The sequence below is a fragment of the Lonchura striata genome, chromosome 18 (assembly GCF_046129695.1).
Source record: "Lonchura striata isolate bLonStr1 chromosome 18, bLonStr1.mat, whole genome shotgun sequence".
Classification (NCBI taxonomy): Eukaryota; Metazoa; Chordata; class Aves; order Passeriformes; family Estrildidae; genus Lonchura; species Lonchura striata.
Window position 1 is genome coordinate 7,577,819 of NC_134620.1, and position 142,250 is coordinate 7,720,068.

The following is a 142,250-nucleotide window of genomic DNA, read 5'->3' on the forward strand; positions in this document are numbered from 1 at the left end:
CACCTTCCTTCGCTACCTGTAACCCAGCAACAGAGTCCTACAAATCACTTAATCCAAGGCAATTATTTCTCTGGGGAAATACATGCTTAATAATCACAGGGCAACAGAACCTTTCTGCTTAGAGACATTTCCATTCCTGGTATTTCACTTTTGTCTGTTTCTTTTCATTACCCCAGATATTAGCTTTTATCCTGGTTACTGGCAACAACCTCCATTTTTAATTAATTTATTACTTGATCTTAAAAGTTTGTTGCACAGACTACCTCTAATGAGACCACTGGTGCAAGGTGCTCACAGGTTTGCTTACCTGACTTCCTGCTACCTTGACTGACACAGCTGCTGGGTGGCCTGAGGACACCATCAACTTCAGCATGTTGTGGTTTCTGATGGTGTTAATGTCAAACCACTGTAAATTAAACTCCCAGAAATGAAAAGGAAATACAAATCAGCATGATGTTTTATTTGGGGTGTTAAGTAAAGATAATCTCTCCTTGTAAGTTAAACCCTTGCTGGAAAAGTCTGGATTCCTTTAAACTGAAAGGCACAATGCTCTTACAGCAAAGTAGCTCTTTAACAAATGACCATTCCTGTCATTACATCTATTTCTGCTTCAGCTATGTATTAATTAAATTATTCTAAGGGGATACATAGGGGGGCTTTACAGCCTGTGAAAATGGGCGGAAGTGGTATTCAAGCTGAGAACAATTGCACAGGAGCCATACTATAGCAAGAGGGGCTCTGGGATTAGAGGTGATTGTGTTTTTGCTCCTTTCCTGATAATCAGGACAAACACCAGGCACAGAGTTACTGGGAGAGCTGCTAATGGGGGGTCCAGGCTCTCACCAGCATTGCTTGTCCTGCTGCATGAACCCTGCCCCATGGCACAGACCTGCTGTGCCCAGCCCTCCAGCCTTGCCAGGGCTTTGCTCGGCCCCAAGGCCTCCCACCAGCAATGTTTGGATAGATTTGCCTTTGGGGATCTGAAATGTATTGTGCAGAGCACACTTGGTTTACAATTTGTGGAGTGTCCCTTACCTAAATGCTTCTGCCCTTTCTAATCCCTAAAATATTAAGCATCTGGAAGACAGAGGGGAAAATTACATTTGGGATCAATCTTCTGCACAAACCTTGTATTGTTTGTGTTAATAAGATGGAGTATGAGTCAAAAGATTAATTAAAAGCTCAAAGATCTTGAGACAGCTTACCATAACTTTTGGATCAGACATAAGCAAAGGTGAAGAATTAGGAATCTTATTAGAGATAGATCTTGTGCCATATTTTGTATTTTAATTAGTGCTGAAATAAAGGCAGGGAGATTTACAAACACAGAGGGGTTAGGCAAAGGCTGTTCTTTATTTAGAAAGTCTGAGATTTCTCAGAGAAGATTATTTCTTTCTGAATTTTCCTTTAAAATGCAATTATTTTCCCAACCAGAAGATTCTATACTAGGATAGGGTTTCAGGAAGTTCTTGTGTGTCAGCAGTGCCAACGTGTCTTCAGTGTGGCACATCAGAAGACTGGCACATAGGAAATGAGTTCTTGTCAAATGAGCAGGTTATTACAAAATGAAAGTGCTCAATTTCACCATAGGATTTATTTCACAATCATTTATTTTGGAAACAAGCTGAAGTGGTTAACACAAAATTGTCTCTTCTTCTCTTAGATCATCTTTTGAGCAAAGACAAAACCAGACCAGAATTTTGGAAGGAGATGTAGTGTTCTCAGTGACTGGTGCTAATGATGTAGAATCATCAGCACTTGTACACTTTTTTTTTTGTGCAAGTGCTGCTGCTGCCCCTCAGGATTGAGAAATGTATTGATTCCCTGTTTCCTCTCAGTGATGACGTGACTAGACTCAGGTAAAAGAAAGGAAGGAAACGGATATATGTAGCTGGAAAAACACTGAAAGAAGTTATAAATGTGCTTCCAGGCTTCATAGATTTGCTGCTGCAGATCCCTCTTCAGACACAGTGGCCTTAGCCCTGTATCAGTCTCTACTCTTTACACACACACACTCTGCCTGGGTGCAGCCAGAACTACACAAGGTGGGAATACTGAGACAATGTTACAGGCCCTTTCCTCCCTGAATAAGAAGAACAAGAGAGGTAAACCATCATTAGAACTAAGTTCCACATCCTCCCTCTTGAATTTCTTTGCACACAAACTTCTGAAGCAGCACTTGAAACTTCCCAGGGTTGGAATTGATCTTCCTGTCTCTCTGTTAAAGCATGCCCTGCTGAGAACATTTCCAGTCACCACAGGCAGGACCAGCTGGGCTGCACTGGTGACCTGCTGTGCACCCAAACACTTCAGCACTTCATTTTCTGGATTCAGCTTTGCAGAGAACACTGTGCCATAGACAGCCATAAACCCGTGTTAATGGTGTTCCAGGGCAGTTAATATGGGCAATGAAGGCCCTTTCCCAAAGTTTAGAATGTCATGTAGATGAGTTTGATCATCCTACTTATTAGAAGATCACACTGAATATGTGCTTAGGCCATGCCACTTCAAATACTTCTCTTTAATGTTATGCAGATCTTGAGAACATAACATATTAAAGCTTGGATAGGCAGGATGGGGGGTGAAACTATAGGAAATACACATTGTTTCGTGCCTAATGGTCCATTCTACATCATATTTCCTTCAGGACAACTATAGTTTAATTTTGTCCTCTTCCAGAGTTAGCCTCCTTCCACAGATTGTGGTGTACCAGGATCCTGGTAGATCTCTTTCCCATGTAATTCTTGGGAAATCAAATGAGATGTCAGTATGTCAGTTTGTAAAGAGCAGCGTCAGCAAGGACAAATGCTAGTGTTTTAAATACACATTGCAGATGTTGAAAGTAATTAGTAAAGACATGACCATGAAGTTACTGAAAACTATTCAGGGTTAGTGGTGGGAAATATATTTATCTCATGTCTAAAGAAATGTGCATTGCTGAGAAGATGTGGGAGGTTTGGGACACCTCTTCTCGGCAGTGCAGCCCCTATACATCTCAGACAAGCTCTGCTTTTGGGAATAACACACATCTGTTTGGTCAATCCTGGCTTCCTTCTTAAAAGAGAACTTTGTTTCCAGTAAGAGGAAAGGATGACTCTTACTGGTGGAAAGATGCAAAATGTCTCTTATACTGGAGAACATTTGTAGGCTTTTCTTATTGCTTCTTCATTGTCATAAGTAGCATCTTGAAAAGGAGGGCTTGTATGTGCTTGTAAATGCAAAAGGAACAATTCTGTTTCTCTGAGACTACAATAAATCAAATATAATCTTCATTTCCTGTACTGTGTCACTGAAAATGAGACTTGGGCATTTTTTTGCAGCAAGGAAAAATACTTATCTGTTGCAGATTTTTTTGTAAAGCAGCTTGTATCTGTAAATCCTGGTGCATGCACAGATAGTGGCTTCCTGTTTGTACCCTGCCCAGGCTCCAGCTCTGAGCTGCAGGTCTCATCAGTGACACCAGCTTTAACTGCTCTGATATCTCTGATTCCTGATGCAGCATGTCTGCAAAAATGAGGAAATTTGAGAAGTTAGAATGGTTCTCCCTCTTCCTGATTCCATAGATAAAACCCTACTCAAATAGTATTTTGATCAAATCAGTGGGAACTTCACCCTTAAATTTCTTTGTTTCAGCACATCCAAATCCTAGAAATTAACCCAGGGAATATCTAAATTACTTCATCTGACATTTCCACTAGCTACATTCAAAGTATTTTTTTCTCTGGTAATCCTTTAAAAGAGCATGTCACCCACAGTGTGCAGCAGCTTTATTTCTAAAAGGTTTGGATCTGGAGCCACGTACTGTCACTTGGCAAAGCATACACAAATACTTTGAATCAAACACTGAAATCTTATGGAAATGAAAAGGATTTATGTATATGATTAAGTTGTTTAATCAGCCCTTGGGCAATTTTATCTCCAGAGAGATCTGGGAGTGATGATGCTCCCAAATGCTCAAGATGCTCAGTGCCTTACTAGTAGTGAGTCAATATCTCCATGAATTGCTTTCATAGTGCAGCCATTAATTACAGCAATCACACAGAATTTTAGGCTCAAACCTAATCCGTCTATGTGAGGAAAAAGACTGCACTGGAAGAAAATTGAGTTAAAAGGGATCTCACAACTGAAAAATAAAAACAGTTTTAACCAGCATATCTTAAGGAAAGTAATGCCAAGGAATGCAGTTGGTTTATCTATTAAAACTCAAATTAGGTTTCAGTTTATGGCTGTATTTATTTTATGATATCAGTATCATCATCTTCTCTGGAAGAGAACTGGAACAAAAGACACGTAATGTCTTTTGCTGAATGTATGAGTTATTTCTGACTTACTAAGATGTGACTACACAAAGTTAAGATTTGAATTCAAGGAAGCACTTTTGTGCTTTTGATAATGTAAACCCTGATGTGTCAGGAACTTTAAGAAAAGGCATCAGAACTTCCAAGGGAAAAATGAAACGAAATTATTGAAAAAATAATTATGCTGGGAATGAATGAGTCACAGTCAGACTGTTGTTCACAGCATGAGCATTTCTACACTATTTAACCAGTGTTCTTCAGTACAAGCACTTCTTCTGTTTGCACCTCTGCTAATATTGGTGTGAGAAATAAAAACCATGCAGCATGTGTTTGGGGGGGCTGCATTTGCTGTAGGTGTCTGCAGTGCAGCATTTCTCAGTCAAGCACCCCAATCAATTCCAGTTCTGTTGCCTGGCATTCCTGTGAACTGCAGTTTCATAATGAGTCTCATAACATGTTTCAAAGGTAACAAAAGTACATTTTCATCAAGTGAATAATGCACTGGAACACTCATTGTCACAGGACGCTCTTTAATAACAGAAGTTGGGATGAGTTCAAAAAGCAAGAAGAAAAATTCATGGAAGAGAGAACTATTAAGATAAAACTTCTGGCTCAGGAAGCTGCTGAGCTCCAGATTGCTGGGATCTGGGAGGATACACAGGCATGGTGCTACTTTTATCTTTTCCTAAGCATCTGCTCCTGGGCACTGCAGAGGCAGGGCTCTGGCTGGGACTGACCTCTGCTCTTACCCCGAGTGCCCTTCCTTACATCACTTTCTGGCCAGTGGGACTTCTTTGGAAGGGTTGTGGCTTCCCTGAACATTTTGTGTGGCAATTGGTCAGTGATCTGGTTCAGCCATGACTTGGGAAAATTATTGCATCAATAGGAAAGGATTTGAAATTTCTGGAGACTCTTTCACCCCTTGCACTAAGTCCTACCAAAGGAAAGGAGTGACAGTCATGGGAAAACACTAACTTCCACCCATCTCTGTGTTGATGTCTGTAGTTTGGCATTGTCTGTGCCAATTTCTTATAATTTCTTCAAATACTAAGCAGTTGCTTGTAGAGCAGTGCATGTGTGCAAAATCTTATGTCTATCACAGCGCTCTAATTGAGTGAAAGAAAAACTGCCACAGATGTTTCTCTGGTGATAGTACGAAACACCTATATGGAAATCCATGGAATAATTAAAAATAAAACCTTAATTTTGAAGGAAGACTGAAATGCCATCTTTTAACACCTCCAGGAAGGAAGTGTGAATCAGAACTTTAAGTTATAACATTACATTTTGTCCTAGGAAATGGAATTTTATTGCGCTTTCACTGGCTTTTATCCTGTTCGTACCCAGATCCCATCAATGCTCAGTTGATAATATGAGCACAATGTGAATTGCAAATAATGCCAGTCTGCCTTCAGCAACATTTGTTTCACTTCCACATTTTCCTGTTGTGAGCTGGAACCCTGTTCGCTTAATGGATGGGAATACAGACATAACAGAAATGTGTTTCTTGGTATTCAGGATATTTAGTCAAAGATTTGTTGCTAGGTCATACACACAACCTGCCCTCTCAAAATATGTGGATAGATGTCCAGGAGCTTTCCTGAAGACAGTTCTTGCAGCTGGAAGATTGGGAAAAGCTTTTCTGGTACTTCTGCTAATATGTGTTTTAGTTTTGACGGTGTTGAATTTAGAGTTTGGGCTATGTAACACGGTTTCCCCATGAGAAAGTGATCTGCAGTCTAACTGGGGTATCACTGACACTCCAGGTTTGCCTGCTGGAATCCCTGGCACCGCAGAGAACTCGCAGGAGAATCCCACTCGGCCCTTCAGCGGTGACAGAACCAGAGGGAAAGCCGTGACAGCAGAGAACAATGTGAGTAAAACAAGCACCGGGTTTTTTTTGTACAATGTTCGGGAGAGGAATTTGCTTCATGTGTGAACAAGCATCTGCAAACCAACCAGGCTGGTGCTACATACTCCATTACGGTCAAACAGCACCAAGTCCAAGCTGGATTCGCCCCCGGTTATCCTACCAACCACTGAGTAGTATCGCTAAACCCGCTGTACGTGGAGCAATCCCACAACCCGGCGATGTTCGGGTAGCAAACAGAAACCAAAGCATCCCGTGCGGACGCGGCACTCCGGAGCGCGGCCCGGCCCAGCGGCGCGGCGGGCGGGGCCGCCATGGCGGGCCGCGGGGTGGGCGGCGCGGCGCCGCGGCGGCCGCTGGGATGCGGGAGGGCTGTGGGGCGGAGCGGCGGATCGCGGCCTGGCGGCGGGAGCGGCCGCGGCCTCAGGTGAGCCAGGAGAAGGGACAGGACGGGACCGCGGCCCCGCGGCGCTGCAGGGGCTCCCCCGGGCACGCAGGGCCTCGGGCCTGCCTGCGCCGCCCGTTGCGCGGAGGGCTGTGCCGCCGCTGTGTGGGGACGGGAGGAGCGGCCCCGGGACGCCGCTGTGGGGCCGCTTCGTGCGCGCCTTGATTCCTTTTTAAAGCAAGGCGAGGATTAATCTGGGATGCGGACAAGGCCGCGGTGCTGGGATAGCCGGAGATGCGAGGAGAGGATGGAGCAGGAAGTGCTGTCCCCGCTGGGCATTCCTCGGATGCTTTTAAAATTGTAGCACCACCCTGGGACTGCGGCTGCTGGGGGATGCACGGAGCGACGGGAACCTGCTTTGGCAACAGGCCGAACTCGTGCTGCGCTTCTTTTTGTCTTTAATTACTGTTCACGTCTAAGTCAGAGACTTCGTGGTATCGTGAGACTTAAGCATGGCTTGGAAATGATTTAAATACAAACTTACCAGTTTGCTGTGAGTTGGCAGTATGTCCACAATTATACTTGAGCTCTGTGGGTGTGAGGCAGAGCTGCCTGTTTTCTGATGAGTGATCGTGGCTAATATGTTTGTCTTTTTAATTTTTAAAAGCCCCTGTTTTTTCACAACTATAGGTCCGTTTAACAGTGCTTTTTGACACAGTAACTCGGCAAAAATACTGTCTAACGCTGCTTGCACAGAAACATCATCCCTAAAACTGATCATTTACAAGAACGATGTCACTACTTCCTTTGTGCATTTCAAGTGGCTGTTTTCATTGATGAAACAGTACAAAAGGAAGTTGTTTAGAGTAATACGTTACTGTTGTAACTGAACTTTAAATAAAATATTTAGGATTAGAGCTTTAGGTTTGTGTGTTGTTTTTTCTTGACCTTGTAAGAATAGTGCTCATACAGGTGGTTGAACTCTTGCTTAATCCATGTTCCTTTTGCTGTGCATATGTGTGCTGTTGAGTCACAGGCATGTTCCAAATTCTGATGCATTCCCAGTAGTAATACCTGTACAATTTCCTTGGTTCAAATGCAATACCAGAAGGAAATCTGTAGAATTTCTGAGCTCTAAACGTCAGTTCCGAGCCAGAGCAGTGGCTCACACTTAGCATGGTCTGTGTGCAAAGGACACATTTGGGTTGTTGCATTTGCTGTAAATTTCATCTTTCGTGGAAGTGATACAGTCATTTTCCTGAATCGGAGTAAGGCAGAATTGTTAGTGTGTAAAAGAGCATTCCTTCAATTGATAATACCTATTTCTAATCAGGAAAATGAAACCATCTGGGATTGCTCATCTGGAGGGGGTTTCCCACAGTGGAGGTTAGGACATGCCAGGAACAAAGCATGGCACACAGAACAGGCTGTGCTGGATACATTTGTTAGGACTCAGTGATTCACAGAATCATGCAATTTTTTCTATTATTATTGATGTGACTCAGATTTGACATGTCTTCCTTGAATTTTGTAGTTCTTTTAGTGAGAAACCACAAATACTGCTGTTTTACTGCCATATCTTGGTGTTTCTGTCTGCTTTAAGTCTGAAAAGTGACTTCAGAATGCTGACATTGCTGAGACCATTTCCAGCACTGGGGAACCTGTGAAAGTCTTTACTCCTGCCAGTGGCTATTAAATACTGCCAAAAAAAGTATCTGAGTTATACAGCCTCTGATGGAAGGAAGAAGCCTCATTTGAGAAATCAGGAGGTCTGTTCTGCTTGTCGAGATGGTTGTAAGGTCACTCTGAAGTGCTTATTTGAAAATGTTGTTTGATATCCTTATATGGACACGCTCTTTGTACATGTTTGGTAGTGCTTTCTTTGTGCTGGTTCCTATTGAGAAGCTCCCAGTCTGCCTGTTCCTCACAGTTTACTTCTTGCATCCTGACAGGAACAAAGGAAATGACCCATTTTCCTTCCTCTGTCTTTCTCTCTCACTGGAATACTGCTCTTAGCAGAGGACAGTGGGATGGCACGTTCCAGCTGCAGCTGAACTCGGTGGCACTTTTCTCCTCTACATTGCCAACATCAAATTGTTCACGATAGGAATTTGTTGGAATCCAAAATGAAACTTTGTTGTGTTATCCACTGTTCAAAACCAGATTTGGACATTCTTATGCTGTAGCACAGTGCCCTAAGTAGGGCCCAGCATTATTTACAGATAAAGTTTCACTGCTTTTTGTAAGTTGTTGCAAATGTATCTTATCTATTCCTTTCTCCTTGAACTGTTTTGTATGTGCTGTTTTGCTTATCTCATACTGATTGAAAGAGTACTTTGAAAATCTAAAGCAAACAGAACAGATACAGTTCTTGCTCTGGTTTGCCTTAGTTGTGGGGTTTTTTTATACATTTTGTTCTGGACAATTGATAAGAAAGTAGATGTTAAAATTTCCAGGTGTGTGAACTACCCAGAGCATTGTCAAAGATTCAGCTTCATGTTGTTTTGATGTTTGAGTCAGCTGTGTGCAGACAGAGCTGTGGATTTCTGTGGTCAGTGATGCACAGCAAGGACTGGTCCAGCACCAAACTCTCACTAGTGAGCAGTGCTGGGAGTGCTGTGCTTGTTTGGTGCTATAAGAGGATTTAACATGTAGCATTTTGTTCATTCTGAGGTTTTGATTTTTGATGGTAGAGCATTGGGAAGGCAGCACATCCGGGAAGTTTGGTGGAATGATTTTCGAGGAAACCTCATGAGGGCAGTATAAGGAATTGCAAAATGTCAAGGCTGAGCAACTGAGCTCCCAAATGAGCCTCGGCACCTTAAGTGTTGTGGAACAGCAGGTGTTTCTGTGGGGTTTTTTGTTGTTGTTGAGCTAACACATTTCTATTCTAACAAAAGACATTGGGGAATTACTAACTGGAAGTACGAGCTGCAATCTGATGTCATCAGAGCAGCTGGGCTGCTTCTTTGGCTACAGCAACTTTTCAGTCAGAGTAAGACACAATGTGATGTGGTTTGCCTTGTAGGAAACAGGTTTTGTAAGCTGTACTTGTGGAACAGATGATTTTATGAAAAAAATGTTCTTTATACGATAACAGACTAACTTTGAAGCTGAATGTATCATAATCTGTTGACAGCAATTTTGACTCTTCTGCTTTTTAATCAAGTAACTTGAATAATGCTACAATGGTTGTGACTATACTGTCAGTTTAAAGTAGAAGTAGGGAATTTGCCATACATATTGAATCCCGAATCATTCTCCTGTCTCTATGGACAGTGAGCCTGGGTCAATTCTCCTCTGTCATTACTGTAAGAAATAGGTTAGTGTATCTACATTAGCACTCAGTAGCTATGAGTTTTCTAAACTCTTGAACAATGTTACTAATTTTATTGACAAGGTGACAACAGAGGTTTCCAAAGTTAGAAACAAGATGTCAACAGAGCAACGAGTTACTTCTGTCAGTTGGATTGTGTCTTTAAGGATCTGTGACAATGGCTGGCTGGAGGCCTCAATGAGCTTTTGCATACTGGTCAAAGGAAAAGAAACTCTGGTTTTCAAAACCATTCTTAAGGGATGCTTTCCAGAATGTTTTGAGGAGTACACAAGTAGGGGCTGGCAGATTATTAGAATGAGGACCTCCCTGTTTTCCAGGCAGTGGATGCATTGGGCTTTTATTAGTAAGCAAATGAGCTGGGTATGGGGAAAAGTAGTTGGAGGAGGAAAAAAACAACTGTCCTTGCTTGTAGGGTAGCTGGTACCTGCACAGCTGCCAGGATTTTAAATGCTTGCTGAAGGGCAAATGAAATACGATGGGAGCTGAAGATCTGTTTTCTTTAGAACTCCAAGCAGCAATTATCCTAACTTCGACTTTTCCTTTGGTCCAGAGCTTGGTCTCTGCCAGGATTTGACTGTCAAACTGCCAGTGCCAGAAACTGGACTGTATCCTGCTAAAATGACTCCTGCTACCCAACAGGAAGGTCTGAACACACAGGTGCCTGCATAGGTCACTTCCCTACTTTTCCAGGCCAAGAGCTGCATTGTCAACAAACCAAGCTGTGAAGTGCTCCTGCCTTCTGTGTTTCCTGTCTCTGCTCTGGGGCTGCTCTAAATGAAAGGGCTTTGCAATTGCCCTGATAACTAATCTATAGCACAGCTAACATCCTTGAGTAAAGAGATAAGGGCTTGCCAAAGTCCAGCTGTTCTGGGTGTCTGATACTAAAGAACAAATCTCTTTTGATAGTCCTTCACACTGGCATGAATTTTGCATCCAGCATGGGTTAGCCAAGTGTAGTGTCCTATTCAGCAATAGCACTTTGATGTCACTGAAAATAATGTTATGTTCTGACCCTTACCTGGGAATCATGTAGGTGTCCTGTTCTCATGAGAATTTTTGGATGTGGTAATAATTCTTGAATGTAATGTTTGGACAACATTTGCATTACATTTGCCTATCTGTGAACCATCCTTCTACAAAGACAGGATGGGTGAAAGTTTGTTATGATACTAAATTTTAATATTTTGCATTTTAAAGGAATTTTTCTGATTTGAAATTCTTAAGTATTTAAATTAAGTACTCCTGTGATTTATTTCAGAAGGAAGACATTTTGATTATGGCTTGTTTGTTCTGGTAATCCTTGAGTATGTAACATTTCATTCTACTAGAATAAAATGTGATTATTGCATGCAGTTGATCAGTTCAAAATTAAAAGTAATGTAATCTTCAAGTCACTAACATGCACTATGGCTTTTTTTTCTTCCAGTGACTGAAACTTGAAGTGAAGAAACATGTCTCAGTCTGGTGAAAAAGTAAAGGTAAAGAGATGGCTGCATAGCCAATGTTTTGTCTAGAGTCAGTTCAACTTCTGAAAACATTTGTAATTTTACTGAAGTGCTAAAATTGTGAATAAATTATACCTTGTTGCTTCAGATGTGTTTCTTAAAAGGAACTTCTTAGTAGAAACAGAGGTTGTATGTGATTCTAGTGATAGATTTTATGGTGTCCACCAGACATTCAGTCTCTGCTTACAAAGTTAAAATGGTACCTTCACCTAAGGAAATGTCATGTGACAAACCTTCATTCCTAATGGTTTTGCACACCTAGATGGGCTTTAAAAGGATTGTTAGCAAAAAAATAATTACCTTTTAAGTGATTTCCCTTGTATCCCCCCACACCACTGGAAGTGTATGGCATTGTAAAAAGCCTGTTCTCATCATAAACTCAAGTATAGAAAACATCTGGTTCCAGGTAGCCCACAGGTACCTAAATCAGATGGCTGCAGTTCTTATTTAGGCTCCTGTTAGGTTTTCAGTCAATGCGTAGCAGATGTTGGAGCAGACTGCCCTGTTTATAGTCCAAATCTCTTTGATAAGTTTTTCAGGCATGTTTCTTTTTCCTGCTTTTGTGTTAGAAGCTAAAGATTGTGAAGATAGGTGAGCAACTTAACCAGCAAAAGATACATCTCTATGTGGTTGTATCTCAGTAACCCCTCCATTAGTGTAATGTTCTTGTTTTTTACCTGTAAGCATATGCATTATTTTTGTAGAAGATAGTAGCAGCAGACACCAAATTTGAACAGAATTTTTTATTTTGAGCTGTATTTATTTCTTAAAATTAATAATAGTGTGTTCTTGCAAGCTTGCTGATTTTTATTTTTATTTTATCCAAGGGAAGAGTTTTATTTGTGTAGCTCAAGGTACTTATTTCTATTTATATCAGCCTGCTTGGTAGATGAGCCTTTTTAAGGTCTGCTTTACCATTGCAGCAAAAATGGTTTCATTCTCTATTCTTCCTTGTACTTTATATATCCCTTCACTTTATTGTGTAGAATCAAGTAAACTCTTTTTGAACTTTTTAAGGGGAAAGGGATCTCATTTACATTCAACCTTTGTTTTCTTGTCAGTTTTCCGACTCGGCAGGCTATGTGGGATTTGCTAATCTGCCCAACCAGGTTCACAGGAAATCTGTGAAGAAGGGCTTTGAATTCACACTCATGGTGGTTGGTGAGTTCTTTAAGTATTTTTGACTGTTATACAACATTTCTTTCACATAGATGTATACATCTTCCTACTTAGCAATTGACTGTTACACAGTAGAAAAATCTTTGAACCTCTATACACTTTCTAATTACATCTGTTACTATTTTGTCATGTTTAGTAGGAGGGAGTATTTATAGTGATTAAAGAGGAAGACTTGGAGCCAACAGGACATTTTGCCATTTCTGATTCATCGTCAGATGACAGGGGTAGTTGTTTAATCTTTCTCTCTTATTTCCCTACTGAAGGCATGAATGCACACAGTGAGTGTTTTGCTGTTGAAATGGTGATGCTGCTGTTGTGTTTTCTGCTGTTCTGTACTGACTCACTCTAGTGTCAGAGATAAACCTGTAATTTGCCTGTTCTGTCAATGAGCACCTCTGAGTCTCTTTGATGGAGAGTCCTTTAGGAACAAAGCTCTTCCTAGTGATGTTCAATTATGTTTACATTAAATCAGTTTAATGGTTTGCATGTGCAAAGGGAATCCACAGTACTGTTACCCTTTTGTAGCAGCTAGTGAAAAATGAAAATGTGCTCTGTAGTACCATTTGGGATTACTTGGTGACAATATTCAGCAGTGTTTGTGAGATAAACAGGTAATTTGTGATAATTGTAGAATTCTTCTGTTGTGTCATTTGTGATGAGAAATACAGATAATTTTTTCATCTCTAATTTCGTGTTAGTAGCATCTAAAATAATATGGCCACTTGGTCTAAATGCTGGCTCCTTTGATTCCTTGAATTAGGAAACAAGCGATTTTTTGAAACTCAGATTTAGTAGTTAAATTTGCATGTTTAACTTCATTACTTAGATATAGCACAACATTTGTATCATTTGAAGTTGCATAATGATGACATTTTTCAGGTGAATTTTGAACAATTTGCTGTATGATTTTCAATTTCATACAACCTATATGGGCTTAAGTGTAAGGGTGCAAAACTTGACTATTAGTTTGGGACTGCTTTACTCATTTGTCTTCCCCGCAGTGTTCCAAGTTTAATTTGTAGCTTAGGAAAACCTTCAAACTCTCAGAAATTTTCAGCAGGAGAGTTGAAGCTCCGCATTTTGTAAGTTTAAATGAAAATTTCTCTCAAGTAACTGAGCTATCTCTAAATCTATAGTCCAAGTGCTATATAACCTTTCAGCTTTTATTGTGACATCTGTTACAGTAAACTTACAATTTTCATGTAACATTTAGGAGAACACTGGAGGCTTGTTTTTCCGGTGTTTTCAAAGTGCTTAGCTGAACCTTTGATGTTTTTATATCAAAAGCTAGGGTGGATCCTGATGAACAAATTATTTTTCCTCCATAATGTGGGCTTGGAGAAAGACAAGGTACTTTAAAATTCTTGGAGTAAAAAGTGTATATGCTAAATAACCTGAATTATTTTGTTTTTAGGTGAGTCTGGCTTAGGAAAATCCACTTTAATTAACAGTCTGTTCCTGACTGATCTTTATCCAGAACGTTATATTCCTGGAGCTGCAGGTAAATGTGGTTTGCAGTTCCTCCAGCACACTCCATCCTATAAAATTTCACGTTCTTTCAGTTAATATTGCTTCATTCTTTACCCATTACACCACTTCATCATGCTGTATTTACATTTCCTAAATTATGTTTTGTAGCGCTGTCATTTTCTTATTTAGATTTCCTTTCAAACATGGCTTTTATTTCTTTATCAGTTGCTATTAAAAAAATAACCCTCACAAACATTTTAGGTATCAATATACCTAAATGTGGTTTTGCTCTAATCCCTATTTCTTCTTACTACTTTTTGTCTTTAGTGCATTAAATTCTGGTTAGAGGTGTAAATAACCTTTTGACAAATAATCTATTGAGTATTATTTTATTTTTGCATATTTTCATAAGTAAACCCATGTTTTAATTAATTGTTCCTTGTTTACTTAGAAAAACATGGTGTTTAATTCTGCTTACTGCTTTGTGTGTTTTGATAAAATATTTTATGTCATGTAGGTTACAACACACTTGAGCTTGTAGTTCCTCCTCTGTGTCTCTCTCCTGTGGAGGTCTCTGCAGGAATTGATAGGCAAATAACAATCCTAATGTTCCTTTATTTTAGAGAAAATAGAGAGGACAGTTCAAATCGAAGCTTCTACAGTAGAGATAGAGGAGCGAGGGGTGAAGCTGCGTTTAACTGTAGTTGACACACCAGGATATGGAGATGCCATTAACAGCCAGGACTGGTATGTGTGGAAATACTGCTTTGTTAATAAAGTGTGTGTCTTACACAAACACGATTCTAGTGTGTCTGGTAGTTTCTACAACTTCAGTTTCAATTTTCTAAACACTTTTGATGTTTTTAAAAGTTTTGTAGGGTGTGTCTGTGATTCTGCCTCAAAATTAACAGCCTCTTCTTCAAAAAATTTCTCTGAGCACTGCAGTCAGCTTTTTGTCTCTATGGCCATTCCAATAGAGCAAAATTCTGGTGGAGGGAAACTTTTTGTCTTTTACTTTCTGTGTCTCTGGCCCATCCAGTTTCCATGTTTGTAAAACAGTTCTTTTCATTCCCTGTCCTCTATATGCAGCATCTTGGGTACAGCTGGTGTTTTTTTATGATGAAGTTACCAATTGGCTCTCTCTTGCCCAAATATCACCAACAATCTAAAAAAGGATGAAATAATTGTCTGTAGATACACTGGAAAATAATTGCTTTAGCATAATGATTATGAAGAAAAAAATCTATATAAGTCTATGCAATTTGTAACAAAATAAGTTCATAAATGTAATTTCCAAATAATCACATTCAGACAATTCTCTTTAACTGTGGAAAGCTGATTAATTTTTTCAAATAAAGATGAGATTTCCTTACTGGGATGCTTCTAGTTTCAATGGATTAAAACTTTGAATTTTCACATGATTGTCTTCTAAGAAGTGCCAACAATATGTATTTTACTCAGTTGTTAATTTTGTTGACACTTTATTTGTGGTGGTGGTGGTAATGCCAAGACAAACAAGGATCACTGTGCAGAGAAATGGAACATAAATACATAATACAAAATGGAACATAATACAGGTTGATTTGAGTCCTTCACTGTAAGTTAAAGATCAGGAAATAGATAAATAGCAGATAAAAGAAACATATATAATGCTAATGGAATGTTTTGTAATCTTTCATTGACAGAATTATGTACCTGCAGTGTTCTTATTATCAGATGGTTTTTCTCTTCTTTCTATGGTGTAGATGTAGGAACACAGTAAAAGTCAAGGCAGTGAAGTTCTGTAAAACACTGTAAATGAAAGTCTGAAAGTGAAGCTCTAGTGAGATTTCTATTTTCTTTCCACTTTTCCTACTTTAGTAAGTTGAAAAAAAATTGAACTTTTGGAATAACACAAAGGCATCTTTCTGGGCTGCATCATGATCTTGCTTATTTTGTGCACTGTTGACTAGAGCTTCCTTCCGCTGGAGCCGAGAGCTCTGCAGCCTGTGCATTGTGTTACAGAGAGCTCTTCCTGTTGATTGTATTCTAATGCCCTTTGTTTATTCTGCTCAGATGTTTCTTAGAGACCTACGTGTTCAGATTTTCCCCTTTCTTTTTGGAGGCTTTCTGAATAGAATCATTGCATGGTGATTCAGAGCTGAGTAGAACAATTTATACGTAATTTTATGTGACAAATATGAAACATCAAATATACTACAGGAACAAATACTACTTACATCTTACAAAATAAAAAGATGTAGTTAATGGTATCTCTTTAGTCTACTTATGTCACATGAAAAGCCTTTCAGCCGTGGTAAGTGTCATTTTGACAAAGTGTCTTAATCTTTACAGGATGTCTCAGGGACTTGGATGAGCAGACTTTTTGTTTTGATCTGTGAAGACTAACCCAGTGCAACCACCTTCCTTCCTTGGTAGTTCAGAGGAAGGAGCAAGTTCATGTTCTTGAACTTATGTTTGTGTTCAAGCACATTTACTGCAGTTGTGGTTCACTGATAGTGCTGATCATGATCCAAGATTTATAAAGCCCTTTTTTTGGGAAGGCTGCAATTTGTACAGACTATTTGTTTTTTGAGGTGCCAAATTTTACTAAGGCTATTTTTAAGCACAGGTAAATCAAACTGGCATGGTGTCTCTAGGAGGTTGCAGTCACTGGCAGTGTTTCAAGTATCTTTCTTCTGAGTAGGTTCCCTAATGGCTTTTAGTCTTTTGGGCTTTTATGCGTTGATGAAAGGGCTAAATTTTAGAGTTTGACTTTCAGGGATGGGAGCTGAGGTAGATTTTTATGTATTTTATGTCAAAGAAAAAGTACTGATAAGGATTTTTTGCTAATAAGAGTATGTCCAGGAAGTCTACTGGATTGGAAAAACAGCAGTGTTGGATTAGGAAATGATTTGCTATAGATTTAGTACAACACATTTTCTGAAGTAATTTTTGTTTTCTGGATGCTACTGTACTTAAAACAATTTGAAAGGTAAGGTGGAGGTGAACCACAGTTTACGGTGGTGATTTTTTTTAAGATTCTATGTGAATCTTTTAAGATTCTGTGTGAAGCTGGCTGGAGTTCTGTATTCTAGAACCAGACCCACACCTAGGATTGCTCATGACATCAGTTTAGGGGTGTGTTTGGAGAAAAGCAAAATTCTTTGTGGTGGGAGGTTTGACGCATTCACCATCTTTCCCATGTATAAGTACATTGGGATCATGAGAGAAGCGTGTCCTTAAAATAACATTCTTCATGAGAAGAGAGGGGATCTAATCAGGGGAGGAAAAATTGCTTAATGCTTAGATTTGCTTTGATATCTGACCTCAAAAATGTGGTTGACAAAAACAGACTAGAGGTGAACTTGTTAGATATTGCTGATCACACTCTTTATTTCATCTTGCTTGCAGTGTCACAGGTCATTCTTTGATAGCTGCTCTCAGCTCTTTGGCTGTTGCTAATTTTTTTTTTTTTTTTTTTTTTTTTCCCTAAACTGACTTAGGTTACATTTTATGGGTTTTGGCAGCTTGATAATATTAATTTTGCCCCAGTGGGCTTAAATGCAGCGTTTGTGTTGTTTGCTGTTACAATACAGGATGTGCTATCTCCCAAGTTATGACAGCACTGTGGTGTAAGCCAGGTGTTTCCCGGAAGTCAGGAGGTACAGGACACTAACACCATATTTATAGGGAAAATTATAGCTGTTAGACCTAGAAAACTGCACGTAAACTAATTACATTACCAGAGAAATGTGTGATAGTTCTTTCCCATTGTTATTGTTTGGTTTCTGTCCTAGTATTTGCATGTCTTCAGTCTTGTTACCTTTTACCAGCTAAGAGAGGTATTGAAGATTAATAGGAACAAAAACCATATTGATGTGTTTCAGCACATTTAGGTATTAAGTTACTATTTCCTAATGAGTAGCATTAAGGTCAAAGCCAAATGAATTCCATTTTTTGCTTTGTTGTCTTCTGTAATATGACTTAGAATAGCCAAATCTTGCAACGATGTAAACTTGTGTGTATATATATTCTACCGTGGATTTATTCCTTCTCAATCCAAAAGCTTACTTAGCTTTGAAGAGTCAAATTCCCTCCAGGATCTTTTCCATCATTCTTGTTACTTTCTTTTATTATCTCCTTTGCAGCCTTGCAGCTCTGGGTCAAATGTTGCTGCCTATCACAGTGTTTGCCAGCATTCCATGTTCATTTTCCAAATTATTAATTTTCTTTTCTGTTATCTGCTCTGTTTCCTCCTTAAATGTATCTCATCAAGTTTGTGTTTTCTCAGCAACAGAAATATGGATGTTCCTATTTCTCAAGTTAAGCTTTCTGCTTAGTTTTTTCTCAAGTAGTTTAAGACACGATCATGATACACAGTTATCTGCCTAACCTTATTTACGTCAGCTGTTCACTTCCCTTCCCCTGCAGTACCTAATATAAAGTGTCCTTTTAAGTAAATGGTGTTTGCAGGTGTCTGCATACTCTGGAATAGCTTAAAATGATCTTCTTATGCATTATTTTCTATTCTCTCTCTAGTCACTGCTCTCTGTGTCTGCTTAATCTGTGATCAGATTTTGTGCTCATTTACTTCTTTGTAGGGAATATTTTAAATTGCCTTGAACTAAGTAGGAGGTTTTTTTTTTTCATTGCCATCAGAAAAGAATTCTGTAAGGTAACAAAAATAGCTTAATAAATCATGTGATGCTTGAGTGCATGACTTGCAAATGTATTTGTACTTAATTCAAGCAGAATATCAGAATTTTCATAGGTAACTATAGAAACCTGGCTCTAGGTTCAGGATTGTAAATCAAGAGGATATCCGGGATATATCATTCATCAACCAGTTTAAAAACAAATCCTCAGCCCCTACCACCAGAAAAAAGGCAGAAAAATCCTCAATCTTCTGTTCCTGTATTGTCTCAGCACCAAGTGCTTTTTTCTGAGCTTGCACTTGAACTTTTTATCCAGTGAACAGAGTAACACTTGAAATTGGCTCTAGGCATAAGTTGACACTTGGCGATTGTTGTGAAAACACCCTTTTGCATTATCAAAATATTTTTCCTCAGTACTGGATAAAATGCTAGGAAGTTGAATTTTCTGTAACAGTCATGTTTTTAATAAGAGTGTGTTTCTCCTTCTGTTCTTATCTTTTCATGATACTTTCCTTATTATTTAAAGCTGATGTAAGATGCCTCTCTTTTTCCCCCTTCCCATACCACAGCTTCAAAACAATTATTCACTACATTGACAACCAGTTTGAGCGATACCTACATGATGAGAGTGGTCTGAACAGGCGGCACATTATAGACAACAGAGTCCACTGCTGCTTCTACTTCATCTCTCCTTTTGGGCATGGGTAAGGAAAAGCTTGAGCTTTTGTACTTTAGGGTGTCGTACCTTCATAACAGTTCATAAGTCTGTTTGTTACTTGAACTGGTAACTCAGCAGTAATGTTGAGTTACCAAGCTGTCAAATAGCAGTGCAATTAAAACAGTCTATGGAGATTAGTGCTCTCTTTTACTTTATCCCCTTTTGCATTTAATACTGTTTCAAGACAGTCAGTACTGCATTGTTTGTAACTCAGAAACAAATGCTTTTAATATCCACTTCATTATATAGAGACAGTTTTAATTACAACTTAAACTTTGCACAACCAAGTTGATAAGCAAGGGCATTAGGCTTAATAGTTTATTATGAAAATAATATTATGTGGACACTTGAAATAAATAATTTGTAATACATTTGGTCTGTTATAAAACAAACAGCACAAGATTCCATGCCTATTTTAAATCTTTTTTTTTCCCTGCTTGTTGGCAGACTGAAGCCATTAGATGTAGAATTCATGAAGGCTCTTCATGGAAAGGTCAACATTGTCCCTGTGATTGCCAAGGCTGACACCCTGACGCTGAAGGAGAGAGAGAGGCTGAAGAGAAGAGTAGGTCTAACACTTGATCATGAGAACAGAGCAACCCATACAATATTAAGGCAAATATAAAGTAATTTCAAACTGAAGAGAGGTGAATGATATTGGCCAAGGACCTAATCTTGGGGAAGTGTGAGGTGGGAAATCTTCACTGAATTCTGATGTGCTTTGCCAGTTACACTTGCTAAGAATGTGGCTGTTCTTGGCTTCATGTATCTAAGCAAATGGGGCACCCAGTAGCAACTCGGTTTGTAACAAGGGTTCAGACAATCCTGAAAGAAGAAGTGGAGAGATGTCTGAGAGCAGTGGCCCAAGTGCCCCTTAGTGCTGGGAGTGCACTAGGTGTGTTTTGAGGGCATGTCTTCAGTTTCATCCAGAAGGTACTTGGGTTGTGCACTCTGCTGTGTGGTTTGTGGTAAAATGTGGTTGGAAACTCTTAAAGTAAGTGCACCCATGGTACAAACAAACTAAAACACTAATACAGAGACAGGACAGTTGGGTTAATATATGAGCAGGATGCTTTTGTGGCTCCATTGTTATAGGAAAATGCATGTTGTTGTGTGAACATGTGAACATTTTCCCTGCTGGGTTATGTGTTCATCTGAAACACCAGGACATACTCAGGGTTGTAGTGGAGACAGTGTAGTCTTTCCAGACAGTGGTACTAAAATCATTCTTTGCTTTGCAAGGTTTACTCAGCATCTTGAAATTTTATTTTTTGACAAAACTTCCAAGAGAGACCAGCTTTTGCCAGATATGACATTGTAGTGAATTAATTGGAATAATGTCAATATTTGTGGTTGTACAAGTCTTTAACCTTAAATCGAATTTCCATTTTATTGCATCATCTGAGCAGTGAATGTAAATATTTAATCTGCTCTGATTTATTCTCTTTCATTGAGAATGACTTTGTGCACCTTGTTAAAGTGTAGGTGGTGTGATTGTATTATGTATGCTTAGAGGTGGCCCAGTAAAATTTGTTGAGATCAGAAGCTTTGTCACATTCAATTGACTCAAAACCAGTACAGTAATTTATAAAGTTTAATGAGTTTGAACCCTGCAAAGCCTATGAATTTTTACAAATTTAAAGCTTTACTCTTTGAGTAGTGTAGGGATAATTAGTGCTTCTAAATTGCAGTCTGTATTTTACACCAGAGCAAACCATTTTATAAGGTATCTTTTATATTACATTTTCATGCGTGACATAGCAGTTTTGATTGTGAACCTGTGACTTCCTGTGGACCTTCAGAATGATTATTAGATCTTTATTCCAAGGGTGTTCGTGTTTGGAGTATTTTTCTATTTTCTTGAGGAAGGACTACAGTTTTATTTATTGAGAAAATAGTATAGACAAAATCATGCTGCAAAGCAACACATTGGCTGAACTCCACCTAAATTCAGAGGATTTATTTGGCACTTTTTTGAGTGAACCAGTGCCACAGTGGTAGGTGTGGCCATGGTTTGTGTGGGCAAATTAAAAGCTACATTTTGACAAGGTGAGGTACTGCTGGCATTGCTGCTGTATTCTATAAAGCTGAGTGATGTGAGAAAACTTGCCCAAGAGATGGAATGAATTCTTCATAGCTGGGAAAGTTAAAAGTGGGGACAGTGTGACTGTATAAAACTTGTCTGCAATGCAGGCAAACATCCACTGAAGAGAGGAGGAAATACTTGTACAGAAATGAGCAGCTTTATGGTGAATCAAGTGAAAGGAGGGAGGAAATGTTAAAAAGTTAATTCATTGATACCTTTGGATCTTGCTGGGAGAAATTCTGGCCAGGCTCTTGAACTTTAATTTTCTTCCTCCACAAATATTATAAGGTAACAACAGGTGCACTGTGTTCAAATTGAAGGAACTCGCAGGGAAATCATAGAGCAAAAATGTGGCTGATTGTGTAGGTTTTATTGCTTTTATTTTTCTGTTACTGTACTGACTTTGTGAAAGATCTTTATCTCGCATTATTTGTGGAACTGCTACTTTTTGTAAAATCCTTGTAATTCACCCTTTCAGCAGTGTGCTTCAGGCTCAGTGTCCGTAGTTGCTTACTTTTTGGTTCAGCATTTGGAAGCAGAACAATGTTGAAAGATTTGAAGGAGGCGTTTAAGTGGAACATTAATTATTTAAAAATAGAATTCACTGGGAATTTAACTTTTAACTAACTAATCTTTGAAACAGTCTGGACTTAGACATATGAACACCAAATTTATGCACTGGCAAAATACAACAAGATGAAGGGCATCTGTAGTCTAAGGGAGTGGTTAGGGAGCAGGTAAACAAGTTTTCCTTATTTTTATAGTGCTGGCAAAGGTCACTCTGCAAACTGAGTTTATATTAAGTCAAATGTATAATGTGCTTCCAAAGCTTTGAAAATCAAAGCTACTGTATATTGTTCTAACTCAAAGCATCTTGGCCAACAGAGTCTCTAATCAAGAATAGGAATCAAAGTCCTGCTTTGCTGACGCAGCTTGAAGTCTTACTTTTTTTAGATGTTTCTGCCATTTGGCCGTCAATCTGAAGTAAAATGTTTTTGTTTTACCGCTATGGACTAAGCAGCAAGATTAGCTCGTGGTGCTTGCAAAGGAAACCCAGCTTGGAGTAATTCCTGTTTGGGCTTTCTGGAATTCAAAGTTATTTTTTCAAACTCTTGAGTGGGAAGAAATGCACGACAGTTTCACAAGCTGTGCCATGCAAGGGTGCTAAGGAAACATGCTCAAAAGAATGACTTCATGAGAGGGGAATTAATATTTTGACTTTTTTTTTAATTTCCCATGGGAAGGCTAATCTGTAGGAACACAGAATCCTCTGAGGCCAATAAAATTCAGATTTGAAGAAGCAAAATGCTGTTTCATTGTTAGGAGCATAAAATACAGTTTGTTTTTATTGCAATTCTTTTTCCTTTCAGGAAAGCACTAGGTTTAACAGCTGTAATATATTATTCTAGCACCCCTTGCTGTTGGCTTTCCCGTTATTGTTCCACTTGCATTTTATCTGAAAGATCTCAGCCAGGTTAAATGTGCTTTCTTGTTTTATGCAACTACTTAAAGGCATGGAACTGCAGTGCTGCCCCACTCATCCCAGCTGTACATCTTTTATTGTAATTTGGTGACAATTCAGGTCTCTTTCATTTTGCAAAACACTAATATACATTGATTTAAATGTCATCATGTGAATGTCTTAATTGCTATTGGCAACATTTACTCCCAGATTTCTTTTCTCTCTATAAAATATTGCTCTCTGTGTAAGTGGGGTCTTGTGGTACTTTGCTCAGTGTGCATGCGTGTGTGAGTGAGGGGGATGTTTATATACTTGGCAGGAAAACAGTGTCAGGGAACAGCTGTGGCTCATACATGGTATTTCCTCTGCTAATGGTCTGGAGAATTGTTTTCTTTTAAACACCTGTTAAATAACTAAGTTCTGGTTGGACAATTTTAATTTATTCTGTAACTGTTGGTTGCCATCATGACAGAGGATGGATGAGCCCAACAATACTCAGAGAAGGCTCATTAAGATCTCCCTATTTGAAGTCTGCTTATTTTCATGCTACCAAGTTAATTTCCAGTTGTATACACAGTAATAGCATCCTAAGTCCTTACATAGGCTCCTCTGAATATTTTTACCATTACTTCAAAACTTTCCCTGAATTTGCCCAGACTTTGTCTGTGCTGAGAGTTCATTGAGCAGCATTGAGCAGGGCAGCTGCTTGGTTCAGGTGCTGTTGGTGGGGTTACAGTTGCTGCTATAGGAAGTTTGCACAGTTCTTCCCCTAGTCTGCTGAAACATCCAAGATCCCTTTGGAGAGAGTCATTGTAGAATCTCGGCATTCTTCCTGCTCTCCTTATAGCACCACACTTCCTTTACTGAAGGTAACTCTTGTCAGTGTGTTTGATGCAGTGACGAGCTGTTTTAAGTATATTAAGTAGTGTGGCAGCAGAAATATTCTCCTTGGTTTTGAAAAAGGAATTGACTTGTGCCACTTTTTGAAACTGCCAAAGGCCTAGATTTATGCTGCCTGCTCACCCCTGCAGGAAAAGAATGTGCCCAGAAATACAGATACTGTATTTTTAATGTTACCCTCAGACATTAATGACCAAGAAAACTTTTGAAGAACAGGGTCTTTTTCTTAGTAGATTTTTAATGACTTTCTCCAGTTTAAGTGGATAATAAGCTTTTATCTTTTTTGATTCAAGAGGCACTAGGCACTGTCTTCTACATTTTTGAACGTATCAAATGCGCAAAAATATACTTTGACATGGGGTGAGTGGTTTTGATTCTGTAACTAATGAATTCCTTCTTATTATTTCTACTCTTTTTTTCATATTAACCTCACTTGGCTTCTGCATTTGCCTTGTAAATCTTCTGGAATTTTAAAATTATTTACTTGCTATGTTTTCCAAAAATACTTTTTTTTTTTTGTGCCTTTTAAAAAATCTTCAAACCTGTGCTATTTTGCAGTTTGGACACTGAGTCAGGTGAATATTGGTGACTAGTTAAACAATTTCATATATTTTTAACTGAATACCTCTACAATTAATTAAGAGTATTATTCTTTCTCTTTTGCAAACTTTCAGGTTCTGGATGAGATTTCTGAGCATGGCATTAGGATTTATCAGCTCCCTGATGCAGATTCTGATGAAGATGAAGAGTTTAAAGAACAAACTAGAGTTTTAAAGGCAAGTTTCACTCCTAGTTTATAATTTTGCTGCTGTAGTTCTTCAATCTACAACATGCCTAAAGGTACTTTATTCTTTTTACAATGTGTCGAAAATTTCAGTTTCCTTTGTGTGTTGACTCTGAATTATAATCCCTTTTATTCCAGTCTCCGCTGCATCAGAATTCCAAGTGTAGTGTGTCTTGACTTTCTCTTCTTTCCTCTTTTTAAATGTAAACCGCTGTTCACCATGAACTATTATTTGCAGTCTGTTTTCTGACTCAAACGTTTTAACATGTGAGCAAGGAGTGAGATTGTGTGTGTTACAGTTGCTGTACTAATTAACAACTTGCCTCGTGTTAAAGCAGATAATCAAGCTTTTACTGAAGTAATTTCCTCTTTGTGCTTACAGAGGTGTTTGAAGAATGAGTCTGAAATTCTCTTTCTAGCTACTTCACTCTGCATCTGAAGTATGTTTCTGTTGGCTGTTCTCCATGTTATGTCAGATGACACATTATGCCCAAACTGTACTTTAACAACAGTCCAGTGTTCCTAAAGTGAAGTGTCATTTCCTTTTGGGCCTCTGTTAAAACAAGTTGATCATAACACAGCTACAGGTGCTCATAAGGAGAGGTTGCATTGCCTAGAATGCGATTCGTTGGTGCGAGAGGGTTTTAGTAGAGAGTGTTTGGCAACATTTATTTTCCCCCTGTCTTGCCTGTTACTTGAATTGTTGTGCTTTCTTTAAAAGAAAGACAAAGCAAAATACAAAAACTAACCAACCAAAAATCAAAACAGTAACTTGTTTTTTCTGTCTCAACTAGGCTAGCATTCCCTTCGCTGTTATTGGATCCAATCAACTTATTGAGGTGAAGGGGAAAAAAATCAGAGGCCGCCTGTATCCCTGGGGAGTTGTTGAAGTTGAAAATCCAGAGCACAATGATTTCCTCAAGCTGCGCACAATGCTGGTGTGAGTAATGGTAAAATGATCCCATCTCCTGTGGTGACGTAACTGCCACAGTGACTAAAAACCTATAGCAACCTTAATTCCTTAATTTAAAACTATCCCTGATGCCAGTGTAGAGTTAGATTTTAGTCCCCTGCAGCTTGTTTTCCTGCTGTACCCTCTGATCTCTCAATTCAGGAAATATTTTCTGTATTTTATGTTGTCAGATATATGTGATGGTTTTATGCCTTATGTGAACTGATCTGATGGCTGTACATACCAACTGAAGTTTTGTTATTGTGCAGTTGGTGGGGCAGAGAGGCTTTTAAAATACTCTTCAAAGTGAAGAATATTCTAAAAGCAAAGTGCAATTTTCTTGGCAGCATGGGAAATCCTTTGTTAAATATGATACCCCACCCCATTATGATTTTAGCTGATACGGATATTCTGCCTGCGTAAATGGTTTTAAGTGATTTTTTTTTTTCAAGACGATGTTTGGCTATTGTTGGAAATTAATTCCGTTGTGTCATTCCAGATTCCTTCAGCATTGGGCAGGGATTGCCCTCTGCTGGGCACTGGGAGCAAGTGGGTTTTCCTTTTTTTTCTTGGCAATTGGAAATTGTTGAGCAATGTCAGCTGTTGTGTGAGCCAAGCAGCTCCACCTAGTTCCCAGTAACAAATTATATTTGACAGGACTTAAAAGTAATAAAATACTTTTGGAATTAAAATATCTTTCTGAATTACTGTTCTTAACACTGCAAACTGGTATAAACAACTCATCTGAAATAGTTAATGACCAAGAGGAGGACAGCATATTTTGGGTCTTTGAATAATATTGGTGGGGTACTTAGGAATGAATTAAAGATCAATGAACTTAATAGCAGAGTTCTGGCTGGCTTGGTCTGTAACGATTTACTTTTCTGGTAAATACATCCATTAGATTAAACAGAAACAAAAGATAAAAGGGTGTTTTTCTTTGCTTTGCTGAGTGTTCAGTAGCCCTTTGCCTGTTCTAGGACACACATGCAGGACCTGCAGGAGGTGACCCAAGACTTGCACTATGAGAACTTCCGTTCCGAGAGGCTAAAACGCACTGGCAAGTAAGTGTGTGCTGCCCCTGGGCTCTGCTGCTCCTCATTGCCCACTGACAGGGGACTTGCTCTTCCTCCTAACTAATCCCACCTCTAAACTATTACTTCTGATGAGATTTCAATCTGTGGAATTCAGAAATTTGTATGAAATGCTCTTCTTGAAGAGGAATGATATATAGTGAAGTACTGTGCTTATAAACAGCTTAAATCCCCTTTTCTCTATGATTTTAATTGGAATGTGCAGGAAGAAAAGGTGCCTGCAAGCAGGATAGGTTTTATGTAATGATGTCTGCTTGAAGAGAATGAATTCTAGTGGGCAAATATAAATAGGCCCCAGTTTATCTGCTTAGGGAGGAATTGCTTTTCTTGCTCCTTCATATGTAACTAAAGAGAAGTTTAGACCAAACAATCTTTTCTGATTATTTGTGTGTTTTATGGAGTTCATGATATCTTTTTAAATTCTTGGCAAGGTTGTGCTTGGCAACTTAATGCAAAAAACCCACAACAGCCTTTGTTGCATCATTTTGGATAGTAACTTACTCTTTTCTACATTCCACTTGTTCTTCAAGTATTCAGCAAAGCATTTTGATGCTAAAGAAGAAATTAAATAGCTTACACAGCTTTTTAATGGTTGATTTTTGTACCATGCATAGATAGTGAAGGAAATATCTTCATTAAAGTAAATTTAAAACAAAAAAAAATATCCATATAGCAGGAAAGAAATCAGATTTTAAGGAATAGAGAGTCTGTGGGGTAAAGATGGCCTTTTGCAAAAGGGCAGCATGATTTTTCAAATGTCCTAATTTGCCCTTTATGGAAGAATGTAGACTTTGATGATGTTATCTTAATTGAAATATAAGTCTTGAATCTGTTCTTGGAGATTTTTACTTCTGTATTTTATGCTGTCAATGCATTCTTTTCTTCAATAGGCCTGTTGAAGAGGAAGTGGTAGACAAGGATAGAATCCTCCAGCAGAAAGAGGCTGAGGTAAGAGGAACTTTCTAGAACTTGTTATTTAATATAACATGCTAGGTTGCAATTTCAGTTTTCTGTATTATCTACTGCCTGTGGCAGGTAGGATTGGAGTTGTGCAAAATGACAGGCATAACCTGACCATACAAGTGGCCCTTACAGTGTTTTGTTTATAGTCGCTTGCATTGTGGATGGGAGGCAGTGTGTGCACTATTGGTTGTAGGCAGAATGTTTATCATTTTTGTTTGGGTGCTAATTTTCCATAAGGATATTTGCTATTTTAAGTATTAAAATCAATTTATTTTTGTCAGCTACACATGCTGCCTGCTTTGGTGGGATAGACTGACAATCTTATGTCATTTCAGATGTGCCGGTGCTTGCTGCAAGCACATTACCAGTAAATTTATTCTTATGTCTTGTGGCTATGGAGTAGAAATAGGCTCTTGAGTCTTAAAAAACCCATAATTAATACATGTGTTTTTCATCTTAACCTTGACTTACATCATAGTATTTTTGTTGTGTCTGTCAGTTTATGAAATTGTTGTTTTCAAGCCCTGATTTCTCACTCTGTTTCCAAGTTATTGCTAGGCCTTTTAACTTAGTATTTTTATGTTGAAGTTGTAGAGACTCAGAAAAATTTAGCCTGGTATTTAAATTCTAGCAGTATGCTGCAAGTGCTTATGCTACTTTCAGTGTGAAAACTGAAGACTCGCTGCCAATTGTAAGGTAGTGGGTTTTTTCTCTTTACTCTTCTTTTATCCAATTCAGCCTGGATCCACATTCATAACTGCAGGAAAGATCATTGCACATGTGCAATGATTTGTAATTTAAAAAAAAAACAAACTACAAATAGTTTTGTGTGTTTCTGAGGTGGAAAATTGACTCCCATACATGGAAATTTTTGAAATTTACTTTGGTCTGTACATTTCCTTTTCTCCTTATAGCATCCATATTTAAAAATAGTTGACCCTGGTTAGCTATTGGCTAACCCTGCAAGTTGATATAAATAGGAAAAAATTTTCCTATAAGGAAATACAGAAGCAGCTGATTATCACCATAATTAGTAGTTAATAATATGAATTACTGGAAATTGAGTGAGCTGCATATTTATCACTATATAACTGCATTTTGGCAGCATGAGCGCACTTGATGACTGTGCAAATACAAGAGTGGAACTTCTGCAAGTGCTCTCTACACAAATTAACTGCCTCCCATTTACTGGGGCATGTGCAAAGCAACAGGAGCACATCAGCTGATAGCCAGCAATACTGAATGCCTCAAAAAAGTCAAGAGCATTTTTTGAAAATATTGTTTGTTTTTCTATTTTTTTCTTAATGATTCCAAGCAGAAAAGTAAATTTAAACAATTTGAGTCATAGCTGTTTCTCCTGTTATTTGAACTATGTAAATTCATACCTAGTAGTTAAGTAGAATCTTGTGTATTCTTGTAGAACTATTTGTTTTAAGACCTGTGTCTGAAAAAAGTCTCTTATAAATAAATATTTTCTCTGGAAAGTGTTCGTATGACAGGCACTATATATATATGTGTGTATATATATTAAAAATATTTATGCATTGACACAGAGTGGTCAAAATAGACCAATATATAAATATGTAATGTGTCTTTTATATAATATGGCTTAAAGGGATGAAATTTTGAATTTCTCAGGGGACAGACTTTGAAAGTTTCCTCTGGGGCTAATCATCTCTGAATAATTGCTGCTGAAGTTGCGGGGGATTAGGTTAGAACTTGAAAAAACAAATACATTTTTAACTTCTGCATTCTATTGTTCCAAAGAGATCAAGAGGCTTTGCTGAATCTTCTGTAGATAAGCTGGTATGAAGTCCCTTCATCTCCAGATCATTCCTAAGGTTCAGACTGGGAAAAATCTGTGGAGGAAAGAGGCACAGAGGAAATGGGCTTGCATTCCATGGCCTTCACAGAGAAAATAAATATCCATTTCCCCTCCTGTTCTGCATTCCCATCAGTAACGGTGCTTGATGTTCTATTTACAGTTTTGTGAGGTTTATATAACCTTGGAAGGAATGAATGCTTGAACTAGTGCCAGGATCATCTTTATCAAGGCATCACTTTGGCTAAATGGTCTTTTATTATGCCAAAGGATGTGGTCCCCAGCTCAGCCAATTTGTGATTGCTAATCTGTCATTTTGGATTTATTGCTTAGTCTCATTGTGCTTTTGCTCATTTGCAAGTGATAACGTGTTTTTTTAGAGCTGGAAAATGAAAATAGGCATAAAGATGTTCTTGCTCCTTACTGTAAATATGATGCAGAACAGATTATTTTGATGTTGTAGTGTAATGGGCACAAACTTAAAGTTTATAGTTTTGTGCCATATTTTTCCTACTCTGAAGATGTCTTGTCAATAAAAACCTTTGAAGGTTATGACAGGTAGTACTTCCATGAAAATTGTTAGTGCTGTGATTACATGAAAACAGCAAGGAATAAACTCCTCTGGGTTTCTCTAGTGAGCTACCCTGAGACTTTGGGCAAATCTTTCCACACTTCTGTTTCCAGTGGAGTTGGTCAGCAGTGTGCTGTATGTAGCAGAATGAACACAATGTTGACCTTGTTTTCTCTCTGTCCTTCCACTTTCTGAATGTGTGTAACCCTTGGTAGATGAAATAAAGAGCCCTGGGTTAGTGTGGGAGTCAGGAGGAGGAGCAGCAGTGGGGCTGCCAGGCTGGGGGCCAGCAGTGGCCCTGTGGGGAGTGAGGATGGGACCAATGTGTGCAGGTAACTGCCTGCTGCTGCTGGGGTTTGGGAAAGCATTGTCTTGAGAGGAAGGGGCAGCCTTCCATGGGAAGAGACAGCATGACTGCTGATGAAGACCTGCAGATCTGATGGAAATAAAAACAGCTCTAAAGTTTAATTTTTTATGGGATGTTACTGCCCAGTGCAGGGGCAGAATGCTTCAGCCTTGCCTTGTGAAGTGTGCAGTCTTAGTCCTGGAGAACTTCCTAAGAAGAAAACCCCAGTTAGCAATGGGAATCTCTGAGGAATTACAATGCAAAAGTTTGGTGCCTTTTTTTTTTTTTTCTTTGAACAATTGCTTTTTTCTTGTTTTTAGCTGTTTTTTGAAGGAACAGTTCCTTCACTGTTCTGAAGGAACAGTGCATGCACAGCTCAATGACTGTGGCCTGAGTTACTTCTGCTCTTTGTGAATGTGTCCTATGGAAGATATTTATCTTAATGGTAGCCCCATTTTTAAATTATCAGGAATATTTTTCCTGTTTTCAGTTAGCAAAATTACTTGTGTTCTTTGGTATTGGAAGTATTTTTAATCAAAAGAATTCTTGTGGGAACATTTGCTAGAAAATCCTTTGTCTGCAGTTTTCCATCTTCCCTCTTCTTGCAGCATCTTCACTTATGCCTTTCTTATGTAAAAGCATGGGCAGGAATAATCAGACTTGCTAGAGGGGAAACGTATCAGTGGGAAGTAAATACTGTTAATTTATTAATATTTCTCCTCCTGTGATACCTGCATATTGGTCACTGAGAAGCTGTTCATGTTGTTTAAACAGGAATAGTGTCTGTTGGTATTATATGAAATTCTGTAGGTACCCCAGAGCTGTGTGTCTGTGGTTTCTGTTAAGGGTGTGGAGACTACTGACCACATGTATGGTTCACTTTTAAGTCTATAACCTTAGCTCTCATTTTAAATGTTTGTTTCCTTTCTGATTTGCTGCAGTAGTTACATGATCGTTTGAACTAAATTGTAAATCTGACATAAGTAAACTAAGGGGCATTTATACCAAGGTTTTGTTTATTCTTTTGCCTTTTGTTATCTGAGAATTCACAGGAATTATTTGTTGTAACAGATTTCCAAACATTGTTTCCTAGTTTCCTTCCACTCATGATATGCATTGGCCCTATGCTGTCATGTTGTAGCATCCGTTCTTTAGGGGCTGAACACAAATGTATCAATGCTGCTCTTGCAAGTGAGAGGACTCTGCTGAGCAAGATCAAAGTCACTCTCTGCCCTTGTTGCTTGCAGTCCCCAACAGCAAAGGGAATGTAGATGTTGATATGAGATCAATTTAAGTCTTTTGTGTGATTCTTTTACAGTCTTCTTTATTAAGAGCAGAGGGGTTTTTTTGTCTATTCAGTAGGTCCAGTAAGGGGACCATGAGCTGGTTTTTTTTTGTAGTGCAATGTGGAGGAACAGCTCTTATATCCTGTTCTTTACTCAGAGATGAATTTTTGAAGAGACTGGTGTGGTTACAACTTGAGCATAATAGAGCTTGATTCCCTTTTTTTAATTTTCAAACAATATGCCTCATTTTTTTTACAGACCTTGTGCCTGAAAGGTTTTCTACTGAATTATTCTAAACTAGCTTCAGAAATTTGCCATTCCTTGCCTAATGGAAAAGACTGAGACTTCACCAGTAGGTCTCAAAAACACCACATGAGGATGGAAAAGGAAAATCTTTTACACTCTTAACACTAGAGCAGAGTAGGTTTCCTTGGGCTTTTGTGTTACCTTATCTTTGTGTCATATGCAGCATCTGATTTATTTTGTGCTATGGACATATTTTTATCAGTTAAAGTTAAGGAAATTCAATTCTCAATTCTGTATTTAAGTCTTAAAATATAATGTTGGCTATTAGCAAAAATCTGCATTTGAACAATCACCATAATATGTGTGCAGCAGTATCTCCCCCTGTGATTACTGAATGGTTTCTATTTTGGGAATGTTTCATGGCTCAGCTTGGAGTGCTCTTGGGAAAGCTCAAGTAGGAGAGCTTACAAAAAGCTAGTTTTATTCTGATGGTAGATCTGCAGTGAGAAAGTTCAAAAGACCAGGTGTCTTACATATTTACAAGTTGATCTTTGAAGCTTTTCTTTTTTCTTGTATCATGAAATCAATGCAGCACACATTTGGGGAACTTTCTTCTTCTTTTTCCTCCTTCCTGCAACATTATGCCATCTTTTTGATCAGAAGCTTTTTGTTTTAAGTACTGAGCAGAAAGATGCAGATGGGTTTATAATAATCCTCACAGACTTAACTGTATTTTATGCTGTTTTTCATGCTGTTCCTGTGCAAATTTCCTTTTGTCAGAGGGCATCTCTGCAGCAGTCACAGGAACCTGAATTAGCCTCCCCTGAACCCTGTGCTGCAGCAGCAAGAGGATAAGTACATAAGCCAGCGAGTTTTTAAAAAGCTCTGGTACTGCTGGCTGTGCTGCAATCTTTTTTACTCTTTAGTTAATCTTCCTAAATCTGTACCTAAGTGCAGGCAAGAAAAAGTGATATAGGCACCTGCAGTTAGTTTTTCTTGTTCTGTGATGTTTCTTTCCATTTGTCGGATTATTTTAAACAAAACAGAACAACAGCTCAACACCACATGCATATATTCTAGCATTTGTCTCAGGTTCTTTTGTATTGAACCTGGTGGAGTAACAAGAATCACAATAGTTAATGTGGTTTACTGGATGAAAATAGAGTATAATTGTTTAAACAGAGTGCTTTATCAGTTTCCCCCTTGAAAATAAACAAAAGCACTTCTCTACATAAATAAAAAAGGAGAAATTGCTATACAATCCTCAGATTTCTACATGATCTCTGGTTTGAGGTGTACTCATAGGTTATATAGCGTGCATGGAAATAGCAGCCCATTTCCTTCCCACTTTGTAAAATGGGGCTCTTGTTGTTCTGTATGTGGAGCTTCCCCACCTGCATTTGGAAGGAAGTACCCAGTCATTTGTGAAGCAAATTAGAGGTATTTGCATATATACTTTGAAAATCCATATTAGTGTTCTTTCTTCTGTCTTAGGAACATTTGTTCTGATTAATTTTTTTTTTTTTTTAGGAAAAACAACTAGCAACAAAGCATTATGTATAAGTGGCCTTTTATTAAATGGAAACCAACTTTTAAGTGTTACAAGAAAATGCCTTAAGAAAACAGTTTTTTCCAGGAAAAGTAATTGTTTAGATGAAAAAAATATTAGTGCTTAATATGTTTAGTCTGGCATTCCAAATTTTATAAACATCTTTTTATTTCTCTTTTGAAATAGCTTTTTAAGTCTTGTTTTCATGTTTTGCTGTTACTACTGCTAAAAATTTCCAGAGTTCTCTGATAGTCACAGGATGAATGTTCCTACATGATCTTATGCTTTGAGCACCTGTATCAGAACAAAGCTGCTACACTCAGATGTAGCTCTGTGCTCACCTAAAGGACATGCTTTCCTTATTATGAGTTAAATGTTGATTCATAGGTCTGCAAGCATAGCTGGCTTCAAAAGATTTGGATTCTGTTGCTTAATTTGCCTTATAAGTATTACAAATCTTTCATGAAAGTTAGATGTACTGAACTGAAGGATATGAGATGGAGAAAACCAAAGTATTCAGTTATGTGAATTTCTGTGAAGAGGAAAATAGGATCTGTATTCTGCATGGGAAAAAAAAAAAGTTTTAAGGTTCCTGGATTTTTGGGCTTCTCGTGAAATTGCTGTGACCACTGGGGTGTCTTTCTCTTCCAGCTGCGCCGCATGCAGGAGATGATTGCCCAGATGCAAGCCCAGATGAGGATGAAGCCTGGTGATGACTAAGGTGTTTAGCATCTGGATGCATCAGGTATTGCTTTTCTGACTTGTTTTCACCTCTTACAGAAGATTTTGGCAATGATTATTGTTAATTTTGCACTTTGGTCGTGCATTTACTGTATGTAATAGGAAAAAGTGATGTCATGATTAGACTAGAAAAGATATATTCCAGTGTTATCTTCCAGCTGTTTTTAAGACCTGTAAATCCTTCTCTTCAGTGCCTTACTTTTGGATCATCAGGCTTTGCTTCTGTTAGCACAAGCTGGTCAGAAAATTAATTTGATACGTAAACAGAAGATAGAGTGTTTTGAGGTATGTAGGTTGCTGAGATTTTAACAGTTTTCTCAAAGAGCCAGACAGAATTTTGTTCAGTTGTATTGAATACATACTCCCTTTATATGTATGATGTATTAGGGGAGATCAGAGTGAGTGAAGAAAAAAATTCCTGTAGCACATATTCTTTCTTCTGGTAGAATTTTTCTTTTAAATGCAAGAACAAAAAATGGAAGGATATGAGAAGTCTTATTGCTTAATACTTCAGTTTAATACTCTAGTTGTGATTGCTGGTCTTGTGGAATGTAAAGCTTGAATAAAATGGATTATATTATCCCTTATGACCTTGTGTCAGCTGCCAACATTCCAAGCCTAAAATAAGGAGATTTTTTGTTGCCTTTATTTGAACCTTTAGTCTTCCTGTTTACATAAAAAGAAGAAAAAAATAAAGAAATAAACTTCTTCACTGGATTCTCGCTTAAGCAGAAGTTGATGGTTTTACTGGTATGGGCACTGTTATCTTTGAGTGAAATACTTAAGGGGAAATAAGTAATTCAGTCCCAGGTTTCTTACTGTCACAGTTTCAACTGTTGCAGATGGAGGAGTCTTCACATCATGTCTTCCAATTTCCATACTAAGATATATTTTCCCAGAGTTGGAAATCTAAACATTGAGGAGAATTTTGTGGCTGACCACACGGTGTTTGTGAAAGCAGTGTCTGACAGAAAGCTCTCATTCCCTGGACAGGAGCTGGTCATTTTGCAGCCTGTTCAATATTGTTAAATACTATAGTCTGAATTGAAGGTTCCAAGTTTTCACTGTAATTTTGTTGTCATGTGGCCAAATTCTTACCACTTGTAGAAATGGTTATTTGGTGTAGGAACGCTTTTTTAGTGTAAATTACTGTTACTATTTTTTGCTAAGGAGCTCAGTTCTTTGTAGGAGTTAGAACTCACATGGCACTTTCAAACTGATACTCAATAAGAAAAACACACCATAAGTCTACCCTTGTCCACAGTTGTTGTTGGCAGGGCAGAGGATGGCAAGGGGTACAATTAAATTGAGATTTCTTTCCTCAGTTCCTAGGTGCTGCCTTTGCTGTTAAATCAGTATCTGAGGGTTGATGGGATGTAGTATTCCCACTAATGGTTAGCCAGAAATGGCCCCAGAAATGGCCCTGTGTTTCACAGCTTCTGGCAATACTGGATATGGTCATTTTAAAAAGGAACTGGTGCATGGTTTGTCCCTGGCTGAATTTGCAGCCATGGCTACGTAAGTAAACAGAGTTCTGAGCATGCTCATGTCTGTCCAAGGGAAATGTTCTTTTGTAGATACCTCACCCTGCTAATCTGGAGTGCAGCTTGGACCACTCTGTATGTTAAGCAGGAGACTTTGCAGATTTAACCGAGTGTTCCCATGGTCTTGTTGTGATTTGAACTAAACCTTGAGATGAAGTTAATTGGGCTGAAATACTTGAGTGTGGATGATTTTGAGAAGGATTTCAATGAGATCATCATACGTGGAGGTCCTGCTGTTACTTTGAAATTTGCTAAGCTACATATCTGCAGCTGCTGTGAAAATCATGTTTAACAGATTGCTTTCAGGAAAGATTTTGAAGTTCCAGTTTTGTTACCCTTAAGAGAGAGAGTGAAAGATAGATTGATTTTTTTATTGTTACCCCATATGCAGTCAGAACTGCAGATGCAGTCCTCCTAAACCAGGATGTTGCTATATGATCCTGGCAGCATGTGGAAAGGAATCCTCATCCAGAGCTTAGCCTTAGGGAAGTTTCTCTCATGCATGTTAACTGATTTTGCAACTTAGGAGGAGTGATGAGTTCAGCCTCCACCATTCCCATCAGATTTATTTGCCATATTTTATTGAAATCACTATTTCTAGAGAAACCAGGAAACTTGTAATTAACACCGTGGTTAACAGAGCCAAACTACCAACACATTTAAATGTAGTTGATATTAATATTTTTGTTCTACTGCAGTTTATCTTGAACATCTCTTAGGTTCTAGTTTTACAAGAAATTTAAAGGATCACTGAAAGCACAGTCTCTCCTCCCATTGCTCTTTTGTACCTTTACTTTGTGCTGAGAAAAATATGTGACTTTATAAACAGAGAGTTTATGTAAAAATTAATGTTTTCCCTTTTATTTTGGATACATATTTAATTTTTGTGTTTTCTTCAAAAGTATCTTAAAATATTTTCCCCTTCATAAAGCACAGTTTTCAGGTATTTTGGGAAAAGTGGGGTGTGGTATGGTATGAAGACCTTCATAGTTAAGAGCTGGAGAATAAACAGTAGGGTAATGAAATGTGTTAATATCCAAATATGTGAAATACCCACTTCTGATTTCAGTTGTATTTTGGAGTGGGGAGGAGATTGCTGAATTCTTTGAGGTTTTCTGGGAGGAGCATTGCATAATGATTAAAAAGTGCTAAACTCAAATTCTTGCAAAAAGGCTGACAAGTCTGTGTTACCAGAAAGTACTACACAGATGAGATGACTGGAAGATCTGGTTTGCCTTATCCCCTTTGAATAGGGTCATCTTTAAAGGTTTTATGGAAAGAGCAAAGAGAGTGTTCACTTCAAGAAGTTTCCTTTACTTTCAAGGCTGGAGTAAGAGAAGACTAAGGAGAGTGACAAAGGCAAAAAATTAGATGCAGGAAATACATTCAAAGTTTCCAAAGATGGCAGACAGATTTCATGCTGTGGAGAAGTAGAATCCTGAAAGGGAATGAAGATGAATGCTGGTGAAGACTGGGTTAGAGGTAGGAAAGGAAGATGATTTTGGCACACTGGTCATTCCTGTTTGCAACTGCAGTTTCTGACAAAAGCCTGTGAGAACAGATTGTGGTGATTAAGATCTTTTGAGTGCAGCCCTGACAAAGGTGTGTTGACCTACACTTTTGTCTCTTTCGTCTAAACATTTAATGGCTTCTGTGTGCAACTAGTGCAGGTGGAGCAGGCAATGAGAGCACAGCTAGACACCAGAATATTCTTAGAATAAGCAGTAACATTTTTTTTACCCTGACTTTTGATATACTCCCCTTGCTAATCTTTCTCGGCTTTGTTTTTTCTTGTAGAACACAAGACACTGCTATAAAGTGTAGGAATATATTGGTTCTTATATTTGACAGTTCACATGAAGGATTGAAGAGAAAGATGGGAGGAATAAGATAGCAAAACCTAAAACATGTTCAGTTTTATTTGGGTACTCAAATATGAAATGCTTTTGAAATAAGCCTGCAGTAACTCCAATAGCATATTTACTAGTTTCTGAATTTGATGAGCAATTATTATGAAAAGCTGGAATAATTATACCAAGTGAAATGGTTATTGGTGGATGTTTCTTCCTTTTCCTTCTGTGCTTCTCAAAATGTATCTCTCTGCAATCTGTTTTCCTCTTGTTATTCTTACAAATCTGATTTGTCTGTCTTCACTCAGTTTCAAGATCATACTGGGACAAATCAGTAACAGAAGCCAGGCTGTGGAATGCTAATACAGCCATCTGGAAATGTAGTTATAGTTAGGGAAATATGTTCAGACAAAAAAGAAACCGAAGCATCTTGCGCTTAAAATATCTGTAGGATGTTGAAAATTCTTTTAGTATAGCTTGTGATTTCCACAAGTATTTTAAAGCCTCCTGAGCACATTAACTGGTTCTTGATAAGAACAGTGCTAAAGACACCAAACAGTTCCTTTCTTCTACCAATGAATTGACATCATTTAACAGAACAACACAAAGCACTGTCATAGCAACCAGCCTTCTAAAATGATGCTGCTGAATGCTGAATTGATCTGATGACAAATGTCATTTGAGGATGTAGAGATGATGTTGTAGTTTTTTGGCAGCTGAAATTGAGAACCTAGGGAATGTGAAGGTTGGGCAAATTTGTAGTATTTGTAACAACTGCCTGGCACTGCCAATGGATGTTTCTCTGGCTAGAAACTAGACCAGGAAAGTGCTGTCAGTGTCCAGCTCTCCTCAGTTCTTTTGACTGTGGAGTTGTTCAGCAAGCCCTGCATTAATGGGCTGGCACAACTTTTTCCACCTTTACAGAACAGACTTCTGTTGGAAATTTTATGGTAACATGGGGAACCTGAAAATGTATCAGGGCCGCTTTTTCCTAAAGAAACAGAGGAACATTTGTAATAGTTTTGAAGCTTGGATCCTGGTATGTAGATGTGACTCGGTGGTTATCACCCCTATTGACATATTTAACTGATGAGCATTGGTAATCAGTTTAAAGGCCAATTTTGTAACTTACTGTGAACTTGGCTGATGATGTTTGCTGTGGGGAAGTCTGAGGTCTTGCTACAGAGTAGCAAAGGAAAGGAAACAAATTTGAAGCAGTGAAGTCGACAGAGGGTGACTGAAACACCAGAAAACCAAAATGTTTGGGGTGTGGTGATGAACCGAGTCAAAACCTACAGCAGAGTACTGGTGTCATCCAGTACTCCTCTGCCTTTTGGAAAGATGCCATTTCTCAAAGTTCTTGCTGATGATGGGACACTCGAAGGGCTGTAGTTATCATAAAATGGGTGCTATTTGAAGAAAAACAATTGAATTGAGTGAGAAACTGTAGCTGCTTATCAAGCAAATTTCTCTCATTTGGAGTTCAGAAGGGAACACAGGGGTGCCAAGTCACTCTGAATTGTAGTGGTCTTCTGGGAAGAGCTGAGGGGGAGACAAACCCATTTACTTTACAAAGTGTTCAAAATCTTCATAAATACAGGATTCTGAGCTATGTGACCACTGGATCAGGTGCAGGTGTATGTAGTACTTGCTAGTTATGCTGCTTACTGAGAGAGTTTTGTTTTAATGGCACACTGGAGAAATACCCTCTTTATTCAATGATGGTATGAACTCATGTTGCAGATGGAGGCATTTGTTAACTCTGTGTTGGTGAAATGAACATGGGGGGCTGTAAGGTCTAGTAAAGCTAGAGGTCAAACTTGTCAAGAATAGTATTAACCTAATTGTATCATAAAATATTGCCTTACAAGATGAGGAAGAAAGAGCAGTAAAATGAGTCCACGTTAAAAGTACACAAGCATACTTTGCCCCAAGTGTGTTCTGCAGCTTATAAAATGTGGGTATCATGTAGCTAATGCTGCTAACATCAATGCACAGCTGTGCTCAGAACCCAAGCCTTCATGTTTATTGGAAATTCCAGTCTTTTTGTGAGTCTGAAACATGAATTACAGTTTTTTTCTTGAGATATCTTCTGTAACAGATTAGAGTTGGGCAGGCAGTGGCAGAAACTTGGTTTAGTTTCTCTTTCCAACTCAAAGTAGCAGTGTAGCACAACAGGCTGAGTTTGAATTTGAGTATTGAATTTGCTTAGCAATTTATGGACTATGGCTTTAAAGCCTTATTGCTTGCTTGCTTGTTTTAGTTGTTATTAAAAGTGATGGGCTCCTTAAAATGAGAAGGATTTGTGTATTGAACAGAACTCCAGTGAGAAGGGCAAAGAGCAAAGCATGTTGCTCTTTATCCCCACTGCAGTCTGGATGAGTGTTACAGTGTATTTTACAAATAAGTTGGCACAATAGTGTTTTATAGAATAATTCTATTTTCTCCAGAAAAGAGCATTTAGATTAAACTGATTTTTTCTGTAAGGAATGAGTTTTTTTTGGGACTGGAGAATTTGAGGTGTATCCCCCGAGTTCCAAATCTGACACAACTTCTTAAGAAGGATTCAACTTTCAGGGAAAGCTGGGATTCTGCTTTCTTTGTAGCAGCCTTTTTGATTGGCAATAACTATAGAAATAGTCAAAACTGGTAGTTATTTTTGAAATTACAGACCAGTATCCCCCTTTTTTTTTTCCAGTCACAGGAACACTGCTGTATGAATGCTTGAAAAAAATGTCTGCTTTCCTGCTTTACCTTAGCAATCAACGTTGGTGCATGATGTCAAGTTTGCTGTTTACTGCTAGCCCTGTTTCGCTGAGTGGTTTGTTTCCCTCAGCAAGCAATAATGTTTCATAGAACAGGCCAAGGTCGATGTGTTGTGTGCAGGACTGTTGAGAGGAGCTGTAACACTCTCCTTGTGTTCTTGCAGCCTATGGGTGCCTAAGAAACTATGTAGCTAAAAATAAGTTCTCATTTAGAAGCTCTTATTGGACATTTGGAATAAATATTTAGGACCAAACTGCTCAGCTGATCTAATTGTAATGCAGGTGCCTGTGCTGCAGGAACTGAAACTCCCCATTCCCTAGATTATGCTGCTTTGCTCAGAGGGGCTCCAACAGCCCCAGTGCTCTGACAGTGCCGAGAGTTTGTCCTTTCTAATGCTCTGTTTTCCACTTTTGTTCCAGCAGCATACGGTTCTCTAAGTGGATGGGTGCTCTCTTTTCTTTGCCCGAGTGGTAACGTTCAAATGCAAAAGCTGGATGCCACAGACCAGGACCTGCGTTAAAACAAACACAAAGTCTGAAGATCGTGTTGTAAAATTGCTTGTTTTATATAATCAATGTTATTCAACTTACCATGTATCTTTTTTGATTCCTTTCGTAACACTGTCTTCATACTTACCAATGTGGTTTTATTATCCTTCTTTTATTATCCTCCTTTTTATTCAGAAACTGCCAAGAGTACACTGTTTGGACTAGTCATTGTGGTGGATTTAAGGAATTAATCATTTATCTGCTAGGTTGTTCTGAACAGTTTCGTGGTTAATACTAAGACTTTGTGGCCTGTTTATGGTAAACGTATGTGTGTTTGCACAGTATTATAACTTTCACCTGCCATTCTAGGTTATTGTGTATCATATCAGTTCTTCAGAACTTCCTCTGTGCTTTTGTTGCTTTGGAAGCTTCATCTCTGGTGATTTGCATTTGTATGATGTATGAGAAAATGTACGAAATGCTAATGATTCACCAGTGATTGGAAAAAGCTGACTTTCCTAAATTGCCGTGCCTTAACACACCATAAACACTCCACACACCAACAACTTGTGTGGATGCCTCTGGAGGTTTGGCTTCAGGTCTCAAGAATTGATGGCAAAAATTTGTCACAGGCATTTCTATCTGTCAGCTGAGCGATGGCATGTACTGATTTTTTATATATACCATAGCACTACTTTTCATTGAAGTTTTGTAATAAATTGTATGAATGTGGAAAATGTTGATTTTCTTTTTGGGGTGGTTTTTCTTGTTTTATTTTGCCTTTTCAAGCTAATGTATGAAATGCTGTAATGGTGTTGTGGACAGTGCATTTTCAAAGGAATTGTGATGTTTACCCTGGGGTATGAAGGTGTTTTCTAAAATTTGTATACCTGCAAACTGTGTTGATTTCATTTCAAAACAATTTTAAAAGAGTTTTACCTGTAAGTTAGGTGGCAAAACTTCTCATCTATTTTTTTCCAAAGTTCATTAAGCACCTACTGGTGTCTTTAAATGAGTGAATATCTTGGAAAATCTGATCACACACCTTACTTTATAAGTTCAAGAATGTTGTTATTTCCTTTGTCATTGCTGAGTTACAGCTCTCTTCTGCATGCCTTTGTAGTCTTGTGTGTTTTATATATGCACAAGTGTAAATTACTTTCCAAATATGGGATTGAGACACTTTGTCTTTTGTACTAAATTGGGGTGTCTTTCATGTAATGATTACCCCTAATTTTGCTGTCTAGCAATGACTGTTTAATCAGGATAGGATTCACAAATGATTGGCATTACTCAGATGCATATTTGGCTTGCTTGGAGTTGAACTGCATAAAATGGACATTGTATTGTTACTTCAGTGGCTGCTATAATGAAGTTGAAAGAAGAAATGGAGTGTCAGATTTGCATTCACGCAAATTTTCTACCATTTTTATGAAGATTTGAATTTAACCATGTCTGTCCAGAGGGCCAAGGTGAGAGATTTAATGGCAAACTTTTTCTCATAATTTGTTTGCTGTTTTTTGCGCATTTCTTGTTGTTTTTCTTCCAGGATTTTGCATCATGTTTTGTAACCCTTTTAATTATGTGCTGTCCGTTTGTTCTGGTGAAAGTCAGTACAGCCACACCCCTCCTGAGAAACCCAGACTTCAGTTGGAGACCTTAGTTACAAACTAGATTAGCTCTCTGGGCAAAGGTAGCATGAAAGCTTTGCCTTTCAAAGCCAGCTAGGACAATGGGGAAGCAGACTATCAAAAGCATCTAGAGGAGTTTTTTTCTCTCTTTAAAGCAAGGCACCTAAAGTCACCGTCACAGTTCTTGTATAGGAAGTCTCAGTGAAAAGATTTTTACTTGGTGATACTGAGTATTGATTGATAGTCTGTACTTTCTTTGGGTTTGTGGATTCCAGATGGAGCATTTTGGCTCAAAATTTGAGATCTATTTTAATAATTGTCCAAGAAGGGGTTGTAGAGCTGCTGATTCCATATGTGTGTACTTTCCTTTCAATGTAGTTTTATTTTTTTTTTGCTTTCTACCACTTCTTTGATGTTGACCGATGTTAGTTTTCAGTTACATTTGAACTTGGTTTTGTTAAAATACTTAACAGCTGACTGGGAGAATAGACTTGTTAAGCCAAGTCTTTGTACTGTGGAGCTCTCTGGACAGAGGACACTGGCTAGAGGCTGCTTTCTGACTTTGCATTTCAACTCCTCTAGGTGTTGGCAGTACCAGGGACTTGGAAGACAAGTCCCTTTCTCTGAATTTCATCCTGGCCTTCTCCAGACTGACGTTTTCCAGCAATGGGGCAAAGTGTCCACATATAACTTTTTAAATGACTGTTCAGCAGGATCAAAGAGTATTTGACTGCAGTCCTTTCAGCCTTCATTAGTTTTAAAACACTGTGGCAGACTATAAAACAACTCATGAAAGGCTGATTGGCTCGTTGGTGCCTTTAATTGTGGTGCAGAGTCTCTGATGGTCTGGGGCTTTCTAGCATTTAAAAACAAGGAAATTTGCTGACAATTACCTGATGCATTTTTTTCTGATGCTTTGAATCAATGGCTGAAAGTGAGCTCAGGGTGAGCTAATGTGGTTTTAAAATGTATGTGCCTCGGATTGCCAGGCCTTGGGAGTGTCTCCTTGTTCTGAGGGATGTTTTGAATGAGAAGCTGGAAGAAAGGCCAAGATAAATGCTGTGATGACTGCAAGGATTTGAAAAGTTGATATTGTGGCATCAGTGTCATGTTTGTTCCCAGGCAGGGCAGTGCCCTTCAGTTATGCAGCCATCACCCTGCCAAACTTATCCTGTCGTGTATTCAGAAGACTTTCAGGTCTGATAATTTGCCTCTCCTTGAAATGGGGAAGACATGACCCCTCCCTGCAGCCGTGAAGTCAGGGGAGGGATCTGGGTGTCCTTAGTCTTCACATCCCATTCTCCTTTCTTCTCTGTTGTTTTCTATGAGTTATTCTCATGTCCTGTGCAAGTGCTGCTTTTCATTTAAGTTCTCTCTTGCCTCGTCTTAAAGAGTTACGCTGACAGCTTTTACCTAAAATAACTTCCCATATAACCTCTAAATTTTTTTAATGGAAACAGAGCACACATTCCTAATTCACACAGCATGGTTGCAGTATGATTCAGGACTTCCCACTGTATTTTGAGACGCTAAATCTGGAAACACATTTCCTATTTATTCCATTTGTGTTTGGGGTTTGTATTTTTTTCTATACCGTATTCCTCCTTCTCGCTGCTGTCTTTCTGTTCGAGAGCAGGGAGTGCTGCCTTTTATAGTGTTTAAACCTTCAGGGAGGTGTAGCCTGCCCGGCTGCGGGGGGTTATTCCCGCACATCAGCCCGGCCCGGAGCTGTGCTCGCCAGCCGCCGGCACGGCGCGGGGCCGGCGGGGCGGCATCGCTCCGGTGCTGCGGCCGGCGGGTCCCGCCGCCCTGCCCGGCTCCGGCAGCCCCCGGCCCGGCTGTCACCCGGCGGGGGCGGGCCCGGGGCGGGCTCGGCTCCCGGGATTGGCGGCCCCGGGCGGCCCCTCGGCGGCGGCGCGGGGCGGCCCCGCCGCTCGCACTGCCTCAGTCCCCCACCCAGCGCCGCACACTCGGGCACGGCTGTCGCTGCAGGGAGGCACCATGAGCACGGGCATGCGGTACAAGAGCAAGCTGGTCAACCCAGGTGAGGCGGCGGGGACGCGCGGCCGCTCCGCCCCGCGGCCCGGCGCGTCCCTCTCGCCTCACTCTCTCTCCTTTTCTCTCCCCGCCGCCGGTCCCCCCCGCGGGCATCCCGCCCTGGCCGCGCCGCCCCGCAGAGGAGAAGCAGGTAGGTGGGCTCCCGCCGGGCACGGCTCTCCGCGGGGATGCGCCAGCTACCTGCGCACAGCGGCGGCTTGGCTGCCTTCATCCGGGAAATAGGCGCTTTGCCTGCCGCATCCCGCCGGCTTTTGGCTTGGGTTTCTTTTTTGTCGCTGCCTTTGGGTGTGTCGAGCGGGTTCGGATGGAGAAAGGCAGCGCGGGGCTGGCAGAGGCGTTTGGGTATTGGGAGCACGTCTCGCATCCCTCTCCCCTCCGCAGCACAGATGCGCAGACACAGCCCCGGTCCTGCCGCTCCTTGGTGCTGCAGCCGACCGGCACCTCGCAGGCGGCCAGGATTTGGGTGTTAGGAAACATCTGTTTTGCTTTGAAAAGCTAATAGCTATTTGGAGACATGCCTTTGAGTCCTGGAGAGAGAGCAGGGGTGATGCAATCAGATGACATCGACAGGTTTTTTTGTTGTCTATTTGGTATTTGGAGGGATTTAGGATGTTTGAAAAGAAGAGGAATCTTCCTCTGCAGAGCTTGAATGCTTAGGTAAGGAGCTATCAGGGTCTTGTGTGTCCCTTAGTACCCATCATCATGATATAGGGAAGTCTGCTGTAAATGAAAGAGCCTTTCTGTCTCACAGGGGTGGGGATGGGGGTGATGGTTAACACAGCAGAGCACTGCATGGGAAGAATCTCACCCATTCCCAGCCTGGCTTACACTTGCCTTTGAGTGCAGTCTTTCTCTGAGGCTCCAACTCTGTATGAAGCAAACACCTTGCCTGCTAAGACCCTAGTACTGCACAGCCTTTTTGGGCCACAGAAAAGCAAACTGCCTTCGTAGCAGCTTGGATATTCACCTGGCCATGGCAAGAGATGGTGTTTCCCTGTATAATGCAGACTTGGCACTGTGCATTTTGTGAGCTGCTGATCGCAGTGATGAGAAGAAAAAAGTAAATCTAGGGGTAATAGGATAATGGGATCACCAGATGCATTTTTCCCAAGGTACTTGAAATTTTGCTAGTATTTTTTAGTTATTTGTGAATTTTGTAGTTAATTATTGTTTGATTTCTGGATGAAAGCAATCCAGAATGTTTTCTGACACTGTGGAACATCTAGTGTAAGCTGTGAATTGGGAAGAAGCTTTGTGACATGCCCCCTCAAACCATACTGTTCTACAGTTCATGTTTTTAAATTAAGAGGGAAGCGGGTTATTATTAAGGCTTCTTTCTGTGCATTCCCTAGGGGAAGAAGCGAGGTAGAGATCAGAGGAGTCTGTTGTAGATATTATCATAACTCCTGAAGGCTCTTGTCACACTGCATAGGCAAAAGTGGGCTGGAGTCTGTACCCCAAGAGCCCATGTGTGCAGGCCAGTGCAGTCCCTGCTGGGGCAGAGGAGCTCTTTCCTTCAGTGTGGAGGAGGTGTGTGTGTATCTGCGTGTCTTACGCTGAGTGTAGAGTGGGTATTGCATGATGGAGCACAGTTCATTATGGATTTGGGCCAGGCCTGTTACTTGTGGATGGAAAGGGGAAACCAAGCTGTGAACACAAAGCAATCTGTTAAAATTAACCTGAATACTCAAAAGCATAAATTATTTCTCTTTAGTATTTTTTAAGAGCAGGATTTTTCTTCCTGTGCCACTTTTTTCCAATCTTCTTGCATCTGACAGCAGAGAGCAATTGAAAGGATTTACTTAAAGCTATAGTTCTTGTCTGAATTGATTTTAAAAAAAATTATTATAAAAGCTATTTTTTAATGAATATTTGGGAAATGAAGTGAGCTTCTTAGAGGGCAGTACAATAGATTGCATGTAAGTAGGGTTGCCTTTGGTGAAGTCTTAATAATTTTCATGACTTACCGTGTCCATAGAATGGAACAATGTGGTGACAAAGAATGTGTGTTCATCCTCCCTCACAGCATGGTCAGGGCTGATGCATTGTCTGGGTTCAGGGTACTCTGATTTGCAGATTGGGCTCCTAATTACTACCATTCATCAGGAAAAAATAACGGTAGATTCTCCACCTCTCTGATTTCCAAGGAATGACCTCTTAATTACTGAAGTCAGTGGAGGTTTCATCCTGGTTTCTGTGTGCAGAGCATCCAGCATTCCCAGGGGAAGGGTTGTGGTTTAAGAGCTTTGGCTGGTGTGGAGCTCTGTGGCAGGTTGCCTGGTGACACCAAGCTCCTCAGTTCAGCACCTCTTGGAGAGATGGATGGTTTCTTTCCTAGCAATTTATTTTCCACTGGATCACTAAGAGGGATTCTCTTGGTGAAGCTGCGTAGGAAATGAAGCAATGACCAATGTCACATGTGCAGAGGAGTAGGCCCCATGTAGGGAAACACAGCAATTTGTCAAGAATTTGACAGGGCAAGTACAGCAGATGGATGTTCTGCCAAAGCCAGAGGTGTTGCTGTGGGAGGAGTAAAGGTGAAACCTTCTTAAGTACCTGGTTAAGCTGGAGTCTCCTGGCACACTCCTCCAGAACATGCCTCCTAGCTCGTGTTGTTGGCGTGTGTGTGTGTTTGGGGTGTTACTTTGCTGTGCCTCTGAAGCTGGCTCCTGCCCATTCAGGCTCATGTCTCTCATGTTCTTTGAAGTCATTGTTTCTTTTTAAATCAGGAGGATGGGAACTTCTCCTTCCCAAGTTGATCTCTCCCCACCCCATCAACTTGCAAAGTTGTTTGGGTGTGGGAGCAGAGACTATCTGGTGGATCCAGTTCTTTCAGTGGGTTTGAAATTACAGGGCTGTGCCTTTTACATTCAGTTTAGTCTTTTTTTTTTACTTATTTTTAAGTGGTCTGCTTGTCAGTAAAAATATATGGGTGCCTGTATATAGAGAAGATGCTGTGCAAAAAGTAGTTTGATTGGAGGAATGGTTTCAGTGCCAGTCATTGAGAACTGAATTCATTGCCTTTGTGTTTCAGTTTTTGAGAATCTGGGTTTTATATGTTAAAATCTTACGTTCAGACTCCTTTTGTTTTTTCTTATAAAAAATGGAGCAGAGATTTCTGTTGTTCCTGGAACAGCAGATATTGCAAACAGCAGAGATGCCTTCTATCTGAAATAGCAACTGTGCCAACACAGAGCATCATTTTTAAGGTCAGCTTTCAACCCCAGCCTTGCCTACCAGAGAACACTGGTGGAAACCCCCCAGTTCCCTCTTAATGTGTGCTGAGCTGCTTTCTCCTTTGCTCTGCTGTGCTTATGGAGAAATAAACCCAGATGGGCTACAGGTAAGTGTATCTTCTGAAAGACTGCACTCTGCATGGAGCTGAGACACCCAGGGTACTTGTAGATACTGCCCATCACACTGAGGACAACTCAGTGCAGGCAGCTGCTGATGACCAAGAACAGATTAAGAGGAGGGAAAAGTGGTGATTCCTTGTGGTTGCCGTGAGCTGGTTGAATATGACCTAATGTGACCCTCAGTTTTGTGAAACACGTGATGAGAAGTATCATCAGAGTGGTACGTCCTCTTGTACAGCAACTGTACAACAAAGACCATAAGCAGAACTTAATCTTTACAGAATCTCCCCAAAGTCTCTGCTGGAGTAGCTTGGAGGACTTGTACCTTCACTGTTCCTTTGTGGCATTTCCATCTTTCACCTGAATGTTTTTCTTACAGTAACAAATCTTGTAGTCTTGTGGCTAGAGGAACATTCTTGCTTGTGCAGAAAAGTATGGAATCTGGAAGGAGAACAGACTACCACTGACTCTTTAATTTTCTCAGAATTAAACCAATTATTTTATAATTGTGATTCTTTGAGTCATTGGGAGCAGCCATATGGATCTGTGTTCCTGCTCTGTGTCAACTCAGGATGGTTGTGGTGAGGTGGCTTTTTTTTCCCCCCCTTGGAGAAAGAAAATTATGTTTGCAGCTGTCTAATGGGATATTTCACCACAGCTGGATAGTCTCTCACTGTGTCATAGCTTGCCCTGGGTGAGGCTGTTTCTCTTTGACTCCCCACATTAAGGTCTCTTTCCAGCCTCTGTGTTTTCCAACCCTGGTCATGCATCCTGGCTACCAAGATGCGCCTGCCAGGAAGGGAGTAGCAAATTAGTCACAGAATCTGGAGGTAAATACTGGAAACACTCTTAAAGCAGCACATCCCTGCTTGTTTTTCTGATGTTCCAGTGTATCTTGGCCAGACGCAACACAGGAGTGGAAGCTTTTACTTCTCTGTGAAAAGCCTTGTGTGTTTCATTCATTTTTTTTGGCCCATTTCAAAAGACAACGTTGGTCCCTTGCCCTCTGGTCTGGGCAGTGGCTCAGTGCTCAGAACAGTGTCGGGAGCGGGTGGGACTGCAGCAGGACAGGAGGTTCAGCCCTGCCTGTCTTTCTGCTGTGCATCTGCCTAAACAGCCTGGCTGCAGGAGGCCCTGTGTCACAGATGGGCTGTTCTGGGCTGGGAAGGGAAGTTCATCCTGGGCACTTAGACTTTTTTTTTTCATTCTTTATATGCTTGTCTACTTGGAAAAGGGCTGTAAAAAGAGGCCAGTACATGGGCTTTGTGGTGAAACAGAACTGCTGGAGAGCTGGGCACACATTCTGTCTCCAGCTGCTGTCTCTTCTCAATTATTTATGCTCCAAATGGATGAAACAGTTGTGAGTGCAGGGCAGGGGAGAAGTTCAGCCCTCTTGATGCAAGTACCAATCTGCAGTTTATGGAAAGGAGAAGTGCTTCCTGCACAGGATTTTTGTCACTTCAGTTTCCCTGCTCAGCTACTTGTACACAACTGCAAAATTCTGCTATACTTGTGAGAGTTGTACAGGGCAGTTCCAGTGTTCCAGGCACATTAACCAAATATGTAAGTTCAATAGATGTTAGGGCTTGATCCTTGCTGATATTGAGGGAGTAGGAACAACCTTCATTTAACCTCAAGAGATGCTGGTGGCACTTGTTCAGCTGCTGGGTTCCAGACTGCTGGAGCTTTGCAAAAGCTTGCAATTGCAGAGGGGAAAATGTTGCCACCATTTGAACAAGGGACAAACACAGTCCCTGGGTGCTTTTAGTCTCCAAAGTCAAGGAGTCTCTTACAACCACTTATGCTCTCGAGAAATGTTACTGGTTTCACACTGATGCTGTTCTTCATTTGATGGTTCTAGCAGTAAATGTAAGGGGCTTGTGTTATGACCATTCCTTGGAAAAGTTGAGGAATGGCAAGTCGAAAGAGAAACAACTGGTGGAGTTCAGTGTTTTCTAGAACCCATATTGTCCAGTTTCAGTCTAAGGTGCTGCTCATTAAATACCCAGTGAAATGGACATTTTGGAAATCCAGAGGAGATTCCACCTCAGCCAGCTGGTTGGTCACTGTGCCAGGCCAGGCTGGGTGCCTGCTGTGTATCTCAAGAGCTTTGCCAAATTAGGTTTAAATGTTCAGTCCAAGGGGTTTCTCCAGCTGTTTTGGGATACCCCACAGTGGTGGCTCCTATAACCATGCTGCAGTTACTGCTCATATGTGCTGGAACCAAGCCTGGGGAGCTCAGCTTCATCCTTAGTACTTCAGGTACTTCTTGCTGAGATAACTCTTGGCTAAGTTGAGAGGATTCCTCTCCCATTCCCATTTCTCTTCCAGTTCAAGTGGCCTCTGTGTTGTCTTTTTTCTTGGATATCAGAGCATGAACTGGAGGGCACATTCTTTGCTTACCTGTAGAGTTTTCTTTCCTGACCAACACTAAGAGTTTGTCCCCTTCTTGCCCAAGGCAGAGGTTTCCCTATGACAGTGAAACCACACAGTATAATGCTCTACTCATAAAAGAAACATGGGGCACCTCTAACATGTGTGTGACTTCAGATGTTTGTGAAGTGTATGCTAATTGTTTCATGGCATACTGGAATAATTCCCATAAGGGCTGGATTTTGTGTGTGTGCGCGCATGTCTACATTGTGGTTAGCCTTGAAGCGCAGGAAAAAAATGTTTGTCTGCTGTTACACATTCCTTTTCTCCCAGAGATTTGTCCCTGGAGCTGTGAAGAGGTTTGCAGTCATCTTGTTCCCACAGAAGTGTTCAGGAGCTGGATTTGTGTGTGGTGCTGGGATCAGATGCCAGAACATATGCTCCTCATCAGTATGTATATGTGCTGCTGTTCATCCATGACTTGGCTTTCCAGAAACACTGTTCAGCATGAACAGGGGAAGGCAGCACTGCACACAGAGGGAAGATTTGGATATACACTGCTGACCATAGAGGCTGGCTGCAGGAAGTAGAACAAATCTGTTGCTTCTGACTTAAGTAAGAGCTGTTTTTGTTTTAGGACTGAATGGAGTGATATCCTTCATTCCTTTTCTTCTGTATTTCTAGTGCACTAATTGAAATCTGTTATGACCTGCTAACGTTAAGCTGTTCTGAATTCAGCCACCCTTCCTTCAGTCCTCACTCCCTGCCTGCAAGCCTGGTACCCAGCAGCATCACAGCAGCCAAGTGCTGGGGTGGCTGGAAGGGAGAGTGTGCTGAGAAGATGCAGAGTCTGTTTTGCTAACAAGCAAAGCTTGGCTAAGTGTTGGCCAAGAGCTTAAGAGGAAGTGAAACCCTGCACAAGCATCTGTAAGGGTGTAACGCCAAGAGGGGGAGGAGAATTGTTTAGTTTCTGGCTTGAGTACAACTGTCCACCCTGAAGTCAAAAGAAATAAGAGAAGTTGAGCTCTGGAAGAGTGATGTAGCTGCACTGGGCAGGACAGGACAGTGCAGGGATGCTCAGGATGTCAGAGACCTCTCTGGATACAGCCGTGGAGCCCCTGGCCTGCCCCAACCTGGTGCTGTGCCATGGCAGCCAGGATTGAAGGAGACTCTGGGTTAATGCTTGGAAATGTAGCACTGGAGGATCCTGGGCCGTGGTTCATGCGAGCCTGGGGCTCTGTGGGGTGTGAGCCAGTGTAGTTGTAAGTCAGTCAGAGGTGGGAACCCCTAACTAGAAGTTAACTCCAGTTGTTCACTCAGCTCTTAAATCTGGGCTGTTTCTGTGCACAGTGGCAGTGGCTGATGGCAGTAACACCGTGCTCGGCCTGCCCTGACTCCTGCTGGGGAGAGAGGGGCAGCGGCTGCCTGGCCCTGCCTGTGCTGTGTGACCACTCGGTGCCAAGGAGAGGGGGACCTGAGCTTTGTGCAGCTCAGCCCTTTGCTCCTCCGGGAATCTTTGGGAGTGCCCTGTTTGTCTTGCAGCTTGTTATCCAATGTGTCCAGGGTGTGTGTGTGGAGCTGGGATGGCCCCTCTCTGCCTGACCCCACCCGAGGCAGTTGGTGCCATTCTCTCAGAATGACTCCTGGCAGGGAAACTGGAGCTGAGAGTGCAGGCTGAGCAAATAAAGCACAGGATCATGAGTGCTAGCTCCTGGAGACTGGCCATGAGGAGTGAGCCCGTCCCACTGACCTCGGGACGTTCTCAGTGCAGAAGCAAGGGAGGGGAAAGAGATCCATTCAGCTTGTGGGAAAAGAGGCTCCAAGGGCTTTACATCTTCCTTCTGCTTTCTGTGAGGCAAAGCCTGTGGCAGTACAGATGTGGCTCCAGTGATTACGTTTTATTCTTCCTTGCAGACCTCTGGTGCATGAAGCTGTGTGAACACACATGGCAAGCCAGGCCTTTTACTGCTATAGTTTGTATTGCAATTATTTTTAAGGTTACTTCCCAGACAAGTCACTTTGCTTTCAGCTTTTTGTAATGTCTCCTTGCTGTTTCCTTAGCGTGGGAACTATTTTAATCCTTCCTGATGCACTGAGCTCATTCTTGCTGTGATACGTACACACATATAGTCTCTTTAGATCCTGCAGTCTTACATCCACTTTTATTTTAAAATAAATTGCATACTACATTAATTATATACTCAGGTGAAATGTGAGTCACAAAGGCCTGCCCTATGCACTGTCTCCTTGGCTGTGCTTTCTCTTTGGTTTGAAGTTCTCCTGAGTGTCTGCCAGTGATATGAAGTCCTGGAAATGCCCATCTTCACCAATAGTAATTTCCCCCTGCCCCAGGCCTGCTGTAAAAAATGTCAGGGACATTTATGGCTTTTAAGATTCTTTAGATTCTCAGAGGTTCCTGCTTCTTAGGGAGCCAGCTGGGATCAGGCAGTAATGGAAGAAGCATCAGACCCTTCAGAAGCTGGTATTTGCCCTGCTTTGTAGGCAGTGAGCTGAATCAAGACAGCAGGAGTTAATTCAAGAGATGCAGCTGGTCTGCAGCAAGGCCTTGCCATGATTGCACAGGGCCAAGATGAGCAAGAATGTGTCATTGGGACAATGAGAGATGCTGTCAGGGGTGATCTCTTGTCTCCTGGCCATTGTTCTTGCAGTCCTGACTCTCAGAGATGGTTTCTGTGATGCAGCTGGAGCAGTGTACTGGAGCAAGCAGAAGAGAAACTGCTTGTGTCTCATCCCAAGTTTTATACCTGTGCTGTCAGCTACTTCAAAGAGCTCCCCTTCCCTTGAAAGGCGTCCTTGGCAGCACATGTGTTTATGAGGGAAGTGGGTATTGAGGAGGACAGTAATTTTCAGAACTTGGTGCTTTTACTGAGCAGTTGATCCAGGTACATGCTTGGGAAGCACTCCAGGTTCACTGAGCAGCTGGCACCCTCTGGATCAGCTCTGGTCTGCCAACAGCCCTGGGGCTGACACTCCAGAGGCTCAGAGCCCATGGAGGTCAGCGAGCTAGAGGCCTAGTTGCTGCATATGCCCCAGCAGTGCCACATGGACCTGCTTAGGACCCCGATGACCATCACTGTGCAGCAGGAGTGTGTCCTCTTGTCACCTGGATAAGCCTCATCTGCCCTGCCCTACCATGCTTGGCTCACACCAGGTTCACAGCATTGGATCTCGCAGCAATTGGAGTAAATCAGAAGCAACTGGAGGGAGCCCAGCGTTCCTGTTCCTCAGTGCTGGCTCTGTTCAGCTGCCAGTCCCCAAATGCACTTGCATGCATCTCAGAGCTGTGGGATGGCATTATTTGCAGCAGCTCTCATTAATGTCAGTGAAAGCCTTTCTGTTTGAGGTGGTAGGGCTGGTCCTCAGCAGCTGCTCAGAGGTTCCAGCCAGTGCCAGGCGTTTTGAATGCCCAGTGTCATCTGAACATCTCCCTGCTCCTCCCGTGGTCGCACTGTCATGGGCAGGTGTCAGGCAATAGCAGAATTGTTCTCTTGGTAAACAAGTGATGGTGTTATTGGAGCTGCCCCTCGTGTGGCAGCAGTGCAGTGTGTGCATGGGGTTGCTAATGAGGGATGTCATGGGGCTTGTTAGTTTGAAGGCTTAATGAGGCATCTTCTGCTTCCTTGCAAAGTGTGTGGATGCTTCTTCCCGTCAGCTGTTCCTGTGCTGCATCTTGCACTTGGATGTATTTAGCACTTAAGTGTGTCCCTGCAGGTAGGACTCACAGCAGATTTTGGGCATTTTGGAGGATTCGGATCCCATTTATCATGATATTAATGGCAATGGACATCCAGGAAATGTCTGGATGAGATTGCTGCTCTCGTTTGCTCAGATACCCTGCGTATGCTAGAGGGTGAGAGCTTCCTTGTGGAGCTTCCAGTGAATCTATGTGTACTAGATACCTAGAGTTTGTCCCTTAGCTGATTAGGGATTTTCCTTCATGACAAATAACTATTTTTCTTCATTATTTTTCAAAAAAATGAAATAATTAGGGCATCCACCCACCATTTGGCTGGCATCCTGCAGTAATAGGCCAGCTTGTGTTTTCTTCAGAAGAGGAAGCAGGTGTTGCTTTGTGTTTTCAAGGCAATGGTTTATAAATGAGCCTGAAAAGCCTGTGAGGGGCAGTGGGATGAGAACCCACACAGAGAATAAATCTGAGAAAATAAATTCCAGAAAATACATCCCAAGAGATTATTGTTTGGCCTGGCAAGTCAGAGCCCAGGCTAGAAGCCCAAGAGAACCCCTCCTCACTTCGCATGTGACAGTGGTTCCAGGCTTTGCTTGAAGATAGTTATCTTTGGATTCCTAAAACATATAAAGGTTTAACTTCATGCTGTGCTGCACATCCTAAGAGCTATTCATGGGTATCTAATTTGATTTTGCACCCAGTTCTCGTTAAAGGGCTGCAAGTGACAAATTACTCTTGGCCTGTTGTGGCTGTCACTTGAGCTGACATTGCATGGGGGTGCTGGCTCTCTGCTAACTCATGGACTGAGAGGAGCACTCCCCACTCTGCCTCGCTGCCCTGCCTCACCTACGCCGCTGTTTCCATTTCCTTTGGGTTGCCTCGTAGGAAAACACAGCCTAGCAAATGCAATTTTTTCCACTCCATTGATTCCAAGTTCTTTCTAACATTGCATGTTGCTGCCCCTTGTGTGTCCAACAGCCACAGCATTTACAGTCAAATGACTTTCTGTCTTCTCTAATATCTTTTTAATCTGGTTTCATTCTGACTTCTAGAAATCCAATGTAATCATCTCAAAGGTGACATCTTCATGAACTTTGCTATTCCAGTGCCTGCTATGTTAGCATCTATATCTCATGTACTTCACCAGTTTTGTTATTTTCAGATGAGCCCAGAAAGAAATTTATGAAATCAGCAATACCACAGAAAAATTCTCAGGAGGGAGGATTCCACAGTTATCTGTTCCTAACGATCATGAATCTATTAGTGAGTTGCTGATAACGCTTTTTCTACGGGGCAGGCAGAGAGTGTATTGATGACTCTGGCTGGATAAACTTTACAGTGGAAATCAAGACTGAAACAACAGCAAAGACCAGTGTCACAGGGATGTTATCAGCAAAGAACAGGAGAACCCTGTTTGTTCAATGGTTGGGCTGTGCTCCTGATGCAAGGGCAGTAGTTATTCAGCATGGGACACTAATCTTTTGTGATTGCTTTCTCTCCCTGTTTTTAAGGGAAGAAATTGTTATCTTAAGGTGGAAAGGATCTTAGGTGGTGTAGAGAATTCACTTTCAAATGTCTGTCTTTTAATAATCTGCAAGATGTATGACTTTAGTGTCTGTCTCCTGCAGTCCAGCTAGGTGATAAGGTTTGTTCCTAAGGCTGTAATTTTTGATGAGGAGAGAGGCAGAATGGCAGTCTTGAATTCAGTAGAAAATACCATCCCTGAGACCGTGTCAGGACAATACACATATTCCACATCTGTCCTGGTCAAACTGGGTTGCCTGGTCTGGCTGCAGTATTTTATACTGAGTTATCAGTGGTGAGATTTACCAAAATTGCAGAGTTAGGTTGTAAACCCATTGCCTTTTTTTTTTTTTTTTTTTTCCTGTAAGATCACAGCAGTTCTGATCTTCTTGTTCCAGTACGAAGCTCAGTGGGGCTTTGTGGTAAGATGGCAATTATTGAATGTTTGCATGGCAGTGGTGTCTGTGGAGCCTCTCCTGGGCCACAGCCTTGCAGTTTCCCACTCTGCCAGTCCAGGACTGTGGGTTGTTTCTGCCACAAATGAAGTGATCCTGCTTGCAGTGCCTCTGAAACTGTTGGCACATTCTGGATTAACCAAGGAGCTGACACATTCCTCTGGTCTGGGTTGGTGGTGTGGAGATGAAAGGCAATAGGCTGAAACATGAGCGTTCCCACAAAGGCCATTGTACAATGTAGTTATTTAAAAGGCAAATTTTTTAGGCAATTTGCAATAATAGGAACCAAGGGACAGCCTTCTTTTAATACAGATGAAAGTGCCTAACTCCTTTGAAAGTGAGGAGCTAGATACCTCCTGTATTTTTATAAATTTGGTTCTGGTGAGCAGCCTTGTCACTGCTCTTCCCCCACCATCCCTCTCTGATCTAAGCTGCTGTGTAGCAAGAGCTCTCACCATCTCCCGTGAGGAGGCTGCTGCTGCCTCGACATTTACACACCTGGTGCCAGGCTTATACAGCTGCCTTTCATGTGCTGTGGTCCATGGATTAGGTCCAGGAAAGGGGTTGCTGAAGGAAAATACTGCAAGAGGTATGTTCCAGGCTGCTCTGAATGGCCCTTTCATCTTTGCTTTAAAAAAAATCAGTAAGAGATGTAGCTCTATGAAAGGATCAAGGCTGTGCTCAGGAATGACAGACCCATTTAACATTTTGGTTTCTGTATTGGAACTGAAACTTTTACAATGCTGCTTCTATTTTAGGGATCTGCAGCAGAGATGTTCCATTGAGGATTAATCTCTTAAGCTCATCCCACCTTCTTTTGAAAGTTGTCCTCTTTATTTTCCTTCAGACTTCTCCTTAAACCCCCTGGTGTCCCTGGCAGGAGCTGGCTAGTGGATAGTCACTGTTTATCACAGTGGCTGTGCTCCTTTCTGGCTGCTCTGTGTGCCTTGTCTTGTGTGCTGAGCACGGGCCCTCTGCGGCTGGGATCATCTCTGTGCTCCAGCTCTGCACCCTGACACCCTGATGTGCTCCCTGGCACCATGGAGCTGGCTGCAGTCTGCTCTCTAGATGACAAATCCAGGGCTGAGGAGCCAGGCAGTGCACTGCCCTGAGGCCTTAGTGCCTGTCTGTTTTTCACCCAGACTCATCACAGCATGGAAATCTTACACGGGCTTTGCTCTTGCAGATCTTTTATCTTTTGCAGTGTTGATATCTTTTGCAGGGGACAGAGAACATGGTTTGGAGCTCTCCAGGGTGTCTGGGTGCAGGGTGAAGAGCATGACTCTTCTTCAGTGCTTGCCAGCACTGGATCCTTAAGGGCTCAGCAGACAGCCCTGGCCCAGCCAGGGCAGGTGTGAGTTTGCAGTGAAAATCTCTATGCTCAGAGGTGGTGGAACTGAAGTCCAGGATATAACAGCTCTGTCTAGAGGCATTTCTGTCTGGAGGTCATAATTTTTTAGGGATACACAGCATACTTTGATGAAGGAGTGGCTCTGCTCTCCTGTGAGTCAATCACACCACAACTAAAGCTTCCCAGAGGCACTTGAGCCTCAGGATTCCCCTTAGCCCAAATGTTCAACTTCAGACCTGTTCCTTCCATGTTGTGGTTGGTGTTTCTCAGGGTGTGAAGCATGCCCTGCTCTACTCTTGCTCTTGGAGCCCTCCCACTGGGGACTCACAGGCACTGCTGTGCAGAAGCTCTGTGGTTTCTCATCTCTCCAGCAAGGCAGCCTGTCTGTTGGACAGTCACTTCCCCACCAGGTCCTCACTGTGTTGAGGCATCTTACTGAGTTACAGGTGGGAAGCCAGAACTGGCAGAAAGAAGCTGGTGGGAATGCAGCCAGATGGGAACAGCCTGCTGCTTCACCTGCTGAAACCTCTTTGTCCTGCAGTGTATTCCAAGTCTGTGCTGAAGAGGAGCTACCTGAACAGCCCAGGTCTATGCCTGGTACCAGGAATTGAGAGACATTCCTTTCTCAGATGCCCACTGTTTCTAGAAGGGCTGAAGCCCATAAGGAAAAAAGGTTTTACTTCCATTGCAGTTTTGGCTGGTTGCTGTCCAGGGCTGGCCTCTGGAAGGAGGCTGAGGAACAAAGTGCTCTCTGGGAGATGCAGTCATGCTGTATTTCTCCTGCTGTTCAGCCCCAAGGTTGTTGTGTGATCCAAAGAAACTATCACAGGATTGGCAGCACACACAACCCAGTCTTCCATCTGCTTGAAGGAAGTCTAAAATTATGCAGCATGTGATTGATGGCTGCACTCGAGCATGCTCTGCCCCTTGTTCCTCTATCCACTGCATTTGCAATAGCTCTTACCACCCTGTGGGGTCATGCCCAGTGGCTGCTGTGTCACCAGTGAGGCCAAGGCCATGTGCATGTGTGAGCTGGACTGGATTCCAAACAGGGTATGGATCACAGCAGCTGTATTTGCTGGCAAAATGGCCCCATCCAATGGCTGCTATTGCCATGAGACTGGGAATTCTGGAAGAGACCCACAAAACCTGGATGTTTTGAGCAAAGTCTGGGGTGAGGGCAAAAACCCATGACTGTGTAGGAGTCTGTGTGTATGACAGTGATGTGTGGTGGCTGGTACTGCCTGAGGCACTGCTGGGTACTGCAGTCAGGTTAGAGCTTCCAACAATGAGATACTGATTCATCTGTGGTCAATGTGTTTTTAAAAGAATGCTACAGAACTGTCAGTCTGGTTTCTCCTGGCCAACTGTGACCACTGCAAGGCTCTTTTCCTTAGGACTCCCCCATGCTGGTGACCTTAGTTTTCATTTTCCTTTCTCAGTCTGGTTCCTCAGGAATTTGCACTGTCTGTTTCAGGTGGGAGAATCCTGCTCCCACCTTGGCCAGTGTGGCTGCTTGTACAGTGGAGAATGGAGCTGTGCTGAAGAAACCACAGAGCTGGGGGACTGGTACAGTGCTGCATTGCCAGTACAAACCATTTCCAACCCTGTGTGTGGGCAGATAGATTTGGGCTGCTGCAGTTGGAGGTCAGCAGTTGGAGCTGGCACAAGGCAGAGCAGTGTGGCTGAGCTCATCTGACAGCACCATGCTGTGATTCTTCCCCTCTGCTCTGCTTGGGTTTGGATTTGGGGATTTGGGGGTTGAGTGTAGTCCTGTGCAGCTTGTGCCATACCCTGCTGTTAATTCAAAGCAGTTTCTGCCAGATTTGTTCTTGCAGGGGAAGGAGGGAGGGTGGAGGGTTCGGATGGCAGTCGACTGGGAGGCAGAGATAAATTAAGTGTTGAGCTCTTAATGGGGAACATGCTCCATTGGTTTGGGTTTCCCTCCCCACCCATCCCACTCTTTTTAATCTGTGGCAAAGTCTTGAGAGCAGTTTGAGAACGGAAGTGATTTCAGACTGGAGGTGACCTCATCTGTCTCCAGCTCTGAGGTGGAGCAGTGTTTGGAGGCCCAGCCAGAGCTTGTGGTACTCTCTGAATGATGCAGGCAAGGGGCTGAGGCTCCAGGACAGCCCTGTGCCTCCTGCCCAGCGGTGTACAGCTGTGCAAGGGGGTGATAAGTGAGTGATGGCTGTGGGGGGTTTTATCTTTCTGTTCTCATCTTTCTACATGCTAGAGTGGGGGGGAAGTAGGAAGGAGAAGCAGAGTCCAAAAAACACAGCTGGACATGTCACATATCAGAGCAGTTAGTTCCTGATGAGAGGTCCAGCCCTGTCCTGCAGGGTGCTGAGCTGTGCCCAGCTGGAGAACACACTAAGTGTGGTCATGTGCTGTGTGGAAAGGTGCTGAAGGTACGTGCATGGATGGAAGAGTCCCTGTGGGTTCTTTGAATTTGAGGATCCTGGGGATCAGAGCCCTCCTGGAGGTTTTGCTTTTTAGGAGCCAAGATGTCAGTGAGAAATCTGGGAGATTTGAGGATCTGGAGCATGGGGTGGGAGCCAGCTGGGGTGTCAGCTGCTGGTCCAGATAGTGATGAGGAGCACATGAGACCACAGATGATACTTGCAGAAAATACAAGATAATTCTGCTTCCTGACATGGAAAAGGACCCTTCCTCCTCCCTTGGTGTCTGCTATTTTGAGGTGGCCAAGATTTTCAGTTGCACAGCTGGAGCCTGGAGTCCTTGGTCTCTGCTGGTGTCCAGCAAGCCCAGCTCTGTCCTGGATGCTGGAGCTGGTCTTTCAGGTGCAGTTCTGAACTTCAGTAAATGTCCATGTTTTTCAGTAAGGACAGCTTCCAAGTGCTGTCTCACAAGCTGTGTGGGGGTGTCCAGCCACTTCCCCTTAGGCTTAGTTGTCTTCTGGCTCCAGCTCAAGCTGAAGAGATGCTCGGCTGTGGTAGGCTATGGGTGGGAAAATAAAAGCAGTCTTTTCTCATGTCTCTGTGGCTGTGTGGCTGCAGAAACTCCTTGTAGCTGGGTAGGCAGTATTGGAAGTGGATAAATTGAGTGGAAGAATTTGCTTTTCTCTTGGCCTTGTCCCAGGTGGCATCGAGACTCTGGCTTGGATATAAATTCCTCTCCCACCACTGCTAAACAGGGAGAGTTTAACCATTCATGGGATCTAGCAAGAGACTTTCTCCAGCCTTCCTGCCCCTTCCCTGTTGCACTGAGATCAGGGATTGAAAATGGATCCTGTTGTGACCATGTCACAGTGAGGACAGGAGTTTGTAGATTTTCCTCCTTCCTGTCTCAGACTCGTCTCCATGCCTTTATGTGAGGAAACAGTCCCAAAGGGCATAGACAAATAGGCATTTTGTGTTTAAAATGCCCCTTTTTTCCTCTCTGCTCAGCATCCCACAGCTGTGCCCATGACACTGCAGTGCAATGACAGGTGACTGGCACTGGCTGGGTTGCAGAGGAGCTCTGCCATGTCTTTGAGGAGGAGTTTGGGTCCGTGGAGCCCCAGGAGAGGGTTGTGCTGCTGTCAGTGGTGACAGATGCACGGTGCCAGTGCTGGCTGCCTGGCAGGGCTCAGGGCCTTGGCAGCCCCTGCATCTGCAGCCTCTGTGTGTGAGCCCCAGCAGCATCCCAGAAAGGGACCATTATCCCCAAGCCTTGCCTGTTGCTGAAGTCAGGAGGGCACAATAAAGATGTGTCTCGGCAGCAGCCTGGAGCGGGCTCGTGTGTTGGGAACAGAAGAGGCTTTATAGCCTCTGCTGGGAGGTTTGTCAGCTCTGGAGCTGGGATGGGAACTCAGGGCTCTGTGCCCAGCCCTGCTGTGCTACTCAGGGCCTCTCCTGATTCAGGACAGGGTCACTGGCTCTTCCTTCACTGGGGGAGGTCTTGGCAGCAGATCCTGCTTGCCTGAGCACAGCTTTGCCCGGTGGGCTGGGAACTGCATGAGGCAGGGCTCCCCTGGTCTCAGGTTCAGCAGCCCTGTCCTCTGTGGCCTGAAGCTGTGTGTGCTCTTTGCAATGTATTAAGTCCCCAAGAGCAGCCTCAGGGTGACTGGGACAGGGCTGTAATGGACCAGGATGGCAATGTCACTCTATCTGGAGCTTTAAGGAGAAATCCTTGGGAGATTTCAGCAGAGCAGGGCTGAGTGGGACAGCTTGACAATATGTGCTAGCAAAGCAAAGGCAGATTGGAGAAGCAAGGGAAGCTCCTGTGGTCAGGCTGTTACACCAGACACATGAGCTACAGGAGGATACACATTAGAGAATGCTCTTTTCCAGCTATTGAGAATGGACCTGAGGTCTGGCTGCTCTCCCACCTCTGCCTGCAGCATCAGTTCCATGTTGTTGTGGGACTGAGCATGGTGGTGGCTGCCAAGTGATCCAGAATTGCCCTCTGCAGAGGGGTGTGGTGAGATAACCAAAACCACAATGGGGCAGAGAAGTTGGTGGTGGGATTGGGGCAGTAAGACAAGACCATGTTGGGAAGGATCCCTTGAAGAAGCTGTGTAGGATGTTTTAGAATTTTGGTTTTGTGCCAGTTTTATCCAGCCAGTTTCTGCTACTGCAGTATCACAGGGTATTGCTGTGTTTTGTTCATGCTGTCCTCATATTCTATCCTTTCTTACCTAAGAGCAATGTTCTCCCAGAACACTCAGTTCTGCTCTTTCCAGTCAAGACTAGGAAGATTTTATTGTGAAGGAGAGGAGAACTTAGGATATGTTCTGCTGCTCTCTGCTGTTTTTGTGAGTCCACCACAGGCACCAAATCTTACAATCTGAAGGAATCTCTGAAGGGAATTGCAGGGCCCATGGACACGCTGAGAGGAGCATAACATCTCTTCTGGCTCTGAAAAAATGTGTGCTCAGAGAGGAAGTAGCAAACACAGGAAAAGGGTAGTTTCCGAACACAAACTGCCAAGAATTAAGCAATCTGTTTTATAGTATGAAATCTCCTGTTGAGCAAGAAGGCTATTTTCCCTCCCAAGCAGGTGTGACTGGTAAAGCAAGGTGGCAAAGTCCTGACAAAGCTCAGCTGCCAGACAGGACTAATACTTCCATAGCTCTCTCCACACAGGGTGTCCCCAGTTTTTATCCCTTTCCTTCTGCTACCTTTTTTGGAAGCTGCCTAGACTCTCCCATGGTACCTGCTGGCATTTTCATCTCCACTCTGTCCTTTTGTGCTGCACAGGCACCACAAGCATATTTTGACCTTTTGTGAGGCAGCTGGGTACATGGTTGGCCCAAGCAGCATGTACACAAAAAACAGATGCATGGAAAAGGTGTCTGAGTAAAGATCTCTTTGCATAACTTGGTTTCTGCAGGACCTTGATATAGAAAAAAACAAGGCCTGGTAGCTGTTAATTTAGAGATCCTGGCTTATCAGTGGCAGATTCCTTTTGGCTTTAAGAGGGCAGGCCAAGAGATGTGGAAACAGCTTTATCAGCCGCTCCTCTGCCGTGGTGCCATGCAGAGCAGTAATCTGGTGTAAGTTGCACTTAGGAGCAAGTCCTCTGTGGCTTCAGGGAAGTGGCCTGTAGGTGGATTAATGATGGAGCTTGGTCACAAAATCAAAGGGGAAGGGCTGCAGTGCCTCCCAGGTGTTCATTTTGCAGAAGGGAGGTATTAGGTCACTGAGGAGGGTGAATTCAGCCTCTGTCCCAACTGGCTGGCTGTTCACTCCCTGTGTGCCCAGGAGAGGAAACCCTCTCCAGAGTCCTTTGCTGTGTAGCTGCTCCTGTGAGCCAGCACATAAATGGAAACAGATGGCTCCATCTCAGCGGTTAGTAGGAATCTCTCACTGCTGCAAAACTGCTAATGAAGTCTGAGGCTGGACTGAAGCAGACAAGGCTGCTCTGCTGGCCTTCTGTCTCTGTGCTGGGGTGCCTGTTACTGCCCCCTGTCACAAGAGCTGACCCCCCCTAGCCTGGCAGACTGTGCTGTGTCCTGCAGCAGCCTCAGGCAGGGTGTTCATCTGGGTACTGCAGAGCCACTGGGACCTGTCAGTGTTCACCAGTCTTGGCAAATGATCTGTGTGGTCCATCCTTACTGTGGGTTCCAGACCTTGCAATTCCCACCTGTATTATGGAAGGGCATGGGGAGCCCTTTAGTATTTGACACAATCTCTGCTGAGACTCTGAGCCAGATACTTCTTCATCTAAGGTTCTTTGTTCTGTTTCACTACAAACTCAGACTAACTAGTCTTATTTTTGCCCTACTGGTCAACATCTCCCTGAAAAGGAGCAGCAACATTCAGCAGTTACTGAATATTACTCTTAAGCTTGGAAGAAACTTCATTTAAATTCCCTTTGACAGCACAGTTTGATTTAGATGTTCAGTGACTTGAAGTTTTCTCCCATCATCACATAAAATGTGACTTTCCAGTCACACTGCAGGGCACAGGGAAACAGTGAGTTGTGCAGCGAAGGTGTAACCAGGCTTGGTGTTTGCTGGGGCAAGTAGGTGATTGAGAAGGGGAGAGAAAGGTGTTGGAAAGCATTTCTTGATGCCATTTTTGATTATTCTGACATCTGTCCCCCAGGCACAACCTCAGTGTCTGCAATGGCAGGGTACAAGGAGCCAATATCAATGCTGGATGGCTGCAAAACCACAGGCAAGTGGGGAACAATCCTGCTCCCCAGCTGCCTTGCTGCCCTTACCTTTTCTTCTTCATTCATGCAACAAACTGCCAGACTGTGTATCTCTTAGGTGGTCCCACAGCTGTGCTGGGGACCTCCTTGGGCAGCCAGGGCTGTGATGCCTTTGGGAACACCATGCCTCACTGCTGCCGTGATCCAGCATGGGCACTGGTGTGTGCCAGGCCCTGGCAAGCTCAGCCAGGCTGCAAATGGTGCAAGAGGCACTGGCTGTTCGATGGCTGCAGTGTCTCAGCCTCGTGGCCTGTGAGCCTGGCACAGCTGGGTAACACTGTACCCAGCTCTTGGTGGGCAGCTAGCAGTGGGCTGGCATGGATCACAGGGGAGAGAGTCAGCTGCAGGCTCCTGAAATCTTCTGAAAGGCATTTCAAAGCCCCTTGCACGGAGAAGGCAGCAGTTGCATTTTATAGCCACGTGCAGAATAGAAGCTTCCAAGCCCAGGGACTGCTGTGGAGCTGCTGGAAATCTTGATGGTTTGCTCTGGAGGGCTGTAAGCTCCATGTTCTGCATGGATTCAGGACATTGCCCGTGGAGAACACAGGATGTCACAGGGTACAAGAGAACAGAATTGACAGATTGCCTCTGACAATCTGAAAGCTTCAGTCTGTACATCTCCTGTACAGAGAGGGAAACTGTGGGAAACTTGTGGATACCAGCAGGATATGTTCTCTCTGTCAGGTGGAACTCATGTGTCTGTGCATCTCTGCAGGTCCTGAGGATGCTTGTGCAACCATCAGGGCTTCAGGTATCAGTACTGCTTCCCAGAAAACCACTTCTTAGTGGTGTGGAGGACAGACAATCTTGTATGCTCAGTGAGGATCTCTTTGGATACTTAATCTGGGCACACAGTCCTCTCCTTCTCTGGGAGCTCTGAGATACAGCTCTGTGTTAAATTACCCCAATTTCAACATTGCTCCATCTCTTCCTCAGGTTTCCTGCAGGAGGGTGTTATGATCTTTTTCTGAGAGCATCTCACACCATGGCTGAGAATCAGGTACGCTTCTTTAGGCCCTGCCCAAAAGGAGTGTTGGGCACCACTGCTCATAAATGGAGGTGTGCTGCAACCCCAGTCCAGCTGATTGCATATTCCTGCTGATTAGCTAACTGCTTCCAATTGCCAACAACATCACATTCATTGAATTCACACTGTGATTTCTGTGTCACCTGGGAAAAAGGGGCAGGGTGCAGCTATGGGAGAGAAGCCTGTGTTTGCCAGACTGAAAAGGACAAATGCTATTGCAATGAAGCACTCAAATCATTATGCAGTTCATTCTGCTGTTCATATTGACCCAAGAACAACATCCTGGAGAGGAAGGGAACAATATTTCCCTCTGACTAATGCTGCTGGATTGTACAGGGCTGTGGGGGAACTGCCAGCCAGAGAAACCATCAGGAGGGGAAAGAAAATGGAAAGGGAATCTAATTATCCATCTGCAAAGACATGCTAGTCCCAACACATGGCCCAGCCCTGAACAGACTGATGTGGACAGTGACGTTTGCACAGAGTATTTTTGTGGTGGGGCTGGGAAACGAAGCTCCTGGGGGACCCCTCTGGGATAGCAGATGGTGCAGCACACATCACGGCGAGCTGGGGCAGACTGGAAGGCACAGAACTGCTTCCTCCAGGAACACTGGCCCGTGCTGGGCTCCGAGGGACAGCTCTTCACAGCCAGGTACAGGTACAGCTGTGTTGTGTGGAGATGAAGGTGGAGCAAGGCAGAGCTGTGCTGGTGCAGAGGGAGGAGGGTGAATGCATGGCTCCCTCTCAGCAGGCTCATCTCGGTCAAGTGGGCTGGGGCTGCAAGCCCAGAGGTGAGGGTGGGAAGGAAGGTGCAGGTCCCTGTGTGCCTCTGCTGTCTCAAGGTGCACAAAGACTCTGCTTCATGTTACGGAGTGTGCAGAGGCAGCTGACAGCAGGGAGGGACGGTGTGTGGCTGGAGTCTGGACATCTGAGTCCTTGATGGGGGACCTGCAGGAGACCCAGAAGAAGGTGCTTCTACCTCTTGTTCTGCACTGCTTTTTGGGATTATTGCTCACAGTCTGAGGCCAGCTTTTCTCTCCTTGGATGCCTCCCAGAACTGAAAGTTGCTAGAGAGAGCTGCCTTTCCCCCTTAATTAATGGAATTTAAAATTATTTGGTGAGCTGAGTGGGCTTATTCTCCTGCCTTGTGGGCATCAGCTACTCCTAAAGTTATGTTAATTGTAGCTGGAAGATAGAGGTTGGAAGTTCTCCCAAGATAGTTGGCTTTCATTCTCCCAAAAAAGTTTTCAGGAGCCTGCTGGGAGGACAGCAGGGTTAAGAAAGATCTCCTTGCAGACCTGGGAGTATCCATGAGATGGGTGAACTGGGAATGAATCGGGAGAATTTCTGCTTGAGTGGAGAATCTTTGTTGTGCACCACCTTGCTCTCCATGGTCTGTGGTCAGTGTTGTTTGCAGGTGTGGTGCCCCAGCCTGGACTGTCTTCCCTTGTGATGCCCTTGGATTAGCTCCTGCTGGACCAGGCATAGACCAGGTGTCTCACAGTGCTCCTCTCCGGTTCAGGATTCAGCCTCTTTGGTAGACAGGCCTGATCCTGCATCCCTTACTCACGTGAGCAGTCGTCTCTATTTCAAAGGGACTACTCGGTGAGTAAGGATCGCAGGACTGGGACCACTACCTGTAACTTAAACTGCACCTTCTGTAGGATCCTGTCCCCAACCTTTTCCTATTCATGTACCTTAACATGCATCAAGAACTTCCAAACTGATGTTCTTGTCATTTGGATGGAGAATCTGAGAGCTGGAAGAAGCAGTGCCTTTCCATTGCAGAGGATATATCACCATTATTTTCCATTTTCTTCCACCAAACCGCTCTCAGCCCAGCCAGCTTCTGTGCCCCAGAGGAATGTGTACCTGTTTGTCTCCCAAACACTGTTGTTCCTGGCTTCCCAGAGCTGGCATGGCTCTGCTCTGCCTCTCCCTGGTTTTCCCAGCTATAACTTTGAGATGAGAAGCCTCTAAGTCTGATCTGTGCTGCAGAGCTGGAAGATGAATCAGAGGGAGAGATGAGCAGCAGTAGTGCTGAGACTGCCACAGACCTTCTTCCACCACCTGGTTTCTCCTTCTGTCTTAACAGGCTAAATTTGGAAACCTCTGTCCTATGCTAAGGAATATGTTTGAAATTGGAGGAAGCAGCGAGGGTGGCAGGTTTGACCTGGACGTTGATTTCTGTGTGGCTCTGGCCAGGGGAGCGGCCGGGACGCTCCCCGCTCGGACACGGCTCTTGCGTGCGCCAGCTTCTCCCTCGTGTGGAACACACCTGTACCATACCGGTACCACACCGGTACCACACCAGTACCATACCGGTACCACACCGGTACCACACCAGTACCGCACTGGTACCGCACTGGTACCGCACCGGTACCACACCAGTACTGCATCGGGACTGCACCGTGGCTCCTGCTGTGGACAGGAGCGGGCAGAGACCGAGGGGCTGCTGGAAGAGATCCAGCCAGCTCCACGTCTGCCCAGTTTGTTATATGGTGCAGATTACCCTAAATGAGGAGCTGGGTGTGAGGAGCTCTGTGAACTCACTCCAGAGCAAGTCACGAGTTTAAACAAGCAGGAGGCAAATTACGGTCAGTTGTCGCTCCTTTTTAAGAGCTGGAAGTGGAGGCATGGCATGAGTCACACAGTGCTTCTTAGGAAGCACGAGGCACTTCAAGTGGAAGCAGGGAGCATAAATACCTTTGAAAGAGAATTTGATACATTTCTGGAGGGATTATGTGACAAAGCAACAGTGATCCTTGAGCGGAAATTAAGAGTTTGACCTGTGGGATAGGTAAAAGAAAAGATGATATCTGGCTCCTGTGCAGATTGTGCTTATGGCACTGAACATACAGAGGATTAATCCTGTGCTTTGGGATTTCTGCATTTCTTGTTTGGTATCTTGCTTTTTCCTGAGCATCACAGGATGAAGCCTGGCTAAAGAGTTAGGGCTCTGAAGCCACTTAGATGGAGCCTTGCTTGCAAGTTTGAGGTTAAATTATTCATCAGAGTTTAGATCAGCAAGGCTTTTTTCCTTGGATCAGGTCAGCAGAAGCCTCAGGGTGAGTGTGCAGCTCTGCTAGTGGTGGAGCAGCAGAGTTCAGACCTTACAATACCCATGAGATTCATCTGTCTGAAGTCAGCACTGATGTTTCTTACAGTGAGAGAGGAGGCAGCAGGAGAAGAAGGTGGTAACTGAGCCCTGGAGATTCCCAGCTATGCACATGCATGGAGAGGAGGGTATTGGCTGTTCCTCATCCTCCATTGCCCTGGTCAAGCTGGGAATGGGTTTGGTGCCTGGTGCTGCTCCTATTCAGTTTGAGCAAACAGCTTCTCTGGAACTGCCCTTCCCTTCATCCTAGAAAATAGCCAGAAAGAAAATTTCCCTTCTGTGGGGAATACTGAAAATAGCTTAGTTGCTTCAGAGGAAGAAACATAAATGCTGTTATTACATGACTGTGCTGACCCTGCCAAGCCATGGATATGCAGTTTCACCACTCTTCCATGCAGGCCAGGCTGGCTGGGTGCATCCCTGGTGGGACGCTGTTGCCTGGCTCTGTGCTGCTCAAGAGCATCTGTCTGGATCAGGCTGAAGATCTTTCCTTCCATGACATGCTCCTGGTTGTTCACCAAGGATGGAGCCTGAGCACTGCAGTCCCTAAGCCACAGCATCTCTGCCAGAAAACAGCTCCCCTGCAGGTGGAGGACTTCTCTGCTCTCACAGTTTGACAAAGGGCTGGTCTGTGAGGTGGGAAGGACTTGGGGCACCCCAAGTCTGTGTTGCCCTTGCTGACTGTTTGGTATACTGGGGCTAGGCTGGGGTTGTCTGCTCTGACACTCAGAAACTTGGATCCTGCAGCCAGTTTGACCCCCAAGCTGCTGCTGCGAGTACCTGCCTGGAGAGGAGCTTAGAGGTGCCAGTGGAAGAAAACACTTTGCATTTGCTCTAGATCTTGGAAGTGTCAAGTTTTTCCCTGCTCTGCTGCACACTGAACGAGATGTCCTCTGTTTTTCTTCTTTTAAGGATGTTGTACATCAGATTTCTTGTTGGAGGGATTTACACTGGGCGTTTCTAAGGGCTGTGTGGAAAGAGGATTGTGATCAGAAAGGACAGGGGCAAAACAAGATTGACTTGGCTGTCTTGGGGAAGTTTGGACACAGGTCAGCCTGAGCCAACAGCTCTGGGTGTGTCATGTGTCACATCTGAGGGACAGAAATGAGTCTGTCATTTATGGTTTGGTGACTTTGAGGATGCCAGATGAGCATCTCTCCTGTCTCTAGGAGGGAGAGGAGAGGCTGAAACCAGTTGACTGTCCTTCAGCCTTTTGGAAGCCATGGCATTGGCCACTCAGTCTTAAGATGATCTTTGTAGCCAAGATCTACTCTTCTGTTTCTTTTCCTGATCTTTTCTCTGAGTTGTCAGGCATGGCCTTCTGACTGGAATTCCTCCCTGGCTGCCAGTCCTGAGAGCATGTGTGATGTGTGAGAGCTCAAGGCACTCATGAGACAGTCGTTCCTTGTTTCTCTCTGCATTGTCAGCACAGCTCCTGGGGCCATGAACAACACTGTGGTTTTGTCGCAACCAAATTGTTGTTGACTTCATCTGTGATCCCAGCGCAAAAGAATGTTCTGATTTGGTGCAGTGGGCTCGTGGGGATGCAGCAAGTCTCCATGTGCCTTTGGAAGATGCTTGTGGTTGGTGGCCATGTAGCCTGTGGTACTCAAACAAGTTTTCCAAGCCATGTGACTTCATCGGAGTTGGAGAGGGTTTGCTTGCAGCTATAGTGGTTTATGGTGTGGAAGGACTGGTGAAATGTCCTGTTATCTTAAGAGGGTTTCGATGCACCTTGGGTATGCCACAAGCCATTGCTCTTGCTGCCCTGTGCAGGCAGCGTGGTGCCGTCACTGCTCCTCAGTCGTGTGCCAGTTGCAGGCCCTGGTGGGAGAGTGCCCCAGTCCTGGAAAGCAAGGATTAGGTGAATCTAGGAGGAAAAAGAGGTGTCATGAGCATGGCCCGACCTACCACTGAGCAGGGAGACCAATGCAGGGCTGTCAGCTCCCTGGGGAATGGAGCAATGCTACAGAGGGAAGGCAGAGCTGCCAAACAGGGACGTGTTCTGATCAGTGGCAATTCTTGCCACACCTGGATCTCAGTCCACACCATCTGCTTGACTGCTACACACAGAAATAACTGGGAACAAAACTCAGTGGGTGTAATTAAGGATGCTGCTGGCAGATCAGGGTGGTTTGGAGAAGGGTTTCTTGCTTGTGGTATGACAGCTGTTATATGGCAGGGGTTTTCCTGCTCTGGGAGTGCTTCCTAGTTCTCCATTTATTTTTTATCAGCCTTTAGGACCTTGTACCTTTGACTTCTGACATCACCCTCTGTCAGCTTATAGGATAGCAGCGTAGGTAAAACACTGGGGGTTTTCCCCTCTTCTTTCATTTGCACACTCACAGCTGCTTACATGGTGGAGGCCCTGGGTTGTGGCCCAAGGTGACCAGGGCAGGCCTTGCTGGTTTGGCACCCTGTGGAGTCACTGCTGGAGTCCTGCAGATCCCAGAGAAGCAGCAGCAGCTGTGGCTGAGAGCGAGGCAGGAGTATGGCTGCAGCATGTGTCCTTCCCATTGGTGAGCAGAAAGCTGTTCAGGAACCCGTGAGGCAAGGGACAGGTTCCTCCAGCACCACCAGTGCTGTCATCTGTCACTTGATTATACATGCTATGGTGGTGTCACTTTATTATACATGCTGTGGTATTAACCCCCCAGTTTCCAGAATGGTGTGATTATATGAAATTAGGAGCTTTTGACTGTTTAATATAAATTCCCATTCAGTTTCTATGACTGCACATAAAAGCTGGAAGGCATATTTTATAGGTTCAGAACTCAGATTTAAGATTTGAATGACTTTCTTGATGTGCTGGGCTGTTGTTGGGTTGGGTTCATCTGGTTAATGAACACACAGATGCTTCCTTATTTTGAAACGTCTTCAGAGCTTGAATGGTTGCTATAAGATCCAGAATGCATCTGCTGCTATTCCAGTTGGATTCAGAGATGAGGCTGCAATAGAGCCTGGACTAGACAAGAGATCAGCCTGCATCATATGGGGACAGATCCATGTCAATCAGGACTGCGATCTGGGGGTTATATATGAACCCTGCTTTTTGGGGTCTTTGTGGATCCTTGAGACCTTCACCCACACAGCCAGAAGCAGCACTTTTGTTGCTGAGAGCAGGTTTCCTCCAGCAAACCTTTGTCTTGGCTGCATCAGGCAGGGTATGTAAGAAATCCTCCAGCTGAATAGGCCCATCTGTCACGCGGAGCCAGACTGATGGCAGGGACAGCATCCGGTACGTGCGCAGCCTCTCCGCGGGACACTAGCGGGGAGACACATCGCCTCCGGCCCGCGGCCGCGGTGGCCTTTGTCCTGTCCTGCTGGCAGGCTCCTCCCGCGGCACAGGCGGAGGCAGGAAATCCCGGGCAGCTGCCTGGGAGCCTCCTCGCCTTTCCTCGCCTCTCCCTCGGCTCTCCTCGCCTCGCCTCGGCACCGAGGCGAGCCGAGCCAGCCCTGCGTGTGTGTGCACGCGTAGGCGGGGGGGCTGCCGCATGGATTTAGCGAAGGCTGGGAGGGAACACATGGGTTGGGGTTTTTTCCCTTGGCCCGCCGTGGCTGTCCGTCCGTCCTGCCAGGCGCGGTTATGGATTCGATCATTATTCAGGAGCGGTTAGTGGAGCGGCTGCTGTCTCCCCGGACGCAGGCACAGCGAAGCCACCCGGGCAAGCTGAAGGTACAGCGATGTATTTATAGCACTGCGCGAGCCGGGGAGCAGCGGGGACAGGAGGGGGGAGGATGGTGCCCGAGAAGACGCGCGCAGCACAAGATGAGACCTCTGAGGAGCAGAGGAGCGGGAGGACGCCGGTAAGGGAGGGACGGCGGGCACGGAAAGGACGGGAGCAGCCCCGCGGGCGCGGCGCCGAGGGGCGCTGGGCAGCGGGGAGATGCGCGACGCTTTTGTGCGGTTATTCGAGACAGCGATTCCCCGTCTGAATGGCGTGTGCCTGCATGGGGGGCTCAGGGCAAGGAGTCAGCGCTATGTATGCCCACACGCAGTCCGATTTGTGTTAATTAACACTGTGTTAATGCTGTGCTTTGCTGGCCGAGTTCCTTCTCTTCAGCAAATGCTGGTGGCCGAGTGGTTTTGCCGATTCTCCTGTGCTCAGCCCCGGGCCCGAGGAGCAGATGTCCGTGGCAGATGCCTCGGGGGCTGTTTGTGTTATGAATTTATGCAGCTTTCTGCAATGAAAGGAAGCAAATGGTCTGCCTCTCCTCCAGGGCTGGGCTGTGCTGGTCCGTGCCGACGCGGATGTGGCGGCCGTGCCCGGCCGGAGGGGAAGGGCTGGGGAAGGGCTGGATGGCTTGTGCCACCGAGAGGCTGTGACACCGAGAGGGCCCCTTCCCCCTGAAGAAGCAGAGGCGCCAGGTCCTAGTACAGCTCCATCATTTCTGGGGCTTGCTCCAGACCTTGACACGAATTATTCTTCAAATTTGCTGTGGTCCCATAATGTTTAATTTTAGCCCTTTTGAATATACCCAGCAAGGCCCCTTTTATCCCCAGGCTGAATGAAGTCACGTGAGATCTGGGTTGGTTTAAACAGCACATCCACCAGAGACGAGAGGAGGGAATTGGGAAGGACAGGAGTGATGGAGGCTGTACTCTGCCTTGGAGGTGCAGACTGCCCTGTGAGCACCTCAGTACCAGGCTAGCTTCTCCTCTGTGCAACACATCCCGAGTGTTTCTACACCCCCAGCATGAACAGAGCTTGAGCCCACCCAGGGCTTTATTTCTTGGCTTGAACTCCCAGGGAAAGCACTGGCTGCCAGGGGAGCCCTGTCCACCCCGGCCGGGTATTAGAGGATGTGAGGATGTGACATGTTGCTGTAATGTCTGGTGAACCAGCAAGCATGTGCCAAGGGAGAGTACGGGTGTGTTTTTCTTGGCCTGAGGTGCTTTGGTTTGTGACAGGGTCCCAAAGATTGGCTGCAGCTCTTAGTGGCCTCTGTGGTAGTGTGTGGGGCATGTTCCCAGGCACGTGGTTGCGGGATGCCAGCAGGAACAAAGGCAGCAGCATGGAGCAGGTGATGGGAGAGGGGCTCTTTGTGCCAGAGTGCTGCTGGCTTGGCTGGCTGAGGCCCTTTCCTGACAGCTGGAGCTGGCAAGGGAAGCGCAGTGCAGGAACCAGCTGTCCTGGCTTTTGTCAGCTTGATGGGACCTGGCTTGTGAGGGTCAAGAGCACAAGGAGGGGGCTGTGATGCATTTAGGAACTCCCTCCATCCAGGCCTCTTGTCTAATTAATGGATTTTAGTTTTTCATAGCCCAGAAAGCCCCCTATCTCTGTCAGTAGCCCTCCCAGGCCTCTCCACTCCATGCGTGGTTGCTCTGCAGGCAGTACCTGGAGGTGGTGAGTGGTTTAGAACTTTGGGCAAGGCACACACCAGCCTTGGGAGGCTACTTGGGCTTCTTAAGTGCCATGTTGATGATGCCATGCTATCAGAGGTAGTGGTAAATACCTGTCATAGTGCCTGGATATGACTGGACTAGGAGCACACACTGAATGTCTTGAAGTGAAGGTGAAGAACCACAAACCAAGGCTGGTGCAGAGACCACGCTGCTGTTCCTGAGATAAGGCTGTTACAAGAAGGGGATCCCTCCTCCCAACTCACCTTGCATCTCTTGCCTTCACCCTTGACAGGGCTCTGCAGTGTGTCCATGGCTGGTCAGAGAGAGACATGGCTGTGGACAGGGTTTTTCCCCTCACAGGTCTGGCTGCCTCCCATAGTGAGGGAAGCTCTTCTGTTGGTATTGCACTCAGCACTGACCTTCCTTTCTGCAAGGGAAATGACTACATGAGTCATGGGTAAAGGGCAGTGTCCTGCACCAGCTGGGATTTGCTCATTTTGGATATCGTGATTTCACAGAGCCATGGGGAGGCAACCAGAGGTATAGCAAATCCTTGCTCTCTTGGCTGGGCTGAACAGAAATGAGAGATCAGGTTCAGCCAGTTACACCTGGCAGAAGTAAGTAGAGTTGCACCAGAACGCAGCTCCCCAGTGTCTCTCCATTGTCAGCCCTTAGTCATCTAGGTTAAAAACCAAGAAACACACCTCAAGCCTCAGCCATGGCTTCATTAGCACATTACTAGTACCATTTCACATGTCAAGTCACTGGAGAGAGCAGGTGATCATTGTCTTTCCAAAGTCTGGTGAAGATCAGGGCAGGAGAAGCACAAAAGGGAAGGATGTTGTATATTTGTGGTGCTTGCTGGGACACACTGGACCTTTTACTGTGAGGAGTTGGCTGTTATGTGTCCACTTTGGCTCTGCTCATGGATGTGTTTTACCAGGAAATGAAGCAGCTGGGAGGCAGCTCTGGTACTGAGAGACAGAGGCTGAAAGCAGTCCTTTCTTCCTTGTTTTTGTGACCATGCCATTATCCCGTTTCTCACTCTGCCTTGCACACCTCGTTTGCCCTTTACTGAGCCCTCTGGGTGGCAGTTTGAGCTGTCCCCCAGGCAGGCATTGCTTTGCTGCATGCAGCTTGTCAGAGCTGCCATCACTCATCACCCAGGGTCTCGCTGCCGCTCGCTGCACTGCTGCTTGGGATGTCACTGCCTTTTAGGTCAGTCATTACAGCTGCCAGTGGAGCCCTTTGGGCACTCTCTAATTCTCCCCATTTCTCTAACTTAGTTTTCTCTGTCCTTTCCCGCCTTTCTGGACGGTGGGGTGGTGAAACAACATTGCTTCAGCTATGGGAGGTGAGGAGATCAGAACCCACAATCACTCAGGGCTAAAATGACCAAGTTTCAGACCCAAACCAAATCTCAATTGCTGGAAGGTAGTGACAGTGCTAAAGGACAGAATCCTTGGGCCATGATGGCTGTCAGCCATATCTGTTCCATCACAGTGGGCAGTTCCAGAGCAGCCATAAATTGGGAGGAGGAGGCTCTGTCTTCCTGATCAGTGTCCCCAGTGGAACTTTGCTGTCTGTCAGACTGAGGATGCCCAGGGATTCTCACACAGGTGGACATGCAGCTGTAGACAGTTGCTTGGGAGTGACGTTGCCCACCTGCAGTGTGGAAATAGGTGCAAGTCAGCATTGCCCTAAGCTTGGCACCCTGGATCATATTTTGTATTTGAGTGTGTGGCCCAGGAATGGAGATAGTTAAACTTATGAACTGAGGTGTTCCCTGTTGTGCCTGGAGAGTGGGTGAGGACAGTCATGTGTTTGAAGGCATCCATGGAATAGGAGCTAGGGCCAGTTTTGAGGAACTCCTCTCTCCATGGATTTATCTGTACTGTGAATTCCAGTAGTATGATTATATTCAATGATGTTGAAATGCAGAGTCTATCTTGTCTCTAGCTCAGGCATTTGTGAATGGCTTAGTGTGCTTGTACAGAGTATGTGCCATGCTTGTGAGGTGTCTGTGGATTTTGTGCTGTGAGGGAGCACTCAGTGACAAGGAGCTCTGTCTGGGGTGTGGTTGGGTGGTAGATAACACTCCAGTAATACTAAATGTAATACCCTCACCGAAATCATCTCAGTTCTTTTATCAATATTTCCACATCCTTCCACTTCCCTTGTTCCTTGAACTTTGGTCTCCTCGGAAATAACAAAAGAGATTACTCAGGATTTCCTCTTATTGAGCCAGGAGTGGCTGTGACACAGCAAGAAATAATTCCATCTCAAGTCAAGCAGAAGCTGAGCCACTGCACCTTCTTCTAGACATGGCTCAGGACAGTGCAAGCCCCAGGGTGCTAATTACAGAGCTCTCCATCATGTAGCACACGTGTCTCTGGAGGGAAGGATGTGGAAATGACCCGGGGAGAGGTGACATTTGGCGACCCCGCTGTGAAGGGAGTCTGTGACAGTGCAGATGAAGCAGAGTTAGGAAAGCTGTCTGGCAGCAGCAGCCCTGGATGTGCTCTCTGGTGGGAGTGGTGGGATGTGCCTTTTCCTTTGTGGTCTCTATGCTGGGAAGCTGCCAGGAGAGCAGCCAGGCAGGGCTGTGGCCGGGACATGTCCCTTTGTGCCCACCTGTGGGAAGGGACAAGTCCCTAAGCCCAGAGGAGGTGTGTGCCTTGCCCTGCACTGCTGCCAGGGCAGGGATTTGCCTCTCTTCCAGCCCTTGGCTCTGCCCAGGGGCTTTTTGAGTCCCACTCCTTGTCACTGTGAGGCTCAAGCAGAAGGCGTGGCACACTCTGACCTGCTGCCATCCACCTCTGCCCCGCAGGACCATGAGAAGCAGTACGTGGGCTTTGCCACTCTGCCCAACCAGGTCCACCGGAAATCCGTGAAGAAGGGTTTCGACTTCACCCTGATGGTTGCAGGTGAGACAGGATGGAGGTGGCTGGGCCACATGGTGGGGGTATGTGGGGGGAACCAGCTCTCCTTGCTTCCCTTAGGTGCTCCCATAGCACCTGAATTCTCCCCTCACTCTGTTCTGGTCCTTGTCTCAGGCCCTGCTTTGCTCCCCAGCCTGTGGCAGTTTCCCCAGGAGGAACAGGTCCCTCCTGACCCCTCATAACCCACTCGAGGAAGCTTTTCCTGCAGCAGTGACTCCTCTGGGTGGTGGAGGGAGGGCCAAACAGGGACCAAGGGAAAGGAAGGAGAGGAAGAATGGGGAGCTGGGAGATCACATTTTTACAAGGATTGAGACATCTTGCAGCAAAAGTCTTTCCACTACTGGAAAAATGTAGTGCCAATAAACAGCTCCTGACAGTTTGTCTCTCTTGCTTCCTCTGGCTCACGATTCAAAGCCTTGTTCAAAGTTTCATTTGTAAGTCAATTAGTGGGTCATGTTGCTTGCTTATTCCTCCTCCCCTTTGTGCTCTGTCAATTAGGAGAATCGGGCCTGGGCAAATCCACGCTGGTGAATAGCCTGTTCCTGACAGACCTCTACAAAGACAGAAAGCTCCTCAATGCAGAGGGTGAGTTGGGGGCAGAGCAGGGTGAATGGGACTGTCCCAAGGACTACCACTGTGGTTCCTTGCTTCAGCAACAGCTACAAGCTTGGCTGGATCACAGCCCTCTTGTTTGGCTCTGCTCTTTGTGTCTGCTAAGGCTCTAGAATTGAGAAAAAAGGGGTTTGGCTGTAGGGCATTTCTGTCCTTTGAAGGGAAGATGAAGCTACAGAGCAGCAGTAGCCCTTTGGGATCAGATATTAAGATTTGTCTTTTGTTCTTGGACGCTGGAGTATGGTAGGGATTCCCCTTCCCCAGTGACTGGACAAAATGTTGAGAACAGCTGGGCTACAGGCACTATAGAGGTTTGTGTATCTTCTTGGAGTCTGTCTGCCTGCTGCTGGCCCCTGCAGTACCACCCCCTTGAGGCTCCTTAGGGCATGATCTGGGGTTTTTGAAACCTGTGTTACTCCATGTGTTCAGTGGTAAAAGGGAGCTGTCTTGTCACGGGTGTAGTGGGGATCCCCAGCAATACTGCCTGGCTTTAACTCACGTGCTCCTGTTCAAAGAGAGGATCAACCAGACAGTGGAGATCATCAAGCACACAGTGGACATTGAGGAGAAGGGTGTCAAGCTGAAGCTGACCATAGTGGACACACCAGGCTTTGGAGATGCTGTTAACAACACTGAGTGGTGAGCAGGGCATTGCTGCCTTCCTTTTTGTCCTTGACCTCACAGTCATTAGGAGACAGTGGACACTACTGATGATTTTGTTTTGATTGAATTGCCCTTCCCAGCTGGAAGCCCATCACTGACTACATTGACCAGCAGTTTGAACAGTATTTCCGTGATGAGAGCGGCCTGAACCGGAAGAACATCCAGGACAACCGAGTGCATTGCTGCCTCTACTTCATCTCTCCCTTTGGGCACGGGTGAGAGCCACACTCGGGGCCTGGGGAGTGATTCAGTCCAGAGAGAAGACCCTTGTGCCCCAGGATTGCCCTGTAGCAGCTTCTACACTGCCAGGGCTGTTTGCAGAGGAAAGGGGCAATGTCTGGATGTTCTCCCTCTGCTGAGCATCACAGCACTCCCTTCCTCTCACATGCAGGACAGACTGTCTGTGAACAGACACAGCAGATCTCCCTCAGGCCTTAGAGCCTGATTTGAAAATCAGAAGAAATAATGCCATGCAGACTTGTATGTTCTTATCTAGCTAAGCTGGACTGATGTGTAGGAAAGGGAGTTTTAAGCTGCTTTCAGTCCCTGCCCCTTGCTGGCTCATGTGTCAGCCTAGCCTGGAGCAGCTGAAGGGGCTGTGTTGGCTGCCTGTGCTACAGGACAGCTGGAGGGAGACCCCAGGCTGTGACCTGGGCAGTATTTGGCCTACAAGGGAGCAAATACCCAGCCAGTGTCTGTGTGAGACACTCGGCAGCTAAAATTGGAGACAGCTTTCCTGGAGGTACAGCCCTAGCTGAGGGCTGTCCCAGTGCTGCTGCAGGCTCTTGTGACAGTGCTGTCCTTTTCCCTTTGTGCTTGGTGGGTGAGAGAGGCTGGAGGGGGAGCTGCCCAGTATGTCTTTGCTAACAGTGTCACTCATCCCTGCTGCAGGCTGAGGCCTGTGGATGTTGAGTTCATGAAGGCCCTGCATGAGAAGGTCAACATTGTGCCCCTGATTGCCAAAGCTGACTGCCTGATCCCCTCCGAGATCCGGAAGCTGAAAGAGAGGGTGAGATACTCTTTCTGTACAGGGTTATACCTGAAGTAGTGTCAGGGATCAGCTGAGGGGGGAGGGCAGGTAGACATACATGTATTTATGTGTCTGTACAGCGTGTTTGTGTGTATATATGTACACATACGCAGTGTCTGCACATACAGCTGCAGCCGTGCTCTGCTCTCAGCAGAGAGGATGACTGTAGAAGAAACATCAAATCCTTTTGCCCATCTGTAGGCTATAGCAAACCATGGTAGCACAAACAGAATAAACCCAGCATTTCTGTATTGTTCAGTTTTACATCCTTTTGGTTTTGTCTTGCATGGACATAGATCCGGGAAGAGATCGACAAATTTGGCATTAAAGTGTATCAGTTTCCTGAGTGTGACTCTGATGAAGATGAGGAGTTCAAGCAGCAAGACAGAGAGCTGAAGGTAAGGAATCTGCTCAGCAGGGTCTGGGGAATCAGACTCCTGGGTATGTGGGTCAGTGCAGAAGGAGCCAGAGCTGCCCTGCTTGTGCTGAAGACCTGTTCTACTGCTACCCAGGGAATAGCCTTGGCTCATGTGGTAGATGCCCTGGGGAAGGTGCTGATGTCCTTGCTGGTGCCATGAAGTCAAGTGTGGCGTGAACTCATGGTCCTTCTCTCTCTCTCAACTCACTGCTCTCCCTCCAGGCAGTGCCAGTCTTTCCTTCATCTACCCCAGCCTGTGTGTTTAAGATGAAAGCTGGGTTGTATAGCAGTTCTGAGCCTCTGTTTGTGGATGATGCCATCAGCAAGCAGGAGAGATTTTTGAGTGATTAGGCACCACTGTGACACATCAGTTGCATTGGGGGACACAACATGCTCATACAGGCACATCTGGGGGCCCCAGCAGCCCAGTCCTCACTGCCTCCCAAGCCTGTGTGTGCATGCAGTACGGCTTGTTTCTCCTGTCAGACGAGGGCAATGGGCTTTGACTCCCTTCTGAGCAGACAGGAGCACAGACTCCACATTCCCACTCTTGGTGTATATTGTTCCTTGCTTGGTGTCCCAGCCTCTTTGCTTCCTTGTAGAGCTTTCCCTTAATGAAGGGATGCAGGCACCTGCAGAGACACAGCTTCCCTCAGGACAGCTGAGCTCAGGCTGGGAACTAGGCTGCATGTACATCCCAGTGCTTTAGGCTTTTCTCTGCAACTGAGTTGAGGTGCTGTGCTCTGTGGCATGTGTGGATGTCCCTGTGCCTTTCCTACCAGCACCTTCCTCCTGCTATTCTGCTGTGCCTGAGCTTGGCCCCTGGAGAAGGGATCCATGGGCAGCGGGGGCTGAGCTGGGCTCAGCGGTGCCTCTCGTTCCAGGAGAGCGCTCCCTTCGCCGTCATCGGCAGCAACACCGTGGTGGAGGCGAAAGGCCAGCGGGTCCGTGGCCGCCTCTATCCCTGGGGCATTGTGGAAGGTAAGCATGGAGCCTGGGAGCACTGGGAGGAAGGGCAGGCAGGGACGGGGCAAGGACAGACAGGAATTTCCAACACAGAGGCCAGGGGAGAGCTGGGGCTGTCTGGGCCACCTTTGGCACATGGCAGGGGACAAGGTAGGATAGAGACAGAGGCATTGGGACTTGCTCAGGAGGTCTGTGTTACTGGGAGTGTATCAATAACCCTCCCATTGCAGACTGAGGAAGAGAGGCTCCAGTGTGAATGGATGAATGCCTAAGCTTTAATGTGCACTAGGACATGGCTTCTTATTAAGCTTCTTATTAAGTTTATTTTCTGGGGAGAAGCTGTTTCTTTCAGCCAAACAATCAGAAACCCTCATGCACTCCCTCCTCTGCTGCTGCTCCTGTAAGTGCTGGAATTGCTGGGCTGGAGGCTGTGCTGATGCAGTGTTTGTCTCCAACTTTCTTTCCTTCTAAAGGGAGAAATTTCATAAAGCCTTTAGGCAGAATAACCCTGGAATGGCTTTTGCTGCTGTTGCTGATTTGTCCTTGCTGGTTTATTGCTTTAAGACCTTGCAGCTTTAGATCCCAAAAGCTTGTGTTTGCACTCATGGGCTGGTGCTGGCTGCTTGGGCTGCTCAGCTGTTGGCTCTGCTCCCTCAGTGGCTCCAGAGGGTCATGTGCCTGTTAGGATGCTGGCATTTGGCAGAAGGATCAACTTTGTGAATCTCTGTGCCTGATACAGTTGGTTTTCCCCAGCCCTGAAGAGAGGCAAATGGAGATCATCACAGCAGCACAGTGCTTCCCACAGTGCTGTCTGGAGCTAGGCTCCCCATGGCAACAGCAGCTCTCAGCTTCCATTGCCTGTTCTTGGCTTTGCCCCTCAGGGGCTGATTTTGTCTACAGGGGCCTCTTGATAAGTCCTAAATTCTGATCAGACAAGTAATTTACCTCCAGTACCAGCTGTGCTCACTGTGGTTATAACAGTGACATCCCATTAGATGTGATCCTCTCTCAGGGCTCTGCTGTATGTGCTTGATTAATTCTTTTACACAGAAAAGGTCCTGGGACCACGGTGCCTTCAGCAGCCTGGCCTCGGTGTTGAGGCCATTGAGGCCTGTGCCATGGCAGTGGCAGGTGACAATGAGGAAGGAGCCCTGGGTGGGGTTTTAGTCCAGTCCATGTGTCCAGGAGCTGAGAAGGGGCTCCCTGGAGAGGCCTGGTGAGATGTGATATCCAGGCACTCTCCTGCTGTTGCTTCCACAGTGGAAAACCAGGCACACTGCGACTTTGTGAAGCTGCGGAACATGCTGATCCGGACACACATGCACGACCTGAAGGACGTCACTTGCGATGTCCACTACGAGAACTACCGAGCTCAGTGCATCCAGCAAATGACCAGGTGGGTCCCCACCTCTGGTGGGAGAGGTCTGTCACCTTCTGTGGAGCTGGGGTTGCTCTCACAATAGCTCATTGGTCAGGAGGCTGTGGATCTGCTGGGGACTTGCTGGGCTGCAGCCTCCAGGAATGGCACTGGTAACTAAAATAGCAAATCCAAGCTTGTTTCCCACAGCCTGAACCCAAGGCAGGAATGCTTCTGAGAATCCTCATTCCTGTCTGAGGATTCCCCATGCAGATATAAAGAAACAGGCCTGGAGATTCTTTTGAAGAGCTGTTTCTAGCAGTGTATGAAATACATCCAGCCTAATAAAATGGGATAAACCATCTCTCTGCTGAGGGATAGCTGTGTGCATTGCTGAACAGGAATGCATTCTGTGGTCTGCAGTTATGTCTAAATAATAACATGACCCTTGGGATGCTGCTGTTTCTCAGGCAACAGGGCCCAGGCAATTAGTAAGGCAACACATCTTCAAAGATTTCTCTGCATTGTCTTCCCTTTGCATTTGATGCTCTGTGGTTTTAGTCAGAATGATCAGAAAACAGAAGAGAGAACACTCACAGGCTTCTCATTTGAGACCTCTACTTTTCCTTCTCCCTTCCATGACGGATATACTGGTGAAAAAACTTGGGTTTAAGTAGGTCTTGGCTCCTCTGTTGTGAACCATTCCCTTCACTTCCTGCCAGCCCTGGCTGGTAGCTCTGTGCTGCCACGTTGCAGAGCAGAATGGCTGTGCTTCAGCAAGGAGCAATGCTGCATGTGTGCCAACGTGCAGGTTGGCACGGTCTTCTGACACGCAGTGTATGCCTGTACTTTTGCATAGCAGACAAGCTTGTTTTTTTCAGCAGCAAGTATATGGAATCCCAAAATAACTATGTTAAATGCTAGAGCTGGGTGAACAGTGTCATAGCTGCTATTTAGGTAGGCTGTGTGTCTATTAAAAGAAGAGCACAGTGAAAAAGTGGTTGCTATGCCTAGAGAAAGCTTCAGTTTGGTACCATTTCTCATGCCATGATTAGTTCCTTGCCAGTGAACAAGTTCCATAAAACCAGCACAGGGCCATTTCTAGGGGAGTTGTTTTTGTAGGAGAGCCTAAGCTCCAAGGCTGGAATTTTCTCAATAATGAGCCTATGGTGACTCCAAGTGGTGAATACGTGCAAGTGTCATAATGAAGTTCCAATTCAGCCTAGTCTTCTTTGGCTACTACCATTCCCTCCTCATTTACTGAGCGTGCCTGTCTTTTGAAAGAAAATCATCTCCTTCCTGTGTCCCCTACCTGCATTCATGGGCACCACAGCCCTCAGAGCAATGCTGCTGTGCTGGCCTGTCTCGTGCCCCCCACTTCCTGAACAGGAGGTCTCATTCTCATCCAGGTGCATGCCACAGCTCTGGACTAGATTGCCCTATGGCCCCTCCACTGGTTTGGGTGTGTGATGCTGCATTGCTGGTGGCTCTACCACGGGGAGTATCAGTCATTGTGTGGTGACACCAAAACCAGCCATCCTGGACCACAAGTGACTGCTCTTCCCCCCTCTTTCCATCTCTCTAGCAAGCTGACTCAGGACAACAGGATAGAAAGCCCCATTCCTATCCTGCCTCTCCCAACACCAGATACGGAGACAGAGAAGCTGATTAAGATGAAGGATGAGGAGGTGAGTACCATTTCTGCCTGTCCCTCCTGGATATTGGAGCTGGAATCCCAGGAGTTTCTCTCCACAGTTGCCCCATACAGGCAGTCCTGAGGCTTCCCACTCCTGTGGGCTCCTGGGGTGGAGGACTGTTGAAAGGGTTGAAAGCTGTGTCTTCTCTGTCAGGGAAACATAGCTCCCTTCCACCTCAGACACAGGTACCTCTGTGCTCAGGCAGGAGTTAATACTCCCTGAGGGATCCCCTTGTCAGCTCCAATGAGTTCCCAAGTCTGGATCCACTCGTCCCTTTCTGACTCTCTCTTCTGTCTCTCCTGCAGCTACGGCGGATGCAAGAGATGCTGCAGAAGATGCAGCAGCAGATGCAGGACCAGTGAGAGGCAGGTACCTGGAGGGCAAAAGGGATCCCCCAGTGACCATCTGAGACCTGGCAAGAGCTGTGAACATTTAGAAAAGGTTTCCAATTGTATAGAGACTTGTGGGCAAGAGCTGCACCCGCACCCTCTAATTTATTAGCAGCAGTGCTGGCTTTTTGACCAGCTGGATTGTGGAGGAGGCTGTTCACTTAACAGTTTACTGATGTGTATTTCTTTTTTTAATAATTATTCTTTCATTTATTTTTTTCCTTTTTTTTTTTTTTTTTTTTTAAGAAGCTAGCCTGGGACATCTCTAAGGCATCCTAAAAATAAGAAAAGAAAAAGTCCCCCCTTTCCTATGTACTAATCTCTTGTTTGGGAATGCTCTGGTATTTAAAATCCTGGTTTCTCTGGTGTACAGACTTAGAGTATCTGTGTCAATGCACGTAAGTGTTTACTCCCAACTGAGGTGCTGTGCCCTGGTCCCTGTTCCCCTTGTCTGAGGCCAGCACAAGCATTGTAAAGGCAGCCATACCCTCCTGTGAGTTTGACCTGTGCTGCTTGGGCTTCTCAGCCTGGGGACAGTGCTGGCCCAGAGAACTGGGGCTGGGGGTTCCTCTGTGCACTGACCTGCTCAGGAGTCCTGATGATTGCCTGGTATCCTGTCCAGGTTTTTATGGGTTTTTTGTTTAGTTGGTTGGTTTTGTTCTTCCTAGCAAGAAAACTCCAGGATGTTTGCACTGAACAGCAAAAGACTGAGTGCCTCAAGGCTGGTTACAAGAAAACTGTTCTCAGTTACATCTTTCTGGCAAAGAGGTTGAGTTGTTGACTATTGCCTGCAAGGAGGTGATTGGAGTGAGCCCTTTCCCTGCCATGGTTTCCTCCCACAGCAGGCTGGAGGCATTGGTAGAGGAACCCTAATGCCCTGCAGTAGCTGGGTGAGGGTGTTTCATGGTTTAGCTCTGGTCATCACCTGCAGTGTGTCTTCAGTGTCTGCTCTGAAAAGCACTGTGGCAGCCAGAGCACTTGCCGAGACTGCTTTGGAGGGGGTAGAAACCCTAGGGCTGAAATCCAACCCAAAATGCAGACCTGTCCCCTACCCCCAGGCTTTACAGTCCTACGGGCGCATTGCTGGCTCCAAGCTTCTCCTGGGGGAAGGGGCAGTTTTTGTAGGCTTGTATCCAAGATCTGCAGGCAGTCTGTGTGGGCAGGTGTTGGGTCAGCCTGGCAGGTGCAGAGCTGTCATTGAGTGGGGCTGAGCACAGCCCAGCAGGCTTGGCTCTTGCTCCCCTGCCTTTCCCCTGGGCATTCAGCCCTTCTCCCCCTCCTTATTCCTTGGCTCTTCCTGCCCTAGTGCCGGGAAGGCTGGTGGGTCTGCTGGGCAGAGATAAAAGCACTCTTTGGGTAGCAGCTCCTGTCCTGTTCTTGTTTCCTGCAGTATTTTTAACTTGAGTCCAGCCAGAGCAGAGCCCTGGAGTGTGATGTGCCTGACAGGGCAGGGCTCATCAGCAACACTGCCACACTCACAGGAGTCAGGGCTGTTGGAGGGAGAGACACTTGGCTCTTCCCTCTGAGTCCAGGGAGTGCAGCCATGGGCTGGGCCCTTCTGCTCCTTGGCTGACTCCTCTGCTCCCTTTCCCCTTTTGTGTCTGTTCCTCCATCTCTGGATCTCCCCAGTAGATCTCCCTGGGTAGGAAGCACAGTGTTGGCCAGGAATAGGCAGGCCCTAGATTCTGTTACTAGCCACTGCATTTGTCTGATTCCTCCCTGGGGGTTTGTCCAGGTCACTGGTGAGTAGGTTGGCTGGTTCCAGTTATTCACTGTACAGAGCCTCTGCTTAGCCAGAGCATGGACTGTAGGGGCAGGGGAGAGACCCTGGCACCGTGTGGAAGGACAAAGTAAGGATGACACAACTGTGCAAGCTGAGCAAGAGTAGTGTTCAACAATGTTCAGGGTTGTTTTTTTTTTTCATGCTCCCCTATTTTGGACTCATAAGTGGCAGTGCCATTCTAGGAGAGCAGAAGGATTCAGCTTGATTTCAGTAACATGAAGGACTGAGGCACCTGAGAGCAAGTATAACCTTTCTTTGCATTATGTGCTTACTTGAGCAGTGGAGTAGCCTGAAACAGGAGCTTCCTCCAGGTTTTCCAGAAAGGTGGACAGCTGAGTTCTCAGCTTTGTCTGTGCTAACATAAAAGGAAACATCTTGAAGTACCTGTCCCCTCTTTTCTTACACTAATCTTGGTGAGGAGGATGTTCTGTTGCAAATGAGCCTCGTCTACCTGGAGATTTTCCTCTTTCAAACAGATTCATTCCTAGAAGATAAAGGAGACCTTTTCCCTTTAGCATGGACATAGAGCAGCTGACACCTTTCATGCTGGGCTGTGCACAGAGGTGCTGTGTGCTGGTGAAAGCTCAGGGTACACTGGTCACAGGCAGGGTTTCTGAGGGTGGATCTGCCCATCCCTCCACGTGGGGAAGTCTCCATCAGCTCAGTGCATGTGCCTCCTACATCAAGTCAAGGATCACAAGCCTGTCCTCTACAGAGAGCTGAAGCCTTTGGCTACCAGCTGGCAAAGATGGTTCAAGTTGCATTTAGGGAAAACCACACAAGAGTGAGGCACCAGAGATGGCTTCTACGGAGGGGTGGTGGTACCACTGAAATCATGTCTCTGTAGGATGTTCCCTGGCCAGAATTTAGGGACTGCTTGGAAAGGGATTAGAGACTGATTTTGGGGGATGTCAGGGGTTCAGATTCTGTCCTGAAAGGTGGAATCTGTTCATTTAAGGAGTGTGTTGTACTGTGGCATCAGTTCTCACAGTAAGTGGAGAAGAGACTCCTGAACACAGGGAGCTTAGCCATGTGGCTCTGGCAGTGAGAAGTGTGGATAGGAAAGTAATTTAACACCTCCCCTCACAACCCTCCACAGCCTCACATACAATCCCTGCACCCCCTGGCACATTCCCATGTCTCTGCCAAGCTTTGCCCTGCTGAGTGAGTGGCTGCAGGGATGGTGTCCCACTCCACAGCTATGCCAGGCTGCAGCTGGGGCTGTTGGTACATCTTGGCCCCTGTGCCTGACAGGATGGATCCATGGCATGAACCCCTTGTGTGCCACTGCTGTGCTGGTCCTGCCTGTGCAGTCTTTGCTGCCTCCTTGCATGCCTCCCCTCAAAGGAGGGGCTCCCACTCGTCGTGCTCTGCAATGGCATTCCCTGCTCTTCCTCACAAACTCTGCTGTGCTTTAATGCTGCCTTGCTCCTGCCATGTACCTTCCTCACCCCCTGCTCCATTCCTAGGCTCTATGTTTCCTGTCCATCTGTTGGGTTATTATAATTATATTTTTTTGTAAATTTCTGTTTGAACATTTTGTCATTGTGAACAAAGAAAATGAAACCTTTTAAACATATCCATTTTATTAAATGATTATTGTTATTATTATTAATGTTTACTACCTGAATTGATCAGTGAAATAAATACATTCAAAAATCCAACCTCTTTCTGTTTAATTTTCATCCCCCTTGAGCAGAATTGGTGATACATTATAGGCAGGAGAGAGCAAAACTGACCCTGTTTCTCCTTTTATCTAATTCAGTCAGAGCAGGTTTCAGGCAGTTTTCCTGCATGGGATTTCTGGCCTGTTTATTCTAGAAGCTAGCAAGAGGATCTTGAAGGTTCTTTTATATCCAAGCTTCCCCTAGGAGTGGTATCTATATCATCAGTGGTCAGCTGGCAAGATCCAGTCCCAGGAAATGCAGTTTGTAAGTAGCCAGGAGAACCTTGCCAAGTCCATGCTGCATGCAGAGCCACAATAGTTCTGGCTCTGGATCAGCTCCATGCCACACCTGGCCTGAGCACCTGCCTGTGAATAAACAGAGCACTGAATACATGAGATGAGGTGAGTTTGCTGAACAAACTTACCCTGCTGTAGTTGAGCTGCTCCCAAGTGGAAAGCAGACTCTGCAGGAAAAACTATGTTAGTTTGTTAGCCTGTATCAGCAGATCTTTCACTAATAAGTACTAGATTGGTGTCACTGCTTCAAGGGAAACCTGAGGGTCAGCACCCAGAAAGTGCTAGGTGTCACCACTCTGCCAAGTTCTCCTGATGAGATGGGGAAACCAGAGGTCACAGTGCTGGGGGAGTATGGTACAAACCTACACCACCTTCCACTCTGAAGTGCATTTTGAGTTACTATGCCCTTCAGACTTGGTAACTTTTCTGTTGGGCTGAGCCTGTGGGCCCAGAATCACAGTTATCAGTAGTGGCAGCCTCTCCCAGCAAACGTGTTCTTGTGAGCAGTGTCAGCTCCCGTTTCTTGGAAGATTTGCTCAGTGAAGCCTCAGCTTCCGGTGACATGCAGCAGACTGCAGGAAGGCCTCATGTGGGAGGTGTCCCTAGGATGAGCCTGACCCTTATCTTGCCAGCCAGCTGCAAGGGGGTTATCTGGGAACACAGCTATGCACACACTCTTGCACTGGCTGGACTGCCTCGAGACTTTTCTCTTGTGTTGTAAAGCCAGCAAGAAAGCAAGATTGAACTACTCTGGTAAGTCAATAATGCTACCTTCTACTATTTTTTAAAATTTTATTTGATTGATTGACAATTACAATTTGTCAAGCACAGAAAAATACTGCCTTGTTGCTGGTATGTGTAGTTATTCTCCTGGAGAAGTTACAGCAGCTCCTGTTCAGCAGTGGCATGAGACTGTAACATAAAAAAAGCTCGTTGACCAATGTCTCCCAGCACAGGTGATTATTCATCTGCTGGAGCAATGTCTAGCATGAAAAACTCCACTGGCCTCCATCCTCAGTGGTCAGCACCTTCTCTGCAGCCAAAGACTGTTTATCACTTTTTTTCAAGGCTGGAAAGGCTATTTTTTACTCATGGTAACAGTAGATTTATTTCTGAATCTCCTCTTGCAGTTTGCATGAACGAAACTTTGCTCCAGAGCTATGATGAAGCATGACAAAGTTCATATTCTAGTTTTTGATTCCTTGACAGAAATTTTCTTGGCTACCCTTATAATGCACCTCCAGTAGTGGTAAAAACACGAACAGCTCTTGTACATTTCTGAGGACTAGTGAAAATGTATTTGATGGCTGCAGCTAAGCCTTCCAGTAGCCATGTATTCATATCCCTCCTCAAATCCAGGCTGGAAGACCATGAAAATTCCTTCACCTATAGCAAGAGATCAGAATTTGCTCTCTTTTAACTCTGTTCTTTTCAGAGCTCTCGCGTCTCCAGTGGAGGACACCAAATTATCTGACTTTAGAAACTCTTCCTCAGAACAAAACAACAAAAGACCTTGGCTGTGGTGTCAGTCCTAGAGTGCATGGTGTCTGGTCTCCACCTCATCCCGTTTCACCAGGGAAGTGTTTGCAGGTGAAAATGAACAGTGGAATTCTCTTGTCCCTCCTTGGCTTCCTCCCACTCGTGACACCCTTATGCCCTGTGCCATGCAAGTGCACCACCAACATTACTGACTGCTCATTGAAAAACCTGACTGTAGAAAACCTGCCCTCTGCGTTCCATCCTTCAGTTGAAATCATCCACCTGGCTTCGAACAGGCTCACCTCTATTCCCAATGGGCTTTTTGACAACCTGAGGAGCCTCCAGGTAGTCTACCTGCAGGGCAACCCTTGGGAATGCACCTGTGACATCCTCTACTTGCGCTCCTGGCTCCAGTGGCAGCAGAACCGGAGCCTGTACAGGGATGTGAGGTGCAGCTCCCCGGAGCACCTGCGGGGCCGCATCATCGCCTACCTGACAGAAGATGAGATCGTCTCCACATGCCAGCACTGGTACTGCAGCCTGGCTCTCCTCTCCCAGTTCTCTCTCTTCATCCTCCTTTTCCTCCAGGGTATCTTGGTTATCCTCATCATTGTCTACCTGCAGAAATTTCGGAGAATGATCGCTGAAGCCCGGAGCACCACCCGAGAACTAGACTAGCGGGTAGACCCTTGGGTATCTTCTTCAATAAACCCCTCTAACAATGATTAACATTATGAGACAGAAGACCCTCCTGCCTTTGGGAGATGCTGTGCCAAAGTCCTGTAGTTTGTGATACCCAGAGAGGACAGTTTAGAACAGCATCTAATCCTAACAGCAGTCTGAAGCAGAACTTGAACTGATCAGACTTTTGCTGTGTTCCTAAAGAATCAATCTCATGTTTTTTCAATGCTTTAAATTCTTTAGCATTATCTTGGCTGCTTGTCTGAGCTAGAAGTGGTTCGGTAGACTGAGGAAGTCATAAACTACAGCAACCAGAACTGACTCAAACAGCTCATAAGCTCACAGGGACTCCAGTGCTCAATCCCTCCTCTCCTACAGTACTCCAGCCCTATTTCCCAGGATGCTTCTGGTTATGCTGGGTAAGGTGAGGACAGAGGTGGGCAGTGAACTGTTTGACTACTGAGCTCAGATAATGGAGAAATAGAGTTTCCTTCTGCTACCACAGACAGCATTAAGAGCTTTGGACCAGGGATTTAATCTTCTCCTGCCTTGGTTTCCCAAGTAAAAGGGAAAGGAAATGTCTTCTTGCTTGATGCATCTTTTTCAATGTTGCTCTGGGAGAGGAAGGGTATGTCTAGAAGCCCATTCATTTTACCTTATCTGCATTCCTTTTAGTCTATTTTAGTTTTAATACTGACTTGAGTGAGACTGGGGCCCTGAATCTTTATGAGAAATTCATCCTGAAGACAAGAATTGTTTGACTGTGCTTGTATGGCACCTGGCACAAGAGATTTGGTCTTGAGAGGCTCAAACTACAAACTCCACTGATATGCTAACTGCTGTTTATGGTGTCCCTTTATTTTTGAAATAAAGCAAAATTTAAATAAAATTATGCACAACAATGTAAACGGCTTATTTTTCTATTCTGCACTGTATATCTTGCATGCTGCTGTGCTCCCTCAGAGTTTGTGCCAAGCAAAACAAATCCTGAGGGTAGGTGGAGAAATTACTGCAGTGCACCTTAACAGTTAAAACTTTGGGAGCTGCTGGCTTCTAGCATGGGCCAGGAGAAACAGGTGTTTCTTGTAAAGCCACTGTGTGGCTGCTTATTTTGTGATGCAGCTGGAACGGGGAGGGCGTTTGGTGGGGCCAGCAAGCTGTGGGGTGAACGAGCTGTGCCCTTCAGCCCCAAACCCAAGTCACGGGGGTCCATTCCCCACTCAGCTCACACACAAATGCAGCTCGGCCACGAGAAGGGCTCTTTGCCCAGGGGCTGCTGGCAGCGGTGGGGACGGGGCAGCCGGTGGCAGGGATGGGGCAGGCTGGGGCAGTGACCAAACGGGCGGGGGAAGGTGATGGGACATGGGAGCGGTGAGGGCAGTAACGGAGCAGTGACGGGACACGGGAGGGCAGCGACCGAACAGGTGCGGACAGGGGTGGGACACGGGACAGGTAAGGACGGGGGTGGGACACGGGACAGGCGAGGGCAGCGAGCGAACAGGGACAGTACCGGGACTCGGGACAGGCGGGGGCAGTGGGCGAACAGGGACAGTACCGGACTCGGGACAGGTAAGGACAGGGGTGGGACACGGGACAGGCGAGGGCAGCGAGTGAACAGGGACCGTGGCAGGACTCGGGACAGGTAAGGACAGTGCCGGACTCGGGACAGGTAAGGACAGTGCCGGACTCGGGACAGGCGGGGGCGGTGAGCGAACAGGGACCGTACCGGACTCGGGACAGGTAAGGACAGTGCCGGACTCGGGACAGGCGGGGGCGGTGAGCGAACAGGGACCGTACCGGACTCGGGACAGGTAAGGACAGTGCCGGACTCGGGACAGGCGGGGGCGGTGAGCGAACAGGGACCGTACCGGACTCGGGACAGGTAAGGACAGTGCCGGACTCGGGACAGGCGGGGACGGTGAGTGAATAGGGACCGTGCCGGACTCGGGACAGGCGAGGGCGGTGAGCGATCAGGGACAGTGCCGGACTCGGGACAGGTAAGGACCGTACCGGACTCGGGACAGGTAAGGACCGTACCGGACTCGGGACAGGTAAGGACAGTGCCGGACTCGGGACAGGCGGGGGCAGTGAGCGATCAGGGACAGTACCGGACTCGGGACAGGTAAGGACCGTGCCGGACTCGGGACAGGTAAGGACCGTACCGGACTCGGGACAGGTAAGGACAGTGCCGGACTCGGGACAGGTAAGGACCGTGCCGGACTCGGGACAGGTAAGGACAGTACCGGGACTCGGGACAGGTAAGGACAGTGCCGGACTCGGGACAGGTAAGGACAGTGCCGGACTCGGGACAGGTAAGGACAGTGCCGGACTCGGGACAGGTAAGGACCGTGCCGGACTCGGGACAGGCGGGGGCGGTGAGCGAACAGGGACAGTGCCGGACTCGGGACAGGTAAGGACCGTGCCGGACTCGGGACAGGCGGGGGCGGCGGGACCGGGGCAGTGACCGAGCCCCGCCAGCAGCGCTGCCCCGCGGCGCCGAGCGCCCCCTAGCGGCCCGCTGGCGCTGCCCCAGGCCGCCGAGGGAGCCGTGACGGGGAAGGAGCTGAAGGAGCCGGTCCGGGCACTCCGGGGCCGCCTGAGGGGAAGAAGGGAGTCCTGGGGCTTCTCTGCCGCAGGCTGCTTCACCTCGGCTCGGCTCAGCCCAGAGGGCCGCGCTGGCCGCAAAGGCAGCAGTGAAAAGCCCCGGGTGCCCGGGCGGCGGTGCCGAGCAGCTGGGGCGGGAAGATGGCGGCCTGCAGTCCCCTCACGGGCAGCGCGCGGGTGGGGCCGATGGCTGAGGAGGACGTTCCCCATGCTGTGTGTACCGGGGCCAGCCCGACTGAGGTGAGTAACATGGGGCTCTGCCCTGGGGCCTCCTGCCATTTCCTTGCTGTGCCCCGTGTCCCTCCAGCACTAACCCTTGTGGCATTGGCCTGACTGGATGTGGCAGCAAGGTGCCCAAGGAAATGGGGGTCCAACTCAGATTTCTGTTTTCTTCTGGGGACTGCACCTCTTGCACCAGTATCCCCTGCATTATCACTATGACCATGACCTCCAAGGAGGGACACAGGTCCACTGAGGAGCCTCCTCTGTGGAGAGGTCCAAATTGGTGCTCCATGAGGCGCCGTGAGGGGACCCACAGGCCTCCATCTTCCCGCCCCGAGCACCTGGGGCTTTCCACTGCAACACCTGGTGTGTTTGGGGCCTGTGGGTTTTTAGCTGAATTTACCCGTTAGAAGATGCTGCTGGTGCATGTGGGCGGTACCACAGGTTCAGTTGCTGGGAGAGGCTGCACTGGGAGCAGGCACAGTCCCAGCCCTGTGACTGCTTAGTCTGTTAACGCTGCCATGGGGTGCTGAAAATCCTTTGTGGCTCAGTGTGTCCAGAGAGACAGAGCAACTGCTGACTTTGGTTTTGCTCCCATGAGGAGGCAGGAGGGCTCCTGACTGCATCATTAAGTTTTGGCACATGGAAGTTTAAAAGCCTTTTTGGCATTATTTGCACCTGTGAAAAATGTGACCAGCCATGGCACTGTGATAATGAATTGCACTGAGTGCAGAGTGATTTGTGTGCCATGGCAGCACGTCTAATCCATAAATCCAGAGCCTGCATATCTTGCCTTCTCCTGGCTCTGGAATCTGCATGTCACAGATGCTTTCTTGCTCTACAACCCAGTGCAGGATCTGCTGGGATGTTGTTGAAAGGAGAACTGGCTTTCATTCTGAAAGGACACTGTCCAAGAATGCACAGATGCTTCAAAGGGGAAGCAGTGGTGAAATATGGCAAACATAATAAACACAAGCTATTAAGCTGCTTTGCAAATAATTTTCTAGTATCAAGGCCAATCCAAGTCCATGCCATGCAGGGTTGGGCTGCCAGGCATGCTGGACAGTCTGCTGCCTTGCCAAAGGTTCAGATGCTTCCAAGCAGCTCCTTTCTCTGAAAGTTACCAGGTTAAAGAAGCCTGGGAGACAAGACCAAGGTGTTTGCAGTCTCCATGATGCAGACCTCCAGACCTGGGGTGTCTAAAAAGCACATCAGCACTTCCTAAGTGAAGGACCAAATGACATTGGGGAAGGCACTCTGTTTTTTTCTTCTTCTAAATGCCTTGTTTCTCAGTTGTCTTTATGGTGACTTCTGCATGCTTTGCAGAAAAAAAAGAAGACTTGAAAGCAAAGCAAGCTGATTTTGGAGCCTAGAGAATTTTAACCCCTAATCCCACAGTCCCCATACCATGTGGTGATAGTAGTTCTGTCTTACTTCAAGATTGCTGCAGGCCCTTGTTTACAGATTGCCTGGGTCCATGTGACCCTTGGTAACCTGCCCCTGTTCTTTTACTTACACTTTCATGGGTTCTGCACCCTCAGGCATGCCATGGAAATACCACATCTGTACACACAGGCAACAACTCATTGTCACCCACTGCAGGGCTTAGTCACTAGGACAGGCCAGTTCCATGCAGCACTTGGAGGTTAGGCAGTGCTTGGGGATAGTATGGAGTGTGGCACATCCCTCTCATGCAGTCAGAGCTGTGTGCTGAGTGTGTACCCGAGTGAGAACTTTCAGTGGGTGCTTTGGTGGCAGCCTGATCTGGGATTTGTTGCATTGTTTACAAATTCTAAGAGGCATTTTTCTTGGTCATTAATATAAGGCTGCCTAGCCTTCTCTAAACCCCTATTTCTCTTCAGGATTGAAGCGTGAAGGGCATCCCCGAGAGAATGCCAAGAAAATAGTGTTGATTCTACATCATAGGACTTCTTATCTGTCTTAGGGTACATAGAAAAAACAAATATTTGAGAAATGTTTAGAAGTGACTTTTACTTTTCTCATGTCTTTATTTGCATATGGAAACAAAGGCTCCCTCAGGTTCATAGGCCTTATTTTTGAGGGCTTTAATGGAGAGCACAATTTAATTCAACAGGTTTCTGCAAAAGATTAGTTATCATGGGGAAGTGCATTGAAAGCAGCAGGTTGCAGTGTTTTGTTCTGAAGATAGTGTGTGTGTACATACTGTATGTCTAGGTAAAATTACATGCTCCCTGGAAGGACAGGATAGAGCACTACTGGAGGACATAAAAGATTTAAGTGGGTTTAGTCCAAAAAAACCTCCTCAAATTACCCTACAAATTAAATCTACAAATAATTTTTTTTCTATTTCTTTATATCTCATGGTCTGTTTTTGCTCTGAAATGTTTGTGACTATTGAGAATAGAATATGCTGGGAGGTATTTCTTTGTATTTCTACAGAGAAACATTAACCTGCGAGTTACAAAAGCAAAACGCCAGGAATGCCCTCTGTGGATACCAAATGGTTCAGGCTGTGTAGCTGATCTGTCGTCCTCATCTGTTGCAGGTGATGATCACTTCTAACCTGCCCTGTCACAGCTGTTTGCTTCCACACCAGTGCTATTCTTTTTGAATGGGAGCAGCTGTGCTTGCTGAAGTGTCTCCGGAGCCATTACAGTACTGACAGTCACTGGGGCTTGTACAGGAGAGGGCAGCAAATCGCTTTTAAACTCCTGTTTGCTTTGACTAGTAAAATACATATGAGATTTGGATCTGGGAGAGGGTGAAGGCAAATGTGATGTCAGCCAGAGGCTGACAGGGATGCTCCAGACTTAGTCCCAAGCAGCAGGCATTGCTTCTTGAACCAGTAATTAGTAGGTAAAAAGCTCCTTTTCTTGTTGTTGTTTCAAAGCATCAGCCTGCAACAGAGAGGGGGAGGAGGTGGTCATTATGATGCTGTAGCCATGATGGAAATAGGTTGGTTCTCTGTGGGTGTTTAGTCTGATGAGCTTTGGGGGGTGGAAATCCATCCTTTGGCAGGTGGTAGAAAGAACCCTTGCCATCATCACCGAGTGGTGAGAGCAGTGGGTTTTCACTGATGTGCCTGTTGGAGATGGGAAGGTGCCCGGGCTGTTTTGTACCTTTCACAGGTGAATCTTCATATTGGGTCAGGAGGATGGGTTGGAGGTAAGTGCTCTCAGAATACCCCAGGGCTATGTAGGACAGAGGGCTCAAAATTGTTGGGGTTGGCTCTGTGCATCTGTGGGACAGAAAATGCAGAGGCTGAACAGGCAGCTGTGTAAGCACCCATGGAATTTAAATGCCCCTGCACTGGGAGGAGCTGTGGGGAGCTGAAATCTGGATCAAAGGACTGTGGAATACCAACACCTCCTGTTAGGACTCCAAGCCCTTGAGTTGGTTGTCTCTCTTAGGGTATGATAAGGGATGTGCCTGTGTTTGTGGAGCCTTTACCTCCAGCATTCTTAAGCTCACCAATGGATTATGTGGGTGCCCACTCTTGCTCTGCATCTCCATTACCTGATCTTTCAACACAGTGTTAGCAAGCTGGTTTTTTTCCCAGGATAAGACTTTAATTCCCTCCCATTGATCATGGCCAAAGAAGAGAGCTCAAATGGAGATTTTATTCCAGAAACAATGGGCCCCTTATGTGCTGTGTTGTGATCTCTCTGAATGAACCTGCTGGTGAAATGAAGGTTTTTCTCTGGGCTGTTTTTTACCTCTCACAGGTGAATCTTCATACTGGGTCAGCTGCCTTGATTCCTGCAGAGAGAGAAAGAGTAAAAGATGAAATCTTTGTTCTGTGGGGACTGAGACAAAATGACAGTCAGGGAGTTGGGCTTTATATTTAGTTTCCATAAATCCCCATGTGCTGCAGGGAATTTGTACCCATTAACACCTACAAAGTGGAGGGCAAGTTCCCTGCACAGTTTATGTGTTTTTCTGCCTTAAGACACTTCTCTCCAGGTCCAGCCCAAGGCCTCTTGCCTGGGCTGGCTGCTCACTCCCAGCCAAACTGCTTTTGTCCTTCTTGCCTCGTCCTCAACTCTGCTGTGACCTGCTGCCTATTCTGTCTGTACCTGCTCTTCCACACCCTTCCCACTGCTGTTGGCATTTCCCAAGTTGTACATAAAATATAGCTTGCTGCTTTCCAATGTTTGGCTCTCTGATGGCTGAGCTGCAGCAAACCCACCAAACATTAATTTGATCATCCAGTGCTGGAAGCTTTGAAAGCAAGACCTTGGTGTTCTTGATTACTTCCTCTCCTGTCATCCCCTCTTGCCACTATCCATCAAGAACAAAAAGGCATTTTAATGATCCCTTTGCTTCTTTTCCTTTTTTTCCTGAGACTTCAAAGGACAAGAAGCAGCATTGTCATTTCTGTGCTGCCTAAATGAAGGGAAACTCTCTCCAAGTGCTGCATGTGAATTTCAGTGTGCAAATTCCCATGCAGTTTCCTACAGCACAGCAAAAAAATAAAAATACTGCATTGGTTTCTGTTTCTGTGTTGAGAGGAGTAAAGAGATATGCTTGCAGGTAGAGATGGAGAGGGCATTGTATTGTCTGTAATTTGAAAACATAGAATGAGATGTATTTTCCTGTGTGTGTATCTGAAAGGAATCTTCTCAGTAAGTGCAGAACTCTGGTGTGGTGCTCATGCTCTGGAAGAAGTCAGCTGTAGGTAAGTTGCTTTTGCCCTGGAAGAAGTCAGCTGTAGGTAAGTTGCTCTGTGTTGCAATAATCCAGTGCCCTACTTTGTGTTCCAGATGTGCAGGAAAAAAATAATTGGAGATGCATCTGCTGAAATCATGTGAAACCTGAAGGCAGTGGAGTGAAATCCTAGCTCTGCTCAATTGTGCCATTAACTTCAGTAAAACTCAGGGTTCAGCCTTTAGAGCATGTGCTGGGCTGTGCACACACACTGCCAAGAGGAATCTCTTTAAGAAGATCCAATGCAGGGAGGCCCAGCTCTGGGGCAAGAGCACTGGATTAAGCATGTCTTGGTAGTGTAACATTAGTTATGTACAGTAAAGCAAGTATTTCTAAAACCACAGAAAGCATCTGAGTCCTGTCAAAATGAAAGAAAACTGGGATGAAGGTTGGGCACTATATTCCCTAAACTTGTTCCAGTGATTAATTAGCTGTGGAAAAATTAGCATGTAATTTCAATCCGTGTTTGTCTGTGCGTTTCCAGCATTCCTACCTTGCTTTGCCTTTATCTGTAGATGTCTGTAGGGCCCCATGTACTAGGTACTGTATGTTCCCAGGGATGGGAAATTGTGAAATCCATGTGGGATGGGAAATTATCTCGGATGTTTCTCATCTTAGAGGAAAAAAAAAAAAAATCTATCTTGGAAGTAATTCAGCTGAAACCCAGAACATACAACTGGTGCATTCATCTTCATGCTCATTCGCCTGCCTCCAAAAATTGGAGCCTCAGTATTTGTTAACTGGAAAACAGACAGCTAAACATGTCCACTGATTTATATATTTTTTAATCTGTGTCTTAAAAATAGATGCATATACTAACTGTTCCTTGGTTGTGCCAAGCTGAGGGTTTCATATTAAAAAATAAATAGTTCACAGAATGGTTTCCACCAGCTTTGTATCTTGCCAGGAGGCTCTGTGTGGGGTAAATGGTCCTTGGGAGTGCAACTACCAGTGACCTCATGGCCTGCTACTGAGGGGAGGTGGCTTATGACAGGGGCACTGTCTTCTTGAGAGCAATTCCCTAGAATGCTTGGGCCATGAGTGGATTCCCCCATGATCCTCATATGGGATGAAATGGGCTTCTCTCCACCTGGCAGTTTCCCCTTGGCTTTCCTGAGCCAGGAGTGTCTGACCTGAGCTCTACAAAGATGAAGAGGTCCCTGGCAGGTGGATGGAAGCCCTGCTGGCTGTTCAGTTGCTGCTGTGATCTGCCTGGAAAAGATTTCCTCACTCAGCTAAGGAAGAACCTCACTGCAGAGCTGACAGCAAACAGCCTCAGGATGAAGTCTGTGCACACAACCAGGAAAAGACCAGGAGTGAGCAGACTAAAGGAGTAGACCTGATGAGCAGTTTCCCAGCAACAAGAGCTTGATCTGGGCCGATTACTGAGTATTTACAAACGCTGAATCACCGCCTACTGAGCTGGCCTAGTTGTCTCCTCAGCAATTCCTACAGATAGAGAATGGTGGCAAGAATAACAGAGGAGGGAGGATCTGGTTACAGGCTCAGAGAGGAATGCCAGGATTCCCTTGCCTGTCTTGGCACTTACTTTCTCTCCTCTTGCCCTGCCCTCCTACCTTTCTGGCTAATCTAGCCCTATTTCAGAGCACAGGAGAGGAAGGCTCTTTTGTTGGAGTCACTGTACCTAAGTCAGTCTATGACAAGTTGTACATAAAACATATTTGAGCTGCTGCACTTACAACGGAGAGAAAAACAGTAGAACTTGGGAGTTGACGTGAATACTTCATAGCAAAGCAGCATTTGCAGGACCTGTGTGAGCAGAAGGAAAAAGCTGAAGTCTGTTTTCTTGGGTAGAGTTATCAAAAAACTTAATCTAGAAGGTTAATCTTGGAAGTATGCTAAGTTTGAACATCTGTAAGTGCTTTGAAATTTGTGAGTGAAAAATGCTGGGCAGAAGGAGAGAATATGTCTGGTTCAAAGCAGGGGCAACAGAATGCCTCCTGCCTACAGCTGGGCTATGCAGTAACTTCTGAAAAACTATTTCTTTGCTTTTGAAATACATTTGACTGCACTAAGTGGCATGGTGTTCTCAAAATGTTTTCCTTGGCTTGTCCAATACCTCCTGGCCTGTCTTCCTTCTCTTTTTCTTCCCTATTCTTTGCAAACAATTCTGTTTGAAACTTACTTTTCTTTGTTTAGGTTTAGTATTTCCCTCAAATATTTATGGCTGTGATACTCATCTTGAGTAGCAAGCCAAGGAATCACAGAAAATCTGTGTTAATTTTTCAACCTCCTTTTGCTACCCAGTGGCTTTCCCAGGCAGATAGGTTAAGCTCCCAACTTGCTCCTTGTTCTAGCCTAACACCGGGTAAAGGATTTGATCTCTTATCTTTTGGATGGTGGGACACTTTAAAAATAGCTCCAGCCACTGTTCCTTCTTTTCCCTACCTTGTGGTGAACCTGCTGTTTCAGGAAGTGTGAGGAACATAATTAGTAAAATAATACCAGCTGTCTCATAGGTCCTTCTCATCAATGGATCTTGGAGGGCTTTGCCAAGCTGGATACCAGTTGTTGCACCTATTGCAAAGATGGAGAAACTAAAGCAGGGGAAGAGAGCCTGCTCTCCTAGAATACATCAGCAGCAAAGCTGGGACTGAACAACCCTGTATCTTGCACCACTTTCCTCAGAAGTGAGAGGGAAGGGTGTGCAGCCCAAGGTGTATTTCTTGCATGTAGCTATTCCTTGCGTCCTTCTCAATAACTGGCACACTAGATAAGAGGCACTATGCTCTCCTGTTCTTCATGGTGAAGCTAATTGCCAAGCTCCTTCTAGGTTTCAGTAAGTCAGAGGATGGAAGAGTTGGTGTTACAGATTGACATCAGGGTCTGGGAAACAGTGTCTGTCTCCAGACCCTGGGCTTATGTGGGCAGCTGCTGCCACCTCACAGAAGTCTTGTAAAATGCTCCTAGAAGTCTTCTCAAAGTACTCAGATCTTGGGTGCTAGAGGAATATTGGGGAACAAGGGCATTTTTTCATGTGTGATGCAGCTGGGAGCTGCTACACTGGGAAAAGATCTCTCTGACTTTACTCTTGTTGACCATGAAATGTATCCTGCAGTCTGGCAATGTGCAAAACTAGCAATGGGAACAGAAGTCTCCTGTCTTGAGCACACTTCACTCAAGCGTGCACAGAGATATGGGACAGTGTCCTCTTTCACTGTGCAAAGGAAGCCAAATCCTGCTTTCATCAGGTCTGCATGGCCTTGGAGTAACTTCATTTCTTTGTTATGCCGCAGTGATGCACTTGGCTTCCCTACTTGTGAACCCCAAAACCCACTGAGGAATGTGTCTCTAAGCCCCATCAAGCCCTCAGCCATTTTTACTGGAGGCTGAGGTACAAAGATATTTGTGATGCCTAGAGAAGGGAGGGCAGAGTGCACGCCTGCCTCATATGATAATGTGTCTCCACCTACGCCTGGCATGGCTGTATTTTTCTAGCTCTTTTGTGGTTTTGTTGCTCTCCCCTTGCACCCACAAGACCCTGCACTGGCTATAGCAATTGGCTAAATCTTTCTTGTGTTCCTCCCGCAGGACCTAGGCACAAGCCCAGCCAAGCTTTTTATACGTGTCTGCAGATGAACCTTTGCCCCTATGGTTTGCCTGGCCCTCTCTTCACCCGTGGCCAGGCACTCCAGTGCACGAAGTGGATGTTTTCCAGCCCTGAGCTGCCAGAGTTAATTAACCCTCTGCTAAGGCCAGGCCAGTCTTTCTGGGAAACTAGATCCATTGGACTGTGCATTCCACAAGCCTCTTTTTGCCTGGTGTCTAGTGTATCTGTACAGGAAAAATCTGCTTCTTCCTCCATATACTTGTGTTTTGGGATTGGAGGGAGCAGAAGCCTGAGGAAGAGAGAAGGGATCAAGTTTCCTAAGTTTCCTTGCTGTCATCAGCTGCCAGGAACTTGCCATGGGAGAATACCAACCCAAAGCTGCTGGAGATGCCTTTATTTCTTCTGGGCAGAGAATGCATGCATACAGTGTTCCCCATGTCCTCTTCCTTGTGGCAAAGTTGTCTTTGTATAAGGCAGCTGCTGTAGTTTCCCAATTAACATGACTGGTCATAATGTTGCTGTCCAGCTTAGTCCTTACCCTCTGTCTTCCATGAGGCTTGCTCCACTTTCAGAGGAAAGCACAAGGTTTTCCTCTGAGGACTGTTTAATTTATGTGGTTCTACTGGCTGAGCCCCTACAGAATAATGTTCTTAATGCCATCACCCTTTGGGGTCATGGGGCCCAATTCCCTTCTGTGCCTTGAGGTTTCAGAGGTCCTTGAGGTACCATCCTCCAACAGTCTGAGGAGACAGAAGTCAAGGAGGAACTGGACTCTCACTGAGACATGCAGAGCTTCAATGGCTGTGTTCTTGAGGCAAACTGTAGAGTTGAGGGTTGAATTCTTCCCTGGTTGATCTCTGTCTTGAAACAAAGTACCCCTTTTGCACTGTGCCCAGTGCATCTCTGTGTTTTCAGGCTCACACCACCTGTGTCCCTGTGCTTCGTCTCATGATGAGTTAATGCTGGTGCCAGAGGGAACAAACACGGGGTTGTTCAGGCTCCCAACACATACATGCCTCACTCCTGTCCATGTTGTGCTGTTAAGGTCATTTATCTCCTCCCCAAAAGGCCCTGCAGAACGCTGGCCAGACCTGTTCCTGTTAACTGTGCCTGTCTTTCCTTGTAAGAAAAAGGAGTGTAATTGTGCGGTCTTCCAAAAATAATAATTAAGAAGTATAAGCTTGCATGAAAGCGCGTTATGCTCTGGAGAAAGAAAGATAGGGACCTTTTTGACTGGTGCTGAGGGCAGGATACAGAGAGTTGTTTGCTTAAAGTGAAAAAAGCCAGAATTTACCTGCATGGTCCAGTCCTGTTTGGATAGAGGCTGCAAATCCCCCCTTTCCCACCTCGTTCTGTGAGTGAGTTGCAGTAAATCAGGACAAGCTGAGGGGGTTTTTTTGTTGGGTGGTTGGTTGGTTGGGTTTTTTTTTTTCAAAGGGCCTTGATTGTCCAGCTATTTTTCTCCCTTGGTGCTGCTTCACGCCACTTCTGACTTTGATTAATAGGTCTCTGAATAAAATGTTAATCTAACTAGGGGTCCTTGGCCCAGCCCCCCCCCGCCCTCCATGCCTTGCTCCAGAAATATCAGCGAAAACACACAGAGGTTTTGTCTCCCTGCAGAGCACTTGTAGCTTTTGATTAATGGGTGGAAGGGCCCAGCTCCAGGTTTGTGGCATCTCTCCTGACGGCAGAAAAATAAGCAAAAAGTCACCGAACATGACACAGAGAAGGCAAGTCCCAGGAGCTGCAACAGGGAGAAAGGAAGGCGAGAGACCAGCTTATAATTTGAGATATACCCTGCTCTAAGTCCTGGTACTTGTAAGTCTGAGTTCAGACTCTCATCTCCATTTTAATCTTTCTTTACAATGAGCTCAAACCACATCGCTGAATTCAGCAGTTTCCAAACTCTGAGATGTCTTAACTTCTAATATGTGCATCATGAACTACTCTGAACCTTGCCCTGGGTTGACACTTCACATGCATGTGTGAAGAGTGGCTAAGATGACTTAATAAAAAAATGAGACCTTAAAATTCAAACAGGACATGTGTTTCCCCTATTCCCCTTCAAACTTTTGCCCATTCTCTGAACCAGACTTCTTTTGGAGCTTCTGAAATGATCAGAAACACGTGTTTCATTCTTGTCTTCTGGCCAGTACTGAACTCGGAAAGACTCTTCTTGTATCACTTTCATGTGGAAGCCAGACCTCCTGGAAATGTGCTTGTTCCTTCAAGGTGGATCACTTGGTGGAACTACAGATATACCAAGCTACTTGTGCAATGGCTTGTCCATATGGGGCAATTAGATGTGAGTGGGTCAGGAAGTCAAACTGAGCTACTTTGTTAGTCTGAAATAAGAATAATCATTGAATGGGCTTATCAGATAAACATGCAAGTCCTAAGTAATGGTGTGGGATATGCATGAACTGTGAAGGAGATATGTATGCCTTCTTACATCTCCCTTCCCTTGCAACTCCTCTGTGGAGCCATCAGTGCTCTCCAATGTTTCTCTATTTTATGATGGGGCAACTGGAACAAATTTGTATCAGAGCTGTAGGTAGGTGGGGATTATTGTATGGGTACTCAGAGACTGTAGGGAAAGGTTCACACCATTCAGAAAAGAGGAAAAAAGAATCCCTCAATACTTTGAGCCTGGATTTTTTGTTCAGAAAATATGAAGGGCCTTAATTTATGCAGTTATGATGCTCCCTTTTACCAAGGAAAAGTGCTGCATACTCAGCTACTGTACAAATGCTTCAGTTAAGAAAAATCAAACCTGATACCAAGAGATTTATGCTTTCTTCACCTGGAAGGAATCTGTGAAGCAGTGTGGCCTTTCCTGGCACTGATGTGGAGTAGCAACAGTCACTGTATGGTCTTTCTTCTCCTGGCATCTCCCCGGAGGCCTCCTCAGTCCTTGACATGCCTGTCATCCAACTCACTCGACAACTGACATGCCTGGAGGATGCAGCCACCCCTGCTGACAACAGCTTTGTTTCCCAGGTGATGGATGGCTTTGTGGCCCAAGCCCAGCCATTGTCCCCTGCCTGTGGCCTTACCTCAGTGATTCTTATCTTGGTCCTGGGCATCCACTCCCTGCAGGGAAGGTGAGCAGTTGCCAGTGCTGCACCTTCTCCCAGGTGCCTCTCCAGGACAGGGGGGAAGGATAACGGGTGTCCCATCCAGACTGAGTGAAGCCCAACTCTGTTGTTTACCTGAGCCTGTGAGGCATTTGGCTCTTATCACCAGGGGAAGGCAGATAGTTCCTTAGTCAAACACTGTCATTTAGCCAGTGTGGAAGCACTCATGTAATTGCCATTCTCTGCTCTCACACTCCTATCTTGTAAATCACCAATCCATCACAGCCCAGGTCCTCCTATTGTTCTATAATTAACTGGACAAACTACAGGAGCATTGTCATAGTTCCCTATTTATAGAGGAGGGACAAAGACTTGAATGAATATTTCAGTCCCCTTCAGCTTTTTCTTCCTCTCTTGAACTCTTTTTTTTCTGTATCTTTTGATCCATCTCCTGACTCTAAAGATGTCTCACCTGCTTCTTTGAATGAGCACTTCTTTTCTAACCAACAATAATACAGAAAAAATGGCCACAAAAGGATAGACCTGAGGATTTTAACCCTTCTCATTCCGCTGTGGGTTTGTGCACATATGATCAGTCCCTAATGCAAAGAACAGCTCAGTTCTGAACAGGCTTTGGACCCTCTGCTAATGAAAACAGGCTACAGTTGCCTCATCCATTTCTTAATGATAACGTGCAGAGGATTTAGCTCCAAGCAAACAGTCTTGTTATGAGTTAGACACTCCCTGGGGCTGGATTATGAGCTACAAGGGAGATGGATGATTTCCAAAGGGTGTGGTAGTGCATAGATTTGGGGAATTACTGTTACTTTGACCCAGGAAGGTGGATAATGTATTTCAAGGTTCCATATGGCTTTTAAGGCTATAAAAATGTTTGATGCAGGCTCTGGAGCATGGAGGGAACTGGCAGTGATTTGGAATAATAAAGCTGGTTTCTTTTCTGTAGACCAGATGAGTGAGGCCGCTGTGCTGCTGGAGAGCATGGAGAGTTGATTGAAAGGCAGAACTTTCCCTAAATTTGGTCATCATACTTTAAAAGACTGTTCCAAACTGCCTTTGAAAGGGTTATCCTGCTGTATTGTCCAGTGAGGGTATACAGGGCCTCGGGTTGATCGGGAGAACCAGGCCAAAGCTCTGTACCCCCTCATGCCTACAGGGATTCCACTACTTCTAAGCAGGGTGTTTCTCTCACTTTGGCTTACAGCACCTGGCATGCTGTGGCTCCGTTTTCAGCTAAAAGCTTTAGACACTGGAGCACTACAAATGACAATAGTTTATATATCCTCTGATCTCTTCCTTAGCAAATAATGAGAAAAAGTCACAGTTCTCATGGCTGCTGCTTTGACAGCAGAACTTAGTCCTTTGTGTTTACAGTGTCACGCAGCCAACTTTACTGACCTCCTGGGCATCCCTTGGAGCAGATTTTGGCTCCAGTGCTGAAGATCTACTTTTCTTCCTTATTTGAGATGTCAGGTAGGTCTGCTGGATTAAATGTATGCTTTTATGTTCTGTAGGCCAGGCCTTTTAATAAAACCCAACAATATTGCTTATTTAACCTTCCTCTCTAAAATATTTTCCTACTCTTGTGAGTTGTAAATTAGAACTGTCCACCCCATGGAAATTCTGAATAAGCGACCTGAGGCTGACCTCCAAGCCATGGGGCATTTCCTAGCACTGCCTGCATCCCAGTGACCAGGTCACCTCTATTAATGTATGAGCACATTGGATTCCCTCTTGTGAAGCCAGTGAAGTACAGGGTGTCTAAGCTCTGCTTGGAAAAAGTCTTTGCCACTTCACTACGTTTGAATGGAAAGGGGAAGATCTGTTCATGTTTATTTTACAGCCCCTTTTATTGACCTGATTTATAGCCTGAGGCTGTGAGTTAATTGAGGTCCAGTCCAGGAGAGGGCACCTGGGAAGGGGAGGTGCTGCAGTGCCACCAAAGGGAAAACAGGCTATAAAGAACAGTTTACTGCAAGTTCTGGCTCTTGCTCTGAGCCAAACTTTTGCCACCAGAACTGGTTCCTCTACCTCAAGGAACACCCTTAGCTCCCTGTGGGTGGCAAGGACCAGGAGGGCAGGGGTTAGCCAAGAGAAGGTGCATTTCTTTGGTGTGCCCTTTGTTAAAGCATTCTTCTGCCTGTCTCTTACGGGTGAAACTTAGTCACCTGTATAAGTGCAACTGTCATCGCCTTCTCTAATGGAGACCTGAGAGGGTTGTTCCCACAGCCTGAAAGCAGGTGTCTTTCAGTTCATACCTCCTGGGCCTGCAGAGCAGATGCCAAGGCCAGTGCTCTTCTATGGCACCTAAAGTGTGGGATGCAGTAAATGATGCACACTTACATGCACTGAGGCAGGTGAGGAAGTAAGGCTCACAGGTGAGGAAGAAGGGTTCTTATTGAGGTTGGCTGGCTTCAAGACAGGTCCGGGAAGAGGCTCCTTCAGCCCCGTGACACCCTAACAAGCAAAGTGGATATAAAATTGCTGTGGGTGGCCAAGGGCTGAATCTGTCGTAAGCTGGAGAGTGGCAGATCAGTCTGGAAGAGCTGATTCACCCTTTTCTGTGTGGCAAACAGTAATGTGGCTTTGGGCTTTTTGACAACCCTCTAGTGCAGGTGCTCTGAGCCTGCTCCAGCTGCTCCTGAGCTGTTGGGTACAGGGACGGGCTGGAGCTGAAGTGTTGCCAGCAAGTGCTTGTTCTTCGGAGCTGGTGGGGCATGAAACCTGTGTGCTGCCCGTCCTGTGCTGCCCGAATCTGTGCTAAGGGGGCAATGTTCTGTCCTGTAAAAAACCCTGATAGGCCAGGGGCAAAGTTTCAGCAACGCCTCTTGCTTCTCTGGCTCTGCCACAAAAGGCTGGTACACGTTAGCAAAGAGCTCCTCTTCCTCTCTCCTCAGCCCCTTCATCAGCCTTGGGAGGGAAGCTGTTCTGCCAGTCACAGCAGCAGCCCCCAGGCAGCTCCAGCCTCTTCAGCCACCCTGCAGTCAAACTCCAAGCCCACAGACAGCTGGGCAGGTGCAACAAGGCAGCCATGGCGTCCCTGCAGACCTGAGCCTCCCAAATTCTCAGCCTGCTGATTGGCCTATGGGAGTGCTTTGTCAAGGTTCTTCTATTCCTAATTCATCACCAGCTGACATGAGCAGGAAATAAAAAGACTAATTTACCCTCCATTTCTCCTGTGCAGTGAGCCCTATTCTTTAAGCCATCAGCCCCTTTATCTTTTGCCATCAGAGTGGCTGCAGTAGAGCTTGTTTTCAGCTGTCTCTGGACATCGCTTGAATCTTCAGGGCACTTGTCTAGCCCCACTCAGATAATCCCCTCTTTCACTCAGAACAAACAAAGTGCTCCTGGGCCACACTGCACTTCCCCTGCCCCATTGTGGTGCAGGACTGCAGGGGCTGATGCATTTCAGTGTGTTCTGAGGGGGTTGTTCACTGTTTGACAACAAACCTGCAGATGGTGGTGATTTTTTAAAATACCTTTGCTGGTTGGAGGGCTGAGGTTCAAAACGAACCTTAGTCATCTCATGCACGTGATTTTACATCGACCATGTTGTCCCTTCGCAGATATGTTGCTGCGTGGGGTACCCAGTTAGACCGGGGAGAGGGGAGGAGCTTCTTATGCCAAAGTATGGTCTAGACGTTCTGTTTGAGGCCTTTCCACGAAAAATGGTGTAGTCCTGGGATCTTTTTCCCCCTCACTATCCCATCAGGCTCCTCCTCCTCCCGCTGGTCGGCAGAGGGCACCAGTAACCTGGAGACGGTCCTTGGGATACGCTTGCTCTGCCGGTTCGTCGGGCCAGCAGGCGAGGAAAGGGAACGTCCTACTCTGGGGCAGATTTCTGTGACATTTGGATAAAAATGTCCCCAGCCGGGACATCCTCTCAGTTGCTCATTCCAGCCAGCCAGACTGGGGGAATGGGTCAAGGGGCTGCTTCACAAAAGGATTCTCTGAATCCTATTTCCTGCCCATGAGGCTCGTAGACGCAGACAGAACTGTGTCCGGCTCATCTCTGCTGCGGTAGCAGAAACAAATGTTGCTGGCAGAGTCAGTGGTTGGATTAGATCTTTCTGCCTTTCCTTTGCTTCTTGTTACAGGCGATCTTGGTGGTGTTTCACAAAGAACACATCTCTGGATCAGGGTGCAGCATTTCCCAGTGAATTTCTATTAGATCAAGAGACAAGCTTTTTAGGAGTTAGTACTGGCTCTCTGGAGTGAGCACTCCCTACTTGGACTGCACTTGGGATTTTCTAACTCTATCCCAAATCTGACCAAAACACAGCTCTGCTAGAACTGCTTACTGCTCTTTCCTACTGACACAGATGAAAAAACACATGTAGTGTTGCAAGGGCGGCTTTGAAGCCAGACGTGCTGCAGTGGCTGGCAGTAATGGCATGCATTATAGGTTTTTTACCCTGGTTTTGAAAGCAAGTAGTATCTAAAAAGACATTCCTTTTCTCTTGTTTTTATTAGAACTCAAATTGTTATTTCCCTCATGGCCCGCTGAACTCCTTGTAGAATGTAGAATCTGGTTTCACATTGCACACATTTAAGTTTCTTCTCCAAAGACAACCCTATTTCCTTGTTCCCTGTTCCCTCTTTGCACTAGATTTAAGCTACGTGTAATTGCAGGGGAAGTTGATAGAAAGCGAAGCAGAAATATATTTTCTTTTTTTCCTGGAAACTCTTTTCCCAACAGATGATTAGTGGAGTGTAAAGCCAGATTCCCCGTTCATTTCAGACTGCTTAGCAGGCAATGTGTAGACAAGCCTGCCATCCCTCACTGTGCAACCCATAAGAAGCAGTTCAGTGTTTGGAGTCCACACCAGTCCAGTTCTGACTGTCAAATTTCAACTGTTTATAGCATCCCCCTATCAGAGACATGTGTTGCAGTACACCAGCTGCAGTGAAACTAGTGATGATACTGCACATCTTATTTATTGTCAGAACTACCTCCTAATCTCTGTATGTCAGTCTGGAAGAATAGCACTAATTTTAGCAGACTTATTCCAGGTTCACATGCTGAAACTGAGGTTGGGGTTAGGCTGACTGATGACTCAGCTTTTGTTCCTTCATAGTTTTCTGTCCCGTTTTAATTCCCCCTGTTGTTTTCCTAATTGTAGTTGACCAAGGATGAGCAATGAGTCATACAGGAAAGTCTCACACATCTGTTTATACATGTCACTTAAATCCTAAACCAAGTATGTCAGGTGCTTGATTTTTTTTTAATGCATTTCTGTGGACTGTGGAATTTTTTTAACTTGAACTAGAAAAGCAACAGAAGCTGGAAGGCTGCAGTAGAGACATACTTTGGGGTTTCTTTTTCCATGTGGAAATGTGGGAAAGGATCTCTAGTAGAAGCGATTTCTTTCCAGTTTTCTGGAGTGTTTTTCCTCAAACAGTCCAAGCATAATGTTACTGACTTTGAGTTATGTTGCCTGTCTAAAACAAGGAAGATTTGGTTCATTGCTGGTAATGATAGATGATTTTGTAATTGTACATAATTGTTATTGATACTGGCATGCTGTTTAGTTTGTGTAATCTTTTTACCAACCAGTACAGAAGTGTTTGTCTCAAATTTGTTGATTACATATAAATTCTAGGCATGCTCTAGATGTGTGTTTCCAGAACTGAATTCAAGATGCTTTGTAAACTCCAGAAGACAACAGTGCTTCTGGAAATATATAGAGCCAGTGGGTTGGGAGTAGTGAGCTTTCTAATGTGGTCTCTGTAGATCTACTGGAAGTGATCCAACTTCATTTGTAGATGGAGGGACAGGGCACAGAGAACCAATTACAGGGGATTTAGATTAAGATAAGTTTATCTGGCCATGATTTAATGTTAAGTTCCTCAGAACAGCTTTATTTGATCAGTAGAGGAGGTCTCAGATGTTCATATCTCCAGCACATCGCCAGCAAAGTCTCTCTACATATCTCTTCAACTTCATCTTCAAAAGCCCGATGCTTTTGTTTCTGGAGTTGATTTTCCAGTAATAGTGTAGTTCTTCATTAGTGCCCTGATTTCTCTCATCTCCACACCATTGTTACTGACTAGATCACCTTTACTGTGGGAAGTGAAATAATAACCTTGCTGCATGCTTTGGACTTGGCTAGTGAAGAGCATGTGAGCTCAGAGCTGATGTTTTCTGTTGGCACCTGCTGTTCGTCAACATCTGGCTATTGCTAAAACTCTGACACAGGAAAATGGTTTCAGTCTTCTGAGCTGCAGTCAATGTTTAGATTGTACTGTTTGTTCTTCATGGAAAGTCTTGGTGCAGGAAAATATTTCCAGGAAACTGTATTATTTCTAGTGCAAACTGGAAAGAAACACAAATCACCTTTGAAAAAGTGAAAAGAAAATGCTCTTTTGATGTTCTTATGCCATTGTATTTGCACAAATGTCTGTGCCAGGGGTTGGATTTGTTAATGGAGAATGAGAGCAAGAGCTAAGATATTACAAGTTCTACAGAAACAAAAAAAGAGAATAGGATGAATTATCATCTCCGTTGCATTTGATAGTGTTTCATAGGAGTAATCCCAGTTTTTGTATGTAGTCCATATTAGAGTGATTATTGCAAAACAGGAGTCAAAACCATGTAAAGATTATGCTTTTTCTCTTGGTTCCATGACTCCCTGGAGCTGTCATGTGCCATGTTTCATAGACCTTAGGTTTCAGAGAGGTTTTGAATAAAATGCTATGAACCCTGTGGCTCTTGGGAGAAATGTCTTCTCTGGTGTCCAGGGGTTGATGGGTTTGGGGGCTGATTAATGTCCAAGACAATTCCATGTTCAGCTTTTCCCAGTTTTAAAATAATCCATGTTTTTGTAAAATGGTGCTGCTGATACAAGAGAGGGTAGGGAATACAGAATTCTGGTACAAAGAGAAACCCTGCAATGAGGGCACTGCCCCAGAGGGACTTCGGGGAGAGAGAGAAGAGAGGGAAGGGGCCCACACAGCGCTAATTGAAAGCGCATCTTCCCGTCAGTCACGGTGCTGGCCCATCAATCATTCTGGCACCAACAGGATCTTACATCAGTAGGGAATTAAATAAACTCCTCTCTCTTTAGGGATCTGCTGATGGAAACCCGTAGGGGGGAAGTGAGCAGAGAAGAGCAGGAAGCGTGTTCATGGGGGAGAAACAGTCTCAGTGGTCCCCTGGGATGGTGCAAGTCTCTGTCCTCCCTCTTTCTCACACCAGCGTGTACAGCTGAAGGGATTTTTCAATGAGTCCCCAAAAAGGTGCATTAAAAGCTGGTAATAGGCCAAGCTCACCTCAGTTTAAATAAACAAACTGCAATAGCAGTATCCTATGGTGAGTGCCCTGAAAGCTGAGTGATGCACTGTGCAGCTGAAAAGTAGTTTTCACCCTTGGGTGAACTTAGTGTTATTGGACTGCAGTAACTGAGGTGAATCTCAACCAAAGTGTCAGAGCAAAACACTGGGAAGGGAAAGTGGATTAGAGGAGAGGGTTAGAAAATGATCCCCTGTTTCCTATCCTGCTGTGAAACTGTCTCTACAGTGAATTAGGATGTGATGTGAATTAGGGTGTGATGTGGATTAGGATATTACAGATTAGACCTGCCTGAAATCAGGAGTTCAGTGCAGATAAAGGGACTGGTATCTCCTTTGTCAGGGCTATCAGCAGTCCCTCGGGGTAAATGGCAATGTGTGTGCATCGTACTTCTGAGGAGAGCCCCAGAGCAGCTGGAAACCATTCGGTCACTGACAAGTCCCCTGATGGACCTCTACTGACACGGAGCGGCTTTGGTTTCAGGAAAGCCAAAGGGAACCTGTCACTAATTAGACACACAGCTAATTAACGAGAGGCAAACAAAGAGCAGCAGCTTGTGTTTTGGGAAAGCTCAGCTTTAGTAGCCAAGGACGTCTGCTCCTCCCTTTCAAACCATTTCAAAAACAAACAAAGCGGGAGACTTGCATTTCAAAGCAGTGCAAACACTACCAACCTCAGAAAGCCTTCCAGAAGGGATGTCCAAGAGTGGGATTTAGCAGTGAAAGGAAAAAGGGCTCTCCAGGTACAATGAGACCTTCCCAGTTCCTAGTTCAGGGCCCTCTGAATCCCCAGTGTGTGTCTCTAACCTATTAGCTTTTAATTTTTCTTTCTCCAAATAAACACTTCTGTTAAAATTTTGGATGAGTGGATGGGAAAGAAAGGCAGGTGTGGTAACAAGAGCTACCATTTTGTGCTTTGTAGCTTCCCAGATCTTACAGAGGTGTGTGTTATTTCAATTTAAAATCCTTTTTTGTGCCTTGTTTTTATTGATGTTGTATACTGGTTTATTACTGTGGGGTTGGCTAGAGGCATATGTCAGTAACAAACTAATCAAAATTTACCTAGACTGTGTAAACAGATGCTCAGAAATGGATAAGGCTCCGTTTGAGTGCTGAAATCTTTAGTAAGAGAAATGTGCTTTCAAGACAGGAGGAATCCAAAACTGTAATCCCAGTTATGAGTTCTCCAATGACCCTGAGAAATCTTGCTTAGGACCTGGTCCTCCAAAGAGCCTTGTCAGGGTCCCAAATCCTGCTCAGAGCAATTGTTTTCCACTAACTCCAAATACAGCAGTGCTAGCAGGACCCATTAACTGAATTTTGCTAAGTGCTTTAAACATGAAACATGGTAAGAATGTCAAGTTATGTGATATTTGTTGTATTTCCTAGAGCCATGCGTGTAATTAATGGGGAATCTCAGCCTTCGAAAACCAAGACAGTTTGTAACCTGCTTGTCATAGGAAAAAAAGTAATAGCTGAAAAACAAGACTGAAGGCTCAGAAATAGGAGGCAAATTTAAAAGAAACAACAGCCCAACAAGTTATGATACCCTAATATTAATGTCATGGGTTTGGAGACAAAATCATAAAATTGAATGCTCAGGTAGGACACTATGTGACTGTGCTTTAAATATTTACTAAAAGAAATACATTATTAATATTTTTGTGCATTCAATAGAGAATTATTATTGTGATCACTGTCTAATGTGGAAATTCAGTACAGCATCTGTCATCAGATTAGCCTATCAACTAACTTTGTCTACTTTCTTTCTTCATCTTGGAGGAAGGACTGTGTTCCTGGTTGGGGAAAAGGCTGGGATTTGCAGGCTTGGTCCCAGTGCTGTCAATGGCTTCCTGGTTGGGCATCTTGTGGTCCTGCTGGGATCAGAGTTTCCAGCCTCACAGGGGTGGGAGCAGACATCAGCTCTCTACCAGATTACAGAGTGAAGGATACCTCCCTGCTTCCATGGGATGTTGCAGTGTTTAGCTCATGAAAGTTTTTAAAGCACTGCAGCCTCCTTGACAGGAAGGAGTTACCAGAGCACCTGGGGTTACACTGCAGTAGTAGACCACCACATGCATTTACATTAGGATTTTTTTTTTCAGCAGTCATCTGTTTTTCCTGCTTTATGGCCTGATTTGAAATTGTCTTATACTCTGCTATCAGCACGGGTCATTTGCCATCAAAGGACCTGTTCAAGTAATCAGCAAAGCCACAGCAGGATTCCTTCTTATATCATTTTGGCTCAGGTCTCAAATATGTACCAGTAATTAAAAAAAAAAAAAAAAAAAAAAAGGGAGAAAAAGGAGGCAATGGCTTCAGGTTACAACAAGTAAGGAGCATATCAACTTTTCCAGACACAGATTGGTTTCGCTATGCCTCTCCCCATGAATATCCTTAGCTTCTATGAAAAAGCTACTGGAGGCAAATACATGAGGCACTTCATAAAGAAAACATGGGGTGGCACTTTAGTTTTTCTGACTGGGATGTTACTTTGCTGTTTTATTATTGAGACCACGAAGTCTAGCAAGGAACAAAGCAGGATAAGAAGATAATAAGAATTTTCTATCCAGCCAGCACACACTGGCTGAAGGGTGTTTCAGATAGCATCAAATTTCTTTAGCCTACTCAGTGCTTGAAAATGTGCCCTTGATTTCAGCCCACAGGAACGTGGGCTTGTGCTGCTTTATTGTCTAATGGATCTTTCACTTGATCTCCTCATACAAACACGTTGAGCATGTGCTTGGGTCACTTAGAGAAAACTGAACCCCACTCACGTTCTTAGAGTGTAATCCCTTAATATTGATTACTGTGTTGCATAGGGGCAACAGGTAACAAAATCCATGTGGATTCAGACTGACAGCTGATCGTCCCACACACACACGGTTCAGCTGGTGAGCACTTTGCAGCGTCAGGACTGCTTTCCCTAATCGCTTCCCACTGGTGTATGAAACACATAAATATCTTGGAACAGAAATACCAGATTGCAGCAGTTGTTCATGTGAAGGGAACAGATGCAGTGGAGGATTTTACTATGGAGTGTGTTCCTCTCTAGATTTATTTTGTAGGCAGCTCGTGTTTATCTTTTGCCAGCTCACATTAGACTGGAGTAGGGTAACCTTGAAGGCAGAGTGTGAGAAAAGTATTTTGTTAAATAAAAGCAAGCAATGAATTATGAAATGTATGGGGTTGGGGGGAAGACCTAAGTATTTGTGAGAACAACTTTCCAATGACCAGAACAACTCTGATTGGATTTTATGTATGGTTAGGGCCATGTTTTCCTGACATTTGTGGGGCTTTTGGCTCAGTGGAAGCCTCATTCCTCTCTGTGGCTTTTGGGGACTATGCAGTGCTAATTTGAAATTAAAGTGATTCATAGGGTATACATTATAAACTTGGGTCTGATGGGAGGTAGGAATCTCAGGAACTGTTGTAGCCTGAGGCTGATTTCTAAATATAAAGTATCCTGAGATGATCTGTCATGTTTGAATGTCTCTTTGGTTCAGTTTAATGGGAGCTCAAATACTGGTGGTGTGAAACAGAGGAAAATGGGCTAATGGAAAACTTTACAAACATTTGAGTCAAGAGGAGTGACTGGTTAAAGGTAAAGCCTAGTGCTTGGTGATTGCTGGTCTATAAAGGGGCATCCTTTAGAGCAAGGAGAGCAAGGAGGGGAGATGGCCAACTGGCTTTCTACTCAGCTTCCAAATATAGCAAGTGCAAATTTTGCACCCAGATGGGAAGAACTGCACATACAGTACTACTCATCAATAACCATACACTAGAGTATAAAGATGCAATCCAGGACACTCATGGGAAATGTGTCTATTAAGATCACTGTATCATGTTACTCCCAACAACAACAAAAAATGGAGATAAGCATAAGTTCATCCTACTTGAAACATTTATTAATTCTCTACTCTTTGGTAATGAGTGTTTCTGTACAGTGTCTCACATACACTCCTTAAATAGGCCTGCAATTTCTGTAAGCTGTGTTCCCAGCAAAGTAAGTGGTTTTGGCACTCTTATTTCCCAGCTAGACACTCTTGACATTGGATTTTTTCACAGCATTTTTATTTGGGATTGTTTTGGCACGAATCTCAAACCTGAATGCATCAGGCTATCTTGAGGATCTGATCTAAGAGGCATCTTCACACTTACCCTAAAAGGTTGGAGACGGTATGTGCTGTTAGCTCATTTAAGACCTACAGGTTTGTAATTGACTTGCACTTATAGGTCACTAACGATCCCTTACTAGCTGGTGAATAAATGACCTTGGCTGTAATGCCAAATGCTGCTGAGAATCATTGTAGCCATAGGGATATTCATAGCTTGCACTTTAAAGTTGTGGTTTCCTTTGGGATAAGGTAGTTTCAGGGGCCACTGCATTTGAATGTGACTGAGAGAAGAAATCAAAATGTGGCATGCAGGAGGGGCTTGTACATCCAGCATTTTAAACTGAGGCTGCTAGCAGATGATATTTTATTGCTAAAGCTACAACAGATTTGTTATTAATGAGTACTTCATTATTAGCTTTATCTAGTTCTCACTCTGTTGTATTACACTGAGTGTATAATACCTGGATCTTCTCCAAGACTTAAACTTCCTCCCTATTCTCACTCCCCTCCAGTTTGGACAGATGTTAATTGAGACAAGATTTCCTGATTTATTATCACAGAGTCATGGAAAGGTTTAGGTTGGACTGGGCCTTAAAGACTATCTGGTTCTAACCCCCCTGCCATGGGCAGGAACACCTTTCACTAGACCAGGTTGCTCCAAGCCCCATCCTACCTAATTTTGACCACTTCCAGGGATGGGGCAGCCACAGCTTCCTGAGCAGCCTGTGCAAATGTCTCATCACACCCTTGGAGAAAAATTTCTGCCTAATATCTAATCTACACATGCCCTTTCAGTTTAGAGCCATTCCCCCTTGTTCTATCACTGCACTCTTGCAGAAAATCTCCCTCCAGAGGCACTAGAGATGCTTAGGTAGGGGAGAGTTAAGGTACCAGCCAGTTGGCCCTCGGCTGCACTCAGCTGAAAAGAAGGCATCAGATTTCACCAAATAATTCTTCAATCAGTCCCCCATCTTTTAGCTGTCCAATTGCTATCAGAAACAAACATTTATGTAGCAGGGAATCCTCCATTTTCTTGGGACAAGAAACCTAATAGTCTGTTTTAACAGAGAGAAATTTTGCCACTTTTTGTTATGTCCTGAGCCAAGCAGACATAGGAGATTATTTATTTTTATTTTCTTCTGTTGGAGACATATTCAATTTGTTGTGGCAGTTGTTGCAAATGGAGGCTTTTTGTAGCTCCACATATTCCCCTTCTCCCTGCTTCTTTTAAGTTCCAACACATGTGATCAGATCAGGAGATCTGATGTCTAAGTGACCTGGTTTACATGAGAGCAGCCCAATCTCTGGACATTTGCAAACTCCTTTCTGAAGCTGCAGCCATATTTAGAGACTGCACTTTCACAGTTTGGCTCTCCTGCTCCCAAATATTTTTTTTCATACTGTATGCTAATAGCCATAGTTGGGGCCATGGATTACAGGAATTTAAGCTGACACCTTATAAAATGTTAGAAGAATCCAGCGGGACATTTAGAACATGAGTGAATTGGAGCCAGCTGGAAACAGAATACAGGAGGTGGATTTTCTCCTGGAGGGGTGCTAATAATTCCTGGTAAAGATCAAAATGAAGGACAGTTGCGTTGGTTTTGGATATCACATGGCTTTACATAAAGAGAATTTCACTTCAGTCACAGCTTATTATCAGGAGGTTTTTTGCTTTCTAGTGGAGATCCGCTTTCCTATTCTGTTTACCTCCTTGAGGAGTGTATTTGCAGGTGTGTGCTCTCCTAGGGCATATCACCCCAAAACATGGAGAGAATTGTGTGGGGTGCCCAGAGACATCAGTTTCTTCATTCCACAGGGCAAGTAGAGCTCTGGAGGGGATCCCAGGAGTGGTTGGCAGCACAGCACGAGTGGTCATCTTCTGCCCCCAGGAGTCCAACACTGCCTCTGAATTGTGCTTCATTGTGCCTTTGTGCCATATCAGCTTGTCTGGCTGGCAGCAGGACAGGGTTAGAAGTGGACATGAGGGTTAGAAGCACCCTGGACTGCTTGTTCCCTGCTCTACTCCAGTTTTTGTTCTGAGCTCAGGGATCAAAGACCTGAGAGAAGCTGAACAAGCCACCAGCACTTTCTTTTCTCACTTTCTCAGAATCACAGAATTTTTTGGGTTGGAAGGAACCATAGTGTATAATCTAATCCAATTATCTTGATACTGAGGAGGCTTTAAAACATTTCCTGATAGCTGTGATGTCTCTTGCTACCTACATTTTATCCTGTGATTTGAATCTTTAAGTGTTTCCTTCCTAGCTTTAATGCTATTCTTGTATGCTCATCAGCACTGCTCTGCCCTGGTACTGCTTTCTGTTTGCTCTCCATGCCCTGGGACCAGGGTGCACCAGCAAGAGGCTCATTCAAAGCCTCACAGCTAAAAATCTTGATTCACTGGTACAGCCAGGTCAGCAGTGTCCTTGGGCATTTGCTTACATTTGATGTTGTACTCAGAGGACCTTAATCATATGCTGAAACACTTTCATGAATTGATGCTGAAGGACAATGCAAATGGTTATGCCACACCCTCCAGTACATTAGACAAATGCTTTTACTAGATGGGGAGGTGTGGGAGGTCTGTGAAGCTTGTTACAACTTTTAATCAGGAGCAGGGAAAGGAAGAACACTTGACTACATTTTACATTAGAATTTATAGGATTCCTTAGAACGATAGCTGAGTTTGCTGCTGTATCTCTGATGTCTGCCAAGCAATCTTGATGGCAGCAAATACAGCAGGACTGCTGTCAGGTGTGAGCATGCACACAGCCTGGGTAAGGAAATTTCAGGTATGCAGGATTTGTTACGCAAATATTCACCGTGAACAATGACAAGGAGATTGGAATGCTGAGGATTCCTCTGCTTTTCTTAAAATGTTGTAGAAACCCTTTTCTTACAGGGAGGAGAAATATTGAGTACTTAGGTGTCTACTGCTATCCACTGTGCTTTAAACATGAAAAACACCTCCAGTTGTAGCTCATTTATCTTCATGGCATAGGTTGTGCTTTTTCTGATGAAATAAGTAACCCAGGCTCACTGGGATACTTGTGAATAAAGGAAGGAAGAGACATTGTTTATCCTCACATGGGGTGCAAGGACAAGGAAGCCATTCCTCAGTGACTTCATTGCTTTGAGTTCAGTAAGTTTTCTTCCTTGTTACCCCTCTCCCTAGTGCACATTGTACCTGTCTATAGGATAGATGAACCCCCTCCTCTTAGCATGCAGAGTGCCTCTAGGAGCCTGCACACTATCGAGGCTTTGTCTGTGCTTCTGTGTAGGCTTTGAGTGCATGATGCAAAGGGAGCAAGTTCAGTGCTGCTTTTTCTTTTCCTGCAGTGAGCCCACTCTGTGTCAGGGATGCCTCAGGAAGGTAATAACTGCAGGGTCTTTTGTTTGATGCACTGAAATTAATTTTCTTCATCCTTCCACTGCTGTCTAGCTCTGAGCTACTGTGACAGACACTGCCAAAGAGACCCACAACAAGTCCTTATACCCCTTGTTATTCCATAGAGCCTCTGTATATTGCTCAACAGCCATTATGGTCTTCTCTATAACAAAAGAGTAATTTAAAAAAGACCTTGATGTAACTCACATTTTTTCTTCTGAAGTCTGATGAATTTCAGGCTACCACCTAGTTTTCCCATCCAAAATACTGGGACATGGGATGCTCAGTATCTTCTGTGTGGCAAATACTGTTCTAAAGAGGTTCACAGAAGAAATAAGTCTCTTTTCTTATACTTCAGCCAGTTTCCTTTGAAGAATTTAAAGCTGCAGCCAGGCACAATGCAAAGCAGCTCCTCATTTTGATCAGTTCATTTGAGTTTTATGTACATGGAGGTTTATTCAGATGACTTATTAAGTCAGTTAATGTAAGGCCAAATGCCAAACACTTGGGTGTTCATTGTGATGTCCTGGTTGTTTCTAAACCTTCAAAATACCTGATGATCCTTTACAATGTATTAGCATGTAGAAGCTCCAGAATCTTGCTGTCCTGCAGCTAAGCATACATATCACAACCTACCTGTCAAATACAGCACATGCTTCATCAGTCTAAGTATTTACAGAAATCATCTATTTGTGTACTATGCTGGGAAGTTTTGCTTGATGTTGTCCCTTTCTAAAATTAGAGTGGTCATTGTATTTACCAGAAAAGGACCTTGTTTTAAATGTGATTTTTTTTTTTAAATTGCCAATATCTGTATGCACATTTTGAGAGAGTGTGATGATTTTGCAATAAGGAGTATTTCCACTTTTCTTGCAGAAGGCTTTTTGCCAATTTTTTAAACCCTTAAGAGAAAATTTTTTGCAGGGGCTTGGTGAGAAAATGTTCTTTATTGTTTCAACATGTCTTGGGACAAATAGAAACTGGTCCTGAGGCAAGACAGTATTCAGAATTAAGATAATTCTCTTAAATATATTATTCTAAGATACCATTGATAGTGATGTGTTTCCCAAAGTGTGCGTGGCACAGTTGACTATGTCCCCCTTCCTTTTAATCATATCGTCTTATTAACTTGATTTGAAATGAGAGTTGTTGAATTTTACTTTAATTTTACTCCCTTCAGACACTAACCTGGTGGTGGTATATCCTGTATGCTTGGTACTTAATCTACTGACTATGGCCCACCATAGTCAGTATAAACTATTGTTTATAGAGTGAGGAGCATTAGTGTAAATGGCACAGCACGGTGGGTGCTTGGTTTCACCAGCGTGTTACAAAAGACAGATCTTGCTCTCTGTAGCTCCTATGATGTCAATGGGCATCTTTGAAAAATTTTAGTGTTGTCTTCCCCTGTGATGTTACAACACTTCATGCTTTTCCTTGCTGAAAGAGAACCTCCATCCAGGTGGGACACAGTTTCACAAAGATTGTGACTTGGCCATAATATCAAAGGAAACATGAAAAACAGAGCAGAGGCATAAAGCTTGTGCCTTTAAGGTGCTGTTTCAGACAGTTCAATAGCTGAGGTGCAGGACAGGACCCTGAGAGATGAGTGACTTGCCAAGAGGTCAGCAGGAAGCGATTACTGGCCTCCTCAGTTAGTTCAGAGTGTCCTGCTCTTCATGCTGCTCATGCTCCTGGGACACAGCATTTGTGGAACAGAAAAGCACCACGTGCCAGTTTATCTCTGCCCTGTGAGTGTGCAGCCAGGATTCCTCAAAAGCACAAAGCACTAAGGAACCCAAGGCTCTGCCAGTGTATGGGAAACAAAAATGCAGGTATCTGGAATGGGAGAAGAGATGTCTGTCTGGAGAAGCAAACAGAGAGGCTGGGAAGTTTCCAGGAGGCAGTTCCAGGCTTGCTAATGTATTCTTCAGGGTGCCAAATAGTTCTGCAGAAGTCTGGTTGCAGCAGGAGCTGCTAACAGATATAGCTCATGGCTCTATTCACCTGTGACACACAAATGTGGTAAGAGGAGCTGCTTGTAAATTGGATTACAGCTTTGGGAAGATTTTTTTGTTGTGTATTGCCAAGTCCTGGCTGTTGCCTCTTGTCACCTACAGCAGGGAAACTGCTCTGTGGGGACATTGCAAGTTAACTACAAGGGTCCCTAGCACCATGAAGAACCAAAACCCAGCCCAAGTGCATGTGACAGTCTGAAAATACGAAGTGGTGAGGAAGAGACTGTTAGCTGCATGAGTTTGGTAGCCTGTCCAGAGGGACTCAGCTCCCTGAATGGCCTTTTGCAAATTTATGGAGGTAGATAAGCATCGGTGAAGATGAATAATGATGCCACACAAGGTGAAGGAAAACAGCTTCCAGGAAAATGAGGTGTAAGAAGAACACTGAACATAATGTCAGAAATAGTGTCTATTCCAGCCCTGTAGGTATCTGGCAATAAAAATGTATTGATTAGCTGACATTCTTGCTAACAGATGCTAACAAAGAGAAACTGTACTAGGCTGGTTTTTATACTGAATCATGGCTTGTGCATTGGAAACTACTGAAAAGAAATTCCAGAAGTCTTATATTCATATGAGCTCCTATTTGTTCAACTGAGCCTCTCAGTAGCAAACAGGGGGCTACTTCCCTCTTCTGCCACTCATAAACACCAAACTTCTTCCTTCTTGGCAAATCTCTGGCTTTGCTCTTCATATTCTTGTGCATCTTTCTTTTGTAGCCTTTGGGGGTTAGATGTGCTTTGCCTCCTAAAGCCTGTGTGTTAAAGGAGTGTCCTTTCCTGGCCCTTCCTGTGTTTGACCTCTTGGTGCACGCTTGCACTCAGGGCTAATAATTCAGAGTGACCTACAGTGTGGTTGAACCATGCAGCAGAATGGAGAACAAACAGGAAGAGTGAGTACATCACTTCAGGGGGCTGATGGAGCAGCTGTAAGATCTGTGCCATCATAGTAGGTGTGATGTCTGCCCGACTGCTGCAGTCTTTTCCTATCTGCATCCAGTAGCTTAAGCAGAGTGAACAAAGGTTCATGATTTTTTATCAAAAGTGTCTGTGTATCTCAAAATCACCAACATGGTTCCCTGTCCAAGTTCTGATCTTTGCAGACAAATTCTGTAGCATTTCTTCAAATTAAATTTTTATTCAGTGAAGTGGTGGAGAAATAGTTCACTCTGATTCATGGCAGCAGAAGTCCTTAATCCTGGCTCCTCAGGTGCTATTAACACCAGTCTTTCAGTTGCGTCCACTAACATTTTTACTTTAATTCCTCTGAGAAATCTGTCTCTTAGATGCCTGAATTATAAACCTGATCCCTATATAAGGTGGCCGTCTACTGTTTTGTAGGTTTGATGAGAAAAGCAGTTCTTAATGGAGTGATAAATTAAATCTGCCTTTTTCCAGGAATAGATGAATTGGATGGGTAGAGAAAAGTGGCTTTTTAATGCAGAGGCGTGTGTTAGCTTAAACAAACAAACAAGAAAAAGAACAACTAAATCTGGGCATGAATTATAGCCTGCTTCAGATTTCAGTGTGTCACGTTTTGAATTGAGCTGGAGTACCTATGGCTTTTTTAAATTGCATTTGAACAAAAGTAAATACAAAGAGAAAGAAACCAGGACAGCAAAAGCCTGCAGGAAATTCCTCTACTGTAAACAAAGTCACCTTATGATTGATGTGAATGTACAGCCCCTTGTAAACATGTCTGTTTACTTGCAGGAAACCAGAAAGAACCCACATTGGGCGCTGCTGATTTTATCTAACTTTGCTTAAATGCTTTTGGCTTCCAGTAGTCACTCTAGAGGGAGCACAGGAATGATGGCTGCTCCCTGGAAAACTCAAGTCTACTGTACTTTAAAATCTGTGCCAAATGCTGCAGATGGGCAGAGCTTCACGGGAAATATTGATATTAACTTTTTGTGGATAAGTCTCAGCAGTGAAAGCTTATTAATAGTGGATGTGAAGCATTCTTTCTTTGCTCTGGTTTTCAGTGCACCTAATGAGAGAACTTTATACCTCTAAAAAAGTAATAATAACCCTGATCTTACTCCATGAGATTTCTGTAGGCTCCCACTAAAAATTCATTGTTCTAACAAATATTATCTGTGCTGCTGAGGTTAATGAGGTTTGTGTTGATGAAAAATGCTGTAATTGTTTGTGGGACATGTTTTTCTTTAAGGTTTAGCATACCTGAGAGTGAAATCTTGGCCATGGCAAAGTCTATGGGAAGCTGGTCAAAGCCTTCATGGAGCTGTAAGTCACAGAAGCAAATCTGGATTTTTCTTCTAATAGATATATCAGAGAAATGATGGGGTTATCAATTGTCTCCTTCTCACACCATTATGAAACTTTTGTAAGGGACCTTCATAAAAGGTGGGTTTTTTTAAGAAAGAATATATTTACACAATGTCAGCTGGCTCATTCTTATCCATACACACAGTGAATCCTTCAGGGCGCTCTAAGGCATTGGTGAGATCATTATCACATATTTACAATTAATTATGTTCCTAAGCATAGTTTCTACTAATTTCTTCAGTAAAAGCCTACATGCTCAAATTCCAGAATCATCCATAATTATGAGTTTTATTGAGCAGACATTTATTATGCCTAAAAATTTAGTATGACATCTTTATTAAAGATGACATTTACTCACTCTTTGTGAAGATCATCAGTCTCCCCCTACAATTATGTTTTCTATTTTTGCTCTTTTTGGAAGTCTCTGATCATGTTATAATCAGGGTCATCATCTTGATGGGACAATTGAGAGAACAGTCCTAATGGTTCCTATGTAGAAGTACTAATGCTTCTTGGACTGAGTTTAGAGAAAAATAAAATTGGCTTTGAAGTTGAAGTTTATGAGGAAAGTCCAAAGCCTGAATATTGGCTCTGAGACACCTACCAGGCAAAAGAGTGACATTTCTGGCTGTCTTCAGGGCAATGCCAAGTGTGAATCTTTGCACTGCTGAAGTGATGCCAGTAAGAGTAATAAGCTGAAAGTAAAAGGGGAAACTGGGCTAAATACATGGAAAATTATGCATGCGACAATTCATGTAAACAGACATATTAGCTGAAGAAATATTTGTGTAGAGGCTGGTGCAGGTTTCGGTACTTAGAAGGGAACAGAAAGTCTGTAGGTGCAGGTTTGGTGTGATCTGTGGTTTGGTGCTGAGGCAGACCCAGGCCCCGGAGCAGCAGCACTGGGACAGTGGCAGTGCTGTTCCAGGGGCAGGACGCTCTCCCACTCAGAACTGGGCTGTTTTCTCACTACTGGCACTGCTGATCAGCCTTGTACCTCTTGAATCATGTGCTCTTCTGGTTTGCTAAGGTGGAGAGGACAGACAAGAGGAGAATTTATGCCAGACTGAGAACAAACATTGCCTCATGTGGGTGGTTTTATACCTTGGAGGCCAATCCCTCAACTTTCTGACTTGTTTAGCCCCTTCTTTATTTCTGATGGGAAAACAACCCAGAAGGGTGTAAATCATGATGCAAGTCCCTCCACCCATGTAAAAATGAGAAACTGGAGCAAAAGGGGCTGGCCACATGCATGCAAAGAGAGAGACAGCAGAATGAATTTCTTCCTAATAAATTTGACATAGAGACTGGGACCGTGTTTATAAAACCCTATTGGAGAGTAGAGGAGGATTTGTATCTTTGTTTTTTTAAAGTGCAAAATTAGGGCTGGTTTATTGGACCCATGGGGTTGGACAGCATGTAGAAGGCCACCCATCTGGAAACCAGCTGATTATTGCTGAAACTTTCTTCCCAGGCTCTGTCCCTTCTCTGACAGGGTGCTGGGGTGTTATGAGAGGCTGACAGCAAGCCTTTTACAGACCATAACTCCTTGTCTCAACAAAAATTGCTATAAATTAGCTGGAAAAAGGACCTGAGAGGATTGTCCCAATCTGGCTCAGGGTGCCAAGTACACAGTCAGCAATTTTAACAGAATAATCTGAGTTTTCAAATCAATTGTGTTTGGAAACGACCTTTATGGGAAATGGGCAAGTGGAAGGTAGGAAACAAGGGAGCAAGAGGAGGTTATTTCTAGATGTTGAAAGTGTAGTCCAAGTCTCCCCAAAGACTTTTCAGGGTTTACAAAGGAAATCAGCTAGTCTTTCATTCCCTGGGAGTTCTTATTTCATTCAACCTGAAGGCAGCTTCTATGTAAAACCTGGACTTGTGCTTTCAGCCTGGGTATCCAAAATTTTATAGTCATTCAGAAACTAAGCTTGCATGTGGCCTTCACAGTGGATCCCATTTTCACGATAGCCTAAACCCAATGCATCTTGGAACACTCCATTTCCATCTGATAGATGTGGCAAGAAAACCCCTTCTTATCCAAATAACCAGTATGATAGTAGGCTTGTATCCCAGAGTGGTTCCACAATAAACAGGTCAGTTTAGGATGGAAAGAGATGATCTTGAATTATACACTGAACAGAGTTAAGCAGTGTGTCGCGTCCTGTCAGCTCTTCATGAGGTGTGTAATCAATGGGGTGATGCTACATCAGAGGAAAAAACTGAGAAAGCTTTTCAAAAGAATTTAAATACAAGCTAAAACTTTAATAATTATTAAAAAGTTTTGTTCAAGAAATTAAGTATTTTGATGCACTATATACAAGCAGTTACCTTATTAAATCCCCAAGCAGTGTTTCTAGATTAGTAGAATGAATACTTTCTGATGAAAGCTATTTATGCTTATGTTTGTTTTGGAGCATTTGGAAATATCAGTGAAATAGAAGAAAAAAATTCCATTAAAAAGGATCATAGAGGAATTTGTTTGAGCTGAACATAAGAATTGTCAGAGCAAACTTTTGTGGTGTACTTTCACATCTTATGGCAAACAAGTTGTCTGTTCTGTTGTATACAAGTCTCATGATCTTGATTTTTGCTTTCTACAGTGGCTGAGTGACTGAGCAAAGCAGTAGAGGAAGAGGATGGAAACCCTTGGACTTCTCATCTTGGAGGGAGGAGGACATCTCTGAGCAAATCAGGAAAATACTGGTTGTAAGCAGGGGTAACTGCAAGAAGTGCTTGTAAGCTGGAGGACAGAAGGAGAGAAACATCTGGCATCTTACCTGGATGTTCACAGCAGTTACTGGCCATGTCCTGTTTGGGAGGGAGAGCAGGTCAGCGAAATGCTGGAAGCAGGAAAGCCCTTTCAGATCCCTTTTCATCAGAAGACAGCACCAGGTAGGCTGGAGAAGGCTTTGGGTGGGGACACTGTGGGCATGTGACTTTGAAGATGCTCTGTGAACTGTGAAGTTTTCTCAATCATTTCACATTGTCTTTGAACTCAACGTGGTTTATGGAGTGGTGGGGTCAGGCTGTTGTGAGCTGTGTCATTTGGCATTTGGCTGAAGTTTGTTTCACTTGTGGTTTGAAATGCTGCTTGAACTGCAATAATTAATTATGGAAATATTTAAAATCCAATCTGGTTTATATAGGAATGTTGACAAGGATCCATTCCCCAGCTAGAGCACCAGGCAGAAGGGCAACATCTCCAGTTGGTGTTATCCTTGTAAAGCCTTTTGGGTATAAATAGGTGTATGTGCCTTTTGTGTGTGTTAGTGCACAGGGCTGTGTGACTGCATTCTCTTCCACAGGGTAGAGCTGGGGAAAAGGCATGGATAAAACTCTGCAAAGGTTTGGATAAGCAGAAACTGCCCCAATTTGAATTTGAAATAAATTTGTAGGGCTATTTGCAGGAACACTTGGAGGCTCTCAGAAATGTCAGAGAAAATACACACTTCCAGTGTGTGAAATGTCCTGGCAGAAAGCTTAGCACAAAATAAACCAAAACTTTCACCAACTTCCACCAGCTGGAGCTGTTACTGTAGCTGCCAGCCTGCCTTGGTTCAGAAATTGCCTGCTGCTGCTTGATCTGTAGCACTGCTGGGGTTGAAAGACAGAGTGAAAAGGGAGCTCTTTAAGTTCTCAAAATGTATTATGTGTGAAAACATTCAAATATACACTTAATTTCAAACAAAACTGTTGAGAATCAGGTTTTTTGCTGTTTGCAGACATGCCAAGAACTCTGCTCTCTCCTGCAATAGCTAATTTTATAACTTAGTCTGACTAGTGCTGTTCCAGCTCCTATTAAAAGCAGTGAAAAAATGCTGGTGGAAGGTGGATTGGGCTCACTTGGTACCCTGTTGAAATTTGTGGTGATATACCAAAACAGAACAAAGATAACACCTCAGACTGTAAATTCGTTGGAGCAGGGACTCTTGTTTGTGTGCGCTGTGTAGTGTTGAAGACATTTGTCGACACTTCAGAAATAATGAATAATGCCAGTGTGAGGAGGAAATCTCTCCACTCAAACCTAGGTGTTTCTGCTGCTAGGTGTTGAAAGAGAAACACAGAGCCCTGAACTTTGAAGACTTGGCAGGTGAGGAGAAGGAAAAAATCTTTTCACTTTCCATTTAAATTTCAGCTTAATCTGCATTTGTTGGGTCTGGTAGAAATATCTGAGCTTTTAATTTAATGTTGTTGGTTTTGGGAAAACTTCTTGGGATGCATGGCATGAAAACACCTTAGATATGAGGCAAGGTTTTGATTTAATTTCTCCTTTCATCTGTTTTCCATTACAAACCAGACTAATTGCAGTAAGATTCTCTGTGGTAAAAATACTTGAGGCAGTGTGAATTTGGAAGTTCTCTCACTTTTACAGTAACTATAAAAACAGTCAGCAAACAGATTTCAAAATGATTTAGTACAGAAGGGAGCAAAGTCTGGTTGTCTTCATAGTAGCAAGATTTCACTGGCACTATCAAATTTTCAAAGCTCTCGAATTTAGTTTATTCATATCTATATAAAAGCTTTTTTGCACACTTGAGTTGCATTTATTCCTATTTTAGAGACTTGTAAAACTGAAGCACAAGCTGATGTAGCCCCGGTATTTGGAGTGCCCATGTTAACTGCCCACCAATTGCTGTTAATGGCTGATAGATAGGTGTGTTCATGACAGAAAACTGCTTGTTAAAAAACAAGAAAAGTTAAAAAATAAAGGGAGGGCTTTAGGCAGTGCTTATGGAGCAGGACTGAAGAAACCCTTGGCATGATTTTTCCACTTGTGCTATAAATCTGGTCACTGAATTATTCTGATTTTAAAACAATGCTCTATAAAAGCACTCTGGGAATAGACTGAAGCAGTAAAAGGCAAGGATATCTCCACTGCCAAAGATACTGTGTCCAGAGTTTACCGCCTTAGTGATTCTTTTCTTTGGCTACAGACTTGTCACAATTTTTGTTTTATTTCAGATAGTGTCTTAGGTGGCACTCACAAGATTTTAAGCTGCCATAATATGAAACTGACATTAAATGTCTGCACCACAAAAAATAACATTAGCTTTCTATTTGTGCCTTTTTTTTTCCCTTTCTTTTTGTTAGAGAAATATTTGAATCAACTTAGGCACTGAAAAAGATGAAGTAACTACAAAACAAGAAACCTCTTAAGAACACCATGTGTTGTGTTTTATCCTAGCTACATTTGTAGGGAAAGTATAGGACTGTGATAAGCTAACATTACTCATTAATTTGGTAGTGTGTGTCTTTGAGAAACTTTGGCTTGTAGTGTCAATGTCATATAATGTGTATTTGGTTTGGGAAGCTGGGCAGTGTAAATGTATGTAAATGTCACATAATGTGTATTTGGTGTGGGGAGCTGGGCTGTGGTCCTGCTTCTTCCTTCAGGTATAGCAGAAGGTAACAGCCCCAGTGACTGTGACGACTGAGACACACATGTGGGACAGTTCAGTTTTGTCTTTGAGACAGCTTGGGTCTGCCTAGCTTAGCTTTCTGTTTTATAAGATCCATCTGCATCAGTGCTTAGCAACACCTAGGACCTTCAACATGAACAGAGCAATAAATTCTGGTTCCCTTATTTCCATGAGAAATAGTTATTTTATACATTTTTTTTAATGTGTGCATTAAAATCTTTTTTGGTGATCACCCTGTGAAAACAGGCTCCTGTGCACTTTGTGCTTATCAGCTCACGATTCATTATTGTTCTGTATGTGTTGACATCATTTGTGTAGCTGTTGAGAGAAGCAGTAAGGGAGCTGAAATGTCAAATGAATTTCAAAGTCGTTATCATCATGTGGAAGAGGGACAGCTGTCACATGAAATGTGACAGAATTGACAGGACAGGATCTTGTGGCTTAGTACTTTTGAGACACCAAGTAAACAGCAAGCAGATAGTTACTGAGGTGAGGAAAAAAGGGGTGTCACATTTGCTGTCTTAATGAATCCAGGCTCCCAGGATCCCAGTGGGTGCTGCTGATTCTTTTAAAAAATCTTTCTAGCATTGTTTTTATGGAAACATGCTGTTCCTTCTGCAATCTCTGTGTTTGTGGTGCTGGTTAGTTTTAATATTTACATGTTAAAAAACCCCAATTACTGGTCTTTATGTAGTGGAAAATTTGGTCTGAACTTGGAAGTGTGAATACATGTGTGGGCATTTCCAAGATCTGGATTCTGTAATTAGGAGGTTTTGGTCTGGGCCTGTCTCTAATTGTAGCTGAGCAAAAACCTCCCCACTGTAAACTTCCTTTTGCAATAGAATACAAAAACCCCAAAGCACATAAACCATAAAAAACCTCTCCAGGTGACCTAATGAGTTGTCATTAGGAGGTGATTCCCCACCCTTGGAGAATCTTGTATGGATCTTAATCTTGGTCAGAAAAAAGTGTTCTTTCTGATAGTATTTCCTATATCCTAAGGGCGAAGCCTCTCCTTTTGCTAGATGTTACACCCTGCCTTTCTCTAAAGAACTAGTCCTCATACAAAGAGGATAATGCTGGTCTGGCAGTGAGCTACATCAGCTGAGGGAGTAAGTCCTTCCTATAGTGAATCTGTGATGCTGCTGTACTGGAATGTGTAAAAGGAGCCAAGAAACAGTTATGGGAGAGTAAAATTGCAGTGTTTGTTCTGGAGACAGACAAGAAGCAATAAACACATACAAAGCGACCTGTGTATGCATGTATATGACATAGCAGAATACTTTTTAGACATATGACACATTTGATTACATTAAAAATCCTTTTGTTCCCTCTTCTTCCCTTGCTTTTTATGTTGGGTAGGATTCTTGCTCTCAGAGTGAAGGATGGAGATGGGATGTTGGATCTTCAAGCCTTCTCCAGATCTGATCAAGCTCATCAGCTGCTTTTTCATTTGTTTCTTGGACAGCAAAATTAAAATTAAAAAAAACAAACTGTATGAGGTATAGGATTGTCTTTGGGATAGAGAGCTCTGACTGAGCCAGGCACTCTGAGAAAGAGATGAAGACTTGAACTGTGTAGGAGATAAATGGGAAGGGAAAATTATATTGCCACCTTGATTTTTTTTGTTCTCCAAGGTCCTCTTGCCTTGATTGTAAGGGATAAGTTATGCATTTCATTGGCAGATCTTCATCCTCTCCCGTTCAAGGCCCATCCAGAACAGAGAAGTACCTGGTCCCATCCCAATGTTCTTTGGGCCTCCCTGATAGCTGCCTGTTACTAGTTTTGAAATCTCCTACTAATTGCAGGACCAGCAGAGATAGGAGCTTTGTTCCCTAATGCTCTCTCCACTCTGTGTCCTTCTGGGGCTCCACCTGTCGGCACAGGATGTGGCAAATTTGCCTGTTTCCACTCTCACGGGAAGAACTGCTTGTACTGATGATGATTTGCAAGTATGGTGTTTTGTGGTTAAATTATTACTTCCACCTGTAATTTCTCATATTCTGCCACACAGGGTGTTTAATAGCATCCTTGGGTTAACTCCATGATGATGAATTTGCTGAGACTGCACAGACTACTCATGCCTCTGGTAAGAAGCTGAGTGGTAAGGATTGATTATAGACTTTTGTGCAGGGTTAGGGTTAGGGCTGGGTTTGCCCTGGCTTTACCATGGAGTCAGTGTGTGAGACCAGGTATCCTTCAAGGAGAAGCAGTAGAAGAGTCTGTGCATGCCAAGCAGGGATGTTCACAGACAAGACCTGCCCTGTGAAGTGAGTGGCTGGGATTGCCCCTGCTAGTCCAGGCTGAGAGAGGAACACAGCCAGGTTCATGTTGCTCTGCTTCACTCCTACAGTCCATGGTGGCAATGTGCAATGCAAGGGCTGCTTCTGTCTGTGGAGTTTTCCGAGCAGCTGAGTGCACATCACCCTGCAGCAGCCCAGCCGGAGTCCTTCCTCTCCCGCTGGCAGATTGATAAGGAGGGACTTTTTTCTTCCACCTCTAAGTGCTGCTCTGATTTACTGCAGCTCTTCCTCAAGCACTTCCGGAGGTCAGAGGGCTGCAGACATTAGCCCATAATGGAAGACCTGAGGTCATGTGTAACCAATACCGCTGGAGCTGGGTGCCATGCAGTGCGGCTGGGAGTAAATAAAGCTGTCCCCTGACTTGCTTTGTGAAACCGCTCACTAATGTGACACACAGAGGAGGATGGAAGAATAATGGATGGCTCTCATCAGAAGAAATATAGTGCCCAGTGGCTTGTGAAGTGAGTGTGTTTATCTGTTATTCTTGTGGGATGCTACCCTGCAGTGCAGCTGTGCTCCCTGAGCAGGCTCTGGGGGCCATGGAGGCTGAGGGCTGCATTGCTCCTGCCTGGGCAGCCTTTCCTCAGTCCCCCTTGCTCCAGCCTTGTTATTTACCATTTGTAATAGAAACTTAGAACATTTCTAATGAAATAACTACATTTTAGTTCCAAGAGCACTGTAAAACTCCTGTACTGCAGTATCACTAATCTGTATTTGATGACCTGGGATCATTCATAATGAGTATAAATTAATCTGAGTTAGGTTGACTGTGATGAAATTCCTGATGGTCCTTGCTCCAGTAAAAGTTGGAAGCTGCCCCACTGCAATGACTGCTGATAGAAGGAATTAAAATTGTGGGTGTCTTGTAAGCAGTGCTTTTGGTGGTAATTGAAGGACTGAGCACCATATGCAATGCAGTGGACCCAGACAGCATGCACTACTGTATGTGTAAATGAAGAGGCTAATCCTAAAGGCAACAAGATTTTCTGTATTTCAGTGCAGTAAATCCCACTAAAATCCATGCCAGGACTCTCGGAGGTTGGCTCTGAGGCTCAGCAGCTGCACACCATATCCCTGAGTGGCTAAGCAGCTGTGGACTAGGCTGCTGCAGGATTCTGAGCAGGAGGCCTGAGAACCAGCCACCCTTGTGCTGTGTGATCAGAATAGGGAAAGTGCCTGGGAAAGGGGGGAGAAGAGCTCAAATAGTGATGGAGGTACCATTAAAGATACTGGTTATGACTGTGGTGCTTGGTGGTGTACTGTCTCTTTCTCAATGCCATCTAGGAGATCTGGGAAGTCCCATCTTTAATGCTGTGTTCAATATTGGTTGACCCATAATCAGAAGACGTAGATTGATCCTGGAGGAAGTACAGAGGGGACCTCCTAAAATGATCAGGAAAATGTGCTGTTTATGGATTTTATATACAAAATTTGGCTTATTTTGTGTAGCAGAATAAATAACAGGGGGATGTGGCTTTGCTCTGCGAGTACAGTGGGAGTAAATTTAAGGGAAGCAGGTGATTCATTAATGCTGAAAGCTGGTGGGCTGTATTTTAGTGAAAGCCTTCTCAAGAGCACATGAGTTGGACACAGACCCTTGAATGGGGCTTTTTTATCCTCTTGTGCACTTTTGTAACAATCTGGCACATCCACTGGTTCTTCCCAATTACTCACCCACCCACACCCAATCTGCAGAAAATTTACAAAATTGAGTTAGGCAGGATGCCTTTCCCTCAGTCTGTGTTGTGTGTGTAATTGGGACAGTGGCAAAAAATCCCATGAAAATATACTGGACTTTATTGGGCAGGATTTTTACAGCTGAAAATGGGAGCACAAAAGATGGGAAGCACTCTTTTTGAATCTTACTTGAAAACAATATCTATGCTTAGCACCTCCATTCATCCAATAATCCCACAACAGAACCTGTCATCAAGTTGTACTCAGACCTGCTCGTGTCTGCTCCAGATTCATTACTGGACATTAGGTGTATTTATACTGCTTTGAATGCCCCACGCAATTCAAGTCCCAAGGAGAAAGACAAGCTCAATAGTCCGCACAGCGTTTGTTTGCCTGATGTTATCACCATCAGCAAAGGAAGCAATTTTCACAACCAGCAGGATCCTGTGGTGGCTGCACCTCGAGCACTCGTGGACCGCTCGCACCTGAGGCCCGCCCTGGCAGCGCAGAGGTGATGAAAATAGGCCTGGAAGGTAAACAAAACAACGGAATAAAAAGTGCTGAAAGCCAGCAGCAGGTGAACTGCTAAGAACAAACCCACATGCCCATCACCCCACCTTCAAGACAGGCTGAGCTGTGGCTGGGCAAAGCTTATCAGTTAAGTTAACACATGGTCCTTCCACCCCCCCCACCCCTTCCCCCAACACCTCTCTTCCCAGCTGTCAACAGTTGTTTGATTACTTGTGTGGTACAGCTACAGAGAAGAAATTATTAGCTGCCCTCACTTCCTCCTTCACACAAAACAGAGGAAGCAGCTCCACTGGGGCTTTGTACAGTAGCCAGGTGCTGTTGGGTGGTTGGTCAGTGCTCTCTTCAGGAAGGTAAATATTGGGCTAGAAGCAATTACAGGTGTGTTCAGAGGAGAAGCACATGGGCTGCAGCTTTCACACCCTCACGGGAACCCCAGCATGCATTTGCATGTCTCACACTGAACCAGCTCTTCAGCTTGTGTGTCTCCAGCAGTGATTGGCTTGAGCCTCAAGTAAACATTTGGCTCTGACAGTTGGAGAGATGGTGCACACATGCAAGTGCTCTTTGCAGGGGCTGAATTGTGTCTATCTCCTACTCCTTAATGGCAGCTGTGTTAGGAAGAAAGCAGACAATCCAGCTGAGCAAAGACCACTGGTGTCATCAGGACCATGTGCACTCCAGCAGTCTCTGGAGCATATTCCTTTCCTGTTACATGCTGCCTAATGCTTGCTTTACTTCAGTTAGATTTTCAAGGAAGATGAATGGAATGAAACTGTACATTTTCCCTGTGGCAATATGCTTCCTCAAGCAACTCTCATCTAAAAGGCCAACAGCGCCTGACTGCAAGTCACTGGCTTTCAGGAGAAGGCCTTCCCTGAGGTGGAAGCAGTGATTCTTAGAGATTGATGATAACAATTGTAAGGATTTGTGTGTTATTCAGTCTGTGTTTATGGGTGATGGCAGAGTCTGCACTAGCTCTTACCATGTTTCACTGCTGTGTAAAGAAGTCCCTTGCTCTAGGATGAAGAGTTGCACAGAACCTGGCTAGCAAGTGTTAATATCATGGTATCAGCCCCTGCCTGTGTCATGGGTACGAGGCTGCAGCAGACAAACCCAGCACAGAGAGCTGACAGGATAAACAGGGAGGCCAGATAAAGTACTGCAAAGGGAGCAGAGGCACAAAGAAGTAGAGTAACAGGGTCAAGGTCACGCAGCAGGTCAGAGTTGGGCCAGGTCCCGCGGGTCCCAGGCCGATTCACTTCCCAGTGTGGCCAGCAGCCTCACACACTCCCTTCTGCAGCAAAGACAGACACACTCTGGGAAACTGTTTGCTGTTTTAACAGCTGCAAGCTTTGCACAGAATAGATTCAGGTTATGTGATGTGTTCTTCCAGCTTCTTAGTATGAAAATCCAGGCAGCACAATGGAAACTCAAGATCCTTTTGGACTACTTTAGCATGGTGTTAAATCAGTTTGTATTTGAGCAGCGCTGTTCATGCAGTCCAGAGTTTTACAAATTGGAAAAAGCAGGGCCACTTCATTGTAGTTTCTGTAGCAGGAGGGAGAGGAGACTAAATCTGGAATAGACAGATTATTAGCGCTTCTGTGAATCCAGATGGTTCTTGGGGATGGCAAGGCAAAAAAACTTTTAATATTTTGTCCCTGCCAGACATCTGGGTGGTATTGCCCAGTGATGAAGGGAATAGAAAGGGCTCCATTTATCATCTCTTCTATTTTTTCTTTTTATTTACTTTCCTTTTAAAAACACATTAAAAAAATTAATTCAATGCTGGGGAAAGGTGACAGATTAACAACCCCAGAGATTTCAACCCTCTGTTTATCCTCTGAGAAGAGAGCTCTGAGCATTCTCAGTGCTGCTCTGGCATTGTGCCCCAGCCCTGACCTTAGGGAGCAGCTCCCAAGGGAACAACTACCCCATCCCTCCAGCCCCTCTGGCCTACTAGAGCCACATCCCCTTGGATGGAGCAAGAGGTGCTGGCAGCATTAGTCTGGGCCAGGGACTTCTGCAAGTGAGGAGACAGATGGTGTTCCACACCTAGACTGCTCAGCAACAAGTTATGTTTGTGCAGAGCAGCTCTGCAGGGGTATTACTCCAGGATCTCCATGCCACATTTTGATGTCTCAGTCTACTTCCCAACCTGTAGTCTTCTCCCTCTGAGGGGGGAAAGAAAGCTAATGCTGTGAGGTCACAATAAAAAAGGCCTCTGGGATGCCCAGGTATCTGTGGATGGTGCTTTTGATCTCACTGAAGTGTCACTGAAGTGTGGTTTTGACAGTTTGGGCATTTGCAGCTCCTGCCATCTTCTGGAGAATTTTTAGATGCACTATAATAATATGGTTTTATTTAGAGAATAGACATGCTACATAGATCCTAGCACTAGGTCTCCAACATTGAAAAGGTAAAATTCATTCCCCATCCCTCCAGCCTTTCTCACTGTCATACTTTATTAGATTTTGTTTGATAATTCTCACTATGGGTCATTTCGATTTCCCACCACAAAGGTCTTGTGTTGTTACCTTTTCATCAGCTTTGGTGTTTGGAATAACCCTTTGCAAACTAGGCATTTCCCTCTGCCATAAAGCTGGAGTGTCTGGGAAAGGAGAGCATCCTTCACAAAGCCAGGATGGGGGTGGCATTGGGGGAGTTGTGCTTCCCAGTGCACACAAGCAATACCTCCTTGCAATTAGTAATGCTGCCATTGCCCCCTCCCCTCACTCAAGCAGTGACATTCCAAGACATGCATTTGGTGTTTGAACTACCCTGTCTCCTGGACTCACGGGACAGGGGCTGGGACAACTCTGTGGGAGGCCCTGGTGTTGAATCCATTTGGCTGGTGTGCCCAAGGGGCCTTCCATCATCACCTACCTCCATCCAAGAGAAGGCCTCTGCTGCACCAGGTGGTACTCAGGAATTTTATCCAGTGTGAGTTACTCTGGGAAGAAACTCCTCCCTTGCTTTTCTGCCAGTGGTATCAGACGATTGACCCTATTCCTCCTTTTTGCTGAAGGGGCAGAAATTTGATAATGGCCTTAATGATGTCTGAATGTTAAACAAATGCTCTGGATCATCACTACTGTATCCACTTGTCCATAATTACCAGGACTGGACATGGTGGCTTCAAAGGCCACCCAGTTATCGCGTATGTTTACTATAAACACAGCAGCTGTTTTGGGTTACGAGGGTGGTCATTCTCCTGGAATTTGATGAGCCAGATCCTGAAATCCTCATCTGACACCAGCTCGGTCCCTTCTTTTTTTCCCTTCATGAGGAAAATTCAGTATGGGAATGCTCTGTGCTGCCTAAAGAGGGAGAAATGGATGGGCTGGGCTTTGTACCTTTGGGTTTTGCAGTTTCTCCAAGCTCCCTCTGAATTCCAATGAGCTGCTCTGTGTTTGTGGAGCTGTTCCATGTTTGCTCATTTGGCAAGTCACCAACGACTCAAAAAAAAAAAAAAAAATTGGGATTGGATCAAACTTTACTAAAGTGTTAAAAACTTCTGCTTTTTTGATCCACTTTGGAAAATAGGTGAAAATCCACTTTGCAGTCATGTGAATTGATGTGTCTTATTATGTGTGAGCTCATAAACCTCACACTGCTCTGTGCACAGGTGAGCTCTGGGTTTCAGAGTGTGGCTGGTGTTGCTCTGGACTGTGCTTCCTTAAGAGGGGATATACACTGTAACTTCACCTGTGCCACTAGGAGTGACACTGTCCTGTCTTAATGAGAGTTTGAGAGCTCAGGACAGGTTGATGTTGCCCATGGCTTTGGTGTAATATCTCTGCAAAATTAGAAATTGGTAACTCATGATGGCAGCAGCAGAGTGTAATTTATGAACTGCCTCTTACTGCCTTTCATGTCAGTGCAGTGGAACTTAGTTTCTCATAGTTCAGCCAGAAGACGTGAGACTTTTCCAAGTTTTTCTCTTAGTTGAAATTCTTCCATCTGGCACAGATTTTAAGACGTGCCACCAGAGTGGGCTTTTAAACTAGTTTGTTGCTGTGTAATCCTTCCTGACTTTTGTTCGTACTGATTTTTTACCAGAGGAAACTCAAGTTCAGTGGTTGCAGAATGGACTGTAAACACAGATGGACTGACAGGAAATTAAAGGACAGCAGCATATTTTGTTGCTGTGATAGTACCACTTTATGAAAATTATATAATATGGGGAAATTTCACACCACTTCTGTGGAATAAATCTCTGCCCATGCTCAGTTCTAGAGGCCAAACACAGACTCCTCCTTCAGGAAGAGAGGCACAAAGGAGCCACTGCTGTGCAAGGCTTATGCTTTCTATGAGTGGAAACAGTGCATTCAGCCTCCCCCTCCCTGGTTTCTGCACAGTCCCTGGGAGCAGGTCACAGAAATGCAAACCACAGCAGCAGGGGAAGGGGGCTGGAGATGTGCAGCTGGTTGGCACCTGCAACCTGACTGCAGGTAATGTGGTCTGACTCAGTTATTCACCACTGGGAAAAGATGCTTCATCTTATCTGTAAAGGAAAGAGCAAATTGGCTGGGATTTGCAGCTGGTAACATAGCCAGTACCTATTTATTTTTTTTTTTTCACTAATTACAAAGGCTAAACAGACTAAACACTCTTTCACTCCAGAAAGAAAAACAGTTCCAGTACATGGAATTGAGAAATTCTGTGAGGTTGAGACCATTACATTGTTCTCCTCCCAGTCAATAACTGAGATAAATTGTAGCCTCAAACAATAATGTTCATGGAAAAGCTCTGGAGACAAAGCTAAAAAGCCAGCTTTGTGAGAGAAAGCTCTTCTCTAAGACTCTAAAAGCTATGTTAGCTGATGTTGTCATGCTATGGCAAGTGTGTCTGTAATGTGTGGCATGTAGATTATCAGGAGTTTGTGTGTTGTCAATATTTGCACGTGAGTATGTTTCATGTAAGTTGAGAAAGATGTGTTACACATCTGGAACGTTGCCTCAGGTCTCTTGCAACCTCCAAAACTTTTTGGCTGTGCACTCGAGCCAGGGGCAGTTAATGTTTTTGTGTTCTCAAGGTGAGGATTTCAGTGAAGTCCCAGGAGGACTAGATAAATGATGCAGTGCTCTCCTGCACAGATAAAAGTTCAAGGAGGATAAGGAATAGGGAGCTGAAAGGATTGATTTGTGAGATAAAACATTTAAAAGACAAAATAAAAAAGTGTCTAACAATACTGTCCTGCAAAATGAACTTCAAGTAGGAGATGAGCTTCACAGAATAGGTTGCAAAGCCTTGGCAACATAACAGAATGGGTGCCCATATATTTGGCTTTTTTCCTTTTCAGCCTTTGCAAAAGCCAAGAGCCAAATCAGACACATGAAATGTTTTGCCTGTTCTCAGGACCTGGCCCACCTCCTCTTTAGCCCTCAGCCCTCCAGCCCTGTCAAATTGCGAAGGATCAGCTGGAGCAGGTGTCAGAGAGATGTATCAGTGCAGAGTTTTGCTGGGGTTTCTCAGAGCAAGTGGCAAGATCTCTTTTATCATGCTGAGCTTTCTCCTGTCAGCAAAGCAGACGGATGAAATTTCCTTCTCTGGAGACCCCCTCTCTGTTGCTGTGTAGCCAAAGGATTTCATAGGCTCCTTTACTGTCTTAATTCTCATCAGATTTGCATCATTATTCAAGCCTAGGGAAAAAACCATACAGCTGACTTTAAAATAAAAATCTCTCCACAAAGCATATGAAGAACTTCTGATTTTGACATGTTTGGAAATATTTTGGGATATTTTGCTTCTGAGCGTTTGGAAAGTACAGACTGAGCTGTTTTGTACTAACTCCTGCAAATGCTAACCATCTGGCTCTGCTGACATTACTTCAGGTATTCATTCTGAGTCATTTAGTCTAGAGTGTGTTTGAAGTCATAAAGAGCAAAGGTGTTTTCTATATTTCAGTAAATGTGCTTAAAATGCAGTAATGGTGCCACGGGTCCAGATTTGGAATGCTCCAGGGAAAACCTGGAAAGAGAATTCCATTTCAGTCCTCTATAAAAAGCAGTCTACTGGGCACTTTTGAACCATGTTCAAGTTTTATTTTTTCAGTGCTTTAATTATGGGACATTTTAGTCTGGGTTGTCTTTATTTTTTACCCACTGAGATAGGCGAATAATTGCTCAAGTGTCAAAATGCATTGAACATAAGAATTAAACCTTTACCCGTAACCTTTGTTCTTTCAGGTGGTTGTAGTTTCAGAATTAACAAGGCAAGAAGGTCCACATAGGGGAGGAATAATGAATTAGGAACAGAATCTAGGAATCAGCTTTAGAGGGTGAATGAAGAAGACACAAAAGGTGCAGCAATGGTAGTTCTCAGGTGCTGCTGGTTCTTGTCATAAGGCAAAGTAGAGGGTTTTTGCTTATGCTTCTTTATAGACATAGTTAAATACTAACAAAAGGCAAGAAAAAGACCACTAAATCAGAAAGCACCATCCTTGGTGCCCTGTGGTGATTAGCCAGCAGGACCTCTATGTTTCAAGGCTATAAAAATGATTATGAGAGACGGAGAACTGAGCTGGTGCCCTGCCATAATTTGTTTGGGATGCTGATTCGCACACTTGTGTTTCAGTCACTGCTGAAACGTGCAATAAAACACATCAGCTATTTGACAGGACATTAGGCCAGGATGAAGAGAGTCTTGAAATGAGGAGCTCCCCTTGCAGGCTGGCCAGGCCTGGTATCACAGAGTATTGTGCCCAGTGTGAGTCTTGAATCCAGCTGCAGATTGCTCGTTGCTGCCCTCACCTAGAGGGCTCTAGCACCACCAACTCACAGTGTTTGTCTTGCTTGCAGAGCCATTGCAGAGCAGGAATCCCACAGCTAAAGTATTGTATCCATTACTTATCCAGGATGCAGCTCTTCTATAGCCTTTGATTGAGGGAGGCTCAGTGGCTCCTGCAAGAAGGACTCTGAGGAAGGCTGGGAGCTCAAGTTGACAGCTCCTACCAGAGGCAAGAATTGGCTTGTATTAATTTGATTTATTGTTTTCTCTTCCATAAATATAAGTTAGGAAATTCTTGCACTGATTTAAAACAAACAAACTTTCCCTACTGAGTGGGAAATTCAGGATAGCTGAATCTCTGTCCAGAGCTGTTAGTCCAGGCAAAGGAATAGGTATTTGTTACATGGAGGTGTTTATTAAACACTTCTGATATTGAAAAGGAAAATGTCATCAGTCTTTGTCTGTAAAAATGAGATTTTGCACCATGGAGCTGTCAAACATCCCAGAAAGGAACAGTCCCACAGCCCAGCTACAAACACATTTACAACCAAATGCCAGGACGGTCCCTAGAAATGCCAGGGTTAATGATATATGGATTTCATTTAACTTTTTTCATTACAGCTTTTAAAAAGCCCTCTTAGGTTACAATAGAGACAATAAGGTTTGAGGGAAGAAAGCAGTTAAAAAGAATAAAAGAAAAGGTTTAACAGAAACACAGGATCGAGGTATGCTCATTGGGCTGTATGAGACCTGTCCAGCTGGAATCAGCATCAGCAGTTACCCTGACGGGTGCTATTCCAGTGATGTCTCTATTCAGATGGGATTAGACGCCTGTCTGGCTGCTGGCTGAAAAATCATTATTTTTAGTGCCGTGTCCCTCTCATCAGTTTTCATTCCCCTCCTGATAATGTGCAGTTGGGATATATTTTATCTTCCCCCCCCCCCCTTATACCAGGTTTTGAACAAATAGAATTCTCTCTGGTTGTTAAGCGGCTCTCCCTGGCCCTTTTTTCTCGTTTCCTACCAGAGGGTGATGGATTTGGTAATTTCGAAGGACCTTCCCAGCTGTTTTGGACATAAAGACAAAAACAAGCTTGGAGAGATTCATCGATATTATGGAAGATTAGCCGGGGAGTTTAAGGATTTCTTTCAAAAAGAATTGGGTTTTTTTTCCAGTTTGACTCTCTCCTGGTGTGCATGACTAAAACAACCATGATATGGGATCAGTGCAAAGACAGAGGGATCTAACCCTCAGCTGCTGTAAACCAGCATTGCCCAGTAAAGTTCACTACGAGCTCCCCATGTTTACACCTGCTGGCAAACCACTCGTGACAGAGGCTGTGTGTCTGTCTGGGGCCAGGGAACACACACAGCATGGCATTCCCTTGCTGGTTTTTCATACAGAGCCAACAACAGAAGAAGGTGCCTTCTCTTTGAGCCAGGGGTCCAAGTGTTGCAGCTAATTGGTGGCATTTGGTTTTCCTCTGTCCTCCCCCTCCCCTGCTCCTCATGGAGCCGGGCAAGCTCTCCCAGCAGCACTCGGTCTATGGTTGGAGGGCATAGCTGTCATTCCATTAGGCTTGGCTTGGCCTGCGTTAAAGCATGTCATACAAATTGAGGGGATCCAGCACACTGACAGACAGATATTTAGCATGTAATTGCACTGAAAGTGCAGCACAAAAGCTCTGGGAGGTGGGAGACTGGAGGATTTGGATTGCATGAGATCTAGCTGAAGTGAGGTTTGGACTTTTTTTCCAAAGTGCATTTGAGCTCTTAACAGGTGTGATGGCAGGGTACAAATACATCATCCCACAGCCTATGAGGCACTGCATTAGTCCTCTTCCAGCCTGCTTTGTCCCCTTGAAGAAATCCTGTTTGAGGCAGTATCTTTTACAGACCAAGCAAAACCATCCCATGGGCTGGGGCACAGCTCCCACATTCTCTTACTCGGATCCATCTCTCAAAGGAAGCTGACTTGCACTTCTCTGGCCCTGCCCCTGCCTGACACAGCCTCCTGTCCCTTAGCCATGCAGCAATGAATCCCAAACACTGCATGCCCTACAGCTTCCTTACCATAAAGATACAACATAAATTTAATGTTTGTGTATTTGGCAGTATAGGAAAAGGATCATTTCAATTTCTGGCTTTAGCATTGGTCATTAAGGACCAATTCCAGTTCCGCTAAAACTCTTGTTCGCAAATGCAATCAGGTTGTTTGTTACTTGGCGCTCCTGGTGCCAGTCTGTACCCATCTGCCCTGCTAGGGCTTTTAGGAACCAAGACTTTTAGGAAAGGCACTGGGTCTTGAGAGTTCAAAATTCATCAGTGACTTTTACAAACACAGCTCATGCTCCCGAGTCATGTCATTTTTAAAAAACTTGGCACTACTTGGCTGTCAGCTGGTGGCATGGGGGACATGGGCCCCAGGTCTGTGGGCCAGGTGTTTCTCTCACCTGCACCTGCCATTGCCCTTCTACAGGTGTTCCTAAGGACTGAGCATCAGTGTCTGCAGACTCTGTGACTTATCTCGGGCTGTAGCAGAACTACTAACGTGAAAATCACAGACTGACTTCAGAAAAAGCATCTGAACTGGAACATGCCCAAAAAGTCCCTCTAAGTGGCCTGAGGTGGGAGAGCTGTTCAGACATATTTTTTGGCCATGGTCATATGATGTGACTGAAAAGGGAAGGAATCACTGGCTTTTAAGTCTATGTAGTAGGGCAGGTTGCAGATAAAACTGCTTATGTCAACTAATTAGGAAATAGATGTAAACCAGTCACTGCTTTTGTGATGGAGTCAGGACCAGTGGGGAGAAAACGAAATAGTGCTTTTGCACTGCTTCTTTGCACCATAC

General features: G+C 44.5%; 3 protein-coding genes across 8 annotated transcripts; all 3 read left to right on the forward strand.

Annotated features, from left to right (window-relative positions):
- Window positions 1-6,505: 6,505 nt before the first annotated feature.
- On the forward strand, window positions 6,506-41,586 carry LOC110478099 (septin-2). Of its 2 annotated transcripts, none has more exons than XM_021544542.2 (13): window positions 6,506-6,595; window positions 11,317-11,368; window positions 12,457-12,556; window positions 13,989-14,075; window positions 14,668-14,791; window positions 19,251-19,385; window positions 19,847-19,964; window positions 24,522-24,623; window positions 25,426-25,571; window positions 26,564-26,647; window positions 27,568-27,625; window positions 34,112-34,205; window positions 40,781-41,586. In XM_021544542.2, the coding sequence occupies exons 2-12, from the start codon at window positions 11,342-11,344 to the stop codon at window positions 34,178-34,180; spliced, it is 1,050 nt and encodes a 349-aa protein (XP_021400217.1). In that variant the 5' UTR covers window positions 6,506-6,595; window positions 11,317-11,341; the 3' UTR covers window positions 34,181-34,205; window positions 40,781-41,586. The 2 variants fall into 2 exon arrangements, with proteins under 2 accessions (XP_021400217.1, XP_021400216.1); XM_021544541.2 differs by having other exon boundaries at window positions 40,784-41,586.
- A 2,792-nt stretch (window positions 41,587-44,378) lies between these two features.
- Window positions 44,379-86,982, forward strand: SEPTIN5 (septin 5). 5 transcript variants are annotated; one of them, XM_021544538.3, is made up of 13 exons: window positions 44,421-44,524; window positions 44,658-44,668; window positions 64,906-64,969; window positions 76,292-76,388; window positions 76,902-76,988; window positions 77,531-77,654; window positions 77,759-77,893; window positions 78,570-78,687; window positions 79,005-79,106; window positions 80,011-80,107; window positions 81,353-81,488; window positions 83,035-83,137; window positions 83,452-86,982. In XM_021544538.3, exons 3-13 carry the CDS (start codon window positions 64,955-64,957, stop codon window positions 83,506-83,508), a joined length of 1,071 nt encoding a protein of 356 aa, XP_021400213.1. In that variant the 5' UTR covers window positions 44,421-44,524; window positions 44,658-44,668; window positions 64,906-64,954; the 3' UTR covers window positions 83,509-86,982. The 5 variants fall into 5 exon arrangements, with proteins under 5 accessions (XP_021400212.1, XP_021400213.1, XP_021400214.1 ...); XM_021544537.3 differs by lacking the exon at window positions 64,906-64,969 and having other exon boundaries at window positions 44,379-44,524; XM_021544539.3 differs by lacking the exons at window positions 44,421-44,524; window positions 44,658-44,668; window positions 64,906-64,969 and adding an exon at window positions 71,329-71,352.
- A 467-nt stretch (window positions 86,983-87,449) lies between these two features.
- On the forward strand, window positions 87,450-90,349 carry GP1BB (glycoprotein Ib platelet subunit beta). Its single transcript, XM_021544573.3, has 2 exons — window positions 87,450-88,034; window positions 88,717-90,349. The coding sequence occupies exons 1-2, from the start codon at window positions 87,947-87,949 to the stop codon at window positions 89,436-89,438; spliced, it is 810 nt and encodes a 269-aa protein (XP_021400248.2). The 5' UTR covers window positions 87,450-87,946; the 3' UTR covers window positions 89,439-90,349.
- The last annotated feature ends 51,901 nt before the right edge of the window (window positions 90,350-142,250 follow it).

What these genes read in the sequence shown, in the direction of transcription:
- GP1BB (XM_021544573.3), top strand. Translation starts at nt 87,947, where the DNA reads ATGCACACACTCTTGCACTGGCTGGACTGCCTCGAGACTTTTCTCTTG. An exon ending in AGCAAGATTGAACTACTCTG is followed by an intron (nt 88,035 to 88,716) that starts GTAAGTCAATAA and finishes TGTTCTTTTCAG; the next exon opens with AGCTCTCGCGTCTCCAGTGG.
- LOC110478099 (XM_021544542.2), top strand. Translation starts at nt 11,342, where the DNA reads ATGTCTCAGTCTGGTGAAAAAGTAAAG. An exon ending in GCCATTAACAGCCAGGACTG is followed by an intron (nt 14,792 to 19,250) that starts GTATGTGTGGAA and finishes CCCATACCACAG; the next exon opens with CTTCAAAACAATTATTCACT. An exon ending in AACAAACTAGAGTTTTAAAG is followed by an intron (nt 24,624 to 25,425) that starts GCAAGTTTCACT and finishes TGTCTCAACTAG; the next exon opens with GCTAGCATTCCCTTCGCTGT.
- SEPTIN5 (XM_021544535.3), top strand. Translation starts at nt 71,701, where the DNA reads ATGGATTCGATCATTATTCAGGAGCGGTTAGTGGAGCGGCTGCTGTCT. An exon ending in AAAGCTCCTCAATGCAGAGG is followed by an intron (nt 76,989 to 77,530) that starts GTGAGTTGGGGG and finishes TCCTGTTCAAAG; the next exon opens with AGAGGATCAACCAGACAGTG. An exon ending in TGCATCCAGCAAATGACCAG is followed by an intron (nt 81,489 to 83,034) that starts GTGGGTCCCCAC and finishes CCATCTCTCTAG; the next exon opens with CAAGCTGACTCAGGACAACA.